This window comes from Engystomops pustulosus, chromosome 3, assembly GCF_040894005.1.
Source record: "Engystomops pustulosus chromosome 3, aEngPut4.maternal, whole genome shotgun sequence".
Taxonomy (NCBI): domain Eukaryota; kingdom Metazoa; phylum Chordata; class Amphibia; order Anura; family Leptodactylidae; genus Engystomops; species Engystomops pustulosus.
The window spans coordinates 24608743-24752921 of record NC_092413.1 but is presented as its reverse complement, the minus strand read 5'-3'; the positions used below and the strand labels follow the sequence as shown (position 1 = coordinate 24752921).

The window sequence follows — 144179 nt, the reverse complement described above, 5'->3', positions numbered from 1 at the left end:
ACTTATGCTGCAATAATTAATTTTGTCCATAATTCTCATTAAAATTTCTAATTAGAATAGAGTGGAGTGGAGAATGTGATCAGTGATGTGTGGGGAATCAATATATTCCTTCAAGCTCTTCATTTAGGTTATAAGTAATGTTTTTGCGGCAAACTTAGCCTTGACTTGGTGCTGTAACTTTTTATAATTATATAGAAATATCCAGAAACTCAATTTTATACAATAGATAGAAAATATATAGGGTGAGATCTATCATAAGTCTCTTAGACCAGAGCCGTTCTAGTTGCACATGGCAGCCAATCAAAACTCAGCTTTAATCTTAGAAACAGCTGTGGGGAAATGAAAGCTGTGCTCTGATTGGTTTCCTGATTGGTTGAATCTGTGTGTGATTGTGCTCTATGTGGTTCAAAATGCCACCCAAGCCAATAATAGTGCCAGGTCAGGGCCTTTAATAGGAGCATAATCATAAAAATATGGATACAAACTGATGAAGCAATGCATAGATAATTAGATTTTCATGGATATGCAAATCAGCCTGCAAGTGCAGTGAAGGCGGGCGATCAGACAGCCTCAAGTGCTCTTGGTCTGACATCACTGCCCAACGCCTCCTCTATAAATAACATTTTCAGCCTTTGCCTATGTCCTGGCTTTAGGGTCACATCCCAGCGAACAAATCCTGAGCCCACGATTATAAAAAATGCATCTAACATGTCTTATGTCATATTACAAATAACAGTGTCTACATTTCTACTGTCACATCTATATTTATCTATTCCTGGTAATCTATGTTATCTGATGTCTCCTAAACATATTTGATGCATGATTCACACTCTTACTTAGATTTGCCAGTAGTGTGCCTTTAATTAAAGGAAATCTCCCATCAAAATCCATCAGGATAAACCAAGGACACTTACTCATAGATCCAGGCACCGTGACTGTGGTAATCTTCTTATATTTATTAATCATGGACTCCTTTCTTCTAAAAAACAACTTTTTAAATTATGCTAATAAGCATGAAATGCAATGGGCATGGTACAGAAGCGACCTGTGCTCTGGATTCTCAAGCTGTTACACTGTGCCGAAGCATTTCTCAGTGTCTCCCTCCCCCCTGGATTTCCTGTAATAACAGCAGCAGTGAGCACTCAGTGGAAGGGGCAAGTGTTCCTTCCGAATGTAACAACTAGAGATGAGCGAACATGCTCGTCCGAGCTTGATGCTCGGTCGAGCATTAGGGTACTCGAAACTGTTCGTTGCTCGGACGAATACTTCGCCCGCTCGAGAAAATGGCAGCTCCCGCCGTTTTGCTTTTTGGCGGCCAGAAACAGAGCCAATCACAAGCCAGGAGACTCTGCACTCCACCCAGCATGACGTGGTACCCTTACACGTCGATAGCAGTGGTTGGCTGGCCAGATCAGGTGACCCTGGGATAGACTAGCCGCTGCCCGCGCTGCTCGGATCATTCTGTGTCTGGATGCCGCTAGGGAGAGAGCTGCTGCTGGTCAGGGAAAGCGTTAGGGTGTTCTATTAGCTTACTGTTAGGCAGGAGTGATTCTCCAAGAACCCAACAGCCCTTCTTAGGGCTACAATAACGTTATACTTTTTTTTTTTTATTTGCAGCTAGTACCATATTGTGAGGAATTTGCAGGGGGACTTGCTACCGTTGTGTTTAGCTCTTAGTGACACACATATCCACCTCAAACACCAAAGTGGGAAAATTTATTAGGGGTTTGATTTCAATTAGGCACAGTCTGCCATTTACTTTTTATTTTACGTTTATTTTTTTAATAACTCAGTGTCATCTCATCTGGCATAGTAGTGTGCTTTCATACTTGGCTAGAAAATAGCCATAGGAGAATCCAAACGGCTTACTTACGCCTACAGTAGCGTTATATATATTTGATTTCCAAATCACAGGAGAGCCCTTTTAGGACTGCCAAGGCGAAGTACTATTTTATTTACAAGTCTGTCCTAAGACAGGATAGAGCCTTAACGGTCAGGCCTAAAACATAACTTTTAATAGGTCTATAAAATTGTAATCGATTATTATCACACAGTGAGTATATAGTACTATAGTACAGAGTCACAGGTTAGTGCCAATTGAAAAACATGTACCCTGTGTTGATATCCTCCAACCCAATCGAAACATGCCATTTGATAATTGGCTGACGAATAAGGTAAGAGATACCAAAAGTACAATTGGGCGTGTCCTAATATCCCTAAACCAATGAGCTCATAGCCACAGGGCATGTGAGTCACTTCCTGGATATGGTGCATCCCTTCTGCTGACCCTTTGAGCAGTGATTGGCCGGTATAGTGGTCAATAACACATCACTAGGCAACCCCACTGTTGACTCTGAACAATTGGTGAGAAAGGACAAGTAGTTCCACCCTGAAGTGATATATACCTACCCTGGCTCCTCCCACAAATCATTAGCCCCGATCCCCTGATGATGCTGGTGATCCAGCGAAACATGTCGGGGGGGCTATTGTTTGGCTTTTAATTTGACTTGTTTGTGGCTGCGTATGTAACGGGCCACTGCAGAGACCCGTCGATGCACTTATAGGCTGAGTGAATACCCAGCATTATAGATCACACTAGGTTAATCAGCAGCCTCGGACTTGCGAATTTTAAACTCACTGTGTGATAATAATCGATTACAATTTTATAGACCTATTAAAAGTTATGTTTTAGGCCTGACCGTTAAGGCTCTATCCTGTCTTAGGACAGACTTGTAAATAAAATATATTTGATTTCTGGTTGATCTGCTGGTGGCTGTACTTGCTGCAGTGCATCTACTAGCAAATTGTGAGCAATTTGTAGTGAGACTTGCGACCGCTGTGTTTTGCGCTTAGTGACGCACATATCCATTGCAAAGACCGAAGTGGGAAAATTTATTAGGGGTTGGATTTCAATTAGGCACAGTCTGCCATTTCCTTTTTTATTTTACGTTTATTTTGTTTAATAACTCAGCGTCATCTCATCTGGCATAGTAGTGTGCTTTCATACTTGGCTAGAAAATAGCCATAGGAGAATCCAAATGGCTTACTTACGCCTACAGTAGCGTTATATATATTTGATTTCTGGTTGATCTGCTGGTGGCTGTACTTGCTGCAGTGCATCTACTAGCAAATTGTGAGCAATTTGTAGTGAGACTTGCGACCGGTGTGTTTTGCGCTTAGTGACGCACATATCCATTGCAAAGACCGAAGTGGGAAAATTTATTAGGGGTTGGATTTCAATTAGGCACAGTCTGCCATTTCCTTTTTTATTTTACGTTTATTTTGTTTAATAACTCAGCGTCATCTCATCTGGCATAGTAGTGTGCTTTCATACTTGGCTAGAAAATAGCCATAGCAATAGGATAGCATCGTTTGGTTTTAAAAACTAAAAAACACAAAAAAAAACAAAAAAACACAAAAAAAAGTTAAAAAAAAATTAAAGTTATAACTCTCATTTTCAAAATGTTTAACCCGAGGGCTAGGGGTAGAGGACGAGGGCGGGGACGTGGGCGTCCAACTACTGCAGGGGTCAGAGGCCGTGGTCCTGGGCGGGGTGAGACACCACCTGCTTATGAGGGAGCAGGGGAACGCCGCAGAGCTACACTCCCTAGGTTCATGTCTGAAGTTACTGGGACTCGTGGTAGAGCACTGTTGAGGCCAGAACAGTGCGAACAGGTGATGTCGTGGATTGCCGACAATGCTTCGAGCAATTTGTCCACCAGTCAGTCTTCCACGCAGTCCACCCATGTCACCGAAATCGGCACTCCTCCAGCTCCTGCACCTCAGCCTCCTCCCCCCCAGTCTGCCCCCTCCCAGGAAAATTTGCCATTTGAACCGCCATACTCTGAGGAACTGTTTTCTGGACCCTTCCCACACTCACAAACCACTTGTCCGGTTGCTGCTGAGCAATTTTCCGATGCCCAGGTTTTCCACCAGTCGCAGTCTGTGGGTGATGATGACCTTGACGTAGTGGAAGAAGTGTCTAAAGAGGTGTCCGACGATGAGGAGACACGGTTGTCAGACAGTGGGGAAGTTGTTGTCAGGGCAGGAAGTCCGAGGGGGGAGCAGACTGAGGGATCGGAGGATGATGAGGTGACAGACCCAAGCTGGGTTGATAGGCCGGGTGAACACAGTGCTTCTGAGACAGAGGAGAGTCCTCGACCAGAACAGGTTGGAAGAGGCAGTGGTGGGGCCAGACGGAGAGGCAGGGCCAGAGCTGGTGCATCAGCGCCAAATGTGTCAACTAGTGAAGCTCCCGTGGCGAGGGCTCTTGCGGCGAGGGCTAGATTTTCAGAAGTCTGGAGGTTCTTTAAGGAAACACCGGATGACCGACGGACTGTGGTGTGCAACATTTGCCAAACCAGGCTCAGCAGGGGTTCCACCACTACTAGTTTAACTACCCCCAGTATGCGCAGGCATATGAATGCTAAACACCCCACTCAGTGGCAACAAGCCCGTTCACCTCCGGCCGTGCACACCACTGCTCCTTCCCCTGTGTCAGCTGCTAGTCAGCCCCCTGCCCAGGACCCTGCCACAAAAACCCCATCGTCGCCTCCACGATCCTCCACAGCATCCACCAGCGTTCAGCTCTCCATACCCCAGACGCTGGAGCGGAAACGCAAATATAGTGCAACCCACCCGCACGCCCAAGCCCTTAATGTCCACATCTCCAGATTGCTTAGCCTGGAGATGCTGCCCTATAGGCTAGTAGAGACCGAGGCCTTTCGCAACCTCATGGCGGCGGCCGCCCCTCGGTATTCGGTCCCCAGCCGCCACTACTTTTCCCGATGTGCCGTCCCAGCCCTGCACCAGCACGTGTCAGACAACATCATCCGTGCCCTGACCAACGCCGTTTCTGACAAGGTCCACCTGACCACGGACACGTGGACGAGTGCTGCCGGGCAGGGCCACTATATATCGCTGACGGCACATTGGGTTAACTTGGTGGAGGCTGGGACCGAGTCTGACCCTGCGGCTGGCATTTACTGCCGACGCCGAGGATTGCGGGGCCTACATCGGTCCAGGTGTTTCAGGCCTACTATGCCTCCTCCTCCTCCCACCCCTCCTCCACCTCCTCCTCCTCCGAATTACCATCCGTGGGCATGGCGCCATCAGTCGGTAGCTCTAGGCACAGCAGCAGTGCCGTCGCTAAGCGACAGCAGGCGGTGCTCAAACTGCTGAGCCTAGGCGATAAAAGGCACACCGCCCAAGAGCTATTACAGGGCATCACGGCGCAGACTGATCTGTGGCTGGCACCGCTGAACCTGAAGCCAGGCATGGTTGTGTGTGACAACGGCCGTAACCTGGTGGCGGCTCTGCAACTCGGCAGACTGACACATGTGCCATGCCTGGCCCATGTGTTAAATCTGATAGTTCAGCGTTTCCTCAAGACATACCCCAATCTGTCTGATTTGCTCACGAAGGTGCGCCGCATCTGTGCGCATTTCAGGAAGTCCAGCACAGATGCTGCCACTCTCTGGGCAGCGCAGCGCCGCCTCCAACTGCCCGCTCACCGACTGTTTTGCGACGTGCCCACGAGGTGGAATTCAACACTGACCATGTTATCCAGAGTTTACCAGCAGCGCCGAGCCATTGTAGACTGCCAGATGTCAACTTCCACCAGAACTGGTAGTCAGGTCAGTCAGCTTCCTCAAGTCTACAATGAGGAGTGGACGTGGATGTCTGATATCTGTCAGGTGCTGAGTAACTTTGAGGAGTCAACACAGATGGTCAGTGGCGATGCCGCCATCATCAGCCTCACCATCCCGCTGCTTGGCCTGTTGAAAAACTCTCTGATCAGCATGAAGTCGGAAGCTTTGCGCTCGTCACAAGAGACGGGGGAAGAAGATTCCCTTGTTGATAGCCAAAGCACCCTGAGGTCTGTTTATCAGCGCATATCGGAGGAGGTGGAGGTGGAGGAGGATGAGGAGGAAGAGGAGGAGAATGTTGGCGAGACACAAGAGGGGACCATTGTTGAGTCCTTCACTGTTCAGCGTGTATGGGCAGAAGAAGAGGAGTTGGAGGAGTTGGAGGAGGAGGAAATGGACAGTCAGGCCAGTGAGGGGAGTGAATTCTTACGCGTTGGTACTCTGGCGCATATGGCAGATTTCATGCTAGGCTGCCTATCCCGTGACCCTCACGTTCAAAGAATTTATTCCAGCACCGATTACTGGGTGTTCACTCTCCTGGACCCACGGTACAAGCAAAATCTTTCCACTCTCATCCCTGGAGAGGAAAGGAGTGTGAGAATGCATGAATACCAGCAGGCCCTGGTTCACAAGCTGAAACAGTATTTCCCTTCTGACAGCGCTAGCGGCAGAGTGCGTAGTTCTGCGGGACAAGTAGCGAGGGAGAGTAGGCGAGCAGGCAGCTTGTCCAGCACTGGCAAGGGTACGCTTTACAAGGCTTTTGCCAGCTTTATGTCACCCCAGCAAGACACTGTCACCTGTCCCCAGTCTCGGCAGAGTAGGGCTGATCTTTACAGAAAGATGGTGAGGGAGTACGTAGCTGACCATACCATCGTCCTAAATGATCACACAGCTCCCTACAACTACTGGGTTTCAAAGCTGGACATGTGGCACGAACTGGCGCTGTACGCCTTGGAGGTTCTTGCCTGCCCTGCCGCTAGCGTCTTGTCCGAGCGGGTTTTCAGTGCAGCTGGTGGCATCATCACCGATAAGCGTACACGCCTGTCGACTGACAGCGCTGACAGGCTGACGCTTATTAAGATGAATAAAGCCTGGATTTCTCATAATTTCCAATCTCCACCAGGTGAAGGAAGCTCAACCTGAATAATTTATCCACTCCTCCTCCTCCTCATTTTCCTCCTTCTCCTCCTCTTTGTACAGTAAAGCAGAGGAAACTGGCTATTTTTTGACAGGGCCCACTGGCTCTAGCTATAGTACTTTATGCATTTAATTTTTCTGGAGGGCCACCTACCCGGTCCTCTGTTTTAAAAAATTTTTTGGGAGTGCCACATACAGGCACTCAATCTATTCAATTTTTCTGGAGGGCCACCTACCCGGTCCTCTGTTTTAAACAATTTTTGGGAGTGCCACATACAGGCACTCAATCTATTCAATTTTTCTGGAGGGCCACCTACCCGCTCCTCTGGTTTGAAAACTTTTTTGGACTGCCACATACAGGCACTCAATCTATTCCATTTTACTGGAGGGCCACCTACCTGCTCCTCTGGTTTGAAAAGTTTTTTGGACTGCCACATACAGGCACTCAATCTATTCCATTTTACTGGAGGGCCACCTACCTGCTCCTCTGGTTTGAAAAGTTTTTTGGACTGCCACATACAGGCACTCAATCTATTCAATTTTTCTGGAGGGCCACCTACCCGCTCCTCTGGTTTGAAAACTTTTTTGGACTGCCACATACAGGCACTCAATCTATTTCATTTTACTGGAGGGCCACCTACCTGCTCCTCTGGTTTGAAAACTTTTTTGGACTGCCACATACAGGCACTCAATCTATTCCATTTTACTGGAGGGCCACCTACCTGCTCCTCTGGTTTGAAAAGTTTTTGGACTGCCACATACAGGCACTCAATCTATTCAATTTTTCTGGAGGGCCACCTACCCGCTCCTCTGGTTTGAAAACTTTTTTGGACTGCCACATACAGGCACTCAATCTATTTCATTTTTCTGGAGGGCCACCTACCTGCTCCTCTGGTTTGAAAACTTTTTTGGACTGCCACATACAGGCACTATCCAAATTAAATTGTCTCCATAGCAGCCTCCACACGTTGTCTCCATTGCTACCTCCAAAAGTCGTCCATATAGCTGCCTCCATACATCGTCCCCTTATCAAACGAGGTGTGTCAGGCAGAAATTTGGGTTGTTTTCATGGGTTCCACATCAAAGTTGTTAACTTTGTCGCCACCCTGCTGTGTTATCCACAAAATATACTGGCAAACTTTTATCATTTACCAATATTATTTCAGCGCTTCTTGCGCATCTGTTTACATTCCCCTCACCCGCCATATCCCAAACTTATAAGAACGCTACTACACTTGATCTTATACAAAAGGTTCTTAGAAGTGCTGTTTGGGGAGTAGCCTAGAGACAGGGGCTTGGATTGGCGAAAGCTCGCCTGGCAGCGGAGCGCCAGCTCCATGCCAAGATCCAACTAACATAGTTTTAACTGCAGCACCTTTAATCTACTACTAGTTCACTGCCTCCATACATGGTCCCCTTATCAAACGAGCTGTGTCAGGCAGAATTTTGGGTTGTTTTCATGGCTTCCATGTTAACTTTGTCGCCACCCTGCTGTGTAATCCACAAAATATACTGGCAAACTTTTATCATGTACCGATATTATTTGAGCGCTTCTTGCTCACCTCCTTTGGTTCCTCTCTGCCCCCCATTGGTTTGAAGCCTGAGTCCATTTAGGGTATGTTGCCATGACACTCTCTAGCCTGCTGCCGCTGCCTCTGCATGCCGTCCCCTATAGTGTCAGGGTCAATTATTGGATGTTTTACATGCTATCTAGCTTCATTCTGTCACTCTGTCATGGCCATGCTGTTGCCCATAGTTTTGGCATAATGGTGCGATTAAGCAGCCTCAGAGGCATCCATGCATGCTGCCCCTGCTGTTTCCTGTCCATTTCCGTGGTGTTTCCATCCTTTTCTGAGGTTCCCAGGTGTTTGGCCAAGCTTCCCTGTGGAGAGCCTTGGTCCCCTTGAAAAATGCTCGAGTCTCCCATTGACTTCAATGGGGCTCGTTATTCGAGACGAGCACTCGAGCATCGGGAAAAGTTCGTCTCGAATAACGAGTACCCGAGCATTTTAGTGCTCGCTCATCTCTAGTAACAACTTGTGAATCTGAAGCATGGAGGGGCTCTGGTAACACCCCCTACACAAACACAAATAAGACTTTTACAATAGTCACTGAGCCTGGATCTATGAGTAAATGTCCCTGGTTTACCATGATGGATTTTGATGGTAGATTTCCTTTAATGGGTAAAGCACATGGAAAGCACTTGTAGCGGCAAGCCCTTGGTAATAAAAACCCCTCTGTTGCTCTGTACAGACAGACAGTACAGACATCGTCTCTACTTCACCCAATTATCCTGATGCCAGATATAATCTCTGTTTCTAGTTCTGTATATTGGAAGGCAGTGGCGTAACTAGGAGAGACTGGGCCCCCCAGCAGGCTACTGAACGGGGCCCCCCTTCCCACTTAAAAAGTATACATATTAGTATACTCACACATATAAATACACTTGTGCACATACACACACATACAGGGCCATATGAAACATACTCACATACAGTGTATGCAGACACCATATACACGTCACAGATACTGCATATATACATCACAGTATATGTTATAGACATATTATACTGGACATGTGCAGTACAATATAGATATAATGGTGCACATCCTCCTTTCTTTATTGTGTCAGGTCGGATGACGGGGCCCCCTGACACTGAGGGCCCCATAGCAGCTGCTATGGCTGCTACCACTGTAATTACACCCCTGTTGGAAAGTCTTAGTTTTACGCTTTATGTTATATTACAAATTCACTTGATGTAATCAATCCAATGAATACAGGGCGAGGTAAAAATCCCAGGACCCCCTTTTTTAAATCAAGTCATTTTTAGCCATTTTTTTGTTTCAAGTAACTGACATGAAGAGACACAAATCACACGTGGACAATAGACAATACACTGGAAAGAGATCCGGCAGACAATACCCCACAAATAAAAACAATGGACCGGGTGCAACAAGCTTTCAAAACCCCCTTATAGTTCGGAACACGGCCGCCATCTTAAAATCCACCATAATGGATCGAGGGGAGGTTTTAACAATGAGAAGGTGGTCATGTAATATGTCATAGAAGACCAGACTTGTCTCAGAAACCAAATTATATTTTCATTCAACAGAAGAAGTTGCAGCGATAGACAAGTGGACCAGATGGTTGGGTCGAGGTTCAGTTTCAACTGCCTGACCCACAAATATTGGGGCAGATTTACTTACCAGTCCCTGCGCGATCCCCGAGGTGCGTTCCCCGACGATAATGCACTGTGCCGTGATTCACTAAGATCATGCGACCGATATCCTGCATGTGTCACTTCCCCGCTCACGTCCGACAGAGTTCACCTTCTTCTTCCTGGTGCATGTAAGTGATTGGCTTGCGACACAATCTAAATGTTAAATCCCTCGGTTTGTCCGAATCTGTCGGATCCTCCGACGGCACGCTCCCCGATTTGTGTCGCATGAAAGCTGGTGTGATTGCGACACAATACGATCGAGTGCGGCACAATACCCTTTTAAATCCCTGTCGCGGCGGAGCGATCTCCGTAAAGTTGGAAAACCCGACGGAAATACAGCCGCTGGGACCCTTAGTAAATAAGCCCCTATATCGGATTGGTTGAAGAACAGCCAATCCAGCAAATTAATGCCAATGCCATTAATGCAAATTAGTCATGGCTAGTTGCTATGGCTATGGTGTCTTCCTAGCCAATCATAGTCATGGCTAGTTGCTTGGGTGAGTCAATTTACTTGGCTGTTTGGCCACCAATCCAGTTAGGTGGCGAAACCCGAACCCGACTATCGGGTCCGCTCATCTCTGGTTGCAAAAATCAGGAACATTTGAAGTGATATTCAGCTCAGGTTGTCCATGGTGCTGAACACAGAGCTGAAGCCACTGGGGCACATTTACTTACCTGGTCCCTGCGCGATCCCCGAGGTGCATTGTTCGGCGAGGATGAAGTCTTCTGCAATTCACCAAGATCGTGCACCCGATATCCTGCATGTGTCGCTTCCCCGCCCAGGTCCGCCGGAGTCCACCTTCTTCTTCCTTGTGAGTGCCTTGTCTTGCGACACAATTTGATTGGTTAAATCCCGCGCACAGTCGGATCATTCGTTGGCCACACACCCCGAGTTGTGTCGCGTGAAAGCCGGCGCTATTGCTACACAATCCGATCGTGTGCGTCGCAATCCCCGAAAACGTCGGAAAACCCAATGGAAATGCGGCCGCAGGACCTTAGTAAATAAGCCCCACTGGATGCAATCTTTATGAGAATCTATGGATGCGGACATTGGGGGATATTTGTCATACCCTGACCTCATGATGTGTCCCGGTTGGGGCCTGTGCATGATTTATTTCTATTTTCGCATATGAAAATAGCAAGCAAGTGCGCCGACGTGGGGGCAGTAACACCCCCTGCCTACCCTGGGGCCTACTTCCCTGCCGTTTGTGCCCCACTTCACACCTCTGCATGCCCCTCCTGGGGTGGAAGTGGCATAAAAGGAAAAATAATTGCAAGTGCTAGCTACAAGGCGCAGAAGCTCTGATAAATACCCCCATTGTGATGTAGTACAGTCCCTGCCTCCTCTTCTTCTATATTATTAGTATGAGGAAACTCCATATATTTGAAGAGTAGGTTTTCTCTATCAATTTGGCGACTGCGGCATAAAACAAAGCAGCATCCTAGGAGCGAGCGATCATTGCTGAGAGGCGGTGACAGACTGCTGCTGCCGGTCGTGCAGCTTTCACTCAAGCAATTTATTGGTTGTGAAACCTAATTTTTCATATTTAATGAAAACACGAGTTTCTATTTGTGCTCATCGAGCATGAATTGTTGTTCCTACGTGTCCCCGCGCTGCGTTTCCCTTACAACAAAATGTGTCATACTCTTTCTGCTTCTGTCTGTAGATAAAAATACTTTCATTGCTGAATATTGCATTACTTCACCTGCAGCATTTAAAGGGATGTAGTCAGGATTTCACAATACTTTTTAGATAAGGGGTCTCTGGGTAAAACCTAATTTGAGGGAAAGTCCCAACACTGGGAGACCCCAATAATGAACTGGTATCACTAGGGGGACTGCAGAGTAAATCATAGATAATAATAATTCCTTTACAGTCGGTCCCCTACTTAAGAACACTCGACTTACATACGACCCCTAGTTACAAACGGACCTGTGGAAAGTGGTAATTTATTGTCCTTTAGTCCTAGGCTACAATAAACAGCTATAACAGTTATCACAGGTGTCTGTAATGAAGATTTAGTGTTAATCTTGATTCTTATGACAACCCAACATTTTTAAAATCCAATTGTCACAGAGACCAAAAAAGTTCTGGCTGGGATTACAATGATAAAATATACAGTTCCGACTTACATACAAATTCAACTTAAGAACAAACCTACAGACCCTATCTTGTATGTAACCCGGGGACTGCCTGTATTTATATAGCGCACACAGATTATGCAGCGCTGAACAAAGCATGTCAAATTGGTCCCTGTCCCCAATGGGGCTCACAATCTAATCAACCTGCCAGTATGTTTCGGAGTGTGGGAGGAAACCAGAGGAAACCCGCGTAAACACGGAGAGAACATAAAAACTCTTTGCAAATGTTGACCTGGGTGGGATTCAAACCCAGAACTCCAGCGCTGCAAGGATGTCACTCAGCCACCATGCAGCCCTATAGATTTCCTTGTAGGAAAATCATGTACTCATTGGGGTGAATTTATCATTGTTTTTTTTGTCTATGTTTGGCGTTGTTTTGGCGTAGCTGTGTTACAAATGCTGTTTTGCAACTTTCCATAGGAACAGAGGACAGTGCAAAGTCACTTTGACAAATCATTATTTGCATAGACTAGTTTTCACAATTTTACTGAATACATGATTTGCGACTTTCCGTTTAGGCACAAGTTTTGGTGGAAATTGATGCCAATCGACACCCTGGTCTATGTTCAGAATTTTTTTTCTGTTTTTTTGTGAATTTTTATGCGACTATTGCAAACAACCCAAAAGACGCTTTAATGAATCTGAAAGCAGCGGAACTCAAAAGACAGACATAGAACTGTCGTAAGGAGCCGCTCTAATGATAAATTACCCCCATTGTTCTCTCTGGAGCATCCTGACATATGTGTGCCCTATGTATACATCTATAGTAATATCCAGAAAGTCTATTAATGAAGTTGGAGGAATGGGCAGAGAAATGATTGACGAGGTTTAATGTAGATAAATGTAAGGTTAAGCACTTGGGCCATGGAAAAAAAATTGTAATTATCTTCTAAACACTCAATTACTTGGTAAAACTTAGTATAAAAAGTCCTGGAGATATTGGTGGATGATAAACTTAATTTTAGTGACCACAGCCAGGCGGCTGCTGATAAAGCAAAATAAATTATGGGATGTATCAAGAGAGGAATAGATTCTCATGATAAAGACATAGTTTTGCCCTTATACAAATCCCTGGTCAGACCACACATGGAATATTGTGTACAGTTTTGGGCACCAGTGTATAAAAAGGATATAGTAGAGCTGGAACGGGTGCAGAGGAGAGCAACCAGGATTATTAGGGGAATGGGGGGATTAGAATACACTGACAGATTAAAAAATTTGGGATTATTCAGGTTAGAAAAAAGACGACTGAGGGGAGACCTCATTACAATGTACAAATACCTGAGCGGACAGTACAAGGATCTCTCCAAAGATCTTTTTATACTTAGGCCTGTAACCAGGACAGGAGAGGATAGCTATAACAGTAGCCAATGAGCATGTATTACAGCAGTGGCTACCAAGGCAAGGTGCCTAGGTAGCCACTACTGGTGCCTAGAGGCTACAGGTATAAAACATGCTTGTTTCCTATGTGTCTCCTGCTATAGAACATGTTCTGTGCAAAGGAAGCCACTTTTATAGAACATGCCCAGGTGTCTACTGCTAAAGACCATGCTCGTCACCTATGGGCCTCTTCAATGGAACATGCTACAGCAGGCAATGTGATAGATGAGCATACAGAGATCACACTGTGCTCGTACACTGACACTGGATGTTGCTGAATGGACAGTGGCAGAGGAAATTAGCAAACACTCTCCACTCCAGCCCCTCCTCTGACAGTGGAGAGAATTACAATGGTCAGATACTGGGACTGATATCTCAGCAACCATGAGGCCTAGAAAGAAAATTCAAAGTGCCCCTGAATCTGTGCTAATCTCTACATGTGTGAGGTGGTGAAAGGTCCTCTTTAAGGTAGACTCAGAAGTAGAGTTGTAAAAGTGGTTTAATTCGAGAGGAAGCAGGTGATTAGAACAAAACAGACCACGATCAGTCCATTGCAGAGCAACTTGGCCACAGATTGCAAAGACCCTGCTCTTGTTATAGGACTATCTGTGGTCTCAACATCATAGTGTTTGCAGGATTTAGTCCTTCTCTTTGCAGTGTAAAGAGACAGACTGTATTCAGTAGTTGTATCAATAAGTGTATGTAGCCTCAGGGTCTTAGCCAAAACCACTTCTAGATACCTCAGAGTCTCCATCAACATCTTCACAGCCTTCATGGTTTACCTTTTCAGGTGTCTCAGGAGTCATTGATCACCGCTATCCAATGTTTGCAAATTTCTGCTCTTTCCTTTTCTGGAGTATTTCTTCCCCTTCTCCCATAACACAAACCATCGCTACCTCTACAATGCCATGTAACAGGTAAAGCCTCATAATATAAACATAGAAAGTCTTTAAAGGGAACCTGTCACCAGGGACCTCATTTTCACTAAACACAGGTTACAGAAGCCCATGTCACCTGCAGTGCAAAAATGCCTCTTTGCCTTTTCTATGCATTTGCATTACAATATTATTGTGTGTTATAACTTACCTTGCACCCTGACAAAATCCTGGAGTAGTCCTAGGGGTTGGGCTTTGGTTTGAGCCGACATCAGTGGGAGAGGGAGGAGCTGTACAGGAGAACAAAGGTGGGGGCTAAGATCTGAGGAGTGAGTAATACAGACATGTCACATGTTGCTTTTTGAAATGCATCCAAATCAAAGCCCAACCCCTGTGACTACCCCAGGATTTTGTCAGGGTGCAAGGTAAGTTATAACACACAATTATATTGTAATGCAAATACTTAGAGAAGGGAGAAAGAAAAATGCACTGCAGCTGTCATGGGCTTCTGTAACCTGTCTTTAGTGAAAATGAGGTCCCTGGTGACAGGTTCCCTTTAAGGACCAGAGGCATAAGTTACTGAATCATTACAATGAATCTTGTGAATGAACATTGGTTGGAATCCATACCCTCCCCAAAGGGTAAGAGGTTTCTTCTTACCAGCACTAAAAAACTTGTGAACCCTCCTGTACATTACTGACCTGCATGAAGAATAAAAAGCCATTATCTTAATTGCTTCTGCATGTCAGGTAGAAATACTGGAAATAATTACAGTCGTTTCAATGGAGGACAAAGGTCAATAAAATGTCAATTTAAACATAATGGCAATTAGAGTAGAAACCATCAGATGTCCCACTAATGAACTACTCGCTGCTTCAATGATGACCATTGAGATAGCTTATCAAGATGCCTCAAGGTGTGATTATATAGTTTAATTTATACATTATATTACATTCAAGGGGCCCAATACACAGTTTACATTACTAGAAACTCTATATAGATAACACTGACCCATCATTACATCACTACTGACAATACATGATGTCACAGCTTATCTCCTCCTACTCCCTGTACAATAACCTCTATGTAGATAACACTGACCCATCATTACATCACTACTGACAATAGATGATGTCACAGCTTATCTCCTCCGCCTCCCTGTACAATGACCTCTATATAGATAACACTGACCCATCATTACATCACTACTGACAATAGATGATGTCACAGCTTATCTCCTCCCCCTTCCTGTACAATGACATCTATATAGATAACACTGACCCATCATTACATTACTACTGACAATAGATGATGTCACAGCTTATCTCCTCCCCCTCCCTGTACAATGACCTCTATATAGATAACACTGACCCATCATTACATCACTACTGACAATAGATGATGTCACAGCTTATCTCCTCCCCCTCCCTGTACAATAACCTCTATATAGATAACACTGACCCATCATTACATCACTACTGACAATAGATGATGTCACAGCTTATCTCCTCCCCCTCCCTGTACAATGACCTCTATATAGATAACACTGACCCATCATTACATCACTACTGACAATAGATGATGTCACAGCTTATCTCCTCCACCTCCCTGTACAATGACCTCTATATAGATAACACTGACCCATCATTACATCACTACTGACAACAGATGATGTCACAGCTTATCTCCCCCCTCCCTGTACAATGACCTCTATATAGATAACACTGACCCATCATTACATCACCACTGACAATAGATGATGTCACAGCTTATCTCCTCCCCCTCCCTGTATAATGACCTCTATATAGAAAACACTGACCCATCATTACATCACTACTGACAATAGATGATATCACAGCTTATCTTCTCCTCCTCCCTGTACAATGACCTCTATATAGATAACATTGACCCATCATTACATCACTACTGACAATAGATGATGTCACAGCATACCCCCCCTCCCTGTACAATGACCTCTATATAGATAACACTGACCCATCATTACATCACTACTGACAATAGATGATGTCACAGCTTATCTCCTCCCCCTCCCTGTACAATGACCTCTATATAGATAACACTGACCCATCATTACATCACTACTGACAATAGATGATGTCACAGCTTATCTCCTCCTCCCTGTACAATGACCTCTATATAGATAACACTGACCCATCATTGCATCACTACTGACAATAGATGATGTCACAGCTTATCTCCCCCCCCCTCCCTGTACAATGACCTCTATATAGATAACACTGACCCATCATTACATCACTAATGACAATAGATGATGTCACAGCTTATCCCCTCCTCCTCCCTGTACAATAACCTCTATGTAGATAACACTGACTCATCATTACATCACTACTGACAATAGATGATGTCACAGCTTATCTCCTCCCCCTCCCTGTACAATGACCTCTATATAGATAACACTGACCCATCATTACATCACTACTGACAATAGATGATGTCACAGCTTATCTCCTCCCCCTTCCTGTACAATGACCTCTGTATAGATAACACTGACCCATCATTACATCACTACTGAAAATAGATGATGTCACAGCTTATCTCCTCCCCCTCCCTGTACAATGACCTCTATATAGATAACACTGATCCATCATTACATCACTACTGACAATAGATGATGTCACAGCTTATCTCCTCCTCCTTCCTGTACAATGACCTCTATATAGATAACACTGGCCCATCATTACATCACTACAGACAATAGATGATGTCACAGCTTATCTCCGCTAAGATCAATGACAAGCATAATAAAAACTATATTAGTAAAAAAAAAATATCTAATTTAGTGTGAACATTATGAATGACACACGGCATTTAACCCTCTCCAGATAACTTGTCACTTACTGTAAAATCAAATGACTTCATACCATCGCCTCCCCTTCCCCTTCAATCACCTTGTTTGTCCTTGAACGCCTTTCTTTAAGTATGGAGAACACAATGTTGGTTGTTATCTGTGTCACTGTAGGTTGTGCTTTGTGCAGAATATCTGATATATGAGGTCCCTATCGATCCTTTGGATCCTGCAGTGAAGTAAAGTAATTATCTTTGCAATCCTACTAAGAACTAGCTTGGCAGCAATAGTCAGACTTTACTATGAGGTCCCCATGAATTCTGCCTAAACCTCTGGCTCTGAAACTTAAAATGCTGCTAGGTAGGATTGAGCAGAGTATCCACAACACCAAGTGTCGAAGGGTTAATGTGAAGATCAGATTCTTTATGTATAGCGTTCCTTAAAAATCTGCAGTGTTAATAGCCGGAGGTTAGAAAGCTTCTGTATCTCAAGCGAATGACTTGCATAGAGCGATGTGGAGGATAAATCAGCTGCTTTTCATCTAGTAAAATAATTATTAGCTCTACGACTGCGATATGTATATGGCATAGAAGTGAGATGAAGCCGAGATGTCACGTCCAGCCATTATCTTCTGCCACAATGTAACAGAACATGAATACATTTATAAGGACACACAGAGAACTCCATGACACAAGTCATCTAGTAGTAAAAATATGGGGCTCATTTACTAAGGGTCCGCGGACCGCACTATCGTCGGATATTCCGACGATTTCTGATTGGCGCCGCATTTAGCAGAGGATTGTGTCGGTGCTGGCTTTCATGCGACACAAATCGACACATGCAGGATAACAGGCACACGATCTACATGAATCGCGGCACAGTGCATTATCAACAGTCCGGATTGGGGATCGCGACACAGACGGGTAAGTAAATGTGCCCCTATGTGTGCAATAAGAAACAAGGAAATGCAGCGCACCATAGGGTGGTAAGTCACGCTCACTGTAGGTACCAGAGGCCATGGCCACCTTATATGGTTATACTACCACTGGACATATAGGGGCACAGTTATCTTAATCTAATGCAGGCTTTTGGGACATTTGCGCTATTATTTGTGCCATTTTCAACCATTTCGCTGGATTTCGCCGTGTAGCATTTATCCTGGTTTGAGTCTAATTTTTCTTTGTGTTCCTCCTGTTCCAGGATTTGCAGCTAAAAGAGCGCAAATAATTGCACAAAAACACATTCGTCCCGACCATGCTTAGTAAAGGCAACAGAATAAGCCCGATCCCAGCTGCCCGTGCCCCACCCCCCCTTCACGCCCCACTGGCAAGAAGGTGGTGGAATGGGGGAAATCATGGCAAGTGCTAGCAATAACATAGCTTTTGTGACTATTCTCACTGACGTGGCGCAGAGGCTCTGATAAATATGCCCCTATTTTTGGAGCTCTGTTGCCCATCAGATTCATAATAAATGTTCTTATGGTCTATTTTCTGTCTGGGATCTTTTTTTTTTCAAAAAGTCCCAAAAAAGTCTCAAAATGCATAAAAAGTCCTAGCACATAGATCAGCAGGGGACTGGAGTAAGTATGAGACTTTTTGAAAGTCCCAAACCATGAATTTAGCGTTGCACAGTGTTGCACAAGCAGTAGTTCTATGTTTATGCCAGATAAATGAGACTTTTCAGCAGTGAAAAGTCCCAAAAACCCTCAATGCAAAAATTTTGAGACTTTTTTACCCCAAAAAAGCCCAGGAAAACCAATGATAAATAACTCCCAATAAGTCTCAAAAAAAATCTGCATCTGACAAAGGTTAGGTTCAAAATTAGGCGCAAACAGAGCTCAGGGAAGTGGGGGGAAAATAACATAAATGACCCTCATAAAATGAAAGTCAATACAGCTGCCGCGTCCTCAAGTACCCAGAGGGTAGGAAAAGCAAAATAGTCTAAGTTTTTGGTCCTTTTTTAAGCAGTCCATCCAAAAACACATGCGTAAAAAAAATGCATGCGTTTTTGAAAATGCATCAGTTTTTGACCAGTTTTAATTAACCCCTAGGGGACACAGCCTATTTTGGCCTTAAGGACGCGGCCCCATTCTTCAAATCTGACCTGTGTCACTATAAGTGGTTATAGTTTTGGAACGCTATGAGATATCCAGGGGATTTTGAGATTGTTTTCTCGTGACACATTGTACTTCAAATTAGTTAAAAAATTTGGATGATATCTTTTGTGTTTAGTTATGAAAAAAAACTAAATTTGGCAAAAATTTGGAAAAATTCTTTATTTTCAACGTTCTAAATTCTCTACTTTTGATGCAGATAGTCATAGCTCCCAAATAAATTCATAACTTACATTTCCCAAATGTCTGCTTTATGTTGGCATGGTTTTTTAAGATTCCACATATTTTACTAGAATGTTATGAGGCTCAGAATTTAGGTATCATTTTTCAAATTTTTTGTAAAATCACCAAAACCTGTATTTAGATGGACCTGCTCAACTTGTAATTGACACTGAGAGGCCTAAATAATAGTGAGACTCGTAAAATACCCCATTGTGGAAACTACATACCTCAACGTATGAAAAACCACTTTTAAGAAGTTTGTTAACGCTTTACGTGTTTTATAGGGGTTAAAACAAAATGGAGGTGGAGTCTGCAAATTGTAATATTTTTTCACAATACACCCATTTTGGGTGGAAAATTAAACATTTACAATGGATTAAATGAATAAAGGCTCCACAAAGTTTGTTACCCAATTTCTCCCGAGTACACGGATACTCTATATGTGCTGGTAACCTGCTGTATGGGCGCACGGCCGGGCAGAGAAGGGAAGGAGGCGCCATCCAGATCAGATTTGCTATGTCACATTGTACAGGCTATAATTTTTTTCTTTTTTTAATGTGGACCTATAGGGGCTTATTTCTTTTGCCACATGAGATGCACTTTTCTGGTACGTAATTTGGGGGAATCTATAGGCTAATTGGTGAGATTTTATTAACTCTTTGTTGGTGGAGGAAATGAAAATCATCACTTTTCAGGAAGATTTTTATGGGGTTTTTTTTTTTTGGCTGTTTACCATACCATAAAAATAGTATATTATTTTTATTCTATGGGTCGCCACGATTACAAAAAGACCTCATTTATATAGATTTTTTATTTTTTTCCCATTTTTAGTGCATAAAAAGTAATTTGGCAAAAATGTTGTTAATTTTAGCATCACCGTCTTTCATATGCATAACTTTTTTATTTTTCGCCTCAAAAATCTGTTTAAGGGCTTATTTTTTGCGAGAAGGATTGTTCTTTTTAGTGGTCTTATTTTAGAGTGCATAACATTTTATAAATCCCTTTTTAGAGCATTTTTATAGGGTATTAATTGAAAATGATCTTTTTTCTGGAGCTTTTTTTTGTTTTGTTTTTTACGGGGTTAACTTTGCGGATCTAATAACGATTCTGTTTTATTATGCAGATTGTTACGGATGCAGGGATACCAAATATGTGGGGGGTTTGTGTATTTTATTCAATTGTACTGAATAAAAACCAATTTGGAGAAAATCGTGTTCATTTTAGCATCACCATCTTTTCATATGTATAACTTTTTTATTTTTCGGCTGACAAATCTAGTTAGGGGCTTATTTTTTGCGAGAAGAGTTGTTCTTTTTAGTGGGCTTATTTTGGAGTGCATAACATTTTTTAAATTACTTTTTAGAGCATTTTTTTTATAGGGTATTAATTAAAAATTATCTTTTTTCGGAACGTTTTTGCGTTTTTTTTTCTACGGCGTGTACCGTGCGGGTCCAGTAACGATTCTGTTTTATTATACAGATTGTTACGGACGCGGCAATACCAAATATGCGGGGTTTTTTGTGTTTTTGTGTTTTTTATACTTTATTAAGTGTTTTTATGGGAAAGTGACATTTTAGGGGCTTATATTTTATGTATTTATTTTTTATTTATTATAATGTGTAGTGTTAAGTGTTTTTGCATATTTTTACTTATACATACTTGAACTTAAACCAGTGATGCTCTGATCACTGGTTTAAGTTCAATACACTGCTCTACAATACTATTTTATTGTAGAGCAGTGTAAACTGTCTGAGCAAGCTTGCGCATGCTCAGACAGTTTACAGTCAGACCCGGAAGGGGTCTGTCTGCCATGGAGACCGGGCAGCTCCGGGGCACATGCCAGTCCTCGGAGCTGCCCAGAAGTGGATCGGATCCCCCGGTAAGCGGCATGGGGGATCCGATCCACAGCGCAAACACCCTTACACGCCGCGGTCATGTTTGACCGCGGCGTGTAAGGGGTTAACACCCGCGATCGGAGTCGGCTCCGATCGCGGGTGTTAGCGCAGGCTGTCAGCTGTACTAGACAGCTGACAGCCGCTGCTTCTGGTACCGGCTCCGTTCGTGAGCCGGTGCCAGAAGCAGGACGTTATAGAACGTCCCCGTGCGCTAAGCATCTAGCCCCGGGGACGTACTATAACGTCCTGGTGCGCCTAGGGGTTAAGATAATTGGTAAAACCTGTCAAAAACGCATGCGTTTTTTAATGGACTGCTTAAAAATGGACCAAAAAACGGGTTCAAAACGCCATGTGGGGCATCTTAGGCTTCTTTCACACTTGCGTTGCAGATCACGTCAGAGTCTGATGAGGGAGCGATCAGGGTTTGATCAGTGAAAAACTGAAATTTTGCATCAGAGTTCAATCAGTTTTCAGTCAGAGTTTGTTCAGTGTCTCAGTTTTTCATGCACATGAAAAGGACTCAGGACTGAGCTCTATCTTTTCTATGGCAATTGATACGTGAAAAACGCATTGCACTTGCATGTGTCTCAGAGTGCGATGCGTTTTTGATGCGTCTCCATAGACTTGTATGGTGCGTTTTTCACACACTTGACTTGCAAAAGTAGAGCCAGTGGAGATTTAAATGCGCTTTTAAAAAAAAAGTGCGTGTGTGCATTAAGAAAAAATGCAAGTCTGAATAAGCCCATTGATTACAATGGGTCACAGTGTAATGCAAGCTCTGCGTGTCAAAAGCACGCGCAGAACACGCACGTGAAAAACGCAATTGTAGAAGTGGCCTAAAACGTATGTTTGGACCTTGCATATCAAGAACTTTGAAGGGATTTGGGGGACTTTAAAAATAAAAAATCCCCCTTGCCTTATGAAAGGTGTCCTGTTTATAAAGCCTAATTTTTCAATGCCTGCTCATTAAAGGGATGGGTTAGGGGTGGCACAAAAAACCAAGTGAAGTCAATCTGGGTTTGACATCAAAGGTCACATGAATTACAACGTAACTGTTAAGGTTAACAGTGGTCAGCATTACAGCCTTGCAGCGCTGGGGTCCTGGGTTCATGTCCCATCCAGGTAAACATCTGCAAAGAGTTTGTATGTTCTCTCTGTGTTTGCGTGGGTTTCCTCCTGGTCCTCCGGTTTCCTCCCACACTCTAAAACTGGTAGGATGATTAGATTGTGAGCCCCATGGGGACAGGGACTGATTGGGCAAGCTCTGTGCAGCGCTGCATAATCTGTGTGCGTTATATAAATATAGGAATTATTAGTAGTAGTATTATTAGAGAATCACATCAGACAAAAAGCAAGTACAATTCTCTCCTGGTCAGGAGCACAGACAATTCTGCTTCAATTAAGGAAGTGCACAAACTTCAGTTTATCCATCTATGCACAAACAAATAGCATGTAAAGATCTAAATTTCTGCATTGTTATCCACCTGCATGAAGATAAATGGCCGTTCTCTGTGTATTGATCGAGTGGTGTGGATGGATCAAACAATATGAAGAGCGATATTTCCACCCGGGTAATCACGGAGGACGTGCTGTCTAATTTCCTGATTACATGTGACTTAGATTTCAATACACGTTCTGCTTAGCGACGTGAAGTCAGTTCATTAAGTTATAATGAATTAATTGTGTTACCTGCTGTGAGCTGAAGAACAAGTAGCAAATGTAATATTATAGGCTAAACACAGCGCACTCATTAGCTACTAGGATAAGCAGGGTGGATATCTCTGTAGGGGGGTCTTCAGGGGTGGGTACAGAACAAAGAGGGTACAAAAAAATCCTCCAGTGAGTATGAGCTGATGTGTAGTCCAAGCCGGCTCATTACACTATGTTCTCTGTGTAATGAAAAGTGATACAATTTTCTAATATGCTTTCTGTATTGATTTCTCGTGCTTTCCGAGATCTCTGCTTGCTGTCATTCTTGCTCAGCCCGCAGGCTGTATAAGCGGGGGGGCTGCAGGACTGGCCGTGCTCTTCTCCTTTAAGGGGCACGGTCCCTCCTGCTCCCCCCTCCCCTTTTCCTCCTCTGTTTAATTTTCATTGGTGGCCAGTGAGTTCCGCTGGCCACTGGGGGGCAGCGGGCCAGGATATTTATTCTTGAGCGCGGAGCTAGCCAGCCTCTTTGACTGCTCCGCGCTCAAGAGATCCCACCCACCCTCCCTATGTTAACCCCTTATCACCGACACTAGTTTTCAGCTCAATGACCAGACTCGATTTTTCAAATCTGAGAAGTCTCACGATAATTGGTTATAACTTCGGAACGCTTTAACATATCCCGGTGATTTTGAGATTGTTTTCTCGTGACACATTGTACTTCATGTTAGTTATAAAAATTTAAGTGATAAGTTTTGCGATTCGTTCTGAAAAAAAGTGAAAATTTGGCAAAAGTTTGTAAAAATTCTTCATTTTCCAAGTTTGAAATGTTCTGGTTTCCAGACAAGATGTAAAACTACCCAAAAAGTTTGATAATTAACATTTACAGAATGTCTGCTTTATGTTGGGATGATATTTTATGCTTCCGGTCATTTTTCTAGGATGTTATGAGGTGCAGAACTTTAGGTGCGATTTTTCTTATTTTCATGAAAATTGCCAAAACTCACATTTTGAGGGATAACTCAGCTTTCAAGTGACTTTGAGAGGCCTAAATAATAGTAAAACCCCATAAATTACCCCACTATAGAAAGTTCACCCCTCAACATATGTAAAACAACTTCTATTAAGTCTATTAACCCTTTAACTGTTTCACATGGGTTAAAAAATATGGACCTGCGATTTAGAAACTATTGAATATTTTTGGAAAATGCATTCATTTAGGTCAAAACTGACATTTTCAGAATAAATTAAATGATGAAACGCACTGCAACGCTTGATGCCCAATTCCTCCCGAGTGTACTGATACCCCATATGTGGTGGTAAACTTCTGTACGGGCGCACGGCCAAGTATAGAATGAATGGAGGCGCCATTCACAGCAGATTTGTATTGTCACATTGTACAACCTATAAATTTTTATTTTTTTTGGTAATACAAACATATGAGGGCTTATTTTTTATGGAATGAGATACAATGTATAGATAATTTATTTTGGGAGTCTAAAGCTTATTCTTGAGATTTTATTAACTATTTCAAGGGGGACACAAACAAAATCATCAATTTTTATTTTGGATTGTTAGCATTTTTTTTTCCCCCGCTCACCGTAATGTAAAAATAATATTTTATCTTTATTCTCTGGTTCACTACGATTGCGGTGTTACCTCATTTATATAGTTTTTCTTATTTTTGCTTAATTTTCCTGAGCAAAACCAATATTGGAGAAAATCGCATTGTTTTTACTATTGACAACTTTTTATTGCCATAACTTCTGTATTTTTCTGTTGTCAGATCTGGTTGAGGGCTTATTTTTTGCGAAAACAGTTGTTCTTTTCAGTCGTATCATATTAGAGAACGTAGCTTTTTTTGATCACTTTTTAGAACATTTTTTGTGATGGTGTTTGATGAAAAATTGTATATTATGGGAAGTTTTCCGAGTTTTTTTTTTTACGTAGTTCACCGAGCGGGTTCAATATTGATTTATATTTATTGTACAGATTAATACGGACGCGGTGATACCAAATATGTATGTTTTTGTGTTTTATTTACTGTATATGCATTTTATGTGTTACTGGGGAGATTATGGGACTTTTATTTTATTTATTTATTTAATTATATTATAAAAAGATTTAATTTTTTTTAACTTTTTTACACTTTCTATTTCTTGGCTTGAATAAGCGATCATCCGATCGCTTATTCAAGCCTTTACACTGCAATACACTTGTATTGCAGTGTATAGTGTAAGTAACTGAGCATGCTGCGCATGCTCAGTTACTTACAGCCGGGTCCTGCCAGGAAGGCAGGACCCGGCGAGAAGAGGAGCCGACAGCCTCGGGTCACTCGTCGGGACCCGGGGCAGCGGCAGGAGGGATCGGATCCCCCGGTAAGCACACCGGGGGGGTCCGATCCACGGGGGACACACTTGCACAGGAGCCGACAGCCTCGGGTCACTCGTCGGGACCCGGGGCAGCGGCAGGAGGGATCGGATCCCCAGGTAAGCACACCGGGGGGGTCCGATCCACGGGGGACACACTTGCACGCCGCGGTCATGCTTGACCGCGGCGTGTAAGGGGTTAAACACCCGGGATCGGAGTTTTTCCGGAGTTGATATCACAGCCCGACACCGGCACCAGCGAGACCCGGTGTCCTGAAATCTTCTTCTGACGCGGCACCGTAGAAAGGCGTCGCGTCAGAAGAAGTACCCTTAATGACCGCCGTAGAATCCCGATAGGGCGGTCATTAAGGGGTTAATATTGTATATTATTGTTTTTGTTAATATTTTATTCTTTGATCTTTGTTATTGCGTTATTCATGTTGTTGTTGGTAGTCACAGCTTGGCCTGTGGTGGAATCTTGACCCTCTCGGCTGTTAGTTAAATCACCTGACGGAACAACTAGGACATGCCCCCGCGGAGGCGGGGCCAGGCATGCAAGGTGAAGTTAGGGTAAGGGTCAGGGTTCTTCCCACAGGTCGCTTATTTTGTTATGTAAATAATAAAGCTGTGGCCGAACCCCAGTTTTTTATCCCAAAAATTGTAGTTGTGTTGGTTTTTTGGGAAAGGGGGAGCGGGGTACATTTTTGGTAAACGTTAATACGGTCAGTCATAGGAAGTGTCACTGTTTACTTCCTGTGGATACAAACTGATCCCTGGTCATGTGATATCACACAGGTGAACAGCTCGTTATAGTAATCAGAGATGTGATGTTTCATTACACATTCATGTACAGGCAGTCCCCGGGTTACATACAAGATAGCTTCTGTAAGTTTGTTCTTAAGTTGAGTTTGTATGTAAGTCAGAACTGTATACTTTATTATTGTAACCCCAGCCATATTTTTTTTGGTCTCCATTGTGACAATTGGATTTTAAAAATGTTGGGTTTTCATAAGAACCAGGATAAACAATAAATCTTAATTACAGACACCTTTTATTACTGTTACAGCTGATTATTGTAGCCTAGGACTAAAGTACAGCAAATTACCAAAATCCAGAGGTCCGTTTGTAACTAGGGGTTGTCTGTAAGTCAGGTGTTCTTAAGTAGGGGACCGCCTGTAGATACAAATATACTACCACAAACATACACATATATTAATACACACTTACATACACACATCAGCCATATAGATACAAATATACTACCACATACATACACATATACTAATACACACATACATACACACATCAGCCATATAGATACAAATATACTACCACATACATACACATATACTAATACACACATACACACATCATCCATATAGATACACATATACTACCACACACATATACTAATACACACATACATACACACATCAGCCATATAGATACACCTATACTACCACATACATACACATATACTAATAGACACACACATACACACATAATCCATATAGATACAAATATACTACCACATACATACACATATACTAATACACACATACACACATTATCCATATAGATACACATATACTACCACATACATACACATATATTTATACACACATACATACACACATCAGCCATATAGATACACATATACTACCACATACATACACATATACTAATAGACACACACATACACACATAATCCATATAGATACAAATATACTACCACATACATACACATATACTAATACACACATACACACATTATCCATATAGATACAAATATACTACCACAAACATACACATATATTAATACACACATACATACACACATCAGCCATATAGATACAAATATACTACCACATACATACATATATACTAATAGACACACACATATACACATAATCCATATAGATACAAATATACTACCACATACATACACATATACTAATACACACATACACACATACACACATTATCCATATAGATACACATATACAACACACATATACTAATACACACATACATACACACATCATCCATATAGATACACATATACAACACACATATACTAACACACACACATACACACATCATCCATATAGATACATGTATACTACCACATACATACACATATACTAATAGACACACCATACACACATAATCCATATAGATACACATATACAACACACATATACTAATACACACATGCATACACACATCATCCATATAGACACACATATAATGCCACATACATACACATATACTAATACACACATACATACACACATCATCCATATAGACACACATATACTACCACATACATACACATATACTAATACACACATAAATAAACACGACATCCATATAGATATACATATACTACCACATACATACACATATACTAATTCACACATACACACACACATCATCCATATAGACACACATATACTACTACCACATGCATAGACATATACATATACTAATACACACATGCATAAACACATCATGCATTTACGGTGTAAACATACATATACACATCATACACACAATCATATTCCAAGAGAACACAATTAAGCAGTGCACTTTATGCTTCCTGCTACGTTCTTGCTCCTGTCTGTGTGACCTCCACCTTGTGCAGGACCAACAGCCCTATGAAGAGGATGAAAATCAGAGCCTCCGGACTAGACGAGTGTTTAGGATGGCCATGGGCCCACAGAAGCGTGGGGCCCCAGGCAGCCGCCCAATACCAAAATGGTGACAGGACTGAGACAGGAGACTGAAACCAGCAGCCAATTTTTATTCATAGACATTTACAAAAATAGCAACCCCCCCCCCCCCCTTCCCCGTCCTTTTGAAGGTCTAGTGGAAAGAGGGACATGACCGAACTTTTTATTTCATCGTTTTTTTGAACCACCTTCCCCGAATATCTTTAGAGTGTTACTGTAGTATGTGTCTATCCTTCCTACTTTTGGCATTTATCATACTATAGTATGGCTTTTCTTGTTTAGTATATGGGACACTTAGCTTTTTCTTTGCTATTATTTTAGAACCTTTTACTGTATGTACATTTTTTTTGTCACAGGACGCCTAAAAATGACAATGTTTTATGTCATTGCTTAAAGCGTTCCCAGAAATTTTAAGACCTTGGCAGCGATACATTGTGATATGGTCCAATGCGATGATGTAACGGGAATAAGAACATTCAATCAAAGTCATAAAATTTTTAAAAACGATGAGGGCACTAAGCAGAGGTTTTGAAAACTTTAGTGATACAGGAAATATTTTTGAAGATTTCACAATACAAGGAATAGCAATTATTTGCTGAGTCAGGTTCTATCCAGTCAGCACAGATAGTACATGGACACCCCTCCATTTGGCAACACCCACTTGACTAACTAGTCATAAACAGAAATGATGATCCAGAAATTTTTTTTTACAAGTCAGGAGAGGTGACAGGTCCTTATCAAGTCAATGGTGCTGAAAGGTCACAAGCTGCGGCATCTACCCAGGTTTACCTGCTGCAGACACCAGCCCAGATCTCTCTCCTGTTCTTCATCATTGTCCTGCAAAGGGATGAAAAGTTTTCAAACACATCAAAATCAATAACTTTGAATATCTCTTTAAAGAAAATCTACCATCAAAATCCAACTTCATAAACCAGGGACATTACTCATAGATCCAGGCACCGGGACTGTGGTAATCTTCTTATATGTGTGAGCCTTTGCCTCCTTCCTTCTAAAATCACCTTTTAAAATGATGCTAATGAGTCTGAGAGTTTACTCTAGCTTCTCTGTGATCTGGCTTTACAGACTGTTACACCGTCTCACTCAGCTTTACACTTCCTGCTTTAATCTCAGTGCTGAGGAAGAAGGGAAGGAGTGAGACAGTGTCACAGTCTGCGAAGCCAGATCACAGATGAGGTCATAGGGTAGCTCCTCAGACTCCTTAGCGTAATTTTAAAAGTTGATTTTAGTAGGAAGGAGACCATGGATAACAAATATAAGAAGATTCCCACAGTCACGGTGCCTGAATCCATGTGTAAGTGTCCCTGGTTTATCATGATGGATTTAAACGGTAGATTTTCTTTGAAGGTTCTGGTCACATTTTGTTATTGACTACATTATAGTCATATGTTAAAGTTTAGGCATACAGTGGCAGTCATGACATGATGGAGAAGATTTATCATAAGTCTCTTACAGCAGAACTGTTCTAGTTAAACATGGCAACCAATCAGAGCTCAGCTTTCATTTTTCCACAATCGTTTATAAAATTAAAGCTGAGCTCTGATTGGTTTCATGGGCAACTAGAACAATTTTACCTCAGAAACTTGATGATAAATCTCCCCCACATGTTTATTGCTGTGGTTGTCTACATAAGTTCAAAATATACTACATTTTCCTTCAAAATGCCGACACGTAGCAGCGTGGTGTGTGCCACAGGGACACTCTATTGAGATATTTTAGAGACATTGGCCAAGGAGCCTAAGGGAACCCATAAGGTGTCCCGTCCCCATACGACAAGACCAGTATAAACAATACATTGTGGCACATTTACTAAGGGTCCGCTGACCGCATTTTCATCACGTTTCCTGACTTTTTCCGTTTTGAGCGGCATTTAATTGGGGATTTTGGTGGACGCAATCAGATTTTGGCGCAATCTTGGCACCAACTTTCATGCAACATAAATCGGGGGCATGGCCGTCGGACAACCCGACTGATTCGGATTGAGCGCGGGATTTAACATTTTAAATTGTGTTGCAAGCCCAAGCACTTACATGCACCGGTAAGAAGAAGGTGAACTCTGGCGGACCTGAGCGGGGAAGCAACGCATGCAGGATATCGGGCGCATGATCTTAGTGAATCGCGGCAGCTTCGAATCCTCGCCGGACAACGCACCTCGGGGATCATGCCGGGACGGGTAAATGTGCCCATTATTTTTGGGTGGGGCCGTATTACAGATTTAGCGTTTTGACACAGCAGCTTCCAAATTCTAGGTTTATAACAGGCAATATTCTTACGATGGGCTATCCGCTTCAGCCCAGAACCAACCATCTGACCCAGTACATAGGATAGAGCTTAATTAGCATATTTTAAGGTAGTTTCAGTATCTGATATGCTAATGAGACTCCCTCCGGTCAGTTGGGTGGTCTTGAGATAGTATGGCCCCGTCCACTCTGACAATAAAAATCTGAATATAATGATTACTTGGAAACGGTGGGGGGCTAGAGCAAAAATTCCAACAACCTCAGAAGCCGTGATACATCACTTTTTTAGAGGATGGAAAGAGTTGCAGCTGATGGAGGTCCACTTCAAGGCGGTTTTTCTAGGCTGCAATAGTACACTCAGTCCATCATCACGGGTGGCGCTCTACTAGATCCTTTTCTAAAACCTGTCATTACTATTGTTTAGCTCCTCACTATACATCTTATATAAGGGTGAAAAATCCAGAAAAGTATACTTATCCGTCTTCTATGTTGTTACAGTAAGTAGATTCACAACTTTCAGAACATTTATCACATAAGCAGACTCCTGAGAAGCAGAATCCTGAGCTTGCAGTTCAATATGTGTTCACTTGACGCCTATAGGGACATCGATGTTCAGACTGTCAGAGATTCTGCAAAGATGATACAGACCGTTCACAGATGAGCAAGACAAACCTGTCCATAATCCATCGACACAAGCGATTGCAGACGGAACCGCTCCGACCAGCTCAGCATATCCCTCTATTCTCCGCTCCGGGGCTGTTCTTAATGTCTTTTAATATTTATTTGCCCATTTGTTAGTCTCTCGGTTGAAGTAAAAGGAGGTTTTTGGAATTAGTCAAAGATGTCGCCCAGCCAATGAAGAATGTCTGCCGGGGAACAAAACGTTCAAATGTGCTGCGTCTTCAGATCTCCCAAAGTAAATCAATTGCAGTCTTTAAGGATAACGTTCTGAAACAGTGTTATTCGACTGATTTGGTAAATTTCTTGATGTCTTTATACTTTATTCATTGTGTTTTAGGTAAAGGATATTACTCAGCAAAATGGAGAACTTGGAAACATAAATATGTCAGTCTTAGGGTGATGCCACACGTGGCGTTTTGAACCCGTTTTTGGGCTGTTTTTAAGCAGTCCTTTCCAAAAACGCAAGCGTTTTTTGAAAACGCATCCGTTTTTGACCAGTTCTAAATAAGATAATTGGTAAAACCTGTCAAAAACTGATGCATTTTCAAAAAACGCTTGCGTTTTTGGACGGACTGCTTAAAAATGGACCAAAAAGGGTTCAAAACGCCATGTGTGGCATCACATCTTTGGGGGCCGTATATACGGCTGCGAGCTTGCGGCCGTACATGCGCCCCCATAGACGTCAATGGCCACACGGCGCAATGCAGTGCCACTGTACTGATACGGTGGCACTGTACCGCTCCATACACGAGGAAAAGATAGGACATGCCCTATCTCTCCCCATGTGCAGGGCCGTACCCCGTGCATTGCTATGGAGAGGGGAGGGGTCATCCCTTCTCCTCTCCAGTGCACCGGATATATGTCCTCCCGGCCATACCAGGCGGCCATACATTTGTGTAAATGCAGCCTTAATCCGGAGTAAAATGCAGCAAATTTATATGCTGTAGACACCTAGAGGGGCAGATGGGCTGCATAAAAAGTGTGGGACCCCTTACATACATATAACATTTGCTGTAAAAAGTACTATCTAATTATGCATAAAAAGCACAAAAGTGCTCATCAAAACACATACGTTTTTTTTGCACTGTTTGTGCAGGTTGTAGGACTTAGACATAAATCAAAATGTTGCTCACAGCAAGCAGAGATATTTAAAACACTATGGAGCTCAAACTACAAAAAATTGAAACAATAGATGTGTATTTTTTATTCTCTTCAATGACCTAACATCAAGTTTTGCAAAAAAAAAAAAAAAACCCCATGAACTACATTTCAGAATCTACAGGCCTCAGTTGGCATGTTAAATATTCAAGTTCAAGACAGCACAATAAGAAAAAGGCTTATAGCAACTCTTCCGTCAAAGCTGATTCATTGAATAATGCATGGTGTATGGTCTGAAGGGAGAAGCATCAGTCATTGTCCTTGGATTCCTAGAACCTTTTGTAGGACCTGCTCCTCCCTTCAGGCGCTGCATAAGTTATAATTCAATGAATCAGCTGTGACTGGAGAGTTCCTTTAACTAGTTTGGCTTGTTTGGAAGGTTTGCCAGGAGGAAGCTTCTTCTTTTTAGAAGGAAGGCAACACTGCTCATGTTTCCAAGGTTGTATCTGGAGAAATTACAAGACTTCTGGAACAATGTCAATTGAAGAGACAGGATCAAACTAGAGATTTTTTTTTGGTCTCTGTGACAATTGGATTTTAAAATTGTTGGGTTGTCATAAGAACCACGATTAACAATAAAGCTTCATTGCAGACACCAGTGATAACTGTTACAGCTGTTTATTGTAGCCTAGGGATACAGTACAGTAAATTATCAACATCCAGAGGTCCGTTTGTAACTAGGGGTCGTCTGTAAGTAGGGTGTTCTTAAGTAGGGGACTGCCTGTACATGCATTGAGCCCATGATACCTGAAGCCCGACAGCATTGTGAATGGGCATCCTAATTTTTTCTTTATATTAAAAAGCATTATATCAACTAACATCTATAATGTGATTGACGCAATTCATTTTGTATTTACAGTATATAGGAGAACTCTATTCCCCTCCCACAAATAGGAACAATGGGGCTCATTTACTAAGGGTCGCTCAGCGCAATTTTGTTGGACTGTTCACCTTTTTCGGAGCTTAAACGGCTTGCACAGGTATTTAAGAAGTGTGTGCACTATGATTGTGACGCACGCAACCCTTTTTTGGCGTAGCTGCGCTGGCTTCCATGCGACACAAATTAGGGGGCGTATCGTCAGACAGTCCAACTGATTCGGACCGAGTACAGGATTTAACTTTCAAATTGTGTTGCACGCCCTAAGTTAAAGATCCACCACAAAAAAGATGGTGAACTGTGTGAGTCTTGAGCGGGGAAGCGACACATCTTAGTCAATAAGCACACGCAGCGTTATAGATGGAAGCGACACATCTTAGTCAATAAGCACACGCAGCGTTATAGACGGAAGTGACACATCTTAGTCAATAAGCACACGCAGCGTTATAGACGGACAATGCACTTTCTGTGAACTTCGGTGACCCTGTAAGTAAATGTGCTCCTATGTATTTAATAGTGACCTTAAAGGGAATCTACCAATTGTTCTTATGCATTGTGAACTAAACATACCTTGAGAATGATGTAGCAACACTGATGCAGAATTATATCTTGTTTAATCCCTGATCCGAGTGGTTTTGCTACAAAAAAACTATTATAAAATTCAGGACGTTGGGAAAGCTGGGTGCCAACATAAACACATTACACACTGAAATTCCTGAACTCTCCAGACAGAACTAATCAACCTGAGCTGGATGACTCATGCTTCCCTTCTTCATGCAATCCCTTCCCTTCCTTGGTTAAACTTGATGGACAAGTGTCTTTTTTCAACTATATAAACTATGATGATACTATGATACACAGGAGCTGGGGGATGGTGCAGCGATTGATTACTTCTGCCTGTCAGGGGCAACACAGTGATGATGTATTTTCGCCTTATGCTGGGCAGGACAAGGCTGGAGCACTACATAATTATGGTCAGGAGAGCGGCTGGGGCAGCCACGGGAGCAACAGAGCCTCATTATTTTAACTTTGTCATTGTTTTTTCAGCAAACCCACTCAGTTCAGGGATTAAACAAGATATGTTTCTGCATCAGTTTAACTACAACATACTCAAGGTATGTTTGGTTCACAATGCATATAAAACAAATGGTAGATTTCCTTTAATGCTATAACAACAAACATAGAATTGTGTAAATTGGCCGCGCATCTGATCAAACACGGTGCAGTTTATCACTCCATATTCATGTTATCTCAGGTTCATTCAGTTCAACCTTTACACTTTTATTCCATTGTCATTTTTGCAGCAAAACTAAACGTGTGATTCTTGAACACTTTTATTTTATTTTGTCAAATATTTTTTTTATTTTTTAATGAATAGATGTCATTTTCGCATGACATTTATACATCTATAAGTTATGATAGTTGAGGGTAAAACATTAAGGAAACCCAATAATTTGTCGCAGTTCCTTCATTGAGGTTTGGCGCAACACCACTTATATGGAAGATTCTGGTGTGTACTGAACTTTGCTGTTTCAGACCCCTTCGTACCCGAATAATAAAGTTTGGGGGTTGGCGCCAGGTTCAGCTCAACTTCCCCCCCATGGTTTACGCCCACAATCTATGCTGGCAATGACCATGGGTGTTAACTCTTTTAATGACGTTTTCAAAGTTGCGGGGTGGCAACATTTTAGATGAGGATCGTCGCTCCGTGACACAGCCAGCACCGATCCTAGGTGTAATTGGTTAGGTACCGGGTTTGGTACCTGAATCTGTACCCAAACAGGATTTTAAAATTCGGGTACGAATTTCAACGGGTTTGCTCATCATTACCAATTACCAACATTTGACTTTTTCCTGAATGTGCATACCCATGCCAGTACTGCCAACTAACGACCTGATCCTGACATCTGCTGTAAGATAAACCCCATCCATATTAGACGATTGGTCAGTCCAGCTAAAATCTGTGGCTTCAATAACACTACTTCTCAAGCTCTTAGAGGCATAGCATGAATCAATTCTTCATTTAGACAAAGATTGGCCCTGGAACACTAAAAGGAAATACACATCAAAAAGAATACAATTATTATAGTCAGCTCATCCAATTTCACTATTGTATCATGCACATCCATACCTTAATAGTGGTGTATGAAGGAGAGAGGGGTCCGTGAGGGCAACAGCAAAGTATAGAAACTGAAAAGTCAAATGTTCTCCAAAAAAAAAAAATTCAAAAACATCTTTTTTTCCATCACACACCCGATACACAGGCGGACCTACGCGTTTCGCGTCATGGTCTACCCACCTTCTATACAAGACAAACTTTTAAAACCCCCTTCACAAGGGCACCTTGGAGTGCAGGAGGACATTTAACTTTTCAGTTACTAAAAGGAAACCTTTGTTGGACCCTCTCATAGCTCCTACCGCATTGTTGACAGTTTGGTAAACAATTGGTTCAAAAAAACATTTTAATTGGTAAGTTGCCCCTTACTCATTCATGGTGGTCTCAATGTATGGTTGCTCGATAATCATCTATGTATCTGGATCTTTCTGCAAGTTTCAGTTATGTCAGCATTTTTCTTAGAATTTTGTGTTCCTATTCCTATTCACGTACTATATAGATATAGGCTCCATTACTTTGTAAACATGGATTCCGTGGATTCCATAAGAAACAACACAAATCATTCAGAAGAAGATGGACTCCACATCGGAACTTGACAAACCTTAGGAAAACACAATGGGGCACATTTACTAAGGGTCCGAACACCTCATTATCGTCGGGTTTCCCGACTTTTTACCCTTTTCCCTGAATTGCCCCAGGTTTTTGGCGCACCAATCAGATTGTGGTGCATCGGCGTCGGCTTGCATGCGACACAAATCGTAAGGTGTGGACGTCGGACAACCTGACTGATTCGAATAAACCGCGGAATTTAAAAACCAAATTGTGTCGCAAGATCAGCACTTACATGCACCGGGAAGAAGATGGTGAACTCCGGCGGACCTCAGCAAGGAAGCGACACATGCAGGAAATTGGAAGCACGATCTTAGTGAATCACGGCAGACCGGAATCCTCATTGGACATTCCGGATCGGCGGCGTCAATGGGACAGGTAAGTAAATATGCCCCATACGGTGCATTTATCATGCCTTGTATACGTTTTATGGTGTAAAAGGCTTGAAGTCTCAAGGAGTAACCCTAGCCTGTCCTACTACCCAAACGTCAACTCCTACTTTTCAAAAAAGTGGCACGGAGGGGCGTAGGGAAGCGGGCACATTCTGGACCACCAAATTTACTATAGCCTGTCGTAGTTTATAGTTGGGCTATAGTCCAGGCAGGACTAGGCAATTCATCGGGCACACGATTGTGGGAGCCTCGTAGTTCCCGTGTGGTGGTGGGAGGAGATTATTAATGATGCCCCCAGTCTTTATAAATCCCACCCATGACAGATATGCAAACTAGATGCCATTAACTACTTCAGTCCAGTGAACCTTAGCATCTGCAAATATTTATACGAATGGCTAAGTCTCAACTAGTGCTTTTATTAGGACAAAATATTTGGGGACATCATTTCACTTTCTTTTCTAATCAAGCAATAATGTTTTAGTCCAGGGGCATAACTAGGAGAGGCAGGGCCCCATAGCAGACTTTTGAATGGGGCCTCCCTATGCCCTCAGAAAGTATACATATTTGTATACTCACACATTTATACACTTATGCGCACACATTTATGCACTGATATGTACAATTAGGCACTTACACAGATCTGTCCCAGTAGCTGCTGAGCACATGGGGGAAGTACATGGCAGGAATTAGAGATGAGAGAACCCTAATCCTGTCGTTCTGCTGTCCCCTCCATCTCCCGCGATATTTCGTACTGTGTACTGTGGAGGATGTGCGCTGTTATATATATATTATGCCGTATAATGTGCAGAATAACATGCATATAATGGTGCACATCCTCCATTCTTTAGTATGTCAGTTCAGATGCTGGGGCCCCTTGACACTGTGGGCCCCATAGCAACAACTACGGCTGCTACCGCTGTAGTTACGCCCCTGTTTTAGACCCTACTACTAATATTGGAAGATTTTTTTTTCTGTATGTTATCTCTATTGTCACTGTTTTTGGAAAACAAAAGCACCATACAGATTTTCAATAAGGTTTTTACACAACAAGCAGGTTACTAACCGGGGCCGATTGAGACAAATGGAAACAATATGGAAAAAATAAAGTAGCTTTCCTGTGGATTTATGACAGTAGAAGCAGGTAATGAGAACTTGCTCTGTGCCTAAGTGCATATCCAATAATGAAAATATAGTAATTGTAATGTGCTGTAAACCGTCGTGATTACCTAATTATATAGCACAAGCCCAGGAGAAATAATTATAGATGAAAGATGATCTGAGACAGAAGTAATATACATGATCTCCTATTGAGAAGTGTAGAATGGAAGGGAAGCTCCACTCAATAACCCCTGGTGACCCCGGGGGAAGGATTTAGGAATAACCCCTGATACTCACCCATAGATTGTAGAGGGAAAAATTAAATAGATGCTTAACATAATAGGATGCATTTACCGGTAATGGAGATAACACTGGCCCTAATGTGTTGTACAGGGTACAGTATATGCACTATATACAGGCTGCAATAGATATGAATCAAGATATGAATATATATATATATATATATATATATACAGGCAGTCCACGGGTTACATACAAGATAGGGTCTGTAGGTTCGTTCTTAAGTTGAATTTGTATGTAAGTCGGAACTGTATATATTATCATTGTAATCCCAGACAGAACTTTTTTGGTCTTTGTGACAATTGGATTTTAAAAATGTTGGGTTGTCATAAGAACCAGGAATAACAATAAATCTTCATTACAGACACCTGTGATAACTATTATAGCTGATTATTGTAGCCTAGGACTAAAGTATAATAAATTACCAATATCCAGAGGTCCGTTTGTAACTAGGGGTCGTATGTAAGTCGAGTGTTCTTAAGTAGGGGACCGCCTGTATGCACATCTCATTTACATAGATATAGATATTTGGCAATAAATCCAGCTCACCTTGTGTATAGTAGATCTGTCCGGTATGTGTTTGGCTGTGCTTGGGGAGGGATGACCTGGTCCGGTTCCAGCTCAATAGACATTGAGGGTAAGAAATGTTAATTTAAAGGGAACTTGTCACCACAGGGCTCTTTTTCAATGGGGACAGCTTACAATGGACAGTAAATAGTACTTCAGAAACTTGTTTTTAGATATTCTATCTATGCATTGCTTGCAGAAATATGGAATGGTAAAGTTTACCTGACTCCCTGCCAGGTCACCGACTGAAGTCCCGGGGGTTGTGCTTTCCAAAAGGATAATGTTTGGCTTCTAGTTTGAATCCAGCACTGTCCCGTCCCCTCGCTCATTACTATCCCGAGATTCCTCACCCTCAATATATGTACATACTTCTGGAAGACTTCCTTTAAAGTAAATCTACCATTTGTTTTTATGCATTGTGAACCAAACATACCTTGAGAATGCTGTAGCAACACTGATGCAGAAACATATCTTGTTTAATCCTTGAACCAAGTGGTTTTGCTCAAAAAGCAATTATAAAATTACGGAACTTCATGAACTGTCCAGACAGGACTAATCAAACTGAGCTGGATGACTCATGCACAGAAGCTGGGGGATGGTGCAGCGATGGATTACTTCTGCCTGTCAGGGACAACACAGTGATGAGATATTCTTATGCTGGACAGGGCAAGGCTGGAGCATTGCATAATTAGGGTGAGGAGAGCATCGGGGAAGCCACAGGAGCAACAGAGCCTCATTATCATAATTTTATAATGGTTTTTTGAGCAAAACCACTCAAATCAGGGATTAAACAAGATATGTTTCTGCATCAGTGTATGTTTGGTTCATAATGCATAAAAACAAATGGTAGATTTCCTTTATTGCTTAGATCTAAAGCACCATCCAGTGTATGAGAGGAACACTAACCATGATCAATGGTTTACATTCTCTGATGTGTGGCTATGATTTCATTTAGTGGCCTGGTGTTGCAGCATGATTCATTTGAGGGTCTGGTTTGAGGTTTGAATTCATTTTGTAGTTTGGAATCTGAATGACTATGAGGTTTTACATCTGCATAAATTGTCTGATGTCAGGGTTTTGAGATAATGTTATTGTATGGCTTCTGAATTAATCTGAATGCAATTTAAATAATGTCCTCTAAGTAATTCCATTCAAGAAATAATCTAATTAATTCCATTAAAGAACTAAGAAAAGGGTTGTCCCCTATTTTTTTGCCTACAAACAAAATTGAATAACACAACACATGTTCTCCCCTCTCCATCCTTGCCTTGATCCAGAGGATGGTCACTGCTTGGGTGATGGGTCTTGTGGCCTTTGATGAGTGCTTCAGCCAATCAGTGACTGACAAGTGATGACATCCTTTGAATATGGAGTGCCACTGAAGTGATCACATGCCTAAGGTCACAGAGAACCACCACTAGATCCATGGATGGGCAGGGATATAGGTTGAAAAGGTTGTTAGCACCTACAGGGGAAACAATTGTTGGCCAATCTATCTAATGGAAAACTCATTTTCCCTTACAGGTATTTTTAGTATGAAAGACACTTATAAATCTCTGATTACTAGTGCTCCAACCAGTGGTGGATTATAATATAGGCCCATGGCTACCCACTAAATTGTAAATTCAGTAAGACCTTCACCCATAAAATCCTTGTACATTTGTTCCTGTTCTCAGTACACATAAGCCATTTTAGGACCTTTAAAAGTCCTCCAGTGGTCCTGAAACCACAAATTGAAAGCAGGTGGAAGGAACACATTCTCCATTCCCCAAGAAGCTGATTCTAGTACCAGATGTAGGAAGTGATTCCAGACTTGTAGAGGGCTATAAAATTCATACAACCCAGGACCTATGGCAGTCTTAATCTGCCCCTACCATTGGGGGGCACATGAGTTTTTTCAGCCAGTCAGTGACTGAAAGATGACATACTGGGGCACATTTACTTACCTGCCCCGTTGCGATCCCTGCCGTGCGTTCTCCGACAAGGATTCGGGTCTGCAGCGTTTCACTAAGATCATGCGTCCAATTTCCTGCATGTGTCGCTTCCCCGCTGAGGTCCCCCGGAGTTTACCATCTTCTTCCCGGTGCATGTGAGTGCAGCTCTTGCGACACAATTTGCTTTTTAAATTCTGTGGTTTGTCCAAATCAGTCGGGTTGTCCGACGGCCACGTCCCCGATTTGTGTCGCATTCAAGCCGGTGCCGATACGACACAATCCAGGGCAAAACAGAAAAAAATTGCGAAACCCGACGAAAATGGGGTGTTCGGACCCTTATTAAATGTGCCCCACTGTGGATATGGAGTGCCACTGAGTGGCCAAAGCTACAGAGACCCATCAATAGATCCCTGGTTGGACAGGAAGATAATTTTGTAATTCATAGCACCTATTGGGGAAATAATTGTTGCCCAATTCATTAAAGGGAACCTGTCACCAGGGACCTCATTTTCACTAAAGACAACTTACCTTGCTCCCTGACAAAATCCTGTGGTAGTCACAGGGGCTGGACTTTTCACAGGGGTGTGGATGCATTTAAAAAAACAACATGTGGCTTGTCTGTGTTACTCACTCCTCAGAGCTTGGCCCCCACCTTTGTACTCCTGTCTAGCTCCACCTCCTGATCCTTCTCAGAGGTTACAGCCTGGTCAAACTGACATCAGTGGGGGAGGGGTGAGCTGTACAGGAGCACAAACTCGGAGGCAGCCTGCAGCTCAAACAGGTCACATGTTGTTTTTTGAAATGCATCCAAAGTCCAGCCCCTGTGACTACCCCAGGTTTTTGTCAGGATGCAAGGGTAAGTTATAACACACAATGATATAGTAATGCAACTGCTTAGAAAAGGCAGAGAGGCAGATGTGCAATGCAGGTGTCATGGGCTTTTACAATCTGTCTTTAGTGAAAATGAGGTCCCTGGTGACAGGTTCCCTTTAAATGAAAAATGTATTTCCCTTAAAATTTATTTTTATTATAGAAGACATTTATTAATCTTGAATTGCTAGTGCTTCAACCATTAAGTTGTCAGAATAGGGACCTAAAGTCCCCCTGATCTGCTCTCTACTACAAAGGACCATTGAGTTTGCCCATTGTATAAGCTGTAGATAGAGAATAAATGTATTTTATAATAACACCCTTTTAATATAATTTTAGAACATTATTGTGAAATAGACTAAATAGCTTCCGTGATCATTCAGTGTTTTCATGGCAAATCCACCAAGAGTATCAAAAAGAAGAATAAAATTGGTTCCAATAATAACCTGCAATAATACAGCACAACAAAATATCATATAGATCGAGCGAGTTCATATACGTAACGGCTGCCGTCCTCCGAGACAGTAAAGACAAGTTGTCTGCCACACACTATAACCATCCACAGCCGCATTCACATATCGTGATGTCAACAGATATTTGAAGACATTGGCCCAGATTTATTATTAGTGAGGCAATTACTTCATAAATACATGTGCAGAGCGGCCCAGAAAACTGGCGCAGCGAGCTTGATAAATGTGCGCCATTGTGTGTACTGGGAGTGAAAACTGATGATGATGATAATAGTCATTTAGGGGAGATTTATCATAAGTGTCTGAGGTAAAACTGTTCTAGTTGTCCATGGAAACCAATCAGAGCTCAGCTTTAATTTTATAAACAGCTGTGGGAAAATGAAAGCTGAGCTCTGATTGGTTGCCAATCTGCTCCTGTAAATCTCCAGTTTCATTAAAGCAAATAAATCAGTTAAAAAAAACAAAAACAAAAGACAAACTTACCCCCACTTCTCTTCATCTTGATCCGACACTGTCTTTCGCTAAGCAATGGTGAATATTTTATGTTTTTTTTTGGTTTTTTTTTAACTGGTTGATTTGTTTAAAGGGAACCTGGCAGCTTCATGTGAATGATGTATCCTGCATTATAAACATGGCTTACTGGAGAAAATCTGTGTCCTAAATATCAAAAAAATCTTCATTTTTATTTATATCCAAATTAGCATTTTGGTGCATTATGGGTGTGGCTGCGAGGTCTGTAAAGATTCACAGAAACCATCATGGTGATGGTGCTCTAGTGGTATTTATATAACCGGGCAAGTAATGCTAATTTGACTTGATAAAATATCATTCTAATTACTGTTCTAGGATAATTCCTTTGAACTCACAGTCCATGGCTGATCATTTGGATCCTTCAGATACTGGTCCAGTCGCGATCCAGTGGCGCGTTCTCTGACGCTGATTTGGGTTCTGCCGGGAATCACTAAGGTCGTGCATCCAATGTCCACTAGGCGTCGCTGCTGTGCTGAAGTCCGCCAGAATTCACCTGCTTCGTCCCGGTGTATGTGAGTGCTATTTTCGCACCACAATTTTTTTTTATAATTCCGCGGTTTTTCTGAATCCGTCTGGTTTTCCGACTGCCACGCCCCCCGATTTCTGTCACGTGAAAACCGGTGCCGATGTGCCGCAATCAGATAACGTGCGGCAAAATCCCGGGGCACTTAGGCGCAAATCAGAAAAATTTGGGAAACCCGGCGGAAAAACGCGATTCGGACACTTAGTAAATGTGCCCCACTATATTGCACATAACTGAGATGGCGGAATTTAAGGGGGGAACAACAAAAGGGCAATATTACTGACTGGGGTCATTAAAGGGAACCATTACCAACCAAGGGTAATGGTTGGTAATGGACTGGGGCTACTAATGTATGAGTCACTATGGGGCACATATAACTATTGGGTTACTTAGGGGCACCATTATTGTCTGGGGACACTAAGAGGATAAATTACTGACTGGGAGTCAATAAGGGGCCCAATTACTGATTGGAAGTCACCAAGGAGCGCTATTACTGAATGGGGTCACTAATGGGCACCATTACTGTCTGGGGACATTAAGGGAATAAATTACTAACTGGGGGTCACTAAGGGGCACCATTACTAAATGGAAGTCACTATGGGACATCTTTTAATTTTTGGGTTACAAAGAGGCACCATAAATGACTGGGGTCACTAAGGGGAACATATTAGGAAAGCGGAGGAGATCTACTAATGGATGTAAAATTGGTAAATTACCTAATATCCTGCCCACCCCCCACACTTACACACACATTACAAAAAATAAGAGGTAAAGTGGCCAATCCTTTTAATGACTGGGAGCCAATAAGGGGCACCATTATAGTTTGGAGGGCATCATTAATGAAAGGGTGCACTATAAGGCGCCATTACTGAATACATGAACTTACGGGCACCATCAGGGGCTTTATGTGGCACCAATAATATTTCTCTTTATACCTGACCTCAGTTCCTTTAGATTTGGTCTGAACCGGATAAATTTAGATTTTTTTTTTAACAACTCAATAACTTTAGTTTGTACGACCATCGTAGAATGGCGCTCTCATTTATACTCAGCTCCAGGCTCTACAAATTCACAATTTTATGGCCAAGTTTAATCTTTCCTAAGTAACATGAAATCTATTAAAATAAAGCAAGACAAGAAAATTGATTTTCTGAAGCTAAAAAACCGACAGTACATCACACCAGACTAAATATTATCATAGGTATAATTGTAAATCCTACCCCAAACCATAGAGGGATTTTTCACTTATACAATGGACTCTCATTTTTTTAAGTTTTCCATCAATGTATCTGTGTTGGAGCTTGATTTTTGGGGGTCAAGGTGTGGAAATATTTTGAAGGATACATATTGTATTGACTCTGGGAGGGAGAAGTATAAATCGGCAATTGTGTTATAGTTTTTTATGCATTGAATTTACAATTTCGACACAAAGTCACACTGTTATTATTGGCCTCAAGGATTCAAGATAGTAAAAGGGGTATTTTTTAGTTTATTATTTATAACATATCCATAGGATATAATATATCCACCTATGGGATCTGCACCTGCGCAGCCATTCCAAATTCAAGTCTATGGGGGTGACAAATACCTCTTGCTATGAGTGCAGGACCCTCATCTATTATGTAATTATTACATAGCCTGCGGATACGTCATGAATATTAAACATGAGGAAATCCCTTAATGTCACTAGCTGTTTAGTCAGTGTTGGATTGATCATTATTGATTTAGGAGAGGGCTGGAGGTGAGGTGTATCGATGGTTTTCTTTGTGATATTATTGCCATGTATCATTATGCTTTCATCTTATATTTTAGGACACTTCTAGGGGAAAACAAAACTCATAGGCACATAATCAATGGCCATGTCTGTCCCATATTGTAAGTGTTACTCCTATGCAAAGAGTTTGTATGTTCTCTTCGTGTTTGTGTGGGTTTCCTCCTGGTCCTTCGGTTTCCTCCCACACTTCAAAACATACTGGTTGGTTGATTAGATTGTGAGCCCCATGGGGACAGGGACTGATTTGGCAAGTTCTGTGTAGCGCTGTGTAATCTGTGTGCTCTATATAGATAAAGGGTCAGAGGTCAATCATTTAAGCTATGTCCTCCTTCTTGAAAACCACTATATTGGACAAAGGGCAAGTTTTCCCCAGGGTAAAGTGGTCATTTAACATATCAAAGAAGACCAGAATTTTCTCAGAATAATAATATTTCAAACAGTGATTTATTATATTACCTTTAAAACGGAAAACTGGTGGTGTATTTTTTCCTTTCTGCGCCTCTTGCGCCCTAATTTATGAAGTGTTGACGCTACAATATTGGTGTTTTCCGTCACTCTCAACTTGGTCTATTTTTGGCCACAAAATATTTGCACCGCTTGTGAATCCAACAGTTTTCTGGCGCCAAAAGAGAACAGCTAAAAGCAGGTTTAGGGAGTTCTAAACCTTTTAGTCCATGCACCAATACATTTATCCCTTGCTCCACAAACTTACATCCCACTGAAAAATATAGGTTCCAGCGCCAGCCGGCGCCAAAATTAATAAACGCCCCTCAGAGATTCTCCATAGATTCTCAGTGCATCCCACAACTTCAGTTCTTTGTTCAGTACCAGGGACAATACGTCACATAGCTGTGCATCACAGGGAATGTTCCTGGTTGTTGTTGCAACTTTCTAAACCTTTTAACCACAAGATATACCTGTATTACAAATCTGATGCCCACTGAGGAAATGATGCACACATATAAAGTAGTATTGAGAGATGCAGATGTGTAAAGGAGTGAATTCATTATGTTGCATCCCTTCAGCTACTGATATGTAAGCACTGACAAAGCATCGCTCGCATTAGAAGAGCCTCCTCGTCCTCTGCCCCATTCACACTCTCCAGGTTTATCTTTACTGTGAAGCAGACAATGCGCCGCTCATTCAACATTCATTGAGCAGAGATGAAACCGCAAGAAGATAATATCCAGTCAATGGTCTCCAACTGAATAGCAGCGGAAGGATTTCACACTTCGTTCATGGAGAAATGAACAGCAGCGACTTTCTTCTCTAACCAAGACATAACAAATGTAATCACAAATCCAATACAGTCAATACAATACAATCCCTGCAGTCTAGTATGACATCACTTTAAAGGAACACTCTGGGCATCACTAATACAGTGTTTTATGCCTAGTCTGGGACCTGAGGGTGAAGAGAAAGACACAGGGATATAGGGAACACCAAAGGGTGCCCTAAGCACTGACATACATACTAAATGTACTCCAAAATAAGACAGAATGGGAAACCCAGGATCAAATTATTTGGTGCTGCTCGACTATGACTGATTTTTTTTTCCAGTAGGGAATAAGGAAAACCAAGCTACTTTTACCTACCTTGTAAAGCAACTCCCTTAACATGAAAAATTACCTTCCCAAACAAAAAACAGTATATCTATTTCAGAAGGAACAGATACCCAACTGTAGCCAGTGCTGTTTCTATGTGGTTGCATCTCTTCAGTACAGTGTAGGGAACTGATATGGATGTGTGAGAGGCTTTTGACTAGGGTTGGGAAGTACAGTCAAACCAGTTCCCTACACTGTACTGATGAGATGGAACCCCACAGAAACAGCGCTGTCTAGAGTTGGGAGTCTATTCCTTCTAGAATAGTAGTATATGACGTATACAAAATATACTAGTTTGGTTTTAATCCAACATCACGTCATTAGGCTTCCTGAAAGTCATACTTGATATCAAGGGAGATGCCTTACAAGGTAGCTAATAGAGTCGTAATTGGTAAAGTCTTCCTAAGGAGGACTCTTGCTTCCTGACCGTAACCGTTACTAAGATACCAAATATACAAACATTACTTATCACCACTCCCTATGTGACGTCATTTAAAAAAAAAATCAACACTTAAGCACTTAAAAAAGCACTTGAATTGTTTCTATTGTTCAGACCCATAGGGCTCATAGCCTTTGTCCTGAGTCTCCACTTTGCCTCTCACCTCAACAATTTTTTGTTACAGTCCTATTTTTGGGAGGTTTGTGGACGACGTCTTCATCATCTGAGCAGCTTCATCCATAGACTTTGACAGCATTGTCTCCTACCTGAATTCTAACAGTATGAACATGAAGTCTACTGCTAAATTTGGTCATCAAGAGTTGTTGGATGTGATGGTGCAAGGAAAGGAACTCACAACACAAGGTTTTTGGAAGGAGACTTCAATGAAGAACCTCGTTCATCACGACCGTTCTCATCGGAGGGAGTTCCATTTAGATAATTCCTTCACCCCAGAAGGATAAATGATGATGATGGTGATGTATCAATCAATAAACAAGCTGTAGAAGTGCAAGGCCATTTTCGAGAGAGAGGCTATTCTACCTCCGTGCTGAAGAAATTGTAGAGTAGTGCAAGGGTTTTCATAGAGAAACTTAAGACTTTAGACAGTTATGAAAGTAAGAGACACAGCTTATTCTTTAGAATTGGGGGATACTTCATTCCGACCCCGATTTACGATATTTAAGCAAGAAAACCCCACTAATCTCCTTTAGACATAGTAGGACTTTGGAGGAAGAGTTGGTACAAAGTAGGAACTTAACCCCACCAGGCACATGGCTTGATAGATGTCTACCTAATGGTAACTACAGATGTGGTAAATCCAACTATCGTCACTACCTCTTGAAATGAAAAACCAAGTTATGTGGTAAATCTACGTACCTTTCATATATATATGTGGTGTTGTGCCCTTGTGAACAATTTTACAATTAGCAAAACAATTAGGCACCTGCATGCGAGGTTTGGGGAACATCTGTCCTCCATCACCTCGGGCCATGGCTCACCTCATTTGATTGCACACGTCAAAAAGACAGATTAAAAATAGTAATGTTGGCCCAGCAGGAGGTGACCGTAACAAAGTATTGCGGAGGTGAGAGGCAAAGTGAATACTCAGGGCAGAGCCTATGGGACTGAACTATACGAATGATTTTTGTGTTGATTTAAGTGGTTTTTTTTTAATAAACATGTCCTTTACAAGAGGCTCTAGTTGTTTTGTCTAAAGATACATATTCAAGAGTGTTGGACAATGTTCCCTCTGTGATGTGATGTCTCAGGCAGCCTGAGCTGCGAAACGGCCCATTTCTATGGTGTGTCTGGCATCTGTCTCTTTTATGTCTGCAGCGTATAAAAGAAAGAAGACTTAAAGGGATTGGTCACATTATTTTTAATAATGCATGTGTAAGTGTAAGGGGCAGGATATGAGGTAATTTACCAATATACATCTCGTAATAGTTCTGCTCCGCTTTCTTGATATGTAAAGTGAAACCTGTCTTTTACCTCATCAGTCAGACATTCCTGTCCATAAAATGGCTGCAGATGGAGGGTCATGTGATCTCTAGCTGTCCAGGAACAATCGCCAGTTAGAGATCACATGACCCTCCATCTGTGGCCATTTTGTGGTCAGGAATGTCAGACTGATGAGGTAAAAGACAGGAGGCTTCACTTTACATATCAAGAAAGCGGAGCAGAACTATTACTAGATGTATATTGGTAAATTACCTAATATCCGACCCCCCACAATTATACATTACAAAAAAAGACTCAGTAAGCATCACCTTTAATGTTTTACCTCTATTGTTTGGATGTTCATGTTTTCTTAAAGGACATCTACTACCAGTATAAAGGATTGTAAACCACGTACACTGACATATTGGTTTGTGCCCCCTCTGGCAGGATCTGCTCTTTTTTTATCTTATTCCCTGGTTTTTACAAAAAAGGCTTTAAAAATTATGCAAATGAACCTAAGGAGCTCCAGACTCCATAGGTGTTAATGAAGCCTGTAGCCCCTAAGGCTCATTTGCAAAATTTTTAAAGCCATTTTTTTCTTAAAATCCAGAACATAAGAAGATAAAAGAAGAGCAGATCCTGCCAGAGGGGGCACATGCCAGTATATCAGTGTGCTTGGTTTACAATCCTTCATCCTGGTAGTAGATGTCCTTTAAGGGCTTAGAGCACCACAACAGTCTACATACCTATATCCTGGGTTTCAATATTGATGAAGATCGGAAGATAGAGTGCTTTTCTTTCTATGTGCATGAGTTATACCTTGACATATCCTGATGCCCCATTCTGACACTTCCCTTGTTCCGACCCAACTTCCTGCTACCTGTCAACAAACAGGAAATGAGGCCGATCCTTGCTGTGGCCAGTGATTGGCTGAGAAGAATTTTCCTTTGTGTTCTACTGAAAGAAGGAGTCTTTGACTTTAAAGAGGAGGTCTCTTCGCCCCCACCAATTCCAACTCATTATTCTTTTTATCCATTAAAAGACTTTACTTGAATGATTTTGGCACAGGTGTATTTTTTTTCTACCCCCTCCATTTGTGAGCAATGAGTACCAGTAGTTTGGGCTGCAGATATGCAAATTAGACTCTCTAATGTCAAGTGAGTAGTTATCTGCTGTCTGCTCCACCTTGGCTCCACCCATTTAACAGTAGAGAGCCTAATTAGCATATCTGGTGCCCAAACTACTAGTACTGATTGCAGGGAAGTTACTAGGAGAGTCAGGGCCCCATAGCAGCTGTTATGGCTGCTACCACTGTAGTAATGCCCCTGACTTATTGTTTGGGATAGGGAGGAAGCTAGAAAAAAATGTGCAAGAATCTAGAAACTGATTAAAGAATTGGGGATTCTGGCGGTTTAAGAGTTTTAACATGTATATAACTTCATTTATTTAAAACAATTTCTCAAACATTCATGATACATTCCCTTTAAGTGGGTCAATACCATACTGACATTTTCCATTTTACAGAATCCTGCATGAAATACTAAGGAATCAGATATTTTTTATAATATTGTTAGGTTTTGCCCCTTGTGTCAGCACAGACGACCTGAGAATAGCGCTGGGTATTGATTGCAGTTGTAGCTGAATTGATATATTTTTGGATGGCTCCTATTTCGTGTGAGCCACAGGGAGCAATTTCATTAATAACCGTATATCAGGCCGTCTAATTGCAAACAGAGAAAATCCCCGAAATATGGTTGAGTTAAGAGAATCAGATGAAATTGGAAGTAAAATATTGCCAAGACTCACAGAGCCAGGGACATAAGAGGCGAGGAATAAAACAGGAGCAAAATAAAAACCAGAAAAGGACAATTTGGACAAGATAACTTTACAAAGAAGGTAATAAAAACATTGGGGCAGATTTACTTACCCGGCCCATTCGCGATCCAGCGGTGCGTTCTCTGCACAGGATTCGGGTCCGGCGGGATTCACTAAGGTAGTTCCTCCGCCGTCCACCAGGTGGCGCTGCTGCACTGAAAATCATCTGAACGCGCCGGAATGCACCACCTCGGACCAGGTGAAGGTAAGCGCTTCCCAAGCGACACTTTTTCGGTTTTTAAATGCGGCGGTTTTTCCGAATACGCCGGGTTTTCGTTCGGCCACGCCCCCCAATTTCCGTCGCGTGCAAGCCGGCGCCGATGCGCCACAATCCGATCGCGTGCGCCAAAATTCCGGGGCAATTCAGGTACAATCGACGCAAATCGGAAATATTCGGGTAACACGTCGGGAAAACGCGAATCGGGCCCTTAGTAAATGACCCCCATTGTATGTGAAAATGGTACCCAACAAAAGAATAGCTCACCCTGCAAAAAACAAGCCCTCACATGGTTCAAACAACAATAAAATAAAGATTGTCATGGGTTTAAGTATTTTGAACTTCTATTTTCTAGAAGTATGATGAAAAAAATGATGAAAAATTACATTGCTATAATAGATATAAGTAGATATGCCGTTTTTACTGCGCTCTAAAATGTATTTAAAAAACTCAATGACACAATGCTATAACTGATTATTTTTCAATTTTCAAGCATCCCACAGCAAAAAAAAATAAAAAAATAACATCAAAAGCTAAATGAAGAAATCCATCAAAATCAGTTAATTTAAAATTGATCTCACCATGAAAAAACAAACCCTCATTTGGCAATTTTTATGGAGAAATAAAAAGTTATGGCTTTTGAAATGTGTAAATGAAAAAAAATCACTGAATTATGAAGTTAAAATAGGGGGGGGGGGGTGCCATAGTAAGGTAAATGAATGTCACAGAAGAGGATATACTGTTTGGGATCCCCATCTACACTCACCGGCCACTTTATTAGGTACACCTGTCCAACTGCTCGTTAACACTTAATTTCTAATCAGCCAATCACATGGCGGCAACTCAGTGCATTTAGGCATGTAGACATGGTCAAGACAATCTCCTGCAGTTCAAACCGAGCATCAGTATGGGGAAGAAAGGGGATTTGAGGCCTTTGAACGTGGCATGGTTGTTGGTGCCAGAAGGGCTGGTCTGAGTATTTCAGAAACTGCTGATCTACTGGGATTTTCATGCACAACCATCTCTAGGGTTTACAGAGAATGGTCCGAATAAGAAAAAACATCCAGTGAGCGGTAGTTCTGTGGGCGGAAATGCCTTGTTGATGCCAGAGGTCAGAGGAGAATGGGCAGACTGGTTCGAGCTGATAGAAAGGCAACAGTGACTCAAATCGCCACCCGTTACAACCAAGGTAGGCAGAAGAGCATCTCTGAACGCATAATACATCGAACTTTGAGGCAGATGGGCTACAGCAGCAGAAGACCACACCGGGTGCCACTCCTTTCAGCTAAGAACAGGAAACTGCGGCTGCAATTTGCACAAGCTCATCGAAATTGGACAGTAGAAGACTGGAAAAACGTTGCCTGGTCTGATGAGTCTCGATTTCTGCATGCGACATTCGGATGGTAGGGTCAGAATTTGGCGTCAACAACATGAAAGCATGGATCCATCCTGCCTTGTATGAACGATTCAGGCTGGTGGTGGTGGTGTCATGGTGTGGGGAATATTTTCTTGGCACTCTTTGGGTCCCTTGGTACCAATTGAGCATCGTTGCAACGCCACAGCCCACCTGAGTATTGTTGCTGACCATGTCCATCCCTTTATGACCACAATGTACCCTGTAACATCTGATGGCTACTTTCAGCAGGATAATGCGCCATGTCATAAAGCTGGAATCATCTCAGACTGGTTTCTTGAACATGACAATGAGGTCACTGTACTCAAATGGCCTCCACAGTCACCAGATCTCAATCCAATAGAGCATCTTTGGGATGTGGTGGAACGGGAGATTCGCATCATGGATGTGCAGCCGACAAATCTGCGGCAACTGTGTGATGCCATCATGTCAATATGGACCAAAATCTCTGAGGAGCTTCCAGCACCTTGTTGAATCTATGCCACGAAGAATTGAGGCAGTTCTGAAGGCAAAAGGGGGTCCAACCCGTTACTAGCATGGTGTACCTAATAAAGTGGCCGGTGAGTGTATAAGGCTGCATACAGAGCCCTTCAATAACAAGGTTCCATCCAGGCAAACCAAGCTCATCCTTGCTTTGGATTTTCTTGCTCTGGATTCTCACTGGATCCAGTGAGGGACCCACTTTTAGTGCAGAATTTTACAGAATCCAATAGGTTTTGTTTGTGTTGAAGTTAAAGGGAACCTGTCACCAGGAGACCCATTTTTAGCACTCCCCCAGTCCCCACAGAGCATAGTACATACACTGCCAAAGTGTTTTTGTAGAAAAAATAGGTTTTACAGAAAAAAAGATATGTTATATTGTACCTTTCATTAGCATCTGCTGTGTGACTAAGCAGTTGCCTATTGGGAGGGGCTGGAAAGGAGCAGTCCCCCCCCCGCCCCCACCCATGGGAAACATGTGACCTTTGCAAATATATGAACAACTCCCCACACTCAGGATTGGCTGTAGAGGAGCAGGGGGCGTCGCTAAGCCCAGTGATGGGTGATTTCATATATTTGAAAAGGTCACATGGAGGAGCTGTTTCCCAAGGGTGGGGGGGGACTGCTCCTTTCCAGCCCCTCCCGATAGGCAACTGCCTAATCACACAGCAGATGGTAATGAAAGGTACAATATAACATATCTTTATTTCTGTAAAACCTATTTTTTTATACAAAAACACTTTGGCAGTGTATGTACTATGCTCTGTGGGGACTGGGAGAGTGCTAAAAATTTCTCTCCTGGTGACAGGTTCCCTTTAAGTCTTGTTCTTTGGATGTTTCCTACAAATTGTAAAGTATGGAATATCAAGGAGCATTGTAATTTGCTAACAAGCATTGATAAATCTGGTGCTCAATACTCATCACTGAATCTATTCCCAGTAATTATCGAATGAATAGCACAGGAATGAGCAACATTCAGAATATCACAGGACAGGAGAGGCAGGACAGCTGCCATGAGTCCATCAATGCATCAAACATATGGGAGAGTTCAATGAGCTGTGCATTATACTGTATATAATTACTCTCTTCTGGCTATCTATCTCTTCTGCACCCACCCTAGAGATTTACCTACTACTCTGAGGTCAGAGAAGGACGTCTGTCCTGGAATCTGAACTAAAAGAACAAATCATAAGAAAATAAAATGTAATGTTACACAATGTTTGGTGATTCTGGGTTATAGGGATTGTCTGGATTCTTAAATCACAGTTTGTTCCAAGATTTTCATCAATAAATTAGTGGCTAGATGCAGCCCCTCTCAGACTGGATGAGCAGCTAGCTCATTGACTTCAATGCCTATAGTGTAATGCTTCAGTTCTCCAGTGGGGGTGCTGCAGGACAACTGAACTAGACAGGCTTCTCCATGGTTTAGAAGTGATCTCTGGGGTTTCCAACATGGCCTGAAGGTCTGATTACTGGGATCTCTAATAATCTAATGAGGTTCCTTTATTACTCCATTTGACTAGAGATGGGATGTGCATGCTCGGATATCGCTCTCTTCACTTCTATGGTGAAGTCTATGTCTGATAGACAAGAGCAAAGGTCAAGCTTGCATATTACTATTTAGATGGACTATATCCGGCTACCATCATATGCCTTCACCATACAATCTAATAGAGAGGTCCTATCACTGTGCATTAAAGGGAATCTGTCACCAGGGACCTCCTTTTCACTAAAGACAGGAGCCCATTACAAGATGTGTAGGTGCTGATTGTAAGACCTCCATTAATTTACTATTTACTATCTATGATGAGGACAGACTATCAATGTCTAGTCATGGACAATCCCTCTAAGGGACCACAAATATAAACTTCAGTGGAGCATAACATTCCTATATTAGGCTGAATACCTATAAAATGATTTAGAAGAAAAAACTACATTTAGAAATGAGAAAGTATTGAATTCAACTTCACTTTCTGTGATCATATCCTTACTATTACTCCTTGAACCCATAAGAGGAGACGGACCTCTGCTCAGACTGCTGATTCACAGTCCTCCGGCACAGAACATCCTGCACATACTGGATTATAAGAAAACTGATGAGAATATAATCATCCGAATAATAAGGATGTTCTGTATTAAACAACAATTTCACTTACAATTTACTGATCACAACATTAAACATGATACAATCTTTATTTGTATGTTCGATAGATAGACAGATAGATAGATAGATAGATAGATAGATAGATAGATAGATATGAGATAGATAGATAGATAGATAGATAGATAGATAGATAGATATGAGATAGATAGATAGATAGATAGATATGAGATAGATAGATAGATAGATAGATAGATATGAGATAGATAGATAGATAGATAGATAGATATGAGATAGATAGATATTAGATAGATAGATAGATAGATAGATAGATGCAGATACATAGACAAGATATAAGATAGATATATAGATAGATAGATAGATAGATAGATAGATAGATATGAGATAGATAGATAGATATGAGATAGATAGATAGATAGATAGATATGAGATAGATAGATAGATATGAGATAGATAGATAGATAGATAGATAGATATGAGATAGATAGATAGATATGAGATAGATAGATATGAGATAGATAGATAGATAGATAGATAGATAGATGCAGATACATAGACAAGATATAAGATAGATATATAGATAGATAGATAGATAGATAGATATGAGATAGATAGATAGATAGATAGATAGATAGGAGATAGATAGATAGATAGATAGATAGGAGATAGATAGATAGATAGATAGATAGATAGATAGGAGATAGATAGATAGATAGATAGATAGGAGATAGATAGATAGGAGATAGATAGATAGATAGATAGATATTAGATAGATAGATAGATAGATAGATAGATGCAGATACATAGACAAGATATAAGATAGATATATAGATAGATAGATAGATAGATAGATAGATATGAGATAGATAGATAGATATGAGATAGATAGATAGATAGATAGATATGAGATAGATAGATAGATATGAGATAGATAGATAGATAGATAGATAGATATGAGATAGATAGATAGATAGATAGATAGATATGAGATAGATAGATAGATAGATAGATAGATAGATGCAGATACATAGACAAGATATAAGATAGATATATAGATAGATAGATAGATAGATAGATATGAGATAGATAGATAGATAGATAGATAGATAGATAGATAGATAGGAGATAGATAGATAGATAGATAGATAGGAGATAGATAGATAGATAGATAGATAGATAGGAGATAGATAGATAGATAGATAGATAGGAGATAGATAGATAGGAGATAGATAGATAGATAGATAGATAGATATTAGATAGATAGATAGATAGATAGATAGATAGATGCAGATACATAGACAAGATATAAGATAGATATATAGATAGATAGATAGATAGATATGAGATAGATAGATAGATAGATAGATAGATAGATAGGAGATAGATAGATAGATAGATAGATAGATAGATAGGAGATAGGAGATAGATAGATAGGAGATAGATAGATAGATAGATAGATAGATAGATAGATAGGAGATAGATAGATAGATAGATAGATAGATATGAGATAGATAGATATGAGATAGATAGATAGATAGATAGATAGATAGATAGATAGATATGAGATAGATAGATAGATAGATATGAGATAGATAGATAGATAAATAGATAATATATATAGATAGATTGATATGAGATAGATAGATGCAGATACATAGACAAGATATGAGATAGATAGATGATAGATAGAAAGATAGATAGATGTTTGTAGATAGGTAGATATGTGTGTGTTTATATTTCAGCTAGGATAGATAACCTGACAGATATGTGGTAGATTAGGTAAGGTGATAGACATTTAGGAAGTTTAGTGAGGAGACAGATAGATTCATAGCAGAGAGATGTAGGGGAGATTTATCACACAGTGTAAAAGTGTATGATGTAATCTCCATTCCCTGGCGCTTGCCAGATCTATCAGGTGGCTCTGGCCTGGTGTTGGTCCAGCCAATGCCCACTGGATGTGGAGGTGGCATAAGGAAGTAAGCGCAATATTTAACTGTATGCCACCAATTGCACCTATTTCAGAAAACTGGTGTACAAGCCCTGATAAATCCCTCACGTAGTGTGTTGATGGTAGAAAGACACACGGTAGATAGACATATATTGTAGATAGATAGATAGATAGATAGATATGAGAGAGATAGATATGAGAGATAGATAGATAGATAGATAGATAGATAGATAGATAGATAGATGGATAGATAGATAGATAGATAGATAGATATGAGAGATAGTTAGTTATGATATAGGTAAATATCAGAGACATATACTGTAGATAGATAGATAGATAGATAGATAGATAGATAGATAGATAGATAGATATGAGAGATGATAGATAGATAGATAGATAGATAGATAGATAGATAATTATGATATAGGTAAATATCAGAGCTGAGTTTGTCATTAGACACATCTCACCATTACATATAATTCCCCAAAACCCCAGTTACTCCTGCTGCACCTCCATATGTGCTGACACTCCCAGCTCTGCTGCATCCCTATACTTGTCTCCCACCCTTATTAGCCATACATTATGCTACATACTCATCCTGAATCAACAGATCTATAAATGTCCCATCAATAGCCAGTGATCCTCCTCTCCCCATGTCTCCCTGTGTATTCCTGTAGCCTGCAGCAGCCCCTTCCCTCCCCTCTGCTAGAGATGCTGCTGCCCTCTCTAGTACAGGGCTCTCTCCAAGGTGCTGAAGAGAGGTAGAGACAAGCAGCCTGCAAACTGCACAGCAAACTCCACTCCACTAAAGCTGATTATGCAACCCAGAGCAAACAAATGGGAGAAGACACAGCTCTGTCTGCAGGAAGACTCAAGTATTTCTTCAACTAAGAGAAAACGCCTTAATCTATTCCCTTCTATTGCTACATTATATTCTATAGCTGCAGTAAGGAACCTGCTCAGATAAAAGATCACCCAAGAATCAAGGTAGGTGGCTCCTATGGAACACATACCCCTACAACACCCACAGATCAGAGTTATAGCAATTGAATTTCTAGTAACATTGAATACACAATGTATAGGTACATAGAATATACAATGTATAGGGATTTGAAATGTTCAATTTATAGGAACATAGAATATACAATGTATAGGAGCACAGCATATACAATGTATAGGAACATAGAATAGACAGTGTATAGGTGCACAGAATATACAAAGTATAGGAACATAGAATAGACAGTGTATATGTGCACAGAGTATACAAAGTATAGGAACATTGAATAGACAATGTATAGGAGCACAGATAATACAATGTATAGGAACATAGAATATACAATGTATAGGAGCACAGAATATACAAAGTATAGGAACATATAATATACAATGTATAGGAACATGGAATATACATTGTACAGGAGCATAGAATGTACAATGTATAGAAACATGGAATGTATAGGAGCACTGAATATACACAGTGTATTAGAACATAACATGTACAATATAGGAACATAGAATGTAAAATGTATAGGGACATAGGATACACAATCTATGGGAACATAGAACATACAATGAATAGGAACAGAGAATGTACAATGTATGGGAGCATAGAATATATACAATATATAGTAACATGGAATATAATATGTAAAAGAACATACAATATACAATGTATAGGAGTATTGGATAATAGAATATACGATGAATAGGAACAAATAATTGGCAATGTGCAGGAACATAGAATAACATTATTGATTTGCATTACACTAGATGTCACTGCCGCTTTGTTCCCATTGTGATGTAGCTGTAGCCTTAGTATAACCTTTCTAAGGGTCGTAAATACAGTGACCTGGAGTAAGTATTGAAGTGCAAAATTATTGAATGATTGTGAAAGTTTGTCACACCTTGTCTTAGACATAATGCAAAAGTTTACAAGCCCCTTTGTTATTTGTGATTGTATAGACAGAGAAGAAAACAGGGACCTACATCTGCAGAGGTCACAGGACTGGGCTACCATGAAGACACATGCAATGAATGGGTTCTGCAATGTCTAAAATCCCCTATTACAAGCGAATCAGGATGAAATGGATACAAATTTGTTAGGAAAACCACAAGGATTTACATTGAAGGTCATGGGATGGATGGAATATTCTACATTGGAGTCTTGTGAATTTGCATTCATTGAATGTAGAATCTAGGACTGAGCTATTATATAAGAGTATGCAACATTACCAAGTGCCATAAAACTAGCTGCATGTATGGGCAGAGGACAAAGGGATGATACATTGTCTCCTAAGATGCCACGTGTTGTATCACTATTTACTGTGTCATATACCCACAAGAGAAGAACCCCAGACTGAAGATCCCAAAGGGCTTCACATTGATACACAGATACCATGTAAAATGGGAATATAGGAAGAGTTGTTTTCTCCATCTTTACTCTGGAACTTGCAGAATACAAGGGAAATTATACTCTGTGGATTGTCTCCTTATGAAGTGTGGTCCAATGCCTCTCCATCCAGTGAGGTGTTGGTTGCTGTCCAGCTGCCCAGTGGTGCTGAAATTTGGATGATGTCTAGCAGGAGAACTAGAAGCTGCTGTTGCTTACTGCCACTGAATGAAGACAACGGGAGGTTCCTTCTCTTAGCCATTTTCATTGTACTTTACCTGATAGCAGGAGCCACAATCTTCTCCACCATAGAGAGTCCATCTGAAGCTATAGCTCACAACCGGTGGGACAGGATCTTAAAGAACTTCAGTGAGTCCTTCAACATCAGCCTCTTAGAGCTGAGGTCATTCCTTAGAGATTATGAGGCAGCAATGGCAGCAGGGATCAGGGCAGATGCCCTCAGGCCAAGGTGGGACTTCACTGGAGCTCTGTACTTTGTAGGAACTGTAGTGTCAACTATAGGTAAGAAATCTTATATGGTGTTCTTATAGCAAGATGCAAGCTAAACTTCTATATTCAACCTTCAGTGATGATCCATTCAAGAGACATTCTGTTCGTCACACACACACACACACACACATATATATATATATATATATATATATATATATACATATATACAGTATCTGTCTGTTATAACTATCTATTATCTATATGTCTAGCATATCTCTTTTCTATATTCTATCTATCTATCTATCAATCATATATCTATCTCCTAATTATCTCATCTTATCTCTCATATCTATCTAGGTATCATTCTGTGTCTATGTTATATCTATTTATTATCTATATGTCTAGCATATCTCTTATCTATCATCTATCTACTACTATCTATTATATATATATATATATATATATATATATATATATATATATATATACACACACACACATATCTCTCTCTCTCTCTCTCTCTCTCTCTCTCTCTCTATATATATATATATATATATATATATATATATATATATATATCCCATCCATCTATTCTATCTATCTATCTATCTTTCTTTCTTTCTTTCTTTCTTTCTTTCTTTCTTTCTTTCTTTCTTTCTTTCTTTCTTTCTTTCTTTCTATCTATCTGTTTATCCATCTTCTCTCTATCTACAATCTATCTATTATCTATCTAATGTCTATCATTATCTTTGTATCCAACTATCTCTATCTCTATCTTTCACTTGACTTGTGTTGTTGATACTTTGATACATTGTAGCAATTGGTGCATCATGTGAAAAGTTACGATTCAGCAAAACATTGCATGTACTCTCTAGCATGTTTTAATGTAAGTTGTCATGGTAACTGAAGTAAAAAACAAAATGCAAGGGTGCCCTCTATAGGCTTCGTATAGATTTCCTATGGTGCAAGATCCACAGCATGCAGAGATGATAGGATTGGAAGCATGCCCCCCTAGTGAAATGTTTGCGGCAGAGTTAGTGCAGAAATGATGTTATCTACATTATGTATCATGAGCAGCAGATTTTGGCTGATTATATATAAATCCAAAGTCAATTGCAGCTAATATAAAAAAAAAGTACCAGCTAATTATTACAAAATGCAAATATATGGACCAGATCTATAAAATTTGCAAAGATTTCAAATTTTCCACCCCTACCCTACAAATCTTTCAGCTGAATTCAGGACCAATTGTGAACCACTTAGAAATGGTGCTTTAGTCATTGCGCTTAAATGGGATTTCCTTTCCAAATTTTTTTTAAATAATCTATATTATCTATAGATTTAGTCCTTATTATCATATAGGTGGGAACTTAGCACTCGCTCAGATCAGCTGATACAGAGGATGGAATAAGAAGCAGACAGCTCCATTCACATTGTGGTGGTCAGACTTGGGTACTACAGATCAGTTTTCAGTATTTTTAAATGAGAGTTAAGCTGCAGTAACTTGTTTCAGCCACTACACAGGGAAGGGCGCTGTCTGCTTCCTTTTTTTATTCTATGTATATAAGCTGGTGATCTGTGGAGGTCCTTGGTGGGGGGTCTCCCCCATTTTGATATTGAGCCTAACAGTTGACCAAGCCTGTGTCTGCATCGGGAGGATGCTTCACCTCTCACTGTCCCCAGCTATTAGACCATGTCCTGATACTGAGGGCATGGATCAAGGCACAGCCAAGATGTGACATATCTTAGTTTTGCACGGAGCTGAATTATCAATGTTCTAGCAGAGCAGCCAATACGACTATCATGATTCATGCAGAGACCGGAACCGAGTCAAAGAAATTGCAGTGATTCATTTTATGAGAGTAAACAAGAGCAAACGGCTCGGGGGATCAGAGTCATCTCAACAAATGACAAAGTAATGCCCCCACCTGATACATTGATCTGCTATGATAGGGGGGGGTTTGGTCTTTGGTTCTAATCTTTTATATCACAATGGAAACTCTTACATAAGAGGGATGTAATCTGTGCTCCATCCTGTTTAGTGCATGGGTCACCTGTATTCATGCTAGACATGGAGACTTGCAAGTATTGACAATTTTTGTTGTCCTTGGATACATATTATGTCATTCCGATAAGGCTTTTTGCACCTTATAGATCCAAATTTGAGGTCACCCGTATAGGTCTCCCTCTAGAGCAGTGGTTCTCAACCTTTGTAATACTGTGACCCCACAATACAGTTCCTCATGTTGCGGTGACCCCAAAACATGTGATTCTCTGCAAAAACGTAATAAAATTGTGGCCTTTGATGGCTTTAGATGACCCCTGTGTTTTGGTTGTTCGACCCCCGCTGGGGTCACGACCCACAGGTTGAGAACCGCTGCCCTAGAGAATGCACCTACTACTTTGTTGCAACCATCTATCCCATAGCTACCCATTCCTTTGATTTGCCCTCTAGCTAAACACAGAGGGATAAAAGTTGTCCACATAATGGTGATCATACAATATATACCTGGAACAAGATATTTTTGGCCAACATCTTGTACTATCAACCTTCACCACATGCACAAGGTCATGTACACCAGGCCAGTCATACATTAATTCTCAGCTGAGAGAAAGGCAAGAGAACTAGGATGTCCAACTTTTCTTTCTTCCAACATTTTGTTGGCAAGATTGGCCAAGATCATTCCAAGGTTTGGCCAATATTTGTCTACTGTTTTACTGTGTTCACTGTAAATCTTGGGGGGGGGGGGGAATGAATATTATAGCCCCTACAAGTCTGGAATCACTTCCTACATATGGTACTAGAATCCGCTTCTTGGGGAATGGAGGATGTATCCTTTGTGCCTGGTTGTAAGACCTTTGGAGGACCTTCAAAGGTCCTGAGATGGTACTTGTGTACATGTGTATTGAGAGCAGGAAGCAGGAACACATGTGGGTGAAGGTCCTTTTCAATATAAAATTTAGTGGTGGACATGGGCCCCCTTGAAGGCTTGGGCGCCGACCTACTTCCCAAACTGCCTATATAAATATCCACTACTGCTGCCAATAGATGGTATCAACATTTCCAGGACCAAGAGCTATGAAGAACCAGAGCAGGTTAAATATATTGGGGCACATTTACTTACCCGGTCCTGTCGCAATCCCGCGGTGCGTTGTCTGACGAGGATTCGGGTCTGCCGCGATTCACAAAGTTCGTGTGCCCGAGTTCCTGCATCCGTCGCTTCAGCACTGAGGTCCGCTGGAGTTCACCTGTTTCTTCCCGATGCATGTCAGTGCTGATTTTGCAACACATTTCCTTTTTTAAATTCCGCCGTTTGTCCGAATCCGTCGGGTTGTCATACAACACACCCCCCAATTTCTGTTGCATGCAAGCCGGCGCCGATGCACCACAATCCGATCGCGTGCGACACAATCCCGGGGCAATTTGGCGCAAAACGGAAATCGTTGGTAAACCCTCTGAAAATGCGTCTGACAGACCCTTAGTAAATGATCCCCATTGTATTTTTTATCTTTTCCCTATAACAGCCACTTCAAGGAAAACCCAGAAAGCTCCTTTACCTCCCTAGGCAGTTGATATAATATTTTCCAGGTTGGAGGTTACAAAGTCTCTATTGGAGATATTCCACCACTTCCCGGTAGTGCGTAGCTATATTTTTCACACCAATCAGATTAATGAATGATCTTGAGCGAAGAACTTTGGCGTGTCTTCCATCCTGCGTCCATCCTTCTCAATCTGATTATGTGTACAGTACAGTCTGTTAAACAACAAAGTTTTTGGCAATAGAAATCTCAAAAACCCTATAATGGATCAGGGGATCACAGTCAACGGTTATTTGGGAACTATTTTTGTTGTACGTTGTTCTGGTATAAGCAATGGAAAATCATTGGGGCTGTGAAGGTCTTGTCCCCATCCTCCCATAGCAGCTATATGTCTATCTCTACTTTATGGCTTCCTTTGACTAGATGGTTTTGCTTTATTAGTAGATGACTAATGTTTCCTTCTAACCTCAATTGTCTTGTGTTCAGATCACGCATCTTATTCATATCCCATTGCACATTACTCCCAGAGGTTTGTGTGCAACTTTTCCATTCTATTAAGCTTTAACTCATGTCTATCAGACCTAAATCCACGGAATGAATGTTTTTAACGCCAATGTAAGACTGTTGTGTAGGGCTGGTTTGTCATTGAGGAAGCAGGGCAAGTATATGCATTCAGTTTTGGTACTATAAGTATATGGCACTTAACCACGCCACCTCTGTAGGGTTATAGATCAAGAAAGCTCCGCTAGATATAAGCCATTACATTATATTGTTCTAATTTATAGCCTCATAAAATAAAATTGGATTTTTATAGAAGTATACGGAGCTACACTTTATGGACAGTTCATTGGCTGTAACATAGATTATGGGACGGTATAATACGCTACGACACACATCCAGGCAGTGTACATGATCGATAATGGGTTCCCATGATTATTATTCATTGCCATATTGATTTCCTTGTTAATTCTCTTTTCTCCTCAGCCTGTATCTTTCTTTTACAACTCACTGGGCATGGAACAAAGTTTATAAGAACTGTCTATAGATGGCACATGATACATGGGTTCAATAAGTGAATTGCTTTGCCTTAACTTGTAATAGTCCACGTGTATCTAGATACTCTAGAAAAAACATAGGTGTCTTATTATAGATGTGAAGTCTTTTGCATTATTGGACTTGATTTATACATTATTTGGTTAGATGCATTAGTATGAGTTGCTTGTAGTTCCACACCCAGGTGTATGGTCTTCAAAGGGCTACTTGACTGACTGTTTTAGCCACTTAGCTGAGAATGGACGTGCATTTAATCCTATCACTGGGTTGGATATTTCACCAATCAGCTATTCATTATTCACCCATATACAGCTTGTAAGATAAGTCTTTTTGCTCTGATTATCTGTATACTCTCTTTGCACCGGACTCTTTGCTTGTATCTTTGACTATTTTTTGCTTCACCATTATGTACCTCGCCATCATGTTGGTTTAAACTCAGATTGCCTTACCTTGAAGTTTTTCTCTCTCTTTCTATTCTGTGCACAAAACCAGAGTAGGGACCGACACCCAAGTGTCGCCCGTGATTTAGAAAATAGGCAGGAACAGAGTTTGTGGGAAAAGCAAGGCTTCCACTTATCTCCTGTCTTGATAAGATGATGTTGTTTAATGCCAGAAAAATGTTGCAAAGCAATACATAGAGGCACATTTACTAAGGGTTGCACGGTGCACTTTTGTCAGACTGTGCACGTTCTTCATGGCTAAAATGGCTTGCACAGGTATTTAAGAAGTGTCTGTGCTGCGATTGTGTTGCACGCAACCCTTTTGTGGCGCAGATGGACAGGTCTCCATGCAACACAAATTAGGCGGCGTGCCGTCAGATGGTCCGACTGATTCGAACTGTGCGCTGTATTTAACTTTCAAATTGTGTCGCAAGCCCTACTACTTAGATGCACCATAAAAAAGATGGTGAACTCCGTCGGACCTGAGCGGGGCAGAGACACATTCATGATTTTTGTCGCACTATCTTAGGCTACATTCACACGGACGTATGAAAACGTCCGTATCCGTACCGTACTATTTTTTTACGGGTTACATACAGTAAATTTCATTTCAATGGACAATACGTCCGACCACTTATATTGCCGTTTTTTACACCATAGCGTACCGTACCGTATACTATAAATATAGAGCATGTCCTATTTTCTCCCGTATTTCAGTTCCGTATGCCCAAGAAGTCTATGGGTGACGTATAAAATACGGATTACATACGTGCTGCATACGGATGAAAAATGTCACGTATATACGGGCTCATACGGCCTGTAAATACGGGACTGGAGAGATCATACGGTCGTGTGAATGTAGCCTTAGGGAATTGCTACACGCAGTATTATAGACGGACAATGCACTTTTAGTGCACTCGAGTGGCTTTGTAAGTAAATGTGCCCCATAGCGTAGGGTGTAACATATGAAGCCCTGCCCTTTCCCTAAAAATCACATCCCTTTTTTATGAAGCCTTGCCCTTTCCCTGAGGTCACATCCCTTCCATGAAACCATGCCTCCTTGTTGGAGTCATAAAAAGTGTCCAAAAGTTATTGTACGGCAAGTTCTTTTTCTGCTCCCCTTTTTTGTTTCCAAAACTTGTCATCCCAGGTTTGAGCCAAGAGTAAAGGAATGACATAAGTTGCAGAAAAAACGATTTCAGTCATACAGTGAAAAAAAAACCTAAAAACAAATTTTGGGAAATAATTCCTCGTTGTATATTTCTCCTTATTTTTTCTCTTCACCACCGTCACATTACAGCCCCATCTGATTGATAAGCAGCTCTCCACGAGTGAAGGATTCTGAGAAGCATTATGATGGATGTAGAGTAGAGTTGCGTTTCTTCTTCGCACCTACCATCCATCTCGCTGGTGGGGAACTCGGCGCACAGTAATCTGACAGCGTGGCAGCGCCAGCCTTCAGTACCACCGTAACTTGTGAGTAGATTGCTTTGATGAAGATCCCTCTAGAGGAGATCATTCGCTATGGATGATATTATTGTTTAGAATAAAGCACATTAACTTGCCACCGCAACGCGCTGCTGCGACCTAGAAACTATTTTTACCTCCGATACATAGAAGGAAATTGTTTGAACATGTAAAACAGACAGTTACTTACCAATTAAACGCAGAATAAGATATTCTATGTCTTCATGAATTTTTTCGAAAGTGTCTAGTCGATTGAGGAAATCCTAGGGCAGTGGTGGCGAACCTATGGCACGGGTGCCAGAGGCGGCACTCAGAGCCCTTTTTGTGGGCACCCGAGCCATTGCCCAAGCACACCAGACAGGACTCAAAGAATCTTCCTGCAGTTCCAATCAAGATGCTGCTTTCAGTCATATTTTCATACTTACTTTGCTACTTGGGACTGTAGGAAGAGGGAGAATTAGACAGGGTCGGATTATTTTTGGAGGAACTCCTGCTGGCCCCAGAGGGAAACTGAAAAGAAGCTAAAATTATGAAAATTTTCCATCTTTCTACTGTGTTGCTGTCCTCAGGAGGCCAATCTGATTGAAAGGTGTTGAACAGGGAGCAATAAGATACTGCTTTAATTTTTGGTTAGCACCAAGCGATAAATAAGGGGGGTTTTGGGTTGAAGTTTGGGCACTCGGCCTCTAAAAGGTTCACCATCACTGTCCTATGGTACAGGACGGAAATTATTTCCCAGACCTGGGATAATGATTGTTCCAGGATAACGATTTCCCTTCAACCCTGGTAAAAACTAACATACAGTAGGGCCAGGTTCACACACAGGTTGAATGCTCCTTTATACTATTGTTCTGCTTTGTTATAGGAGGAGGACATAAAAAAAATGAGCTTCCAACTAACAAAGTTTTGGAGACCCTTTGGTCCTTCATTTTGATATTTTAGCCCCTTCCCGCACCCTGACGTGATTCTACGTCATAGGATGCGGGTAGTTCCCGCACCTTGACGTAGAATCACGTCATGGCGATCGCCCGAGCTCAGAAGCTGAGCCCTTGCGATCGCCGCGGGATCCCAGCGGTACGCGGTAGCTGGGATCCCGCAGTAACAGCCGGGATCGCGACTATCGCGATCCCGACTGTTTAACCCTATAGACGCCACGGTCATAGTGACCGCGGCATCTATGGTGTATTGGCGCGACGATCGGCACCCTCCGTGCAGAGCACGGAGGTGCCGATCGTTGCCATGGCAACCTAGAGGCACGATCAGGTCCCCTGGGCTGCCTATGGCAGCTGCCTGCTAGGATCGTGCACTGTGCACGATCTAACAGTGCAGCTGTCAGCCTATGCAGAATGCATAGGCTGACTATGTCATATGCTGCAATACATTAGTATTGCAGCATATTACAATGAACAAGTGATCAAATGATCACTTGTTCATGTCCCACCCTGGGACAAAATAAAACAGTAAAAAAATTGTTTTAAAAAAAGGTGCAACTAAAAAAAAATTATTTAAAAAGAATAAAAGTCCCCTTAAGTCCCATCCCATGCAGTAATCATATAAAACATAAAAAAAGTGAAAATCACCAAAAAAACCACAACATATTGGGTATCACAATGTCCGTAACAACCCGTCAAATAAAATAAAATGGTCACTGAACCCGTACGGTGAACGCCGTAAAAAAAAAACACAAAAAAACCTCACAAAAATTATTAAATTTTCACATCTGACCGCATAAAAAGTGCATAAAAAGTGATCAAAAAGTAAAATGTACCCCAACATGATACCAAGAATAAGTACAGCTTGTCCCGCAAAAAATAAGCTCTAAACCAGCGCTGTAAACAAAAAAATATAAATGTTCTGCCCATTGTTACATGGCAATACAAAAACAAGTAAATGTCTCACAAAATGAGTTCTATATTCTGCAAAACAAATTCACCATAAAAAAGCCATGTAAATGGGGTATCGCCGTAATCGTGATGACCCATAGAATAAAGATAACACATTATTTTTATGGTATTGTGAACGTCCGGCGAAAAAAATGCTAAAAACCATAAACAAGAATTAATGATTTTTTTAACCATCACCAAGAAAGAGTTAATAAAATCTGATTATTGGCTATTGAGCCCCCTGTAAATAATGTACCTGAAAAGTGGATCTCATCCACAAAAAAATAATCCCCCATATGTCCAAATTACAAAAAAATAAACATTTTATAGCCTGTAAGATGTGACGTTGCAGATCTGCTCTGAATGGCGCCTCCTTCCGTTCTATGCCCGGCCGTGCGCCCATACAGCAGTCACCACCACATATGGGGCATCCTCTGACTCGGGAGACGTTGGGTATCAAACTTTGTGGAGTTTTTTGTAATTTAATACATTGTGACGGTTTAATTTTTGGCCAAAATTAATATATTGTCTAAAAAAAATGACAGCTTGTAAATTAGACCTCCATTTTGTTTTAATCACTGTGAAGCATCTAAAGGGTTATCATACTTCTTAAAGTTGATTTTTTACACATTGAGGGGTGTAGTTTCTAAAATGGCATGATTTATGGGGGTTTACTGCTGTTTAGGCCTCTCAGAGTCAGTTAAAACTGAGCAGGTGCCTCTAAATAAGGGTTTTGGCATTTTTCATAAAAATGAGAAAAATTGCTCCCAAAATTCTGAACCTAGAAAAGAGAGAAGATGCATAAAACCCTATGCCGATATAAAGCAGACATTCGGGAAATGTTAGTTATAAAGTTACTTGGGTGCTATGACTATCTGCCTGAAAAGCAGAACATTTTGAACTATGAAAATGAAGAATTTTTAGAAATTTTTGCCAAATTTAAGTTTTTTTCATAACTTAACACAAAAGATATCATCAAAATTTGAATATTACTTTGAAGTACAATGTGTGACGGTAAAACAATCTCAAAATCCCCTGGATATGTTAAAGTGTCAAAAAGTTATAACCTCCTATAATGACACAGGGCAAATTTTAAAAATCAGGCCTGGTCCTAAAGGTCTAAAATGGCATAGACACGAAGGGGTTAAAAGGTCCAGCATGTACAGATACATCCATAATTTTTTATTCAGGAATCCGTGATGGAGGCTCCTTTGATGTAGATATGATCAAAATCAAAGTTTTTGAGCTTAGTTTTTGGAATAGTGTATGATACATTTAAAGGGAACCTGTCACCAGGGACCTCATTTTCACTAAAGACAGGTTGCAGGAGCCCATTACAGCTGCTTTGCAAATCTGCCTTTCTGCCTTTTCCAAGCATTTTCATTACAATATAATAGTGTGATATAACTTACCTCGCATCCTGACAGAATTCTCTGTGTAGTCCCAGGGGTTGAGCTTTGGTTTGGCTGCATTTCAAAACACAACATGTGACTTGTTTGTGCCGCAGACTGCTCAGCTGTCAGCCCCCACCTTTGTGCTCCTGTACAGTAGTGATGTGTCGTTCGTGAACGAGCCGTCTGTAAGAGCCGGCTCTTGTTTGTGAAAGACTGGAGCCGGCTTTGGTCAGTGAGTTGATGTGTCACTTAACCCCGCCCCTAACCAGCTGACCACGCCCCCTTTAACCAGATACTATTTGGTTAAAAGTGAAGTGGTGTGGGGTGATTGAATGACCTGCAGCTCCCTATTATATATTTAATAGGGAGCCGTTTAGGAGCCAGAAGAGCCAGCTCTTGATATTTCTCATTGAGAAGCATTATGGTGGTATTATTTAGTAATGTTATGGGGGAATAATTCAGTCCTAATATGATGTTATCTGTTCGTGGTATTATTCACTAGTTTATGATTGTAATATCCAGTTATTGTCAGGTAGTATCATCCACTCATGGTATAAAAGTATTATTTAGTCATTGTATGTTAGTATTATTTGGTCATGGTGTTGTAGTATTATTTAGTCATGGTATATCAGTATTTTCCAGTCATTGTACAGTATTGTTGTATTATCTAGTCATGATATGATGGTATCATCCACTTATGGTATACTAGTAATATTCTGTGGTTGTGTGTTAGTATTATTTGGTCATGTTATGCTGATATCATCCACTCATGGTATGACAGCATTATTCATGCATTGTGTGGTTTTATTTTTCAATCATAGTGTGGTAGTATGATTTGGTCTTGATGTTGTAGCATTATTTAGCCATGGTATATTATTATTTCCCCATCATTGTACAGTATTGTTGTATTATCCAGGTATGGTATGATAGTATTATCCACTTAATAATAGTAATAGCGTTATTAAGTCCTTGTATGAAAGTATTATTTGGTCATGGTATTGTAGTATTATTTAGTCATGGTACGATGACATTATGTAGTTATGGTAAATTAGTATTAATATCATGCTATGATAGGATCATCCACTTATGGTATAATAGTATTATTTGAACATTATGGGGCAGATTTACTTACCCGGTCCATTCGCGAACCAGCGGCACGTTCTCTGCGGTGGATTCAGGTCCGGCCGGGATTCATTAAGGCAGTTCCTCCAACTTCCACCAGGTGGCGCTGCTGCTCTGAAAAGCATCGGAATGCGCTCAAGTTCACCGGCCTATTCCAAGCTCCGCGACCCTTTTTTTGTTTTAAATGCGGCGGTTTTTCCGAATCCGGTTTTTCGTTCGGCCACGGCCCCCGATTTCCGTCGCGTGCATGCCAGCGCCGATGGGCCACAATCCGATCGTGTGCGCCAAAATCCCGGAGCAATTCAGGGGAAATCGGTGCCAAACGGAAATATTCGGGTAACACGTCGGGAAAACACGAATCGGGCCCTTAGTAAATGACCCCCGGTATGTTGATATCATCCACTCATCTTATGACTGCATTATTCATTCCTTTTGTGGGGGTATTATTCAATCATGCCATGTTAGTATTGTGCAGTCATGGTATGGTGGTATTATATTATGGTTTAAAAATCATTGTGTGGTAGTATTATTTGATTGTGTAGTATTGTTGTATTATTTAGTGATGGTATATTAGTAAGTTATGATATGGTGGTATTATATTATGGTATAATAGTGTTATTCAGTCATTGTATAATAGTATTATTTGGTCATGGTATGTCGTTATAGGTTTCAGGTATTGTACAGTTTTGTGGTATTACTTGGTTCGGGTATTGTAGTATTATTTAGTCATGGTATATTAGTCAGTTATGGTATGGTGGCATCATATTATGGTATAAGTGTTATTCAGTCATTGTATGGTAGTAGTATTATTAGGTCATGGTATGGCAGTGTACATTAGCATGTTTCAGGTATTGTACAGTGTGGTGGCATTATGTGGTAATGTTATGGTATTATTAGCTATGCATTGTATGGCGGTATTATCTACTCATGGTATAATAGTATTTTTCAGTCCCTTAATGATTATACGGTAATATTTGTAATTATTTGGGGTGGGGCTAATCTACATCCACATACAGGTGGTCCCCTACTTAAGGACACCCGACTTACAGACAACCCATAGTTACAGACAGACCCCTGTGACCTCTGGTGAAGCTCTCTGGATGCTTTACTATAGTCCCAGGCTGCAATGATCAGCTGTAAGGTGTCTGTAATGAAGCTTTATTGATAATCCTTGGTCCCATTACAGCAAAAAATGTTTAAACTCCAATTGTCATTGGGGCCAAAATTTTTTTTGTCTGGATCTACAATTATAAAATATACGGTTTCGACTTACATACAAATTCAACTTAAGAACAAACCTCCGGACCCTATCTTGTATGTAACCCGGGGACTGCTTGTATTCTATACAGTTGTATTGGCGGCTGCCATGGATCCGCTGTATTTCCATCTATTCTCCTTCATGTCCATTGCATTCTCCGTCTAATTGAAGATGAGTTGGCGGCTGGCAGCTGCGGCAGGTAGACCCGGTGACCTCTGCAGGGACCTGATGATTAGGAGGTTTCCAGAGGGATTTTATTTAATGGCCTGTGAATGTATTTATACAAAATGACTGTGGCAACTCTCCAAATGACTCCTGCGGAAAGCAAATCTATTTAGACGTCTTTCCTCATTAGGTCAGCGGGGCCGGAGTGAAGGATGTCCGCTTTGTTTAGTCACCTGAACGTGAACGGTTTTCGCCTTGTATCCCCTCGTGTTGTAGGAAAATGTGTCACCTGCAAAACACCTGTGACAATTAGTGGAATTCTGGGTAAAAATGTATCAGAATAATGGGGCACATTTACTTACCCGTCCTGCGGAGTTCACCGAAAGTGCATTGTCCAACGATCATGCACTGTGCCGCGATTCACTAAGATCGTGCGCCCGATATCCTGCATGTGTCGCTTCCCCGCTCAGGTCCGACAGAGTTCACCTTCTTCTTCCTGGTGCATGTAAGTGCTTGGGCTTGCGACACAAGTTGAAACTTAAATACCGCTCTCAGTCCGAATCAGCCGGATCGTCCCCCGATTTCTGTTGCATGAAAGCCAGCGCAGCTGCGCCACAATCCGATCGCGTGCGCCACAGATTAATAAATCTCCCTCAGTGATGTCACAGTACAGGGATAATACACACAGTAATGACACAGTACAGGGATAATACACACAGTGATGTCACAGTACAAGGATAATACACACAGTGATGACACAGTACAGGGATAATACACACAGTGATATCACAGTACAGGGATAATACACGCAGTGATGTCACAGTACAGAGATAATACACACAGTGATGTCACAGTGCAGGGATAATACACACAGTGATGTCACAGTACAGGATAATACACACAGTGATGTCACAGTACAGGGATAATACACACAGTGATGTCACAGTACAGGGATAATACACACAATGATGTCACAGTACAGGGATAATGCACACAGTGATGTCACAGTACAGGGATAATACACACAGTGATGTCACAGTACAGAGATAATACACATAGTGATGTCACAGTACAGGGATAATACACACATTGATATCACCGTACACGGATAATACACACAGTGATGTCACAGTACAGGGATAATACACAAAGTGATGTCACAGTACAGGGATAATACAAACAGTGATGTCACAGTATAGGGATAATACACACAGTGATGTCACAATACAGGGATAATACACACAGTGATGTCACAGTACAGAGTTAATACACACAGTGATGTCACAGTACAGGGATAATACACACAGTGATGTCACAGTACAGTGATAATACACACAGTGATGTCACAGTACAGGGATAATACACACAGTGATGTCACAGTACAGAGATAATATGCACAGTGATGTCACAGTACAGGGATAATACACACAGTGATGTCACAGTACAGGGATAATACACACAGTGATGTCACAGTACAGGGATAATATACACAGTGATGTCACAGTACAGAGATAATACACACAGTGATGTCACAGTACAGGGATAATACACACAGTGATGTCACAGTAAGGGGTAATACACACAGTGATGTCACAGTACAGGAATATTACACACAGTGATGTTACAGTACAGGGGTAATACACACAGTGATGTCACAGTACAGGGATAATATACACAGTGATGTCACAGTACAGGGATAATGTAAACATTTAATGCCACAGAGAATTAATAATGTACACAGCTGTTGCAACTCTGGGGCTTCAACTTGAATCCCAATATATCTTCACTATCCCCTAACATCATCCTTAGTTATGACAGTATAAATGGACCCTCTTAATCATTGGATTGTATCCGATGTCTCTTCCCATTTCCCATGTATTAGTTTGTCTGTAGCCTTGAATCCCGGAGATACAGATACCTGCATACATGTGCACATTGTCTGTAAGTCCTCTCCCGCAGCAGCCATGGGGCCGGTACATGTGTCTGGGACTAGACAATATTAAACGCTGATGATGTCACTCAGACAGAACAGAAGACGTAAAGCATTTAATATAAATTACAAATGTTCTTCCAGAGATAAAACATCCATGTAGTCTAAGACTGATATATGTTATCCAGCCCCCTAGGAAATGCCGGGTCTGACCCTTCCGGAATTAATCCGCTGATACAAACCCGCCAGGTCATTCCAGATTGTCCTGGAGAAACAAGGACAAGTGTCACTGCGCGGCTGGGCTGGACGCTTCTCCACTAACCGACATCTGACCCTGGCAAAATGGTGTTAAACTCACCCCCTTCCCGTGCTGCTGGCATGTCTACTGGCAAAATAAGAGGGTGACGGCAGAACAAAGACGTATTCATCTATTGTCTAGATGGGAGACGTCTTGTTGGGATTTCTATCATTATGATACACCGCGTCTTCCGCCCCCTTCCCCAGGACTCACCACACGCTGCTAGCAAGGAGCCAGGTAATGTGAACTAAACTATATAAAGTACTGAAATGATTCAGAATGCTGATAAAGACATTTTTTTAGATCAGCATAGAATAGGCTACTGGAACCTGTCACCAGCTAAAAGCCCATTCCTGATGACAGGTTCACTTTACTGATGGCTTTTCTGAGAACTTTCAAAAATTGACAGGATGTGAAAAAAGGTGGCGTTTTCTTAACACATAGAGATTTTATGTCATATTGGAAAATGACATGGTAGAGCTGAATATCTAGTATGGGTCAGAGCTGACAGTGTCATCCAGGAGGAATCAAAATCCATCATGATAAACCAGGGACACTTACTCATAGATCCAGGCACCGTGACTGTGGTATCTTCTAATATTTGTTATCCCTTTTCCCCTTTCATCTAAAATCAACTACTATAATTATTCTAATGAGCCAGAAAGGCTCCTGGGAGTGTTACAAGAACCCATTAGTGCTGTAACTGCACAGGCTGTTATGTTATCTCACTCTAACCCTCTCCCTCCGCACTTCCCCCTCCCTCTGCCTGAAGTAATCTCATGGCAGCTAAGAGTATCAACAATCAGTGCTTGAAGGAAGTGCTCCTGAACAATGTAACAGTCTGTGTAGCACAGTGGAGCTGAGCAGATTGTACTAGTGATGAGCTGGCTCATTAGGCTCTGCTCACTAAGAAGAGCCGGCTCTTCTGGTTCCTGAACGCCAGCTGGTGTGGTGAGCCCGTTAGGGGCGTGTTTAAGTGAGGCATTGGCTCACCTAGGTGAGCCAGCTCATGTCATTCATGAACAGGATTGTACATAGTGTCCTATCTGCAGGAAGCATCTAATAGAGCAGGAGGAGCTGAGCAGATTGTACATAGTGTCCTATCTGCAGGCAGCATGTTATAGAGCAGGAGGAGCTGAGCAGATTCTACATAGTGTCCTATCTGCAGGAGGAATGTTATAGAGCAGGAGGAGTTGAGCAGATTGTACATAGTGTCCTATCTGCAGACAACACATTATAGAGCAGGAGGAGCTGAGGAAGATTATACATAGTGTCCTATCTGCAGGCAGCATGTTATAGAGTAGGAGGAGCTGTATGGATTGTACATAGTGTCCTTTTGTCAAGCAGCGTGTTATAGAGCAGGAGGAACTGAGGAAGATAATATATAGTGTCCTTTCTGCAGGCAGCATATTATAGAGCAGGGGGTGCAGAGCATATTGCACATAGTGTCCTATCTGCAGGCAGCATGTTATAGAGCAGGAGGAGCTGAGCATATTGCACATAGTGTCCTATCTGCAGGCAGCATGTTATAGAGCAGGAGGAGCTGAGTGAATTGTACATAGTGTCCTATCTGCAGGCAGCATGTTATAGAGTAGGAGGAGATGAGCAGACTGTGCATAGTGTCCTATCTACAGGCAGTATGTTATAGAGCAGGGGGTGCAGAGCAGATTGTACATAGTGCCCTATCTGCGGGCAGCATGTTATAGAGCAGGAAGAGCTGAGCAGATTGTACATAGTGTCCAGTCTGCATGCAGCATGTTATAGAGCAGGGGGAGCTGAGCAGATTGTACATAGTGTCCAGTCTGCATGCAGCATGTTACAGAGCAGGAGGAGCTGAGCAGTTTTTACATAGTATCCTATCTGCAGGCAGCATGTTATAGAGCAGGAGGAGCTGAGAAGCTTTAATCTCATTTGGAAAGTAAGAACACAGTATATTAGTCATTTATTTATATATTTATAGTGAGTTGTAATACCATGCTCGACCCATGTACAGGAGTGGCACTGTTCCAGAACAAAGCCGTCAATTCTCTGATTCTTGAACAATCCCATCCTCACTTGTCACATACAGTAGGTTTCCAGTATCATTATATTCTGCTGGAGGTGATCTGCAGTATTGTCATACAAGCTCTTTGTCTGAAGTGACACCACGCAGGGTTATTTACATCACGCAGCTCCGATCCTAAGAGATGGGGGAGGAAAAGAGCAGAATCACAGGCACAGCAAAGACTTTGTTTTTCTCACTACCCATAAAATGTCAGCAAAAATTGTAAATCCTGCTCATTTTCCGATTTTTCTATCCAGACTGTGGGAGAAAGGTCATCGCGTAGCGAGTGGTTATTGTGCTGATTCTTTTCTATTTATATTCTCTTGTAACTTGTATTGTAGAGACGTGTTTTATCACAGCCGCAGACATAGTACATAATACAGGCCGTTAGTAGGAGATCAGGGGATGCACACAGAAGACAGCTCCAACCATAGCTTAGTGGTCACGCAGGCTTACTGCAGGCTCCCCTTCTATAGGCTTCAATGGTATCCAGGCCTGCAGTACCCGGAGCGGCCACTATACAATGGATCAAACTGGACTATGTGTATCAGCTGAGCATATCTGGACAGGTTCAGGTAGCAATCTAAGGTATATTGGGGGTCCCCATCTCTTCTATCAAATGTCCAATGTACCTTTCCTTAAAGTTTGTATTATAAAAAGTTATACAATTTTCCAATATAGTTTCTGTGTGTTGTGTCTATGATAAGTCATGGACAGAGATGCCTAATGTATGTGTATAGAAGAGTCAGCCATCAGCCATCAAGGATTGTACTAAGTTTGATTGTTATATCCTACCCCCAAGATAAGGGATTACAAGGGATTGATAAAGAGGGGGTCCAATCCCAAGAACACCCCCCACAATCATGAGAATAGGGTAATGTCCCCACGGATGGGTGGAGCAGCATGACGAGCATACAAAATCCCTACCGTTGGACCCCCAGGGTTGATTAAGGTTGGTGGAGGCCATTAGATGGAAAATCTGTTGGAGGCCTCCCATAATGTAAATTATTAGCTTTTTAGACACTGGTTACTGGTTGCGAATGTTTGATGGGTGAGTGGGTAATAAAAACCAAGATGTGTAGATTCCTGGTGACCCTTACTCATACCTCATGACCCCTGACACTTTGTATTCCTACATCATATGAGAATGGTTACCATTACTCACATCTCTCCAGGGCTTGTCAGCTGTTCCCTGTGCAGAAGATCACTGCTCGCACCATCAGCAGGTTTGGCAGAATGATTCTGCAGCTGTGGTGGAGGCCCCTGCTCCTTCTAAAGTGGTGGGGGCCTTGGGGCGCGTGCCCCAGGTTCCATCCGAATAATCCAGCCCTGTGGCCCCCACCGATTAGATTATTCTCCCCTATCCGAATCAATCTTGATACAATTGTATTTTCACTATTGCAAAGATCAATCAAAATATAATATCAAGCTGTGGATTGTAAAAGGTAGCTCAATTTAGAAAGTTTTATACAAATGTTTAGCAATTCCAGATTTCCATTAGAATTTTATGTATAATCGTCTCATGTCTATGTCTAGTCAGCAACTAAAACTTGCACTGGTCTTTTAGGTGGTTTGTGTTGAATTACATTGGGGCAGATTTACTTACCCGGTCCATTCGCGATTTAGCGGCGCTTTCTCTGCGGTGGATTCGGGTCCGGCCGGGATTTATTAAGATAGTTCCTCCGCCGTCCACCAGGTGGCGCTGCTGCACTGAAAAGCATCGGAACGCGCTGGAGTTCCCCGGCTCGGGCCGAGTGAAGGTAAGTGCAAGCTCCGCGACAGATTTTTTGTTTTAAATGCGGCAGTTTTTCCGAATCCGTTGGGTTTTCATTCGGCCACGCCCCCCGATTTCCGTTGCGTGCATGCCAGCGCCAATGCGCCACAATCCGATCGCGTGCGCCAAAATCCCGGGGCAATTCAGGGAGAATCGGCGCAAATCAGAAATATTCGGGTAACACGTCGGGAAAACGCAAATCGGGCCCTTAGTAAATGACCCCCAATATGTTTTCTTTCAACATCCCTGATCTGTGACATATAAGGAAAAGTTGTTTGAACCTAATGACCTTATAGGGGTGTACAAATATCTTTTGTATATGGGGGTTGCCAAAATTTCCCCTGCCAGTGGAAAAACTGGTTCTCTCATTTACATACATTTTTTGTCTTAACCTGGCAATCTTGCCAGGACTTTCTGCATATTTTATGTAGGTATCGAGATCTCAGTAGATTTTATTACATCAAGTTCTTTAGACTCAGATTGTCTTTAGGGGTATTAAAGGGGTTCCTCCCCCAAGATGATTAATGACACGCCCACATGAAATTTTTTAAAGGGATGCTACCTGACACAGAATTCATGGAAATATTAGACTTGACTTGAGTTGGAAATAAAAAAAAAAAAATTGTAATCTCTAAAAATAATTGTGTGTTGGAAGGGGACCATCTCTGGTATTAGGAAACTTATGGTTCACATTAGGCAATATTGATTTTTCAGTATAAGAAAGATGACATTTTCATTGTGACACTACGGGGGTCATTTACTAAGGGCCTGATTCGCGTTTTCCCGACGTGTTACCCGAATATTTCCGATTTGCGCCGATTGTACCGGGATCGCATGCGATCGGATTGTGGCGCATCGGCGCCGGCATGCGCGCGACGGAAATCGGGGGGGCGTGGTCGAACGAAAACCCGACGTATTCGGAAAAACCGCCGCATTTAAAAACCGAAAAAGTGTCGCTTGGGAAGCGCTTACCTTCACCTGGTCCAGCTCGGTGCATTCCGGCGCGTTCAGATGATTTTCAGCGCAGCAGCTCCACCTGGTGGACGGCGGAGGAACTACCTTCATAAATCCCGTCCGGACCCGAATCCTGTGCAGAGAACGCGCCGCTGGATCGCGAATGGGCCGGGTAAGTAAATCTGCCCCTATTTCTCCATCACCATATTCTTCATTTTATTAAATTGAAAATTTAAAAAATGTTAAGGGCCAAAAACCCTCCTTTCTTTTTATTCAATTCCATTTTCGTGAAGTTTTAAATCTGTGAGATAAAAATAGCTTAATTATTCACGTCAAAAAAGAAAAGGTGGTGGGGATGACTTAGTAAATTGATTTTACATTTTCCGCATAACTTCTTTCATTCACGTAAATCTTCTCTCTTTATATGATCCCATAGACCTTGTCAGTTCTTGTCTCCAGATTAAACTATAATTCTCTAACTGATATATTACGCTTTTTTTAATGTGATATTTCACTAGTCAAAATAAAATAAATTTGATATTTCTGGGCAAACCAAAAGGACTATAATTAAAACTCTGACAAGTAAAAATTACATTTCAGCAATTATGCAAGAAATGATGTCCTAGATATTTTTATGCTGCTGTAAGGGAACAGATACAGATGGAAAGGAATGACAGACACCGACATTGAGCCCTAAAGTTAGACATTCTCCAGCTGTCCCTACCTACTTGTCTATCATACCCTAAATGGTAGGTGACAACTGGGGAACGATCCCTTCCTGTACCAAAGTGAAAAAAAAGACAGGACAAAAAGTTGTACAGATACATGTCAAAACCAAAATGACAAAGCAGTACAGAATCAAGAGACAAATGGATAGTTAGAAGACTCCAAAATAAGTCCAGAAAAATACTAGCAAAAGCCAAGAAAGACTTATAGCAAGCAGTGGGAAGTGGGCAGACAATCATCTTATGACATATAAGAGTCTCAGTCCAGAAGGTGACATCCAGACTAGCAGAGGAGGAATGCGAGTGGAGAAGGCATCTGTCTATCACAGCTGGTTAACTGTCTGCAGCCCAGAACACAGTCAACAGGATGTAATGGGATTCAATTAAGAAGTCATAAATGGAATAATGCACACAGGTCCTCTATTCTCATTAGGTGGTACCAGTGCATTCAAGATTGCTTGTTGTCCAAGTTATTTAATGGATGGACATAACAGTCATAGTTGTATCTGGCCTTTTAGTTTTAGCATCACAATCTGCTATCTTCAAACAAGGAAAACCATAGGTCCAACAATTTTGGTTTCCAACTGGGTGAGCTGGAAAATAATATATAAAGTTTTATATAAGTTACTTTTTCCTCAACCTAATTTATTGATTGTTCTTCTACTTTCTGTTAAGGCTGGATTGTTCTTGTAATTCATTTTTCAATGTAGATTGCTGTGCACCTCCCAATTTCCCAACCTTAGAAAAGCCCATTAGAATAAATGACAGCAACTGCACAGTGACCAGAACATACACTGTAAGTCCCTGTGAGATCTCCAGAAATTTTACCTTTTGAAGTATTCAAATAATTTGTTTACAACCAGGGCCGGCTGCAGGTTACAGTAGGCCCCTGGGCGACAGAGCCTCACTAGGCCCCTTTGAAGTAAATTCACATGGTGGCCTTAAAAATTCAGAAACTAAAACTCCTGTTCCCTAAAATATTCCCCAGTTTATCATCCCAAACAGCCCCCTCATGATTATTTTATATACATCCCCCTCATGGTTATTTTATATACATCTCCTCTTCCCCATGGATTCCTTATTTACAGCCTTATGTGGGCCCCCCAGCAGCTCTGGGCCCCGGCACATGGTTATTTTATATACATCCCCCTCAGGGTTATTTTATATACATCCCCCTCATCCCCATGGATTCCTTATGTACACCTTATGTGGGCCCCCCCCCGGCTCTGGGCCCCGGCACTTGCCCAGGAATGCCCAGTACTGGAGCCAGCCTTGTTCACCAAACCCTCTCTAATATAATTGGCGCAGATCAATACATATGTGATCACTATAATCTGATATATATGAACATCGGGAGGAGTCTCCAATGGATCCATAGGGGCACTAGATAAAATTAGATCCATCCTATCTGCTCATGTCACATCCCTGGACTTACTGTAATGTATGCGCCTGTATCGGCAGTTACCTTCTTCAGGCAATCGCCAATTTTGCTCTGTGCTGTGGTAACTACATTCGGTCAGATCCTAGTGCCAGTGAGATATGCGTGGAGACCATACACATGGCTGCTTTTGGGAGGACAAGCACATGCTCAGAAATTAAAACTGATCTATGGCATCACACCCTTAAATTAATAATGTAGTTTCTGCCTTATTAGAATTTTCATTAAAACCTAATTTAATTTGTATAATTCATTAAAAATGGCTCTCTAGCCTAGAGTAAGAAATTCCCTCATCACAAGCAATGGCCGGTGAGTCTGGGGGATAACCGGCATCTGCACATGCTCTCTGCAATATAGAGAAACGAAACCTGGGAAAGAGGCCACGATCCACTGATCCACGGGGGGGACTCCAGAGAATGGGAAAGTAACAGGCACTAGTAGAAAATACCTATATTTTCAGGTTGTGCCTGCAGGTCCAGAGTTCTAGTAGAAGCACCCTGAGCGTAATTCAGTATAATTGTTATTGTCTAGTAATACATATTGTTAATAGTAACAATAAGCAGACAGTTGGGTGGTCTCTTGTTTGGTTCGTGCTTTGGCAGCCAGTCTTTTCTTAAAGCAATCCACCTCACTCCAGTTCCTGAGGTTTAATGATCATTGCTGTAACATAAAAGTCCAGAGAAAAATAGGAAAAGTAGTAGAAGTAGTCGCCCAGAACATGGGCCTACACCATGATCAAGGTCCATGTTCTAAGCCAAAATGCATAACATATATGAATAAAGAATCTTGGATAATATAATAAGTCAAGATTCAAGTCTAATGGACCGCCAGACCACTCTTCCTACTTTCTCTGGGCTTTGTGTTGTATCCTCCAATGTTATCAGCTTATCCTGAAGAACCCAAAGATATTTAAGGCACCTTCCACATGAGAAGGTGCCTCAGCAATAAAGTTTCTAGTTCTTAAAGGAAATCTACCATTTGTTTTTGTGCATTATGAACCAAAAATACCTTTGAGAATGCTGTGGCTACACTGATGCAGGCACATATCTTGTTTTATACCTGATCCGAGTGGTTTTGCTGAGAAAAAAATTATTAAATTATGATAATGAGGCTCTGACGCTCCTGTGCCTTGCTCGGTGTATTCACTGTGTTGTGCCTGACAGGCAGAAGTAATCGATCGCTGCACTATCCCTCAGCTGCTGTGTGTTAGTCATCCAACTCAGGTTGATTAGTCCTGTCTGGATAGTAAAGGAAGCTCCGTGTAATGTGTTTATGAATGGCAGTCAGCATGTAACCTAGATTTCCCAAGGCCCTAAATTTTATAATTGTTTTTGGAGCAAAACCACTCAGGGATTAAACAAGATATCTTTCTGCATCAGTGTCGCTACATCATTCTCAAGGTATGTTTGGTTCACAATGCTTAAAAACAAAACGGAAGATTTCCTTTAAGAGGTTTAAAAAAAGATGATTTTATTTGTCCACCCAATTTCTGACCCATGTGTACCCTTTCCACCCAGATCCAATCCATAAACTCATAGCACTCCTGTGGTTTCCTCCAGTGAAGTCCAGACATCAATATAGGAGTAAAAAGTTAAAACAACTATTCCCTAAGCAATCTGATTGTGGTTTCCATATATATTCCATATATTTATGAAAGAAAAGGATTTCCTCGTATCCTATAAATGGTTGTAGCAACGCCAATAATCCGATATGTTTCACCTTACAGATAATAACTATGTGACATTTGGAAAGAAAGGTCTCCAGGTTCAATATTTCATTCCCGTTACACCTGCTATATGCCTATGTTACAAACCTTTTGTAATTTTACATACATTCCCGTAATCTCTGTATCTTGGAAGGTATAGTATGATTGAACAGCCGTAGCATCCATGGGGGTCTTGGGTGAAAAGAGGTCAATACTAATATCAGTTCTTCATGCAGTTCTGGGATTGCTTGGTTTATATTAAATATCCTTGCAGGTCCATAGTTCTAGTTAATTCAATATAATGTAATATAATTACATGGAGCAGCATAACATATATTATACATAGTAACATAGTGTGGAGTTCAGCCGTCTCCTGCAGTATTCATCAAGACGAAGGAAAACCCCTAGGGAAAAATTTCCTTCCCAACATCAAATATGGCAATAAGAATAAATCCTTAGCCTGCACGATAAGCAGTGGTCACTTTAACCTCTAAATCTAAATCCAAAATGTCTTCATTTTTTTAAAAATACAGGATTCTATTTTGGGTGATTTGGAGTCCAACACTTTCAAATTTTGAATATTTTAGAATTTGGCACATTTTTATAAAAAAAAAAATGTAAAAAATAAAATTGACTTCTTGGTTACTTCTAGTTTTTCTACTGATAAGGAGGCAAAGGAATTAAAATTTCAGAGGTTCATATTGCTGTAAAGGAGCAATGGCATCAATTTAAAGGGATACGGCACATAAAAATGTATTAGATTAAAGGAAATCTCCCATCAAAATCCATCATGATAAACCAGGGGCACTTACTCATAGATCCAGGCACTGAGACTGTCTTATAGAATATTTTTATATTTGTTATCCATGGCCTCCTTCCTTCTAAAATCAGCTTTTACAATTATGCTAATGAGCCAAAAGGCCTCTGGGTGTTACTTGAGCCTATTGGATATTTGGGCCCCCATCTCATACATTTACCAGTTATGTTGTGGTGCACATACAGGTTACCCATCTATTTATGAAACTACAACCCCCCCCCATCAACAATTACAAGTAGCTCCCCATCATTAGCACTTTAGTATATCTACAGAGTATAAGACACCTCTAAGTGCCCCCCTCATAGTATAAATTTCCCCTTCCAACAGCAGGGGAGCCTTTTAAATAGCCCCCACTAATAGCCCCTATTTTTGTAGCCCTTCCTACTATTGTAGTCTGCTTTCTAATGGCTCCTCACTTACAAAGTGCCCTTAATGCCTCCTGTTCAGCAAAAACCCCTTTTTCTGTTGTCCCCACCTAAATAACCCCCTCTTCTGTTGACCCCCACTTAAAGCGCCGCATTTCTATTGCTCAATATTATTTTTCTATGCCCCCCTAACTTATTTTACCCTTTCTGTACAACGTAAACTTTTTATTCCCTCTCTGTAGCCCCCCCATCTTTCTTTATGCCCCATTTCCTATACTTTCTGTCTTTTTACAGCCAAAGAAAGATTCATATACTCACCTTTCCCATCAATCCCCCCCCCCCCCCACCCCTGGTAGTCCTCTTCCTTGCTTCTCAGCTGTGCACGATTCTGAAGCCAGTCATATGCAGAGGTATGCCAATGGTGGAGTTGAGAGCTGATGGCTTCTTGCTTCACCATTGATGTCAATTCCAGGCCCCCAATGCTCCACCGATACGGCTTTACAGTGATGGATCCGCAAGCCATGTGACTGTAGCATGGAAGCCAGTTCTGTAACAGTTGGAGAGAGCAGAGTAAGATACTGTAGCTTTCTCCTATCTAGCTCTACAGCTCTGTGTATTATCTTTCTGCTTTTCTCGTACTTCCCTTCAACATTAGGAGGTTAAGTATAGGAGATAAAGACTGGCTCATCAAGCCTCAGGACCTGTGTCTTTTTCGGAATAACAGTGACACAATTTTTACTGCGCTAGCGGCGCTTTAGCAAAATTTTACACTTGTTTTATCTAATATGGAAGGATGAGTAAGGAAACCGAAGCGACATCATCTGCAAGATCAGCTCAAGGAATAATATGTTTCTTGTACAGATCTACAGTTTCCAGTTCAACGAAAAAACATATATCGAGTGTGTAGGCAGACGTAGATAACAACCCCTCCGTTTCATGTGTGCCTCATTATCATAACCGTAACCGCTGATAAGGGGGATTCTGAATATTCTGGAAGCTTCTGTATTCCCAGACCATTGTATGGATATATTAGAGTGATACTTAATGTTCACTTGCTTATACTTGTAACTTTTAGATATTATTATCATCAAGACCAGAACAAGGCTGGTGGGATCCCTGGTATCTATTGTTGGTAGAAGTAATAGTGGTGTTTATAAGGTGGTATGTAGTTGGTGGAGGCCTCTGTGTGGTAGAGCCCCTACACATTGTTTCCCTTACATCCCCATAAAATCAACTTTGTTATCTTGCCTTGCATACAGCCAGATCTAGAGAAAGTCAAAGGGGGCATGGCAGCTGCTTCCCCTGTCCTATGTCTCGTCTAAGCATTCACCACTTAGGTGATATGACCCTGGTCACTTGACATTAAGGTCCTTTTACCCCTAACATTGTCAAACAGTACCCCATGCATGTATTTCGTTTGAAATCACAGCATGTGATTTCATGTGATCAGATATAAACATGCATTACAGTTTGCAAATGTTCGGGGATGAAAGGACCTTAGATGACATCAGCCTGGTTAAATGACATTAAGAGCTGAAAACTGAGAAAGAGACATGGGGTAAAAAGAGGAGCCACTGGCCACGGCTTCTTCAACTCGATTTAGATCTGGCTGCATGCAAGGTAAGATTACAAAGTCGATTTTATGGGTATGTGAGAAAATTTTTAGCTAAACGAAGTTTAGTCATTTAGTAAATAGGGCTCTATGGGAAACTGCATCTAGCAGTATTTGTGAAAAATGTGGTGACAGGTTCACTTTAAGCCAAAGCCACAAGAATTTTTTATAGGCCCCAGAGCAAAATTTGAAATGAGGAGTTGGGACCCATTTACCGACAAGGAACCCCAATCCAACACCAGCAACAATCAGTAGAAAAGAAGATCGGAAAAATTACGTACTAACTTTTTATTGACTCTAGTGGCAACCTATCTCCCACTAGAAGGGTCATCCTCAGATTAGAGATAAGAGAATCTTAGGCCCGATCTACATTCAGCATAGAATCAATTCCAACTTTTTATTTTAAAAAAATCTGCTTTGTTAATTGTCTATACATTTTTTTCATAAGAGTTAGGGCTAATCTGAAGACGGACCTTGTCTGGAAATTTCTTCAGATTAGAGACGAGAGAATATACTGTATATACTGTCGTATAAGACTACTTTTTAACCCCTTAAAATAATGGCTACAGTGGGGGGTCGTCTTATACGCCGGATATACAGGGGCCGCACTGTGTGAGGTGTTTTTTTTCCCCGTCAGCGCGCAGAGAGCTGCTTCCTGGGACCGCCGCGCATGCGCGGCAGTCCGCCTCTCACAGTCATTAGAAGAGGCTTAGTACGCGCTGACGGGGCGGCGCGCTGTATGCTAATGCAGCCGCCCTGTCACAGCGGTCGGCGTCACAGAGCTGGGGGTCACAGGCGGCACTTACAGAAGCATGTCGGATCTTCATTAATATCGCAGCTTACAGTTATGATCACCAGGCACTTACTCTCTAGTTTGTTTTGCAAAGTTTTAAGCAGACTTTTTTCATTTGGGAGAGGGGTAGTCTTATACAGTGAGTATATACCAAATTCTATATTTTTAGGGCAGAAGTTGGGGGTCGTCTTATACGCCCAGTCGTCTTATACGCCGGCATATACGGTATTTGTTGATTCATAGAGTTAGATGGGATCTACAGTTTTTCCAGCACAGAATCGAATCCAACTTTTTTTTGTAAAAAAAAAAAATCCTCTCTCGATTTGTTCCTTTTCTACAAATGTTTTCATTAGGTTTGAATTAGAATTATGGTTAGAGTTAACATCAAAACTAACTCTACACTAACCCTAACCCTAACATTAACCGTAACCCTAACCCTAACATTAACCTTAACCCTCTACACCAGTGATGGCAAACCTTTTAGAGGCCGAATGCCCAAACTACAACAAAGATCCGCTTATTTATCGCAAAGTGCCCACACAGAAATTTAATTTATGATTTATACTCCCTTCTCTGTCACAGTTTTCATTGATACCAGCACTCTGATGACACAAAGCAGAAAATAGTCCCAGGTAGTCCTGTCACTTTAAAATAGCTCTGTGCACAGCAAGTCCTGGGCTGTCTGGGACTGCAGGAAGATGCCTGGAGTCATCTCTGGTGATAGCCTGAGTGCCCACAGAAAGGGCTCTGAGTGCCACCTCTGGCACCAGTGCCATAGGTTAGCCATCACTGCTCTACACTAATCCAAACCCTAACATTAACCCTAACCCTATACTAACCGTAACCCTTACCCTACACTAACCCTAGCCCTATACTAACCGTAACCCTTACCCTACACTAACCCTAGCCCTATACTAACCGTAACCCTTACCCTACACTAACCATAGCCCTATACTAACCGTAACCCTTACCCTACACTAACCCTAGCCCTATACTAACCGTAACCCTTACCCTACACTAACCCTAGCCCTATACTAACCGTAACCCTTACCCTACACTAACCCTAGCCCTATACTAACCGTAACCCTTACCCTACACTAACCCTAGCCCTATACTAACCGTAACCCTTACCCTACACTAACCCTAGCCCTATACTAACCGTAACCCTTACCCTACACTAACCCTAGCCCTATTCTAACCGTAACCCTTACCCTACACTAACCCTAGCCCTATACTAACCGTAACCCTTACCCTACACTAACCCTAACCCTAGCCCTATACTAACCGTAACCCTTACCCTACACTAACCCTAACCCTAGCCCTATACTAACCGTAACCCTTACCCTACACTAAGCCTAGCCCTATACTAACCGTAACCCTTACCCTACACTAACCCTAACCCTAGCCCTATACTAACCGTAACCCTTACCCTACACCAGTGTTGGCGAACCTTTTAGGGACCAAGTGCCCAAACTACAACCAAGCCCACTTATTTAAATGCAAAGTGCGCACATGGCAATTTAAGAAGTGACATGTCGCTACCTGTTTTGCAACAGCTTTTAATTGTATTGGCATCCTGAGGACACCAATACAATTAAGAGAAAGAGGAGTAATTCTGACTATGATTGTAACTTCCAGGGTCCCCTAAACAGGAAGAATTGCAGGGGCCCTGAGCAGGAGCTCCAATAATAAGGCAGCCTTGTATGCACCTCCATGCTCGTCCTGTAGTCCCATGCAGCTAAGGATGTGTAGCTTTAAAATAGCCCTGATCACAGCACATCCTGTGTGGCCAGGGATTGCAGGAGGTGGTTTTGAGTCCTGCCTGGAAACTCTGTTCTGGGGTGATGGCCTGGGTGCCCAGAAGGAGTGCTCCGAGTGCCACCTCTGGCATCAGTGCCATAGGTTCGCCACCACTGCCCTACACTAACCCTAACCCTAGCCCTATCCTAACCGTTACCCTTACCCTACACTAACCCTAACCCTATACTAACCGTAACCCTTACCCTACACTAACCCTAGCCCTATCCTAACCGTTACCCTTACCCTACACTAACCCTAACCCTATACTAACCCTAACCCTAGACTTACCCTATACTAACCGTAACCCTTACCCTACACTAACCCTTACCCTACACTAACCTTAACCCTACACTAACCCTATACTAACCTTAACCCTTACCCTACACTAACACTAACCCTATATTAACCGTAACCCTTACCCTACACTAACCCTTACCATACACTAACCCCATACTAACCATAACCCTTAGCCTACACTAACCCTAACCCTACACTAACCCAATACTAACCGTAACCCTTACCCTACACTAACCCTAACCCTACATTAACTCTAACCCTACACTAACCCTAACCCTATACTAACCCTAACCATAACCCTTACCCTACACTTACCGCAACCCTTACCCTACAATAACCCTGACTCTAAACTAACCCTAACCCTATACTAACCGTAACCGTAACCCTAATCAAAAGACTTCTTAAAAATTAACTAAATGAGATTGGACCTTTTTATGAAAAACATCTTTGTTTTAGTGAACTGAAGGGGGGTATAAAACAATTTCCAGAATGATTGGAGCAATATCGATTTGGTCCGAATTGATTCCGACCCAAAACACATCTTTTTAAAAAATTTGGCAAAACTTCAGAGAATCGAATCTTGTATAATTTACTCAACTCTACTCCAGATAAACATTTATCACAGGGTTGGTGATAAGTTTTTTTACAGCTTTGATCCGACCTTGTCAGTCAATGCCGAACATGAACCTGGGGCTTCTGCTTCCCCTTGTTTCTATGGCGGAGGGTCGTGTAGTCCTGGGGATATTTCCGCTGGATGATGTACAGGAAGCTGCAGAGCTGGAAAATGTGATTGAAGACACAATCTGATGGACCAGACATATCAGATGCTTCCAAAACGTAATTACAATCTTACATATTTTTGACGACGGTATTAAAATGTCTGAAATTACAAACCCTCTTACGGGATGTCAAGTCACATCCACATCTGATTGGAAACAGGTTTCTGGCAGCTGCTTTTTTTTGTAACCAGTCTGGCAATGAACATCACCCTCCAAATATTCATGGACACTTTATACAGCAGATTAATCCTCTTGGACGGAGCCGGCTCACGCTATATATTTTATGACTCAGTAGAGACTGAAGTGCCGGCCATTACTGCAGTATTTCAAGAATAAGGCAAGAAAATTGGTCAGCGCTCCAACTTCCTTAAGATGTCGGCTTTATTGGATAGATGACACTTTAAAAGCAGTGATAGAAATACATAAGAGCAGAGAAAATCTGATGCGTTTCTGACCTTAATGGTCCTTAGTAATACTTCTTATAGGTGTACTATAACTAAGGACCGTTAAGGTCCGGAAAGTGTCCGATTTTTTTCTGCACCTATGTATCAACCCTGACACTATAGAAATACAAAAGTGCTGAGAAAATCTGACCCATTTTGGACCTTAACGGTCCTTAGTCATAATACATACAAGTCTATAATGACTAAGGACCGTTAAAGTCAGAAATGCGTCAGATTTCTACCACTGTATTTAAAGTGAGGTGGACATCTACCACCAGGATGAAGGATTGTAAATCATGTACACTGACATATTGGTGTGTGCCCACTCTGGAAGGATCTGCTTTTGTTTTAGCTTCTTGTACCCTGGTTTTTACAAAAAAAGGCTTTTAAAATTATACAAATGAGCCTAAGGGGCTCCAGGCTCCATAGATGTTAATGGAGCCTGAAGCCCCTCAGGCTCATTTACATAATTTTTCAAGCCATTTTTCTTAAAAATAAGGGAATAATAGGCTTAAAGAAGAGCAGATCCTGTCAGAGGGGGTACACACCAGTATGTCAGTCTGCTTAGTTTACAATCCTTCATCCTGGTGGTAGATGTCTTTTAAAATGTCATCTATCCAATAGAGTATGAAGCAAACATTTTAACCCCTTCCCGACATTTGACGTACTATTACTGCATGGCGGGAGGTACGTTTCCGCAAACTGCAGTAATAGTACGTCAAGCTTCTGGCGCCGGCTCCTAAACGGAGCCGGCGCCGGAAGCTGCGGGTATCGGCTATATATTATAGCCGACATCCGCCTCTAACACCCTTGATCGGAGATTTCTCCGCGCGGACCGCGGCGTGTCAGGGGCATTTAGCTGGAATGCTTACCGGGGGGTCCGCTGCTCCGATCGCAGCCCCGGGACTGCCAGTGCCCGGGGCTGTGCGATCTCCTTCCGGGGAGCCGGCTGTGACACACTGAGCATGCGCAGCATCTGTATTACACTGTATTAGGTGAAGAATAGCTTGAACAAGTGATCAGTGGATCGCTTTTTCAAGCTAACCTGTAAAAGTAAAGAAAAAAAGTTAAAAGCACTAAATCAACACACTTTTTAATAAAAAGAATTAATTAAATAAAGTTAAAGTCCCCTAAACACAAACATTCCATATACATATCTAATAAAGTAAAAAAAAAACGGAAAATCACCAAAATACCCCACATATTTGGTATTGCCGCGTTCGTAACAATCTGTACAATAAGTCAGAAACATTATTGGACCCGTACGATGAACTCCGTAAAAAACGTCGTAAAAAACGCAGTAAAACGCGAAAAACTCGCCAAAAATGTAATTTTTCATAAAATCCCTTCACAAAAATGTTCCAAAAAGTGATCCAAAAAAAGTTATGTGCACCAAAATGGTACCACTGAAAAGAACAACTCAACACGTAAAAAATAAGCCTTAAACCAGCTCTGTCAACCAAAAAATATTGAAGTTATATCTCCGAAAAGATGGCGATGCAAAAACAAATGAGATTTTCTGTATATTCGTTTTTCCTGTAAAATTGTAAAATATATTAAAAAAACTATATAAATGAGGTATCACCGTAATCGTAGTGATCTATAGAATAAAAATATTATAGTATTTTTAGTGTACGATGTACGACCCCCAAAATATACAAAAAAAAGAAACCCAAAATTGACAATTTTCTTTTCCTCCATACATTAAAGAGTTAATAAAATCTCATCAAAAAGCTACAGGCTCACTAAAATGAAGTATTTGTAAAGTGCATCTCATTTCGCAAAAAATAAGCCCTTGTATGTCCAAATTGCCCAAAAAATAAAGATTGTATAGCCATTATAAAGTGACAATGCATAATCTGCTCTGAATGGCGCAGCTTCTTTTTGATGCCCTGGCGTGTGCACATACTGCAGGTTACCACCACATATGGGGTATTGTTATACGCGTGAGGGATTGGGTATCAAATTTTGTGGATCGTTTTGGTTATTTATCCACTGAGAATTTGTACATTTTATGAAATTTTATTAATTTAGTAAAAAAAAAATTAATTTCAAAATTGCATCCGATTTTGTTTTAACCCCTTGTGGCAGGGTGGCTGCCACTAGAGAAGCTTTTCGGCATAAAATGTGCATTTTGCCTTATGAAAAGCTGAGTAGAAGACAGACCTGGAAAAGTTGGGTCTGTCTAATTAAGTTGATTAGTTTTCAGCTGGAGGGGCTGCACTAATACATGGGGCAGACTTCACACTAGGCTCCACCCTGGGGAAGAGACAGGCTACGGCAAAGGCCTGTGGAGCGGTGGCAGTGAACTGTACTGTGTTTTTGGGGTGGCTGGCAGTAGGCCAGCACCTGGTGAGGTAGGGAACCTCGATGTGTAGTTAGTGCCGGAGAGGCTTAGGTATTATTTTATGTTTTGAGTTTGTGTACTGCCAAATAAAGCTGGCTGAGGCCAGTTTTAACCTTACTCACATTGTGTGAATTCCCTGTGTGTGCTGCTCGTCTGCTTAGGAGACGACGATCCCCGGAGCTAAATCCCTTACATATGTTGGCGGTATGCTGTGGCATGGAAATCAGCACACACAGCGAGATTTAAAGGGCCAGTAGCCCTCATGTGAGAGACTGTTGTTCCTGCTGCTGGAGGCACTGTGGTCACGGGAAGATTTGTATTGGTGTGAGAGATATACAGAGACTGCTTGTTTGCTGTGGGAGTAATCACCATGGGTCCGATGGATGAGTTCCAGAGACGCTGGCGGCAGATGATGTGGGAGGACCTTGGAATGCCAGAAGCCATTCGGGTTATGGAGACCCCAAATGCCAAGCCGAGCGGTTCCCAGCCGATGGTTCGAGATGTCTGTGATCGATCTGCAGTTCCTGAGGAGAGGTTGCTATGTGCCGTTGCCGGGGGCAACCGACGGGAGCAGCCTTGCAGATGTCTACGGATGAACCGGTGTGTGGCGGAATGTCCTGCGGCCAAGTGGCCACGTGTTGCAGCGTGTATGCAGCAGCGCAAAGATGTGGTTGCTAGGGGCAACCAACGGCGACAGCATGCGGCTGTGCCATGTGAGGTCAGTGCACCTCATTGTCCTCTGGTCAGGAGACCAGAGAAGTTGCCAGTCAAGACCTGTGAGATGATAGTGGGTGGAATACCGCTGATGGTGGAACTGGACTGTTCTCAGGATGTCTCCAGAGTTAATCCGGACATCTTATTGTTCCTGAAGTACCAGCCAGGGAAGGGTAAGACTGTCTGGATTGACTTTGAAAGTGATATTGCGATTGTGACACATAAGCTGGAGATTTGTGCAGATCTGGAGGTGGAGTTCGTCCTGGGGAAAAACTTCCCTTTTTTCTGGGACTTGTGGGAAAGTATTCCAAGTGGGGGGAATAGCTGCTTTTCCTGGGAGACCCCTCTGGGACTGTACCCGATGTCAATCTCCCCAAAGGACGATCTGGAGAAGTCTCAGCGACCTGAGGTGATGGTGGGTGGAGTCTCAACAGGTTGCAGTCTGAACTGTGACCAAGGGGTCTTGATCCCACAGAAGGAGACTCTGTCACTGAGACTGATAAAGTCTGATGGACTATGTGATGATGATAATATTTGTGATGCCTTAATTTCTGAAGTTAAACCAGAAAAGTGTAATGTTGTGCATAATCTGCCTCTAACCTGTGATTATAGTGTTAACTGTGATTATATGACACTACCTGTAACATGTGACAATTCTGCAATGCCGATAACATCTGATAGCGTTACAATGTCTGTTCAGAATTATGCAGAATGTGAACTAGGTGCAGCCCTAGATACTGAGAGAGTTAGCTCAGAGGTGCCCCTAGAGGTTGTGCGTTGTAATGACACAGGTAGCGAGCCTGAGATGTGTAATGTAGCTAATGGCAGTTTAGATAGGGATACCGCCATAGCAAGGGCAGGTGAAGATAATGAGATCCTGATTGTTAGTGGTTTCCCTTCAGCCCAGAGTTACACAAACAGTGAGTGTGAACAGAGCCCTAGAGAAGCAGCTACTCGCTCAGAACCTGCAGGAGGTGAGGATAGCCTGTGTCAGTCACCTGTGGAGGAGTCTCACATCAGTGTTCAGGAAATGTCAGGGGGAGACCAGACATCTGATACACCTGAGGCTTCTGAGGAGATTGATGTACTGAGTTCGTGTGTGAACAAGGCCAGAAGAAGCATCAATAAACTGAAGCGTCATGTGAATACTGGTTTGCGGAATAACTGGTATAAATGCTACAATTGTCACGTGTCTTATAGAAGAAAAGATGACCTAAAGAGACATATATTACAGAAACATGAGTTGAAGATTGATATCTCGTACTGTCCTTTCTGTGATACAGTGTTTGCAAAGAAAAGTGAATGGGAGGTTCACATGTGTACGTGTTCGGGGAACAAAAGAAAGTGCCAAAATGGTGATGCCGACCTCCAGGTGTGTTCTGTCGGGATGTGGCACCAGAAGTGTCCTAGGAAGGAGACCAGGCGTAAACCAGACCCCTGTACACCTGCTGATGAACCGCAGAATACGCATGATGGCGTGCTGACTGAAATTGTGTGTGAACAGGGTGGAAGCGCCACTCTTAATCATACACCTACGGATGAGGGGGCCCCAGATCCACAGAAGGTGGTGGAACATGTGATGCACCAGCCCTTTGGTAGTTCTGCCTGCAGTGTGGTGAGTGCAGTCTACAACTCTGTGAGGGAAGGTCGCCCATGCATCCGCAGTGATCGTGATGTTGCTGAGAAGGAAGAGAAGCCCTTGACTGACGTTACAGTGACTGGATCAAGGCCTCTCATAGGCATTCTGGAGCCACCGGTTGCCACAAGTAATGACTTTGCTTGCAAAGGTTTGGGGAAACAGGAGTCCAACCTGGCTTTTCTTCAGCAGCCAACTGGAAAAGCCGTATTGAAGACAAATACAGTGACTGGTGCCCGAGACACTGTTACAGGTGCGATGTCCGGTATATTGGGCTGGGAAGCTGGTGCAGTACAAGGCGGTGTGGCTGTGACTAAGTCTGTAGTCCCAACCGTGATGGCCACCCAAGTGGGATCGCTTATAACCAGTAGCCTGAATACAGTCTTGGGAAAATCCGAAGAATGGGTTGATGGTTACCTCCCGAAGACAGGTGAAGAGCTGTCTCAGCCTGCTGAACCTGTGGAGAAGGTTGAAGTGGCGCCAGGTCTACAACAAAGGGACCAGCCGAGTTGCTGTGTACGTGTGGAAGCTCTGTCGTCTCGTCTCTGTCATAGTGCATGCCAGCATTCTCTGGGCAAGTGGAGGAATACCCAGATGGGCCCTACAGAGACTCCAGCACAGCTGCACCCAACGGTAGATCTGCCTGATCATCTGAAGAGCGAAAGTGAAGATGGTCTGGATGGTGAGAAGTGCCTTGAAGATATACCGGGTGATGACTGCAGTGGATGTGAGGAGACGGTATCTGATATAATGTCAGCAGAGCCCTCGAAATTCCTACACAGGAAAGACTCGGTGAAGACTGAGGTGTTAGCCAGCAAGGCGTATGAAGGACTGACCGAGGAAGAGGTCAGCCAGGAACCTAGTGCAAGCCATAAAGAGCTTAAGGCTGCCATTGTGGAAAGTCCATGCCAGGACTTAAGTCCGAAGTGTTAGCTGGAGGTGATGAGGATGATGCTGATGTTGAGATGAGTTTCACCTACACCGAGAGCGGAGGTTGTGACCTCAGAGGTAGCAAGCGCACAGCTTTGCAGACATGTGACCAGAAGCTCACCAATGTGAATGGTGCCCTGGTTCTGAACGGTAATGCCCCCTTCCATGACAAAGAAGGTGCCGAAGCTGAAGACTGGAAAACGGGCAAACCCGTGCGTGTCGTGTGCAATGCTAAGGGGAAGAAGCACAGTGCATATGCCTCAGTGGATGGTAACCGGTGTGACGGCATCCACAAGGTGATGAAGAGATGGGGCCTAACCATGCCAAGTCCTGAGGGGTATGTGGAGTCTCCAGTAAAATGCAAGAGAAAGAGGAGAAGAAAATCTATCATTGTTAATAGAGACATGAGTGAAGATGATCAGTTGAAGGAAGGAAGAGATGCTGGGACTAATTTTGAGCTGTCTGTGTCTCCTGCAGTTAAGGAAAAAAGCTGTCATTTTCCAGGTATAGAAGATGTAGTAGATAGTAGGGTCTCTGCAGTGCTTTTAGGAACCGTAGGGATTAGACCCCAATATAGGAGCTTTGACCCCGGAGGGAGAATTAAGCTTATTGATCAGGCCTACGGCCTTGATCACAGGGGGAGGATATGTGGCAGGGTGGCTGCCACTAGAGAAGCTTTTCGGCATAAAATGTGCATTTTGCCTTATGAAAAGCTGAGTAGAAGACAGACCTGGAAAAGTTGGGTCTGCCTAATTAAGTTGATTAGTTTTCAGCTGTAGGGGCTGCACTAATACATGGGGCAGACTTCACACTGGGCTCCACCCTGGGGAAGAGACAGGCTACGGCAAAGGCCTGTGGAGCGGTGGCAGTGAACTGTACTGTGTTTTTGGGGTGGCTGGCAGTAGGCCAGCACCTGGTGAGGTAGGGAACCTCGATGTGTAGTTAGTGCCGGAGAGGCTTAGGTATTATTTTATGTTTTGAGTTTGTGTACTGCCAAATAAAGCTGGCTGAGGCCAGTTTTAACCTTACTCACATTGTGTGAATTCCCTGTGTGTGCTGCTCGTCTGCTTAGGAGACGACGATCCCCGGAGCTAAATCCCTTACACCCTATAAACCAATTAAAGGGTTAACAAACTTCATAAAAGTTGTTTTACGTACGTTGAGGGGTTTAGTTTCTATAATGGGGTAATTTATGGGGTAATACTTTTATTTAGGCCTCTCAAAGTGACTTCAAACCTGAGAGGGTCCCTCAATAGCAGGATTTAGCTTTTTTTATGAAAATGTGAAAAATTGCACCTAACGTTCAGGTATAAAGTAGACATTCGGTGAATGTTAGTTATTAAGTTTTTTGGTGTTCTCATGTGTGGAAAAAGTAGAACATTTTGAATTTTGAAAATTGAGAATTTTTCCAAATTTTCACCAAATATCTGATTTTCTCATAAATGAATGCAAAACATACCACCAAAATTTTGTAACTAACATGAAGTACAAAGTGTCACGAGAAAACAATTTCAAAATCACCCGGATATATTAAAGCGTTCCAAACTTATAACCACTTATAGGGACACAGGGCAGATTTGAAAAAATGGGCCGTGTCAGGAAGGTGAAAAGTGGCTTCGGCGTTAAGGGGTTAAGGAAGTTGGAGTGCTGACCATTTTTCCTTGTTTCCTTCTGGAAGACTATCCTTCCATAAGGCTGTGCACTTACAAGGGCCCTGCACCCTTGTCTTCTTCCACTGTTTGAGGATATGCTGAAGGTTATCTCCCCACAAGACCGTGCACCCATGTCTTCTTCAGCTGTGGATATTCAACATTTAGAAACTTTAAAAGTCACCGTTTGGGAGACTGAAAATGGAGCTGGAACTTCAGCTTTTCCATGTAGTGGTTTGGCCCCGGAAACTTCAGCTGATCATAAACAGTTCCTGGGGCCAACCACTACACAGAGTACAGGCCTACATTGCCTACAGGCTACTGGTATCACTGGTATCAGATGTGTTAGGGTCAGGTTGGTTCGAAGAAGTTAAACATCTCCTATAAAAGACCTGTAAAACTTTTTAATGGTATTGATTAAAAAAACATATACAGGCAATCCCCAGGTTACATGCAAGATAGGTTCTGTAGGTTTGTTCTTAAGTTGAATTTGTATTTAAGTCGGAACTGTATATATTATAATTGTAACCCCAGTCAAAAATTTTTTGTCTTTTTGAGAATTGGATTTTAAAACTCTTGGGTTGTCATAAGAACCAGGATTAACACTAAGTCTTAGGCTACATTCACACTAACGTATGGGGGACGTATATACGGCCGACGTATATACGGCCGATATACGTCCCCCATACACTTCTGTGGGCGCACGGCACCCTACGGGAGGACCTGTCCTATCTTTTCCCGTAATACGGCGCCGTGCGCCATAGGTTGCTATGGAGAGGGGCGGGGGTGAGCTGCGCTCACCTCCTCCTCCTCTCCCCGTACACTGCCGTTGCCCGCTACGGTACGGTACGGGCGGGCAACGGCAGTGTGAATATAGCCTTAAGTACAGACACCTGTGATAACTGTTACAGCTGATCTCTATAGCCTGGGACTAAAGTACAATAAATTACCAATATCCAGAGGGCCATTCGTAACTAGGGGGTCGTCTGTAAGTCGGGTGTTCTTAAGTCGGGGACCGCCAAGCAGAGGTCAAAGGAGAAAGCTTGAACTTCCATCATCATTGGGGGACTTTGGTCCCAAGGTAATGTTCAGTTCTGGAAACACTGGCATATGGTCCGTATTGTTGGGTTTTTGTGCCAAAAAGAGGAAACTATTTTGAGGGTCCGTCCTCTTTACAGAACATGTGCAAAGCCACCATCTTCATTCCGGAATCTTCATTGTATTCACTGTATAAACTGTCTCCAATGTTACCTTCAAATGGGCTTTTCCTCCATTGGACCTTCGGGGCTATCACAGGAGAAAAGCCCATTATGGCTTGGACCCTTGGCACTATTTTGGGTCACTCTAAAAATGTCAGACAAACCAGTGATCGGGAGCATCACCAAAGGTTTTCTAGAAAGTAGGTGGAGTTTAGGATGAGAATCGTGAAACTTGTGCCCCATTCAGGAGGTCAGTAAACTTGACGTTGTGATATGCTGGGGATCCCAGGAGGTGATCTTTGACCTCTTGTTGTTAGTAGTGTGATTTTGTATTTACTTACATTGCAATCTTATTTGTAATAATAGAGGATGACTGCTGCAAAATGATCTCTACAGAACAGGAAATATCAGCCTTGTATATGGGTCAGTGGACAGTGTAAAAAATTCTAGATTTTAAGGATTTGTTATAAATAAATATAGATAGCAAAAATGATTAAAATATGCTTTAGAGGAACCTGTCACCAGGTTTTACTAAACTACTACTACCCCTAAACTACTGGCAGACTCAGGTAGGGGATGAAATTTCCTTTGTAGAATTCCCTCTTCTATATGAAATCTCACCTGTTTACCAATAAAATATCCACCAAAGTCAGGCAAATATGACTCTTCTCCCCTCGTTTTCATTTCAGATGAGTCAAGTTTAGTGATTTCAGGGGAAGTGTCAGACACCTATATCTTCTGTCCTACATAACTGGACATACAGCCAGTTAGACAATTGTCTGGAATGGGATCTTTATCTGTAACTTACATTTTCAACTATGTTTTTAGCTTCCTGTATCCCTGGTTCTGTAGCTCACAAAGCCATAGGCCTGAAAGATCAGATCCTTATCTTTAATATGACATAGAAAAGAAGATAAGGGATTCTGATGTGAAATTACCCCTGAAACCACTAAACTTGACTCATCTGATCTGAAAATGGGATGAGAAGCATCATAGATAGATAGATAGACTGATTGATAGATAGATAGATAGACAGACAGACAGACAGACAGATAGATAGATAGATAGATAGATAGATATGAGATAGATAGATAGATAGATAGATATGAGATGCTAGATAGATAGATAGATAGATAGATATGACATAGATAAATAGATAGACATTGAGATGAAAATGACCTACTACCTAATTTAATCAATGTTAACAAATTTAGCTTTACATATTAGACACATTTAACATTCAGTAATCAGCAAAAAATAGCTTACTAATAGGCACCAGAAGTTGTACTCCGCTCACGTCAAGCTGTTTCTGGATTAACACATAGATTAGGATTTGTTCTTCCTTTGAAGTGTTCTGTTGATATGTTATGTAAAATATTAAATGACAGCTTTAGAAGATGAAAAACGTGAAAATCCTCTCTGGGAGCCTTCATTCAGCCGTATTATGCTGTGCAGAGACACCTGTTGGGTTTATATTAGTTGCTCATACAGGTAGATTTTTATTTTTTCCAATTTTTTACTTGACAACCTAATATATGTATATCAGTATATGTATTATTTAATAGGATATTATGCTGGGCTAAATTACTGTGTAGTAGTCAAGTGTATGCAAGTGTAGACTAGTGAACTAGTGTAGCCTTCGTGAAAGCTGGCCTGGGTAGGTGGAAAAAACGTGTGGGGTTCAAAAAGAAAATGGTCAGAGACAAGCCAAGTTCAGGGCAAAAATAGTCAAAGGACAAAGTAAATGTAGTGTAGGTGAAAAACACCCGGGGGTTCAAAAAGAGAATGGTCAGGGACAAGCCAAGGTCAGGGCACAAGTGCAGGAACAGTTAAAAGGTCAAGGTAAGCAGCACAGGTTCAGGTCAAGTTAAAACCAGGATCATAATGGAGGGTGAGAAGAATAGGAAGAGTTAGCTAAAAGCTGACCTTGGGTAGGTGCAAAACACCCGGGGTTCAAAAAGAGAATCGCCAGAGACAAGCCAAGGTCAGGGAAGATGTGGAGGAACAGGTAAAAGGTCAAGGCAAGAAGCACAGGTTCAGGTGAAGTAAAAACCTGGGTCATAATGGAGGGTGAGAAGATCAGGAAGGGTTAACTAAAAGTTGACCTTGGGTAGGTAAAAGACACCTGCGGTTCAAATAGAGAATGGTCAGAGACAAGCCAAGGTCAGGGCAGATGTGGAGGAACAGGTAAAAAGTCAAGGCAAGCAGCACAGGTTCAGGTGAAGTAAAAACCTGGGTCATAATGGAGGGTGAGAAGAACAGGAAGGATTTACTAAAAGCTAACCTTGGGTAGGTGTAAGACACCTGGGGTTCAAACAGAGAATGGTCAGGGACAAGCCAAGGTCAGGGCAGACGTAGAGGAACAGGTAAAAAGGCAAGGCAAGCAGCACAGGTTCAGGTCAAGTTATAAACTCAAGGTCAAGGATCATCATGGAGCATGAGCAGAACAGGAAGGATTAACAGGATCCCCTCTTCCCCAGCACTCGGAGATGTCTTTAAAAGGATGAAACATAGCAGTACATAGATATTTTTTATAGATATATATTACATACATTTTCCCGGAGAGAATCGCCCCATAAGACTCCTTACCAGTGGGATCACCTCAAGGAGAATCAGTACTTTTTGTGATTAAATATATCAAACGAAGTGTTGCCAATAGAAGAGTGTTCTCTGCTCGCCCTTGTGAGGTACATGATGTATCTTGGCAGCTTCTGCTACTGAATTTTAAGAAGTGTCCATTCAAACATAATTATCACGTCACTTACCAATGGACCACAGACGATACGGTGATAAATAGACACGGGGCAGAGCTGTCTTGTTCAATGCAAATAAGTCTAGATGTAAGATGTTGTCTGGAGAAGGAATCTCAGTATTCTAGTCTCTCTAGGGGAGGGAGAAGAAATATATATATAGGATGTTTTCAAAAAGACCAAACAAATGGTGAAACGCTGGGACCTGGGCTTCGATCTAGCTCAGAACAATGTAAAGTAATCTGTAATCCCGTGTGACAACAGCCTATAATCCACCAGATTACAAGGGCAAATATTAACCATATGATTATAGGTATATATTTTTGTTTCGTCTTTTAATGGATGTTGCTCAACTAATTCCGGCACAGTTGGAATTTTGTCCGTGCCATTTCTGAGTAGTCCATACTGTTAAAGGGGTATTGTCACAAAGTTCTTAAATATACTCAGGATCACAAAATAAAACATTCTCAAATTCACTGTTATTAACAAAAATGCAGCATTTCACAGATATAATTCCAACCTGTCTTTAACAGTCCTGCTGTTTATATTTTGGTTGTCCCTGGATACGACCATAAACTCCTGACCATGGTCAGGCAGTTTCCTGTGGCGTTAATAGCTTCTTTTGTACTGCACGGGGAGGGGCAGGAGCAGCTCTACTGACAAGATAAGCTCTGGATCTGAGGGGAGGGGGAATTTAGCAGTGCTAACTGTGTGTTTTATAGGTGAGGTAGCAGCGTCATTTTGTCTTATAGTCTGTAGGCTGTTCAGAAGCTAAATTGAACTGTAGATAAACCCTGTACCCTGATAATCTATGCACATCGTCAGCACACAGCATCTCATAGCACAGAGGAATCATAAAGCTAGTCGCCGCCCACACTGCTAATTATCACTGAGTGATAGGTGAAAAAACAGCAATAAAATGGAGTAGAATTGCATAGTAAGGGGTTAAAATTATCTTTATTGTGTAAACATCACTAGGGGATTCAAATTTAAGAACTTTTTTTCATGGGCAAAACCCTTTAAAACTGTTTATGACTGCCATAAACGTTCATGTAAAAGAGGCCTAACCTAGATATTTCTCAGTTGTTGTTCAGTTCTAAGTTCTGTCTACATTTCTTCTGTCCAATAAGTGGCAGTGAAGGAGACCACTGAGGCCATGCTATTGTATCTCCACACCATATATTTTACTGGACCGAAACGTGTTGTGAAGTCCTTTATATACTTACCTACAATTAAGCCATATAAAGGTCTGGGTACCAGACCAAAACATGTTGTGAAGTCCTTAATATACTTACCCACAATTAAGCCATTTTTCTGCCCTACTGAAGCAGGACCTGTTGGATTGATCCAGGTTTATCCTTCCATGTGCCTTCTCTGCGCATCTACTGTTTTCTAGTACACAAAATTAGAAATATCATTTTTGGACATTGATTACAAAGGGTTAAATCAAATCAAAAGACAAGGAAGCACTGTCTCTGTATGGTGTTAACAAGGCTTTTTTTACTATGAGAACTGTCAATCTGTGGACTAGCCTGCCTCAGGCGCTGGTCACAGCAGGGACAGCAGAGAGCTTCAAGAAGGGTCTAGATGCCCTTTTACACCTAAATAACATTGATGGTTATGTTATATAGAATTGTAAATCCCTTCCTCATGCAATCCCTTCCCTTCCTTGGTTGAAGTTGATGAGAATGAGTCTTTTTTTTAACCCTATAAACTATGACAAATCTCTAAAAAAAAATAAAATGACTATTTTGGTTCATCAGAACCTGCCACTTATGCAAAAAGTAATTAAACTTTCACAAAAGCGGAAAAATAACTCCCAGGAACGTCTCCTTGGTATTTTCTCAGTGTGACTGTCCCGACTTGTTAAATATATTCCCAATTATTTTTTATGTTCTGCTTATGAGCGGGTTTTTCATCAGTCACACTTAAGATGACTATCCCTTTGGAGCTCTGCATAGATTACATACTATCTGGTCTGAACAGTAACCATCATAAATAATAAATCAAATAAAAATGCCTTCGCCGTTCAGACGGAGCCTCCCTGTCATGAAATATAATATATTAAAATTTAAACATCGAAAAAATTGAAACATTTCTTATTGTCGAACCCAATCTGCACTTTAATTTCGCAATGTTTTATTTAAATCTAATTGCCCGATCAATCACTTAAATTTTTTTTTTCATTTTTTTTTTTTTTGCCGATTTGGCGCTTTGAATTTTAATTCGATTACTATAGCGAAAACTTTAAGAGCTATTAACATTTACACAGGCTGAACATGCCGATTGCACATTCAGACTCCATCAAGAATTGATAAGTCAGGGTTTTTTTTTTCCAACATGATGGAATGCAATGGATATGAAAGAGCAATGTAAAAAACAATGTCCTATATGTAATATATGTAGAGCTCTGGCCGTGTAAAGTAAGAGTCAACTGATTAAAACTAGTTGACTCTTAAAGGGGCTGTTCAAAGTATTATTATAATTTTATCCATAGATAAAAATCTGATCTGTGGGGGTCACATTCTCATTAACTGAATGGTCTAGCATGCTTGGACCCCTGGAAGCCTTGGGCCCCAGTTTCCCCGGATTATAATCCATTACTGTTCACCATACAACCAGTATATTATCCATGTAGGCGCATGTATGTAACATACAAAAAATCTGAGTTGCATAGGTCCATAATAAATTCTTGTTACAGGTCTATTATGTGCCTAATATATAATGTATGATTCCCGGAAACATTGTATGGCATGTTTTATTCTGCAGATAATCGGAGACACTATTTGGCCTGAGCCTATGCTGAGCCTACGAACCCCCAGGGACCTGCTGAGGGGGTCTCTCTTGGACGCCTTTGCCCTTTACCTACGTGACTATTTTGTTGTGTAAGCAGAGTATGTTTTCTGATAATGAGACCGGTTGTCATAATTAATAGATGTAATTAGGTAATTAAATGGCTGTTACCAGAATATAATTGGTGTGTGAGGATGATGGATCTTTGGAGGACTCGCTTAGATTCTTCTTCACAGTAAGGATTCGCTGAGTAAGGGATATGAAGGTGATGTATTATGCATCTTGCTATATGCGGCAGTATAATGTTATATTCTTCACTGTAAATGATTTAGACAGTGATCCGATATATTCCCCGCACTAACCCCACAGTATATTGAGTCCTTATGCATCTTCATTAAAAGGTAAGGCTGGTGGAGGTGCCAATTACATTGATTGGAGGAGACATTTGGATGTCTATCACCAGGGTCACAGGGATTTCCTTCAGTAATTGGAAAATATATCTCAAGGTCTTATTTGTTGTCCTGAGGAACAAGACTCAATGTACTCAAGGTACACAATGTGTATGGCTATTATTAGGTCACTATTGATCCTGCCGAGAAATGAGGTGATGCTGTGGGAATGAGATGGGAACGACACATAATAGAGACCCCCCTTATGTTCATTTCCTGTGACTGACCTCCAAAAATTCTTTCTGGTGGAGGAACCTTTCCTCTTTTCAATCTAAATCCATGTAACCTTAACACACCAAAATATATCAAGACTTATCGGATATCGGACTTTCAATGTATTCAAAATGGTTCCCCCCGTTAAAAGAACTGGAATGTTCACCAAATGTGTAGGGTTTCGTTTGTTGTGTCCAGAAAAATTTTTCTAGTGCCACCTAATCGTTAGTCTGGATAGTCTTCGCCAGGGATCCCTTATGTGTTAGGAAAAAAGTGTCTACCTAAATTCCGGTTGGCCATTAGACCGTGGTTTTCAGTTTCGCTCATTTGACATGGAGCACGGAGAAATCCCATATTATAACTGGTACTTTTGGACTCATTAATTAGAATATGAGTTGAGCATTGTTGTTCTGTAGTCACCAACAAGATGTCTCCATGATATGGAACCAAAAGGTCATGGATGTCAATGCTCAGCTGCTGATTGGCTTTTAAGGTCACATGCTACCCTGGCGTTCCCGCACCATGAGAGCAACAGGACTGAAACCATGTCACTGTCATGTTTTATTATCTTATTTTAGGATGCTTTTTTTTACTTGGATAATCTCTTTGAGGTTGCCCCAACTGATACTAATTCTACCCAATAAGTACATCAATAATATTATTCAATTGCTAATTTTGGATCCGTTGGTCGATAGGAAACATCTGCAAAGACTTTGTATGTTCTCTCCGTGTTTGCGTGGGTTTCCTCTGGGTCCTCCATTTTCCTCCCACACTCCAAAACATACTGGTAGGTTAATTAGATTGTGAGCTCCATGGGGAGAGGGACTGATTTGGCAAGCTCAGTACAGCGCTGCATAATCTGTGTGCGCTATATAAATAATAAATATATGTTTCACTCTATCCTACAAAAAGTCTGAAGTATGAAAACAGAAAAAGGAGCTGCAACTGCCTATTTGCCGCTAGCTACCAGCCATAACTGTGATTGTTCAGGGGGGAGCAACCATGTGGTTTTACAGCAATTTTTTCTTTAGGTCTTCACACCACAATAAATATAAAAAAGCAGGAGATCAAAAAGAGCCACGAGCCAAAAAAACTTGCAAAATTGGTACAATGACCACTATCTAGAATGTATAAGGCCGCTATGAGTAGGATTTATGTTTATTTTTACCAATTTGTCAATTTGGGAGACATTGATAGGACAGAACAGAAAATGACAGAATTTAGGGGACTCATGATTTGGAAAGTATGTACTTACAATGTGCTAATTAGTTTGTTGTCTGCCCATATAGTTGCTTTTGGTTATGGCCCCTCAGGCCCATCAGGCCTCTGTCTTGACTACTATTCCTATCTGGTTTTAGGTAGGTCACTGGCTTCCTCTGTAGCAAAACGAAACAAAAATGAAGACCTCCGTAATCTGAGAAATGTTGGTTGCTAGGAACTGATGAATCTAAAATCCGTCTAGTAATCGGTCAAACAGTGTAACTCTCCATCTTAGTGTAAAATTTACAAGATCTTTCCCAATCAAGATGATATAGGTAGTGTTCAACAAGCCATAAAGCGAGGCCAATTTTGCTTCTTCGCAGTCAATTAGCAATCCTCTATTTCCGTGCACAGTTTGCAGCAGTGGCCTGTATCTCTCACACTAAGGTCCTATCACACTCTGTGAAGCAGGAGAAATGTGGTACTCAAGGTCACAAATTGGCCTATCTCATCGGTAGAGTAACTATTGCTTTATATTTTCCATCAAACCATCGGGCACATAAGGCGTTGGGTGAGATAAGGTTACCGCGGCTCTTAGCTGATGTGCAGAAATTGATTTTAAGCCAATTTGTGCACATTAACATCGAGACGTGGGTAATGTGATGCAGAACGAGTGTAAAAAGGGAGATAAGTGCTTTGTTTGCCGTTCTTAGCTAGTAATATAAAAAGTTACATACATAAACCGTAGAAGAAAGATCTTGGTCTTGGTTAGTCGTTGGTGAGTGTTACAATTTTTAGCCTTAAAATGGCCTTGGCATAACATACAGGGCATGGACAATGACAATACGGTGACCTAGAGTATCATTAAGGCCATGGTCAGCCTTTGTTTTGGTAAGCTTTAATAGTTTTTATGTAAACCAATCCCCATCTGACATGTGAAATGTTGGGAACCAACCTCGAAGGAAGGGAAGTGGGATGAATTGTAAAACTTTGTCTTAGAAACCAGTAAACCTTGATATGCTTTTCTACCGGGACCCTGTAAATTCAAAACCATGGAAATGCTTGGTCTTCACCAGTATTAGAAATACAGGCTAAAAGATGCTTAAATTGCCACAAAATCAGGGGTACATTGCAACTTGTCAATCTGAGCAGGTAGATGTCTTCCAAGGTGTTATTGAAACCAGGAACCTTTGAAGGTCTTATCTAAAGCTTGGTGGTGTCTCACAAGTCCACCTATGAATCAGTTTAAAGTTGATCTCTAATTTCCAAACATTTGTTCCTACAATTTGAAGATCCTAGTCTTCTCTCAGATTAGTTCCCTAGCAGTATAAAGCCCTCAGTCTTTGCATGGATGAGATACACAACCAAATTTCCCTTAATGTCATTGAAGTGGTCTTCACTGATGAGGAAGTTTTCAGAACTTGACTTGGTAAAACATGGTTCCCAAGCATCTTTGATTCAGTAGAACAATTTCAGTAGAGGAGATCTACCATTCCATTCTGGCTCTTGTAGCAGAAGCAGTAGGTATTGTAACTAGCTGAATTGGTAATACTATGGGGCACATTTACTTACCCATCCCGTCGCGATCCGGACTGTCCGACGAGGATGAAGTCCGGCGCAATTCACCAAGATTGTCCGCCTGAGATCCTGCATGTGTCGCTTCCCCGCCCAGGTCCGCCGGAGTTCACCTTCTTCTTCCCGGTGAGTGCATGTCTTGCAACACAATTTGAGATGTTAAATCCCGCACATTGTCTGAATCCGTCGGATCGTCCACCAGCCCGCCCCCCTATTTGTGTCGCGTGAAAGCCGGCGCCCATGTGCCAAAATCCGATCGCATGTGACAAAAAGCCCTTCTAAATGTGGCGCACATACAAAATCGTTGGATATTCCAACGATAATGCGGTTCGCTGACCCTTAGTAAATGAGCCCCTATATCTATAAACTATAATTGTACCGACTGCAACAAAAATATTCTACCCACCTCGGCAGTCAATCACTTTGAAGTCAACAAAACATTCCAAAACGTCATACAAAAAACAATACAAAACCTACAAACTGGATCTAACCCTTGCCAAGGATGAAAAAGCAAATTGAAATTGAAATCAACCACTTTATCGCTTTGTGGTCGTACGAATAATCATATTAAAAAATGACAAATCCCATCTAATAAAAAAAGAGCCAAAGAAACACAATACTTGATCATTTATGTAATTTAATTTATCTCCGTATTCATTCACTAGTGACGTTTTGATACATTCTTGAAAAGACAAAAAGATTGTGGAACTTATTGAATGTTTGAACTTTGCCAGAAGACAAATTAGTTCATGGGAAATGTATTTATGGAACTCGCGGAATGGGGCAATATGGACGGAGATTGGAAAACATAATGTATTGCACATTTCTGCGGCTTATTAAAGCTTACATTGTTTCTGCTACAGCCTGTGGGCTTTAAGTCCTATTAGTGTTCTATATAAAGCCGGCACTCCGCCTCGCTCTGGCATTTCTTGTTTTAGTTTAAGGGGGAAAACAGGAGCAATTTAAATATACTGGAGATGAAAATTACAGCATTTGTAAGCACGGGGCTGTCTCATAGGACGGATTGTAAAGGAGGTAAAGAAATCCGCTTCACTGTCTCTTCAATAATTGCAGCTCACAAAATGTATTGTAAACATGTCTAATAGAGCATCTATAATGGATGCATAGTAAATACCTTGCATTTATGTCTACAAATTGTACTTCTTTAAGGCTTCAACAATTTAATGACTACTCCAACACAAATTGCTATTGGCCACAACACTAATATTTATACACAAAACATAAAAATTCGATTGAAACTGGCTCAAAAATTCTACAGACCACAACCCAAAACTCTGTTGACCATGATACAAGAATTCTATTGGCCACAGTGCAAAAAAATCTATTGACCGCAATACAGAAATTGTATAACCAATAGAAAAAATTCTATGGCCCACAACACAAATATTCTACAGACTATAACTCAAAATTCTACTGACCACAACACTAAAATTCCAATGACCAAAACACAATTCTATGACCAATACAACATGCAAACACTACTGCCCACAGCCAAAAATTGCATAGACCACATCACAAAAATTATGAACACAAGAGAAGAATAGAGCTCATCACAGCACAGTTCTATGACCACCATATCACAACAATTTTACTGACCAAAATTTCAGACCGCAACACAAATATTTTCTGACCACAACACAAATATTCTATGGAGCATGCCAGAAATATTCTACAGACCATAACCCAAAATTCTACTAACCACAACACAAAATTTCCACTGACCACAACATATTTCTATGATCACCCTATCGCAACAATTCTGCTCATCAAAACATTAAAAAATGTGGTGACCGCTATACAAAAACTTCTGATCACAACATATTTCTATAACCGTAAAGTAAAAATTCTACTATGTAAAATACAAAAATTTTACAGACCAAATTCTACTGACCGCAACATAATGGGGCAGATTTACTTACCCGGTCCGTTCGCGATCCAGCGGCGCGTTCTCTGCACTGGATTCGGGTCCGGCCGGGATTTAATAAGGTAGTTCCTCCGCCGTCCAGTAGGTGGCGCTGCTGCGCTGATAAGCATTTTAACGCGCCGGAATTCACCGAGGCCGTCTGAGTGAAGGTAAGCGCGTCCCGAGCGACACATTTTCCGTTCTTAAATGCAGCGGTTTTTCTGAATACGTCGGGCTTTCGTTCGGCCACGCCCCCCGATTTCTGTCGCGCGCATGCCGGCGCCGATGCGCCACAATCCGATCGCGTGCGCCAAAATCCCGGGGCAATTCAGGTACAATCGGCGCAAATCGGAAATATTCGGGTAACACGTCGGGAAAACGCGAATCGGGCCCTTAGTAAATGACCCCCAATATTTCTATTGACCCAACAGAAAAATTCTGTGGGTCACAACACAAATATTCTGTGGTCCACAGCACAAATATTTTACAGACCATAACCCTAAATTCTACTAATCACAATACAAAAATTCCACTGACCACAACACACAACATATGAACACTATAGGGGTCACTTACTAAGGAATCGATTCGCGTTTTCCCGATGTGTTACCCGAATATTTCCGATTTGCGCCGATTTCCCCTGAATTGCACCGGGAATTTGGTGCACGCGATCGGATTGTGGCGCATCAGCGCTGGCATGCACGCGACGGAAATCGGGGGGCGCGGCCGAACAAAAACCCGACGGATTCTGAAATACCGCCACATTTTTAAAAAAAAACCGCGGAGCTTGCACTTACCTTCACTCAGCCCGGCTCGGTGAACTCCAACGCGTTCCGATGCTTTTCAGCGCAGCAGCGGAGGAACTACCTTAATAAATCCGAATCCAGCGCAGAGAACGCGCCGCTGGATCGCGAATGGACCAGGTAAGTAAATCTGCCCCTATATAACAAAAATTGTACTGACCCTGCCTCTGTTAAATATGGACGTTACTTTGTAAACCGGATAAATCATTATTTAAAGGGTTGTCCGGTTTAGAAAACTCTTTTTAAAATATATTATCACAGGCAGTCCCCGGGTAACATACAAGATAGGTTCCTTGGGTTTGTACTTAAGTAGAATTTGTATGTAAGTCGGAACTGTATATTTTATAATTGTAGCTCCAGACAAAAAATGTTTTGTCCCAGTGAAAATTGGATTTTCTAAATTTTTTACTGTAATGAGACCAAGGATTATCAATAAAGCTTCATTACAGACACGTTACAGCTGATCATTGCAGCCCGAGAGTAAAGTAACATCCAGAGAGCTTCACCAGAGGTCTGTAAGTCGGGTGTCCTTAAGTAGGGGAATGCCTGTATTACAAAATTCCAATTCACTACAGAAGGTCTTCTGATCGAGACCTTCATGCCAGATTGAAGAATATTTACAAACAGCTTTTGAGCATGAATGTATAGGGAGAACTTGTCTATCTTGAGAACAAAAGTCTATGGCATTGGGGCTCAATGGGGCTTATTTACTAAGGGTCCAAACACCGCATTTACGCCGGGTTTCCCGATTATTTCTGGGTATGGTTAGTCGTTCTCTGGCTGCTTCTATTTGTAGAGGACCTCCCACACTGTTTACGTGGCTGTCCAGCTTTGCCAACATGCTAACTTGGCTAATCCGGGGGTATCATGATGGTAGACTATATGAATTATTTAAGCTCGGCTTTAGTTACTGGATTTTTTAAAAAATTGTGCACTTTCATGCATCGCACCGTTCTGTTCCAGTTGTCAGAAGGAAGCGTACATAAAATCCTTAATTAAAGGCTTCACTGTAAATACTTAACACCATTGAGGGGTTTCCACCAACGGATTAAATTATGAATCATTGACACATCATTGCTCTATGACATTTCCAGCCTCGATAACACTAATTTTCTTGTCATAATCCCAACAGGCTGTATTTACACGTCGAGGCGAGAAGTGGGAAGTCATTTTCTGCAATGTGTTTTTTTTTCAGTGTGAGATATAAACCACAAACAATAAGGCGTCTAAAATATCAGAAATGCTACAAATACAGTAATTTACTGTTTACAGCCGGCGCTTGCCCTGAAGATAATAGCTCAGAGACGGGATATTAAAGAGAATATAAAATATGGTTTCCATGAGGACTTTATCGCACATTGTGGCCATAGATCTCAGTTTACTAGAAGAGGAAGTGTTTTTTATATAAATGAGAAAGAACATGTTTTATAGGTAGAAACACAATGGTGGACTCATTGCAATGGTTGCAAAAGTGATAACCTTCACCTCTTTCCACCAAATTGAATACTGTGACAATATTGGATGAACCTGTTAGGGGGCGATTCAAAACCACTGCAGGTCCTCAAAGGTGAAGCCCTCTATTAGGTTCTGATGTATAAAAAAAAAAAAATGTTATACTTACCTTCCATCCTGAGCTTCGGTGCTCTGCTGCGAGTGAAGCTGGATTAGTACAACCTGGTGTCACGGCCATGGGTGCCCCTGCGACCCATATTGGCCCATACTGTGCCTCCGTAGCCTGCCTGCTCGTTAACTCACCTCTCCCGGTTCCAGCGGCAGTCTCCATGCTCCCTGTGGCTCTGTAAAATTTAAAGGGCCACGAGTCAATAATTGGCGCTGGCTGGCCGCCTGCCAAGATACATTCCTGTCCCTTTCTGTGTCCCCTGCTGGATCTTTGTGCTTCCATGAGAAAGCTGTATTTCAAGCCCTTTGCGATTATCCTGATTTCCCGTTGTGACCTCGATTCCGTTCCTGGCTCCGATACCGTGCTGCCTGTCCTGACCAACTGCTACATCCCCGACTCTGATCCCGTGCTGCCTTTCTTGACCTCCTGCCTGTCCCTGACCTGAGTTTGCCTTACGATTCTGCACTATGCCTTGGCCTCCACAGTCGACAAAGTCGCGCCTGTGGAACGACCTGTTGATATCACACCACAACAAGTCCAACCTGCTTTGAGGAGGGTTCTGGTGAAAACCAGGTTCCACTTAGACTCCGGGTCCAGGTGTCGACTTACGTCATAGCCCACGGTGGTAGAGAGTATCCACTAGCATTGTTCCTGGCACCCGGTTTTATGGCACTTGCGCAATCTAATACCTCATCAGACTCTCATCTAGGTATGCATAAATGTTTTTTTTCTATATGGACCTGTAGTTGGTTTCGGGTCCCAAATCGGCGCGACAGGTTCTCTTTAAAGTTAAAGTTGTACAAGCAACGGTAGGAGATAACCCAATTGTTGTTAGTCTGACTGCCGGAACCCCGCCAACAATGAAAACAGACCCCATGTGCTGGACTATCTCCCTTTCACTGTATATTAGTGACAGAGATACAGTATTCAGGTGCTGTGCTCTGTCATTTCTAACACTACTGAATGGAGTGGTAGGACCCTGCTGGACCTGCCGCTCCATCAATAAGTGAAAATGGCACACTCGTTCTTGTGATCGGTGAAGGTCGATGTCGTGATCGCTGGGGCCTCAGCAGTTGTACCCACCAATCACATCGGTTCGTATAAGTTGATTATTATCTTTTTACATCCCTTGAGCCAATATATATATCAGCCCTCAATGGGGCCTTTATCAATTTGGAAATCTAGACAGGGTCAGGCCCACTTTGGGAAGCATTGGCTGGTTACAACTCATGGGTCAATACCAAAAAAAAAATTGTGTTTTTAATAGGTTTTATTAACTTTGAGACATTCCACCACAATTTTACATGCCATACAAACAGATCATGTTCGACCCAACAACATCCAGGCTTTTTATACATATTATTAAAGCTTGACATGAGACGGATGCTTCTGCAGAGCCTCATATCAAAGCATCACCATACCCTGGACACTTAAAAGTTTACATTTTGGTGTTCTATCTTTATTATAGATTTCCTTTCAGCGGAGCGGCCAGAAGTCATAGATCAATTATGTACTGACCTGGGACAGTGAATTATGACATTATTGATCCAATAACATTAGCAGCAATCAGTGTTCTAAAGATAGAAAACCAGGGAAAATCAGGCAGAAGGAGACATATTGGAGGCATCATTTTGCTCAAGGTCACTCACAATTAAGATGATAAGTTTTACTTGTTGAAAAGTCATTTAGACCCTGGCTTTATGAATTATGGCCGCTTTGGCATAAAACATGAATATATTAAGAAATTCTTATCGGTAAAATTCATTAGCGGACGTTTGCTTTACCCTTTTCTACACCAGACTGTAATAGTATAGTGAAAAACCCTCAAATAAAACCCTCTTAAATCATAGTAAAAGAAAATGTCATTGGTTAATAACCTCCTACCGGTGGTCCAGGTCAAAAAGCTTGTACTATTGTATATTTGCTGCCAATAATTGGGCTACTGAATGTTGAGTCCGCTCCTAGAAATTTTTTTTAATTCCTCTCGTTATTTAGAATTTTTTTTATAGAGCTAAAATATAAAAACTTGTACGTATCCATTTAATATTAATTGTAACATCAAAATGTAATGTTGCTTATAATGTACAGTAAGAATATTGTAAAAACATATCCCTCAAAATTATTGTGTTCAGGGGTTGGGGTCAATGATTCCTACTCGGAATGGTCACCAGTTATGAGTGGTGTACCTCAGGGTTCTGTGCTTGGCCCACTACTATTTAATAGATTTATTAATGATATAGAGGTAGGAATTAATAGCACTGTGTCTATTTTTGCAGATGACACCAAGCTGTGTAGTGTAATACAGTCTAAGGAGGATGTTCATAGGCTGCAGGGTGACTTGGACAAACTGAGTGTTAATCATCCACTTGGCAAATGAGGTTTAATGTGGATAAATGTAAGGTTATGCACCTGGGAGCTAATAATCCAAAGGCAAAATATGTCCTTGGGGGAGTAAATCTGGGAGAGTCCCTTGTTGAGAAGGACCTGGGGGTACTAGTAGATCATAAATTACATAACAGCATGCAATGTCAATCAGCTGCCTCTAAAGCTAGTAGGATCTTGTCATGTATCAAAAGTGGTCAGGACTCTCGGGATATGGATGTATTATTACCACTGTACAAGGCATTGGTTCGGCCTCACCTGGAATATGCTGTCCAGTTCTGGGCTCCGGTCCATAGGAAGGATGCCCTGGAGCTGGAGAGAGTTCAACGTAGAGCCACAAAAATAATGACGGGTATGGAGGGTCTAGTGATGAGGAAAGATTAAATCAACAGATTTATTTAGTCTGTAAAAGAGACGACTACGAGGGGACATGATTAATTTATATAAATATATGAATGGTCCATTTAAAAAATATGGAGGTAAGTTATTTCAGAATAAATCAAATCAAAAGACTTGGGGGCACTGTCTCCATCTGTAGGAAACAAGGTTTAATCACCAAAGGCGACAGGGCTTTTTTCTACTATGAGAACTGTCAATCTGTGGAATAGCCTGCCTCAGGCGCTGGTCACAGCAGGGACAGCAGAGAGCTTCAAGAAGGGTCTAGAGGCCTTTTTACACCTAAATAAAATTGAAGGTTATGTTATATAGAATTGTTTCCCCTAAATCCCTTTCTCATTCCCACCCATGAAAAAAACGAGAAAACGGTTGTATAAATCTAGCCCTATTGGGTTAGGTGACACTTGTGAGATAGTTCCCAATAGCTGGGAAAATAAAACAATGGGGCACATTTATTAAGGGCTTTGCACCGAGCGCCGTTTTTAACATGCAAATTGTGTTGCACGCCCTTTGTTAAAGGTGCACCACAAAAAAGTTGAGCAGTGCTGGGAAGTGACAGATTTCTGGCGCACGGTCTTAATGAATCGGTTGCAATCTACATGGTAATAGCACTTTACGTGCAGTTTCCGTCTTTCTAAGTAAATGTGCCCCGATATGCTCATTTTTACAAAATATGAAACTAAACTGTTTTAGTAGTTTTTGTTTTTCTTTTATTATATAATCTTTTCTAATTTTAAAATCTTTAGTAGAAAACTAGAATTTTAATCCTTCACCCGTCTGTTCCCAGAGGCTCTGAGATATGAAAGTATTAAAGTTACGAGGGTCCCTGTGACTTGTTCAGACATTGCTCTCAGCCTCTGTATGAATGCGTGTCCTTTGTGGAGGGAAATTATCACAGTAAAAACCTGGCTCATTATAGCTTCAAGGCCATTGGAAGCCTATAAAGGCCCAATAAATAATAAAGTGTAAGGGTACATTACCCAGACTGCCGAGCTCTGTCACTTTCATTCTGTTCCAACTTTTATCTGTAAAATAGAAAGGGAAAAAAAAAGGAAAGACAAATGGATCATTTATACAGGAGTAAATGGAGATATAAAGAACCATTGAGTGAGATTATGCCTCATAACATATGCAGGGATCAAATATAGAAACAAAAACTGGAATGTAAAGTCTGCGCTTAAAAGGGGTCACTGAGGACCACCAAAGCCAATGTTTGGCTGCAGAGGTCCAATGGCCACCAACACCTCCCAACCTGCCCGTAGAGTATCCAATATCACTCAAATTACTGTCTCTATATCTCTTAACATGAAAATTGCTGCTCTTCTTTATGGGTTCTTTGGTGTTGTAAGTATCCCCACTTAAAGAGGACTCTACCTCAACAGATTAGTTGTTATATGAAATAATGACATCCCATAAAATGTCGAGAGCATCTTTTCTTATAGCCTTATGTTTTGTTGAGTTCCTTTTTCTGCTCCAACCCCCAAATGGTCCACCAGGTACTAAAGTCTAATTTGGGTGCCAAATTATCTGCACTGATTTCTTGGGAACCGTAGGGGGTTAAAGGAAAAAAACTGACCACGCTAGAATCAGTGGAGTAATATTTCTGACACCAGAAATTTGACTACTCACACTAGTTATACTTCTTGGTAAAGGGCTAAAAGTCCTCCCTATATATCATAAAATTATTTCTCATGTCCAAATTAGTCTAGAAGAGTCATATTCAGAATAAAAAAAGAGTAATGTCCGCTCCAGGTTGCTGGTGATTGACGCCTCGCTTTTTTGATTGACAACTTAGTGTCTTTTCAAATCTAGGCCTGAACAGACAGGAAGTCCTCAACCAGTCTACTTCCTGTCCTTACATGTGGTCCCTCTCACTGGATGGTGTATGTAGCAGGAAGCACTGTGTGGGAAACTGCAGATCTTCTAACCATTAAACTCACCCTGCTATGGGTGGCACCACATGGTGGTGGGAAGAGTCAGGCACCAATGGGAAGGACCAATGTAGACAAAGGCAGAAAAATAGTGGGAGGAGGCAGATTTAAGCTGGGACACCTCTGCTGCACCATTCTAAAAAGGCACATTGGGATGGGGGGGGGGGGTGAGTAAGGGTTATTGTGCCTGTTCTTGATGACAGGTTCCCTTTAAAGATTACAAACAACTGGAGAGGTGGGAGAGGTGGTAAAAGGTATCTGTTAAAGGGCATCTTTGCTACAAAAATTTCTAATGCAAGACCAGAAAATTAGAACATAATAAAACTAAGGTTACATTTTTTGTAAAAATTTTGTACATTTTCAGAAAATTTCTAACCTATCAATTTGTTATTTCCATGACAGGTTTTGGAATGACCACGCCAGCCACTGTAGCAGGAAAAGTGTTCCTCATCTTCTACGGATTGTTTGGATGTGCTGGAACAATCTTGTTTTTCAACCTCTTTTTGGAAAGGATAATATCGCTCTTGGCATTTGTGATGAAAGCTTGTCACGAAAGGCAACTACGGAGAAACGGGCTTCTACCTCCAACGGTTCGGAGAGGTTCATCTGTATCAGAAGTTGACAGCCTTGTGGGTTGGAAGCCATCGGTTTACCACGTCATGCTAATATTAGGCATCTTTGCTATTACCCTCTCTTGCTGTGCATCAGCCATGTATACCCCGGTGGAAGGGTGGAATTACATTGATTCTTTGTATTATTGTTTTGTCACTTTTAGCACCATTGGATTTGGAGATCTGGTGAGCAGCCAAAACGCTGTGTACAAATATCAGGGATTATACAGGTTTGGAAATTTTATGTTTCTACTTTTGGGTGTTTGTTGCATTTACTCACTTTTTAACGTCATATCGATTGTAATCAAGCAAGTTTTAAACTGGATTCTTAAAAAATTAAGGTGCCGATGCTGTAATAAGTGCCATAAATCAAACCCGCGTCTTGGACGCCGAAACGCCATCACTCCTGGATCTCGTTTTCGCAGGAACAAGTTGTCGATGGAGACGGATGGAAACTATGATAGTGATACAGAAGGAAGGAGGTTGTCTGGGGAGATGATCTCCATGAGGGACCTCACAGCATCTAATAAGGTGTCACTTGCCATATTACAGAAGCAGTTATCGGAAACAGCCAATGGATACCCTAGGACTGTGTGCATCAACACCAGACAAAACGGCTTCTCAGGAGGGGTCGGAGCTTTAGCCATCATGAACAATAGGTTGGCAGAAACGAGTGATTCTAGGTAGAGTCTTTAAATTTCTATATTTTCATTAACATTTTTAATAAAAAAAAACAAAAAAAGGCTAAAAAAAACCAAACCCTGGATCCCCCAAAAATCATTGAAACACCCATTTTATTTGCACTGAAATGATTTCTCCCATTTCATCAACATCTTCGGGCATCTCATGCATAAAGGGAAACAATCACTTCGATCCTCTCAGGCAAAACTTGATATGTTTACGTTGTTTAGCTAAATTGACTGTGAAAAGGTGAAAAACATGAGTTCGTCCGCTATTGAATGTCTATCTTTTTTTTTTTTAACAATTGCTCATAGCTTTAAGAAAGTCGCATTGCGGGTTCTCCATATCAGCTGTGCGCGTAGGATATGGCCGGAGCTCAGTGGAAGAGGCTTCGTGGCGAATGGGAATGTTCTGGTTCTGAAGCCATAGATGATCTATGATTATATGAATTATACAGAGTTTTGTCATTTTATATCAGAAGAAAATTTAGACAAAAGTGTTATATTTTAAGGTTATTACAGTTTTCTCAGCTTCGAAATAAATACATGCAATGAAGCCAACTTACAGCTTGTGACGTTGTGTAGTGTATGCTTCTACGGCAATGCTATTTATGGCTGTCTACGGGACACTTTAAGGCACTGTTTGGGCGGTCAATATGGTAGGAGTTGTAGTTCCCCATATATATATATATATATATATATATATTTGCCCGACCTTGCCAGGTGCCAATGCCAGAACTCTCTAACCATTGTTGCAGATCTTACACTTTGACCATTGGTTGTTAAGGATGGTGGGTGCCTAATCCGTGGACCAAAATGATCAAACTTTTCTTTTAAAAATACAAACTTCCCATCCATCAACATCAGTTTTTCCATTGCGTTCACCACATCCATCCAGAGTCTGAGTCATCAATGTGGTAAGATACAAAGGTGCCTTAAGTCATTGGATGTATTTGGAATCTTCTAAAGGTCTTTGTGGCAAATGTTCTGTTCACATACATCCCAAAAATAAATTAGAACCTTGCTCTACCTCAACCTAAAAGACTCAGTCTAGGGAAAGGGGTTGTCCTACTTGAAATCCAATCCAAAAATACCCCTTGTATCCTTGGCCTCTGGTTCTGCATATGGATAGGTTGTATACATCGGGTCAAATTGTGGTAACATAGGGCATGCCTATTTTTTGGTCCAGTTGTGGAATTATGGGCTATTTCTCAGTGTATTATAGATTGTTGTTTGTTTTCAGTGGAGATGTAACAGGTTCTTGGTTTCTGGATCTGGATCTGGATTCTGGATCTGGATGCCCTTACTTTGCAATTGATCACATTATGGCCATCATACTTGTACCTTTAGATAATTTTATAATCCCTTTTGTTCTCATTCTCATGTTATTGTCTGCCTAAATGGACCAATACTATTACGCCATCCCACCCTCGGGCCTTGTCACTCTCTGGATGAGTCAATATTCCATGGAGTGTTTTGGTTCTGCCAATGTATTATGTTCCCTTTATGTTACAAAACATGAATTTACTATGAGAACCTCAAATGATCACTGTTCTCTTGTTTCTTCATGAACCTTGATTTTTTTGAAGTCCTGGAGGAAAAGACTGGTGTAGCCTGCAAACCGTGTCTCGTCTGTAGATGTGATCTTATCTGTTCCAAAAATGGTAGCCTCATCATGCTTCAGTGTCATCAGCAGTCTATGAAATCCAACCTATTAAATTATACTGTGTTGATCCAGAAGAAGGCAGAAACCCTGCAAGGATAATGTTATTTGGCCCAAAGCAGGGAAAAAATCCTTCCCGACCTCTTCCCGATCAGAATAACTTCTTGGATCAACAGAAATTACTTAGAAAAAGTTTTATTCCCATACGATGTGAAATTATTGCTCTCCAGAAATGTCTCCAGGCCTCTCTTGAACAAATTATCACCCATTACAGCCATCTAATACTAAATAACATAGCCCTATGGTTATTGTAGACGGTACTAGGATAGTCCATTCAGGTGGAGCACCGTCTACTGATACCCCATACAACCTGGACCACTACACATTGTAAAAATACAACATTAATAGAATCACTATAAATCAAGAAAAGACAATGGGGGTTATGATAGCCCCACAAACAGAGCCAGATACACAATAAAGCTCTGGCCTTTTGATGTATCAGAAAGCAAATTAGCTAGCATTTGCGATTATTTCATTGCCGTGGTGCAGAAGCCCTGATAAATACCCCCAATATGTGGTATGGAATATCCTTACTAGTGGGTGTGTGTCAGAGTAGCAATTTTACAAATTATGTGACTTGATACCCCTAGGGAGCTGGGCAGGGTGGGGCTTATAAATAAGGAAACATCTTTACCCTGTTTTGGCTCCCAATTCGCGCTTCACTCTAGAAAGTACAGTTTTCTACACTGCTTCCGGATGGGAGTTCAAGGGGGTCCACCGCACCTGCTTCCGTCAATGAGTGGCCTCCCACCGACCATGGAATATCACATTCTTTGTTGTCCCCAAGTCTAAGGAGGCTACTCATTGGCTGAAACTGGTCCTGTGAAACCCCAGAACTTGTGACCAAAGACGGTGCTCCAGGAAACCGGGTGCATTCCTTGTCTTCCCTACTTATGGCCCTACCCACTAGGGCAGTGATGGCGAACCTTTTAGAGACTGAGTGCACAAACCATGAACAAAAGCCACATATTTTTGCCAAAGTGCCAAATGCCAATTTAAAGTAACTTATTGCTCCCTGCTGTGTCACAGATTTGAACGTATTGGCGTCCTGAAGACACCAATACAGTAGAAAGATGGAGAAATTCCATCTAAGGTCCCCTTAACTGGATGAATCACAGGAACTGAGGAGGGGCTTCAATGATAATCCAGCTCTGTCCACACCTTCTTGTTCCTCCTCTACTTCAAGTCTCTATAAAATAGTGCTGAACACGGCACTTTTTGGGCTGCCTGTGACTGCAGGAGGAGGAGTCCTGAATGGTGACCTTTGTTCTGGGTGATGGCCTGGGTGCCCACATAGAGGGCTCAGAGTGCCATCTCTGGCACCCGTGCCATAGGTTCGCCACCACTGCACTAGGGCTTTTACGGATTAATTAAAAGCTGAAGGCTTGGCCCATGTACAGTAAATGGTTTCTATTGTAATGTATCCCAAAAACATCACAAACACAAGAAACTATAAACTACTATATGGTTGGCAGAATTTTCCCCTAGTAACATGCTAAAAAAGGAAGCCTCATCACAGCCACCGGTAGATGGTTTCCATACAAATCAAGGTCCTGCCCTTTTAAGAGAATTAAAGGAAATCTAGCACATAGATGCAGTATTGTACACCAAGCACACTTCTGTCCTGAAACTGGTTCAGTTCTTCCTTGTTCTTCTAATGGCTTCATTTTAGAGAAAAACATATTTTCAAAGTTATGCAAATGAGCCTCAGTGGCTCCCGTCTACATCACAGAAGCCCCTTCTGCCTCTGTCTGACATCACTGGCTCTCTGTCGAAGGGTGGGCGGAGGCGGGCAGTAACGCCAAAAAGAGGCATGAATAATTAGCAGATGACAGAACCCGGACCTTCTGTGGCATAGACAGGAGCCCCTGAGGCTCCTTTGCATAATTTGCATAATAAAAAGCAGATTTTCCTCAAATGAGACCGGATCTTGTTTCAGGAAACACACAGTAGTGTGCAAGGGTATTTGGTGTAAAATATGGCATCCATGTGGTAGATTCCCTTTAAAATATTACTCTGGTTACCAGACAACTCCCAGACACTTTCTGTAGACTGTACTTTACCTTCTGCTCCAGGTTTCCTTTGCTCGATATGTGATTCCCTCCTACTAAAAATCTGCAAACTACATATGAGGTATTTGTCACATTCCCATCGTAATGTTCATGTCAGCACATTCGCTTTATCATAAAACACAACTCTATAATTAATTTAGCTACAAATATCCATTTCCAGTACAGCTGCAGGAAAGTTATCTCAAAGGAACAAATCTTCACCATTTACCATGAAAGAAAGGTTTTCTTTTATAGTTTTAATTGGAGAAATATTCATTATGGATAGATATAGGGGAGAGTTAGTATGGATTTTTTTTTTGGTTAATATAGATACATAAGATTAAAGGGTTATTCTCGTCTGGGCATTGACATTTAATTGAATTCAACTTCAATTGAATGTTATTAAAAAAAAATGATATGTGTGAAGATAATCTCCCATGAATGTAGTCATATGGTCTTTTAGAAGCGAGATTGTTGTCCTTGGATACGACCATCACTGCTGGAGTAATGGTGCAAAGAAACAGATAGTTTTTCCTTACAACCAGGAGTTACTGCATGTCCTACCGATGTCCTGTGGTAATGAACGCTGAATCCAGGGAATCAGACAGGATTCATTTACTAAGGGCCCGATTCGCATTTTCCCGACGTGTTACGATTTTCCCTGTATTGCCCCGGGATTTTGGCGCGATCGGATTGTGGTGTATCGGAGCTGGCATGCACGCGACGGAAATCGGGGGCGTGGCCGAACGAAAAACCCGACGGATTCAGAAAAATCCGGTGGACGTCGGAGGAACTGCCTTAATGAATCGCGGCCGGACCCGAATCCACCGCAGAGAACACGCCGCTGGATCGCGAATGGACCGGGTAAGTAAATCTGCCCCAATGTATTTGTGGCTGCCGCTGCCAGAGTTTGGGGATGGTCATATCCAAGGACAACTATCTTGTTTCTAAGGGACTTAGTAAATGTGGCGCATTGGGGCACATTTACTTACCCGGTCCCGTTGTGATCCCGCGATGCGTTGTCCGACGATGATTTGGGTCTGCCGCGATTCACTAAGCCCGTGTGCCCGAGTTCCTGCATCCGCCGCTTCTGCGCCAAGGTCCACTGGAGTTCACCTTCTTCTTCCTGGTGCATGTGAGTGCTTGATTTTGTGACACAATTCTTTTTTAAATTCCGCGGTTTGTCCAAATCCGTCGGGTTGTCCGATGGCCGCGCTCCCCGATTTCTGTCGCATGCACGCCGGCACTGATGCGTCACGATCCGATCGTGTGCGCCAAAAACCGGGGCAATTCGGCGCACATCGTAAATATTTGCGACACCCGACGGAATCGCGGACCCATAGTAAATAAGCCCCATTGTGTTTCATTGATTCTTTTGGACTTGTCTTTCATCTTGCAGTGTTCTTCAGGATGAGTTCATTTCAGGATCTTCTCTCTTGCTCTGAGATTTGCTCCGGTTTACACAGTAATGAAATGAATTTGTAGGTTGTACTATAGGAAGATGATGACGCTCATGCCGAGAGACAGGTGGGAGACCGGGCTGTTTATCAGACCTGAAGCTCCCACATCTACGGAACAAGGGTGATTGTTCAGACATTGCTAACAGCACCGTGCGGGGACGTGTCATTTCTTACAGAATCAGATATTTAACCAACCATGTTACTATTAGCGGTTCTATAAGAGTCTGATTAATCATTTTGATTCAACTTTTTTTTGCCCAAAATGTCCCATTTTTAGTTGTTGTTGTTTTGCACATTTTATTCATGTATTTCACGGTAATTTATTAATTTATTTTTTGAAAGTTGAACTTTATTTTATTGTTGGTTCAGTCATTTTGTTAACCATTAATTTCATTTATTTGACTTTCAGGGGTTTGTTTGGTTTTTTTTTTGCATGGTTGAATTTTTCATTATTAGAAAAAGAAAAAAAAAATTATTTTATCTCTGACTTAAAGAATGTAGTGGAATATATAAATATAGTTCTATGGACCAAGACATGCTTCTAAAGAAGAAAAATACTATTGAGGTGGGTTTAAAGAGGACCTGTCACCCAATTTATCAGCACTAAAGTAAGCAGCTCCTAGTGCTTGAACAAACGCCGCAGTGTTAGAGTGATAGCGTTACCGGAAACCTCTGGTAACGCTATCCAACACTGCAGCAGGGTATAGTGTAATTCTCGGACAGCTCGCAAAGCTGTCCGACATATTCATGAGGGGGTGGGATTGGGGCATGGCTAGGGGAGGTGACTGCCGCCTAGCGCGCGGCAGTCACTGCCGGCCTATGGGGCGAGCGGGGCGGTTCCGGGAAGAGGCAGCGCCTCGGATCACCCCCTCATGAATACATCGGACAGCTTTGTGAGCGGTCAGATGATTACACTGTACCCGCCACAGTGTTTGATAGCGTTACCGGAGGTTTCCGGTAACGCTATCACTATAACACTGCAGCGTTTGATCAAGCACTAGGAGCTGCTTACTAAAGTAAGCAGCTCCTAGTGCCGAAAATTTAGGCGACAGGTCCTCTTTAAAGGGGTATTCCAGGAATAAGGCTACATTCAGACGGCCGTACGGGGAACGTATATATACGGCCGATATACATCCCCCATAGACTGCAATGGGCGCACAGCGGTACATGTGCGGCACCGTAGCCCTCCGTACCCCGTGAAAAGATAGGCCATGTGCCACATATCCTTATGGAGAGGTGCCGGGGTGTGCAGTGCTCACCTTCTCCTCCTCTCCCCGTGCACCGCCGTGTGCCCATCGTGCTACGGTACAGCGGGCAACGGCCGTCTGAATCCAACCTAAGCATAATTAATCTTCAAATGGAGATGTCATCTCAGTGAGGTAATGTGCAGTGATGGCAGTTACACACATCATTACTATGGTAACAAAGCAGGAATGTTTGTTAGATTATCACTGGGAGGAAAGCATGAGAGGGAGAAGCTGAGAACTGAGGGATCATGGGAGTTGTAGTATCCTGTGGTCGTCATCCTGGAGATAACTCTATTTAAGCTCCATTTTGTGATTAATTATATTGACTTTTGTTGCATTCAATTATTTGTAGCCTTATGGGTTACAATTACAGAATACAATTTGAAGAGAAAATTCTCCCATAAACAGTGAAGCATGTGACACACTGTTAATGATACTGCTTCCCAAGCAGTCAGATTTGAGATTCATTTGGGTCAAAGCACAGGAATAAGTAGGAAATTATTCATAAACATTTTATCATCATCACTTGATGGTGGCGGAGTTGGGGGCTCCTTTCCTTCTTGACCACATGGTCCTGACATCACTACAGTTCTTGTAGACCCACCAGTAAATTGTAGATGCTAATTTACTCCTGCTGATGGACCTTTGATGATGTCATGAAGGTCCTTCCACAACCAGATCCAGGTTTACGTAGTCCCCTGGGCGACAGAGGCTTAGTGGGCCTCTTTTTAGAAAACTCACATCCTGGCGCACTCCCTTCCCCCATAGTAGCCACACTTTCCCACCGCCCCCATAGCCACAGTATCCCCCCATAAGCCAAACTGCCCCACATAAGCCCCAATGTCCCCCCCATGAGCCCCACTGTCGCCCACATAAGCCAAACTGTTGCCCCCATAAGCCACACTGTCCCCCATAAGCCACACTGTCCTTACATTCCTCCGGTAGCCACACTGTCCTCACACCCCCGCCCCCTCCGGTAGCAACACTGCCCCACCACCACCACTCTGGGAAAAAATAAAAACTCACCTTTCCTTGCTCCACCAGAAGCAGACCCAGCAGACGCATTCTTTCTGTGGCATGCACCCGCTGTACGTGATGTGATGACATCATTATGTGCGGCAGCTTCAGAGCCGTTGTGTAAAGTGTGGAGCGCTGCTTCGAGACCAGATGGTGATCATTTGTACTAGCGTCTTAAAGTGACACTGGCACAATTGATCTGGGGCTGAAATTTTATTTTGGTGTTTGAGTAGGCCCCTTTAGCACCCTTGGGCCCTGGCACTTGTTTGGGTAAGCCGGGTGCTGGCGCCGGGCCTGGGTCCTCCTGTCATAGGAAGAGGCTGCTTAATCCATATACATTTTTTTCTGTTTTTCCTAGGAATGGCACTGTATATACCCTCCACCTCAACCACCCAGGCAGTCACCTACCCCTTGTGCCATCCTTGTCACTACAGATATATATTAGCTTGTACCCTCCATGTGTATCAGAGGCCTCCTGACTCTGGGCAGTCAGATGCTGTGTCTTCTTCAGGACTATGAAGAGGAGTATTTTACCTGTTAAATAATAGAGACCTATTAAATATTCCTCTGTGGTCTATTGAAATACTTGCAGCTGCTTTTCCTCAGAACCTTTTTCCATTTCCATCATCTTATCATCTTTCTTGAAAGACTAATGTTATGGTTGGTGGCATGGAGAGGAGATAAAAGCGTCGTGATGAGGTCGGGGGCTTGATGAATGGGTCGTATGTAATATCATTTCCATTAACATATTAATTTGAGGCCTATGAACAAGCAGAAATGTTGACAGAGAACAAATGCGGCTTATAAGTAGTAGCGGAGAGCGGCGGTGTAAGAGGAAATTAATTTTATTTGTGGCTTGTCATAAAGATTTATAATACACATCCTCCATTCAATACACTTTGATTAAGTCAGTGGCTGGAAGAGATCAGGTAATCTCTCTGCTGGTCGGTGTCAACTTTCCCGGAGTTATTTGCTAAGACTTGAATAATTATTTCATTTATTCACCTCATGTCTAATCTTATGCATCAGAGTCAATACCTCCTTAAAGGGAATGTTTGGAGCCCAATTCCTGTGGCATGTGCCTCTGGTTCCTTGTTGACACCATTGTTTGGCCACAATCTTGCGTTCAGCAGTACGGGTTGTCACACGGGAAAAAACATAGTAGTGCTTACTTTGCTGATACTCCAAGGTGGGCCCATGCTCTGGTCATTGATTGGCTGGGTAGCGCATTCAGACAGGGACCACAAAACCAATAGTGGCTAGGACCTGGGTAGAAATCTTGGTTATAACTTTGCTTTTTTTTTAAATTTGAACCAATTTTGGCCCCTTTGGTATTCCCTTTCCTTCCCTTAAAGTAAACCTGTCACCACATTTTTCACAAATTCACTTAGTGTCAAGTTCCCATAGAACCTTTCTTTTAGCTAAAATGAGTTCCCTCATATCCCCATAAAATCAACTTTGTAATCTAACCTGGCAAACAGTCAGATCCTCAGTGAGTCAGAGGGGAAGTGTCCTTACTCATTTCTACACCTCCCAATGCCTCATTCTTACCATTCAGCACTTCATGTTATGTGACCAGAGTGATGTAATCTAAGGTCCTTTACCCTAACATTTTCAAAATCTACCACATGTATGTATCTGATCACATGAAATCACAGCAGCCTCCATGGACTTCTACTTCTCCCATGGAGGCATGCTGTGATTTCATGTGATCAGATACATACATATAATCTTAGTGGGCAAACGACCCACTAAATGTGTGAGGAGTGGAGATCACACACCCTCTGACTCACTGAGGATTTGACTGTATGCCATGTAAGACAAAAAATTACATTTTATGGGGATGTGAGAGAAACTATTTTTAGCTAAATGAAGGGTGTGATTTAGTGAATAGGGCTCTATGAGAACCTGTCACTAGCTGAATTTGTAATATATGTGGTAACAGGTTCCCTTTAAAATGGTCTTTACATGTTGTTGTTGATAGCCTATACTAAAAATGATTTCCCAACTCATAACTCTTATCCTCTACCCCCTAAATAGTAAAAATTTTTCAGGCGCAGTTGACTCCTTAGTCATCACAAGATCATGGGGTCCTGGGTGCACTGTGAATAATGCAGTGGGCTCATACTAGGCATCATTCACTCAGACAGTTTGGGTGGTAACCTGGGGCCCAAGCCCAAAACAATTACCAAATTCACCTTTGATATCCTTGTACATATGTTCCTGCTCTCAATGCACATGTACACAAGAACCATTTCAGGACCTTTGAATGTCCTCCAAAGGTCCTAAAACAGTAGGCAGAAGGGACACATCCTCCATTCTTCACAAATTTTGATTCTAGTACCATATGTAGGAAGTGATTCCAGACTTGTAGGGGCCATAATATTCATACAGCCCAGGGCCCATGGTGGTCTTAATCCCCTGACTCTTGTTGGATTGTACAGTAGATAAGTATTATGTCAGTCCAAAAGTGATCTAGATTCTCGTAATCTCTAGGCACCATAAAACAACCATATGTATGGTGCTGAACCTTTAAACATAGTGGAACGTTTGAGAATTGTAGCCACATAATTCTGCTGAATAGTAGCGATTCTTGACACACAAATTTTTATGGCCTGTCCTAAGCATTGAGCATCAATATTATGATCAATGATAAACCATACTAAAAATTCATGTCCACCACCATATTACCAAAAGATTAAACCTTTAAGTTCTACACAGATTCCATTATTATTCCATCAGTGGACCATTACAAGGCTATAATATGATGCGATTCAAGTTTGATGGTGGTCCAACAACAGCATCGCTTCTAGGGTGGCAATGCGATGGCCAACTGTGGCCACATATGGATACAGCCTACAATGCTACAATACTGCAGAATCTCCGAGTGCCACCATAGACTCCAGGCACAAGTAGACCATCAACCATACATAGAAGTAAACTGACTTTACATTATACTGGCATGTGATTCAGTTTCATCACCCTTCAAACAATACTGCATGGTACTAATAAATTATGTATTGGAAATATTGGTCAGTTTTTAGGAAAGTGAAACTAGCAAAGGGTTGTCTGGGCTTAGGACAATATGGCTGCTTTCTCCAAGAAACCCATTGACAGTTTGTTTTAGTATTTTTAAGTGTAATACCAGATACGACCTAGTGGGGCACTGTTTGTGGAGGAAAGCAGCCAGTTTCCACTTCATGTACAAACCCAATAGTAATGAGTCCATAAAATGAATTCAAAATGCAGTAAAAATATACAGAATTTAAAAAAATTTGGTCAGCAAATATAAAACCACAATAATATTTCTTTGTGTAACAGGTATTCAAGCAGCAAGAACCAGTGCTTTGGACTTCCTACTACTCGAAACTGAATGCAATTTTATTGAATTAAATTTTTGATGTATTTCTATTTTTCTTTTTCCTTTTTTTTTTTGCTATAACTACAGATGTCACAGAGAACCCGACTATTGCAGAGCGATATATCGACGACATGAACTCTAGATTTCAGGTCCTTATCTTAACTTAACGGCATGCAAAAGCACAAAATATCATTTTTAATACCTGCAATGCTCTTTTTGTACATTTTTTAAAGATACTATTTACTTGGGGTAAAGGAAACATATTTTTTTTTTCTTAAAGGCATCTTCATTTTGTTGATATAGAATATATGAGATCTGTAAAAAAAAAAAAAAAATCTTATTTTTTTTTTTTGTTGTGTTTGCTATTCACAAAGTGCTTGATGGAATGAATATGCAACTAAGAGAATGCTTTCCACATATAATTGGTTATTATTTTGTGCATGATTACAACATATTGCTGTAAAAGTGCTATTTAAAAGAGATATAAAAAAAAAGGATCAAATGATATTTGTAAAAAAAGAAAAATACAAAGAAAAAAAATACAAAAAGAGGTGTTTTTGTTTTACTGGCTGCATTTTCTTTTGTTTCGCTTTGATTGTTATAAATTTGTTACATATATTCATAAGAAAGGACCACACTTGGCCGTGTGTTTCACTTCAATCCAAGCTGCAGAGTAAACGTCAATCCTTACAGGGAGCCCATCATATTATATTATTATTATATATATTATATTAAGGTAAAAAGATTGATTCTGCGATTTTATATATCAGAACTAGAGATGAGTGGGCCCGAAGTGTAGGACACCCAGGCCATGGAAATAATAGACATGGCAAGTTTTCCAGGACAGGAGGAATGTGCCTGAACAAGAACCTACACTTTGGGTCGGCTCATTTTTAATCAGGACATTATAAGACTGTATAAGGTCTTATAATGTCAGGACATCTGGACTGTATAAGGTCCTATTACATGATCCCGGCATTGGCCAAGCTTAACATGTTGGATATATACCCTTACAATTGGCTTGGTACTCAGAGAGGTTTATATTTGTCTCAATGACTGCAAGGTGCCCAGGTCCTGTAGTTGCAAACAAGCCCAAATCTTCACCTTCCTATTAGCCAGTGGTGGACTGGGACACCAGAGAATCTCTGATGGACCCAGGCTATTACCCAATACTGGACTCTGGAAGTTATGAGGAGTTTGTGCTCGCTCAAAACAAGCCTGATTGTGCCAGACCAGTAAACTGACAAAACTTGTGCACTTATAGAGATGGTCACACTTGCTGATGATCAAACAATCACAGAATTATAACAGCTCAAGCTCCTACATACATTCTTCTTATGGAAGCAGTACTCAATTTTTCACCAACTGCTTATAGATTTCTGCCTAGTTTTTGCTACATAAGAAATGACATATTGGAATCTGTTGATTGTTGTTTTTTCTTCTTAGCTTGTATTTACCTAATTTTCAGATCTTCTACGGACTAGATGTTCTTTTATTAGTATGCTTTGATTTGTAAAAATATCAAATTCAAAAAGGGAGGACTTTCTTTTTTTCAGAAGCAAACAATTTATGCAAATGAACTTTGCAGTGCACAAGGGGAGGGGCCATATATGCTGGTGCACCTGTTTTCTTCTTTTTATGCTGCTCAATGACACCCTACAAAGAAGAAAAGAGGTGCCACCTACCGTCGTTATCCAACCCCCGTCATTGCCCTGTCCTTAGTGCACAGAGAACCTAATATGCATAAAAAAACTAAAATAAAAGTTTCTCAACTATGACTGATCGTTGGGGAAAAGGGAAAGGTATTGTGAAAGGTATTGTGCAAAGTTTCACTTTATGTATACATTCTTACATGGTGGGTGAGGCTGCATCTTTATGATGATGGCTTTCTTAGAGTTTACTATAGAATTTATATTTGTAGTATTTTTTTTTTTACTTCTGAAATGTTTTAAAAGTTGGAAGATCTCCTTTATCTCAGCAGTGGCTAGGGTAAGCATTTTGAAACAATCAATGCTAATGTTGCTGTGAAGCATATGTCTAAAGTACTGTAAATCTCTAAGTTTCCTGCCACTAGGGGGAGCTCCAGAGGCAGGTAGTAAAGTGATATGTGTGAATGAAGTATACAGTGAGCTCTATAGCGCCCTCTAGGCTGCCAAGTTTTAAAATGGCCAGAATCCTTTCTATGTTGGAAATTTCAAGCCCCAAACTTCACCTTACTAATGAAATCCCAACAAGTCACTCCAGCAATAAGCCACGCCTTACTAAAATCAATGGCTGTTGAGAAATGTTAAACTTTTCAGAGCTCTGTTCTGTTCCATATTATGTAATGCAAGTATTCTGTAGCTATTGGATCAAAGTTACACTATGGACAAGATTTATTAGGGTTTGTTCACATGAAATCTGGCATACCAGCCCTGAAATAGGAGTCATTCATGGCATGTATTTCCACCCTTATTCCAACTCCGAACCAAGCAGTGCGGAGGTGCTTAAAGGGGCGCACACCCGGTTGTTCCTGTCCATTTGGGTGTAGGTTATTTCGCAATTCTACCCCAAGTGAGAGCAAGCGTAGGACTGCCTTGCCGGCGGAGCATCCTGATATATCCGATGTAACAAGTGGTCGGGGGAATATCGTACACTGATAATCATACACCCAGCACTGGGTGTGCCTGGGAAAGTGCCAGGGGCCCAGAGCTCATGGGGGGCCCACATAAGGCTGTACATAAGGAATCCATGTGGGTGAGGGAGGCTGTATACAATTAATCCATATGGTGTGAGGGGGGCTTATATAAAATAACCATGAGGGGGCTGTTTGGGATAATAAACTAGGGAATATTTTAGGACAGGAGAGTGTTTTAGTTTCTCAATTTTTATTGCAGCCATGTGGGTTCACTGCAAAGGGGCCCACTGAGGCTCTGCCTCCCAGGGGCCTACTGAAACCTGTAGCTGACCCTGAATGTACCCTTATACGTTTGTGTGAGACCTTTTAATAGGCCTAGAAAGCCAAACCAGACACATTTGCTGTTTTGGGAGGCCTCGTCTATGCAGGGTATTGGTTGACATGGGGTAGGTGGGTGCAATTACCTCTTATAGCGCATTTTATGAAATCTTCCAGGGGATCTATAAATTCTATAATTGTTACACGGTCTTTAAGGACCGCCCTCCTGACAGTAAAGAGATAATTAGCATATTGGTTGCTGGAAATAACAGCGCCAGGAACGGTGAGGGCTACAGGAAAAATTCCATCTGGGTCAGAATCAGCGGAGCGGAGCCTATTAAAGAAGACAAAATTTGGAGTTGGTGGAAGTTATGTTTATACATGAAAATATCTTCATCAATACAAATATTATCCGTCAGCCTTATGCTGAGCACTTCCCTCCCCCGTATGATAGACTCTACTTTTACTTACATGCAGGACACCAGATTATTGTTGTACTTCTTTTCTTCCTAAAACAACATTAGTATAAAATGGAAAAATATGGATGAACCGGTCCGGTTACGTAGCGAATAATGAATCCATCTGTTCTACTCTCCTAATAAAATTGCCTGGGTCCTAAAACTCATCCACACTCAAGCAGAAGGACATCATGTATTCATTAAGACACAGGAACATTTCCGCATGAATACACAGCCTCAAAAGATTTTGTCGGAATCAGCCAAAAATAGGTTTCGCTCGAGTATTTTGTTTGCAAATTGTCTTTTTTTTTCCCACAGACAACACTAAATAGTTTATAAGGCCTGGCGGATTTATCTGTGAATATGAGAAGAGCAAGCGTGCTGCATTATGGATGAACTGATCGCAGGCCTGAGCCGCCATATACAAACACTGAGACTATGGTGATTATGTATTTAGATCCGTGTGTTACAGGTCAACAATCTGCAAACAAATGTGTAAATAATAACCTGATTTGATGATGTACTGATAATCCACACCATGTCCCAATGTGTCCTTACAATGGAGGGGAGAAGCGTATATATCCCACTGGTATGCTCTGACAGCACGATACGTAGTCTGGCCCCACCCCCTCAGCCCTTAATGCGGAGAAGTGATCAGCAGCAGCCAGTGATTGGCTGCTGCCAGTGTTCAGGGTGTTTCCCCAGTGATGCCACCCTTACATAGACTGTGACATCACTGGGGACCTCCCAGAGCGTACACTCAGCAGAGGCAGGAAGAGGATGCCTTATGTTACATCCGTCCTCCATAGACTATTATGGCCTCCGCTGAACATCTTGTTTAGTAGGAAGGAGCAGGATGGAAAGCAGTTTACTATGTCTTTTCATCGCGTCTGGATCCAACACGTAGGGGCCCATTTACTTACCCGGTCGACGGGGGTGCATTGTCCGACAATAATGCAATCTGCCGCGATTCACTAAGATCGTGCACCCGATATCCTACATGTGTCGCTTCCCCTGCTCAGGTCCGACGGAGTTCACCTTCTTCTTCCTGGTGCATGTAAGTGCTTTGTCTTGCGACACAATTTGAAAGTTAAATCCTGTGCTCAGTCTGATCGAATACGACACAATCCCCTGTTAAATACCTTTCACAGCCGTGCAGTCCCCAAAAACGTCAGAGAATCCAACGAAAGTGCATCTGCAGACCCTTAGTAATTAAGCCCCATAGTGTGCAGACAGAAGCAAAAGAGATGCTCCCACCTACCAGTATATGTGTACGGGTACACTCAGTATATACACCCGGAGCTTTCCTGACGTACAGTATATGCTGAACTTATCTATAAAACAAAATGCTAATGTAGCCTTGAAAGACAGAAGCTACAACAAGAAATAGATAAGATGAAACACATCTTATTAAGGTAAACTATTTTTTTGCTTTCCAGCTCATAAACCTCCTCAGTTTCCAAAAAGAATCCATCTAGTGTAAAGGTGTAAAACACAACATATGGAGTGGGGAGGGGGGAGCTGCTGCACAGACTCATGATGTGGAGAGGAGGGGGAGACCTCTGAAAAGTCTGAGCACACGGCTTTCAATAGTCAGTAAGTTTTCAACAAAGTTTGCATAAATCAACATCAGAAGTGACTAAAAAAAACGGTGTTATATCTTTTTAGAGGAAACTGCTTCCTTCTCCACTTACTTTGGCTCTTATCCTCCTCCCTCCTGATCTGCTTTTCACTCTGTTATATATGTTGAATTGCATCTTGCTAGCACTTTTCCTGGAATAAAGCTCACTGATATGTCAGATATGTCAGAAATCTATGGATAGAGAAGGGGAGGGGAATCCTCTCCATCCAAGAGAGGACTGTAAATTCACAGGCAGAGACCACAGAAGGGAACTCTGCTGGAAAATGCAGGATTACAAGTTACACAATGTCCAGAAGTGGTTTTATAAATCCTTTACACAGACTACTGCTCAGCAATATACATTGAGCAGATAGAATCAGAACAAACTAAACTATTGGTTAGACACAATGGGGGGAGACTTATCATACACCGGCAGGGTCGGCTCCAGGTTTCTGTAGGCCACTGGGCGACAGAGCCTCAGTGGGCCCCTTTGTAGTGCACTCACGAAGCAGCATTAAAAATTCAGAAACTAAAATATTCTCCTGTTCCCTAGTTTATCAAACCAAACAGCCCCCTCATGGTTGTTTTTTTATAAGCCCCCCTCAAACCCTATGGATTCATTAGATACAGCCCCCCTCATCCCCCCATGGATTCCTTATGTTCAGCCTTATTTGGGTCACCCAACAGCTCTGGGCCTCGGCACTTGCCCAGGTATGCCCAGTGCTGGCACCGGCTTTGTACACCGGCCCCGCCCCTCCGGTGCCTTTTGATGTATCCGGCAGTCCGTGGTGTGATGTGCTTATTTCTACATCAGGTTCTACCTGCCATACAAATATATGCTGCAGGGAAAATCTCCCTTGTATAAGTTCTCTTGCTGTGGCAAGTAAGCAAGCATGGGGCAGGAACACCCGGCTCTGACCCACTCTGCCAGGTGTGCCCCCCTTCACACCGTTCCATACCCCCTTGGCGTGGAGAGGGCGTTTAGGGGAAATAATCATTATTTCTGGTGGTTCCCTGGCAATTACAATTATTTCAGAGTTTCTACACCAGTTTTCTGTCATAGAAGTCCTGATAAATCTTCCCCCTTATATCATTTTTATTATTGCTGTCTGTTGTGATGATGGGGTAGGGACAAGATACAAATAACCTTTGACATTTCTAGTGGTGGGTATACATTATGGGTACATTCAGACGAATATAATAGGGACCAATATATATGGCCATACCATATGGGGCCGGATAACGGTCTCCATTGACGCCTATGGCGCCCCCCGTCAAGGTGCGGTGAGCATGTCCTATATTTAGCCATGTTACAGAGTGTTACGCTCGCTTCTCTATGGAGAGGGGAGGAGTGAGCAATATCGCTAATTTTAAAATTTTAAAGAAATTTTAAATAATTTCTAAAATTTCAACCTAGAAATTTCCTTAAACGTCAATGGATTAGGCCCAGATTCTAAAGTGTATGGGGGACATCTCAGCTGTCCGATAAGAAGGATTGGGCTCTAGGATTTCAATATGCCTGATCATAATATAGAATAACTAACAAATTGATTTGTGATTGATTTATTATTATTATTAACAAAGATGTTTTGCAGAAGTTTACTTTCCTCTCCCCATTAAGGACACATATATTCATGTGTATGAGTAGGGACAAATATCTGTCTCTGTCTCAAACAACAGGGGATTTTGGAGACTGTCAGTAGCCAAATTAGAAGTGACGGCCCCCGCGGAGTCATAAAATAGAGAGAAGAAGTGCCGCACTACATCCTGCGCCGCAGCACTTAAGAAACACATTGAAATCCAGTCCTAATACCATCATTTAATTTTTCCCCATAGTCGATGTGATCATGTCGCCGCCATAATCTTGAGAGAGCAGGAGCCTAATCAGGATTGCAAGTCAATGAAAGGAAATCTGTAAACACTCATGAAATAATCATTGTAATGAAACGTCTTGCCGGCAAATGACACGCTGAGACGTCGCGGAGGAAATAAGAGCGGATCAGGAAAATAAACCCTTGTGTTCAGTCCTTTGTGCCGCATAAACAAAGTCTGAGTCCTTTAGCACCGAGATGATGTTCTGAGAGGTTGAATACAATTACAGCAGTGCTGGCGGTAAATGAAGATACATAGGGGGGTGTATAGGATGCCGCGACCCCCAGTTACAAAGGGATGTATTATATCACAGCGCCCGGGGTCACAGTTCCAGGATTCTGTGTATAAAAGACTTAATATAGGATTTGTTACTATGTTTACAATAAATGACACATTATACAGATGTAGTGGGGCTTAGATTGTCATTTTGTTCATTTTCTGTGGACACTAATTATAAGGGCGCTACTATATCTTGAGAATGGGGGTACGTTGATACCCTTCCTGCAGCAAGGCGAAATGAAGTGGAATCTGCATCAATCATGTATTTAAAGCGAACCTGTCACCAGGAATGTAATTTTTAGCTGGTGACAGGTTTCCGATAACCTAGGTCATGCTGATTTTATAAAGGCCTTTGTCGGAATTCTGCATTATTTCAGTACTTTATATAAGTTTCATTCACATTACCTGGTTTCCAGCCAGCAGAATGTGGTGAGTCCCAAGGCAGGGGGCAGCCTTAGCCTATGTGTGCCTGTGTCAGTCTCCTCTCCTCCACACTCATCCAACTCTCACCTCTCACTTCATGTAATGTGCCTTGAACAGACAGAGGAGGGAGTAGGATGGAGTGGAAGAGAAGAAGAATGCTTTAGGAGACATGGGAACACACAGGCTGCAGCTGCCCTCCCCAGGACTTACCACACGCTGCTGGTAAGGAGCCAGATAATGTGAAATAAAGTTTTCTAAAGTACTGAAATTATTCCTGATGCTGACAAAGGCATTTTTAAAATAAGCATAGCATAGGTTACTGGAGCCTGTCACCAGCTAAAAATGACATTTCTGTTATTCTGAATCATTCATTTAAGTTTAATTCACATTACCTGCATCCATACCAGCAGCGTATGGTAAGTCCCTAGGGAGGGGGCAGCTGAAGCCTGTGTCTCAGTCTCCTCATGACTTCTTCTTCCTTCCCCTGCCTGCTCAATACACATGACATGAAGTGGGGAGGGGGATTAAGCTGCATCAGTGTGGAGGAGACTGACATTGGCATGTACAGGCTGCAGCTTCCCCCTACCTCAGGACTCACCACATGCTTCTGGCAGGGAGCCAGTTAATGTAAAATAAACTATTATAAACTACTGAAATGATTCAGAATGCTGACAAAGGCATTTTTTAAATCATCATTGTAAAGGCTACTAGAACCTGTCACCAGCTAAAAATGACATTTCTGTCATTCTGAATCATTTCATTTAAGTTTATTTCACATCACCTGGCTCCCTACCAGCAGAGTGTGGTGAGTCCCTGGGGAAGGGGCAGCTGAAGTCTGTGTCTCATTCTCCTCATGACTTCTTCCTCCCTCCCCTGCCTGCTCAATGCACATGACATGAAGTGGGGAGGGGGATTGAGCTTCATCAGTGTGGAGGAAACTGACACAGGCACACACAGGCTACAGCTTCCCCCAACCACAGGGCTCAGCACATGCTGCTGGCAGGGAGCCAGGTAATGTAAAATAAACTATTATAAACTACTGAAATGATTCAAAATACTAACAAAAAGCATTTTATAATCAGAATAGCATATACTATTGGAACCTGTCACCAGCTAAAAATCACATTCCTGGTGACAAGTTCCCTTTAAGCCTCAATCAGTGTATCCATTCCACAACACCAAGCAAAGATCTTGAAACTGAAACACAACTGGTACATTGTAATGCTGTAATAATATAACACATGGGTCTTAAATGACTACAAAGTATTACAATCATGATCACTATTAACTCTGGAGAATAGAGAGAGGCTTTGTCCATGTCCAGACATCTATTTGTGTTTCCATCAAAGAAGCGAATAAACCAGCAATATAATCTCTGAATAACCGGAATCTAATAAACATGAAGTCCGCAGTCAGTGAATGCAGATGATCGTGTCGCCACTTACTGGAGGCCATAACGCTGCAATCAATGTTTCCTCTTGAGTGATTTCATTTGCACGGCTTCTATTGTGGCGACATCTGAGATGAGTTTGCGGTTCACCTCTGCACCCTCACTCCCATCATCCGTCCCTTCATAATAAACCAGGGACTTTATAGCTATTCCACAAATGTTCAGAGCAATATAAAATCTATCTATCTATCTATCTATCTATCTATCTATCTCATATCTATCTATCATCTATCTATCTATCTATCTATCTATCTATCTATCTATCTATCTATCTATCTATCTATCTATCTATCTATCTATCTATCTATCTCTCTGTCTGTCTGTCTGTCTGTCTGTCTATCTATCTATCTATCTATCTAATGAATAATGAATAGAGATGAGCGAGCACTAAAATGCTCGGGTACTCGTTATTCGAGACGAACTTTTCCCGATGTTCGAGTGCTCGTTTCGAGTAACGAGCCCCATTGAAGTCAATGGGAGACTCGAGCATTTTTCAAGGGGACCAAGGCTCTGCACAGGGAAGCTTGGCCAAACACCTGGGAACCTCAGAAAAGGATGGAAACACCACGGAAATGGACAGGAAACAGCAGGGGCAGCATGCATGGATGCCTCTGAGGCTGCTTAATCGCACCATTATGCCAAAATTATGGGCAACAGCATGGCCATGACAGAGTGACCGAATGAGGCTAGATAGCATCTAAAACATCCAATAATTGACCCTGACACTATAGGGGACGGCATGCAGAGGCAGCGGCAGCAGCGGAAGGCTAGAGAGTGGCATGGCGACATACCCTAAATGGACTCAGGCTTCAAACCAATGGGTGGCAGAGAGGAACCAAAGGAGGTGAGCAAGAAGCGCTCAAATTATATCGGTACATGATAAAAGTTTGCCAGTATATTTTGTGGATTACACAGCAGGGTGGCGACAAAGTTAACATGGAAGCCATGAAAACAATCCAAAATTCTGCCTGACACAGCTCGTTTGATAAGGGGACCATGTATGGAGGCAGTGAACTAGTAGTAGATTAAAGGTGCTGCAGTTAAAACTATGTTAGTTGGATCTTGGCATGGAGCTGGCGCTCCGCTGCCAGGCGAGCTTTCGCCAATCCAAGCCCCTGTCTCTAGGCTACTCCCCAAACAGCACTTCTAAGAACCTTTTGTATAAGATCAAGTGTAGTAGCGTTCTTATAAGTTTGGGATATGGCGGGTGAGGGGAATGTAAACATCTGCGCAAGAAGCGCTGAAATAATATCCGTAAATGAAAAAAGTTTTCCAGTATATTTTGTGGCTTACACAGCACGGTGGCGACAAAGTTAACAAGTTTGATGTGGAATGCCCTGTAAGAGCTCTTGGGCGGTGTGCCTTTTATCACCTAGGCTCAGCAGTTTGAGCACCGCCTGCTGTCGCTTAGCGACGGCACTGCTGCTGTGCCTAGAGCTACCGACTGATGGCGCCATGCCCACGGATGGTAATTCGGAGGAGGAGGAGGTGGAGGAGGGGTGGGAGGAGGAGGAGGCATAGTAGGCCTGAAACACCTGGACCGAGGTAGGCCCCGCAATCCTCTGCGTCGGCAGTATATGACCAGCCCCAGGGTCAGACTCGGTCCCAGCCTGCACCAAGTTAAGTGTAGTAGCGTTCTTATAAGTTTGGAATATGGCGGGTGAGGGGAATGTAAACAGATGCGCAAGAAGCACTGAAATAATATCCGTAAATGGTAAAAGTTTGCCAGTATATTTTGAGGATTACACAGCAGGGTGGCGACAAAGTTAACAAGTTTGTTGTGGAAGCCATGAAAACAACCCAAAATTCTGCCTGACACAGCACGTTTGATAAGGTGGCCATGTATGGAGGCAGTGAACTAGTAGTAGATTAAAGGTGCTGCAGTTAAAACTATGTTAGTTGGTTCTTGGCATGGAGCTGGCGCTCCGCTGCCAGGCGAGCTTTCGCCAATCCAAGCCCCTGTCTCTAGGCTACTCCCCAAACAGCACTTCTAAGAACCTTTTGTATAAGATCAAGTGTAGTAGCGTTCTTATAAGTTTAGGATATGGCGGGTGAGGGGAATGTAAACAGATGCGCAAGAAGCGCTGAAATAATATCCGTAAATGGTAAAAGTTTGCCAGTGTATTTTGTGGATAACACAGCAGGGTGGCGACAAAGTTAACAACTTTGATGTGGAATCCATGGAAACAACCCAAATTTCGGCCTGACACACCTCGTTTGATAAAGGGATGTATGGAGGCAGCTATATGGACGACTTTTGGAGGTAGCAATGGAGACAACGTGTGGAGGCTGCTATGGAGACAATTCAATTTGGGTAGTGCCTGTATGTGGCAGTCCAAAAAAGTTTTCAAACCAGAGGAGCAGGTAGGTGGCCCTCCATAAAAATGGAATAGATTGAGTGCCTGTATGTGGCAGTCCAAAAAAGTTTTCAAACCAGAGGAGCAGGTAGGTGGCCCTCCAGGAAAATGGAATAGATTGAGTGCCTGTATGTGGCAGTCCAAAAAAGTTTTCAAACCAGAGGAGCAGGTAGGTGGCCCTCCAGAAAAATTGAATAGATTGAGTGCCTGTATGTGGCAGTCCAAAAAAGTTTTCAAACCAGAGGAGCAGGTAGGTGGCCCTCCAGAAAAATTGAATAGATTGAGTGCCTGTATGTGGCACTCCCAAAAATTGTTTAAAACAGAGGACTGGGTCGGTGGCCCTCCATAAAAATTAAATGCATAAAGTACTATAGCTAGAGCCAGTGGGCCCTGTCAAAAAATAGCCAGTTTCCTCTGCTTTACTGTACAAAGAGGAGGAGAAGGAGGAAAATGAGGAGGAGGAGGAGTGGATAAATTAATCAGGTTGAGCTTCCTTCACCTGGTGGAGATTGGAAATTAGGAGAAATCCAGGCTTTATTCATCTTGATAAGCGTCAGCCTGTCAGCGCTGTCAGTCGACAGGCGTGTACGCTTATCGGTGATGATGCCACCAGCTGCACTGAAAACCCGCTCGGACAAGACGCTAGCGGCAGGGCAGGCAAGAACCTCCAAGGCGTACAGCGCCAGTTCGTGCCACATGTTGAAACCCAGTAGTTGTAGGGAGCTGTGTGATCATTTAGGACGATGGTATGGTCAGCTACGTACTCCCTCACCATCTTTCTGTAAAGATCAGCCCTACTCTGCCGAGACTGGGGACAGGTAACAGTGTCTTGCTGGGGTGACATAAAGCTGGCAAAAGCCTTGTAAAGCGTACCCTTGCCAGTGCTGGACAAGCTGCCTGCTCGCCTACTCTCCCTCGCTACTTGTCCCGCAGAACTACGCACTCTGCCGCTAGCGCTGTCAGAAGGGAAATACTGTTTCAGCTTGTGCACCAGGGCCTGCTGGTATTCATGCATTCTCACACTTCTTTCCTCTCCAGGGATGAGAGTGGAAAGATTTTGCTTGTACCGTGGGTCCAGGAGAGTGAACACCCAGTAATCGGTGCTGGAATAAATTCTTTGAACGCGAGGGTCACGGGATAGGCAGCCTAGCATGAAATCTGCCATATGCGCCAGAGTACCAACGCGTAAGAATTCACTCCCCTCACTGGCCTGACTGTCCATTTCCTCCTCCTCCAACTCCTCCAACTCCTCTTCTTCTGCCCATACACGCTCAACAGTGAAGGACTCAACAATGGTCCCCTCTTGTGTCTCGCCAACATTCTCCTCCTCTTCCTCCTCATCCTCCTCCACCTCCACCTCCTCCGATATGCGCTGAGAAACAGACCTAAGGGTGCTTTGGCTATCAACAAGGGAATCTTCTTCCCCCGTCTCTTGTGAGGAGCTCAAAGCTTCCGACTTCATGCTGACCAGAGAGTTTTTCAACAGGCCAAGCAGCGGGATGGTGAGGCTGATGATGGCGGCATCGCCACTGACCATCTGTGTTAACTCCTCAAAGTTACTCAGCACCTGACAGATATCAGACATCCACGTCCACTCCTCATTGTAGACTTGAGGAAGCTGACTGACCTGACTACCAGTTCTGGTGGAAGTTGACATCTGGCAGTCTACAATCGCTCGGCGCTGCTGGTAAACTCTGGATAACATGGTCAGTGTTGAATTCCACCTCGTGGGCACGTCGCACAACAGTCGGTGAGCGGGCAGTTGGAGGCGGCGCTGCGCTGCCCTGAGAGTGGCAGCATCTGTGCTGGACTTCCTGAAATGCGCACAGATGCGGCGCACCTTCGTGAGCAAATCAGACAGATTGGGGTATGTCTTGAGGAAACGCTGAACTATCAGATTTAACACATGGGCCAGGCATGGCACATGTGTCAGTCTGCCGAGTTGCAGAGCCGCCACCAGGTTACGGCCGTTGTCACACACAACCATGCCTGGCTTCAGGTTCAGCGGTGCCAGCCACAGATCAGTCTGCGCCGTGATGCCCTGTAATAGTTCTTGGGCGGTGTGCCTTTTATCGCCTAGGCTCAGCAGTTTGAGCACCGCCTGCTGTCGCTTAGCGACGGCACTGCTGCTGTGCCTAGAGCTACCGACTGATGGCGCCATGCCCACGGATGGTCGTTCGGAGGAGGAGGTGGAGGAGGGGTGGGAGGAGGAGGAGGCATAGTAGGCCTGAAACACCTGGACCGAGGTAGGCCCCGCAATCCTCGGCGTCGGCAGTATATGACCAGCCGCAGGGTCAGACTCGGTCCCAGCCTCCACCAAGTTAACCCAATGTGCCGTCAGCGATATATAGTGGCCCTGCCCGGCAGCACTCGTCCACGTGTCCGTGGTCAGGTGGACCTTGTCAGAAACGGCGTTGGTCAGGGCACGGATGATGTTGTCTGACACGTGCTGGTGCAGGGCTGGGACGGCACATCGGGAAAAGTAGTGGCGGCTGGGGACCGAATACCGAGGGGCGGCCGCCGCCATGAGGCTGCGAAAGGCCTCGGTCTCTACTAGCCTATAGGGCAGCATCTCCAGGCTTAGCAATCTGGAGATGTGCACATTAAGGGCTTGGGCGTGCGGGTGGGTTGCACTATATTTGCGTTTCCGCTCCAGCGTCTGGGGTATGGAGAGCTGAACGCTGGTGGATGCTGTGGAGGATCGTGGAGGCGACGATGGGGTTTTTGTGGCAGGGTCCTGGGCAGGGGGCTGACTATCAGCTGACACAGGGGAAGGAGCAGTGGTGTGCACGGCCGGAGGTGAACGCGCTTGTTGCCACTGAGTGGGGTGTTTAGCATTCATATGCCTGCGCATACTGGTGGTAGTTAAGCTATTAGTGGTGGAACCCCTGCTGATCCTGGTTTGGCAAATGTGGCACACCACAGTCCGTCGGTCATCTGGTGTTTCCTTAAAGAACCTCCAGACTTCTGAAAATCTAGCCCTCGCCGCAGGAGCCCTCGCCACGGGAGCTTCACTAGTTGACACATTTGGCGCTGATGCACCAGCTCTGGCCCTGCCTCTCCGTCTGGCCCCACCACTGCCTCTTCCAACCTGTTCTGGTCGAGGACTCTCCTCCGTCTCAGAAGCACTGTGTTCACCCGGCCTCTCAACCCAGCTTGGGTCTGTCACCTCATCATCCTCCGATCCCTCAGTCTGCTCCCCCCTCGGACTTCCTGCCCTGACAACAACTTCCCCACTGTCTGACAACCGTGTCTCCTCATCGTCGGACACCTCTTTACACACTTCTTCCAGTACGTCAACAAGGTCATCATCACCCACAGACTGCGACTGGTGGAAAACCTGGGCATCGGAAAATTGCTCATCAGCAACCGGACAAGTGGTTTGTGACTGTGGGAAGGGTCCAGAAAACAGTTCCTCAGAGTATGCCGGTTTAAATGGCAAATTTTGCTGGGAGGGGGCAGACTGGGGGGGAGGAGGCTGAGGTGCAGGAGCTGGAGGAGTGCCGATTTCGGTGACATGGGTGGACTGCGTGGAAGACTGACTGGTGGACAAATTGCTCGAAGCATTGTCGGCAATCCACGACATCACCTGTTCGCACTGTTCTGGCCTCAACAGTGCTCTACCACGAGTCCCAGTAACTTCAGACATGAACCTAGGGAGTGTAGCTCTGCGGCGTTCCCCTGCTCCCTCATAAGCAGGTGGTGTCTCACCCCGCCCAGGACCACGGCCTCTGACCCCTGCAGTAGTTGGACGCCCACGTCCCCGCCCTCGTCCTCTACCCCTAGCCCTCGGGTTAAACATTTTGAAAATGAGAGTTATAACTTTAATTTTTTTTTTAACTTTTTTTTGTGTTTTTTTTTTTTTGTGTGTGTTTTTTAGTTTTTAAAACCAAACGATGCTATCCTATTGCTATGGCTATTTTCTAGCCAAGTAAGAAAGCACACTGCTATGCCAGATGAGATGACACTGAGTTATTAAAAAAATAAACGTAAAATAAAAAAGGAAATGGCAGACTGTGCCTAATTGAAATACAACCCCGGGCCCTAATAAATTTTCCCACTTCGGTCTTTGCGATGGATATGTGCGTCACTAAGCGCAAAACACAGTGGTCGCAAGTCTCACTCCAAATTGCTCACAATTTGCTAGTAGATGCACTGCAGCAACTACAGCCACCAGCAGATCAACCAGAAATCAAATATATATAACGCTACTGTAGGCGTAAGTAAGCCGTTTGGATTCTCCTATGACTATTTTCTAGCCAAGTATGAAAGCACACTACTATGCCAGATGAGATGACGCTGAGTTATGAAAAAAATAAACGTAAAATAAAAAAGGAAATGGCAGACTGTGCCTAATTGAAATCCAACCCCGGGCCCTAATAAATTTTCCCACTTCGGTCTTTGCGATGGATATGTGCGTCACTAAGCGCAAAACACAGTGGTCGCAAGTCTCACTCCAAATTGCTCACAATTTGCTAGTAGATGCACTGCAGCAACTACAGCCACCAGCAGATCAACCAGAAATCAAATATATATAACGCTACTGTAGGCGTAAGTAAGCCGTTTGGATTCTCCTATGGCTATTTTCTAGCCAAGTATTATAGCACACTACTATGCCAGATGAGATGACGCTGAGTTATGAAAAAAATAAACGTAAAATAAAAAGAAACTGGCAGACTGTGCCTAATTGAAATACAACCCCTAATAAATTTTCCCACTTTGGTGTTTGAGGTGGATATGTGTGTCACTAAGAGCTAAACACAACGGTAGCAAGTCCCCCTGCAAATTCCTCACAATATGGTACTAGCTGCACTACTAGTGCCAGCAAGCCCAGCCACAAGCAAATAAAAAAAAAAAGTATAACGTTATTGTAGCCCTAAGAAGGGCTGTTGGGTTCTTGTAGAATCACTCCTGCCTAACACTATTCTAATAGAACACCCTAACGCTTTCCCTGACCAGCAGCAGCTCTCTCCCTAGCGGCATCCAGACACAGAATGATCCGAGCAGCGCGGGCAGCGGCTAGTCTATCCCAGGGTCACCTGATCTGGCCAGCCAACCACTGCTATCGACGTGTAAGGGTACCACGTCATGCTGGGTGGAGTGCAGAGTCTCCTGGCTTGTGATTGGCTCTGTTTCTGGCCGCCAAAAAGCAAAACGGCGGGAGCTGCCATTTTCTCGAGCGGGCGAAATACTCGTCCGAGCAACGAGCAGTTACGAGTACGCTAATGCTCGATCGAGCATCAAGCTCGGACGAGTATGTTCGCTCATCTCTAATA

The 144179-nt window shown here is 42.2% G+C and overlaps 1 protein-coding gene across 2 annotated transcripts; it reads left to right on the top strand.

Annotated features, from left to right (window-relative positions):
• The first annotated feature begins 56488 nt into the window (after positions 1-56488).
• Positions 56489-127997, top strand: KCNK12 (potassium two pore domain channel subfamily K member 12). 2 transcript variants are annotated; one of them, XM_072140312.1, is made up of 4 exons: positions 56490-56895; positions 57871-58819; positions 115761-116652; positions 127469-127997. In XM_072140312.1, exons 2-4 carry the CDS (start codon positions 58477-58479, stop codon positions 127518-127520), a joined length of 1287 nt encoding a protein of 428 aa, XP_071996413.1. In that variant the 5' UTR covers positions 56490-56895; positions 57871-58476; the 3' UTR covers positions 127521-127997. The 2 variants fall into 2 exon arrangements, with proteins under 2 accessions (XP_071996414.1, XP_071996413.1); XM_072140313.1 differs by lacking the exon at positions 127469-127997 and having other exon boundaries at positions 56489-56895; positions 115761-117295.
• Positions 127998-144179: the final 16182 nt, after the last annotated feature.

Bases quoted from the DNA above. Each gene is read 5' to 3' on its own strand.
- KCNK12 (XM_072140312.1), top strand. From the start codon at position 58,477: ATGATGTCTAGCAGGAGAACTAGAAGCTGCTGTTGCTTACTGCCACTG. The intron at 58,820-115,760 runs GTAAGAAATCTT...TTTCCATGACAG, and splicing joins AACTGTAGTGTCAACTATAG to GTTTTGGAATGACCACGCCA. The intron at 116,653-127,468 runs GTAGAGTCTTTA...TTTGTGTAACAG, and splicing joins GCAGAAACGAGTGATTCTAG to GTATTCAAGCAGCAAGAACC.